General features: G+C 42.1%; 3 protein-coding genes across 4 annotated transcripts; 2 read left to right on the top strand and 1 right to left on the bottom strand.

The window, feature by feature from the left end:
• Window positions 1-2,096: 2,096 nt before the first annotated feature.
• Window positions 2,097-6,376, bottom strand: LOC147454708 (uncharacterized). Its single transcript, XM_086516566.1, has 2 exons — window positions 4,682-6,376; window positions 2,097-4,449 (listed from the first exon to the last, which is right to left on the bottom strand). Exons 1-2 carry the CDS (start codon window positions 5,696-5,698, stop codon window positions 2,548-2,550), a joined length of 2,919 nt encoding a protein of 972 aa, XP_086372692.1. The 5' UTR covers window positions 5,699-6,376; the 3' UTR covers window positions 2,097-2,547.
• Window positions 5,920-7,445, top strand: LOC147454707 (uncharacterized). Its single transcript, XM_086516567.1, has 3 exons — window positions 5,920-5,977; window positions 6,475-6,566; window positions 7,278-7,445. The coding sequence occupies exons 1-3, from the start codon at window positions 5,920-5,922 to the stop codon at window positions 7,443-7,445; spliced, it is 318 nt and encodes a 105-aa protein (XP_086372693.1).
• Window positions 7,446-50,018: 42,573 nt separating this feature from the next.
• Window positions 50,019-108,243, top strand: LOC147454706 (NAD(P)-binding Rossmann-fold superfamily protein). Of its 2 annotated transcripts, none has more exons than XM_086516564.1 (11): window positions 50,019-50,416; window positions 80,943-80,983; window positions 81,122-81,233; window positions 81,866-82,013; window positions 82,225-82,437; window positions 82,543-82,677; window positions 82,774-82,908; window positions 83,303-83,518; window positions 83,607-83,731; window positions 106,798-106,855; window positions 107,828-108,243. In XM_086516564.1, exons 1-11 carry the CDS (start codon window positions 50,304-50,306, stop codon window positions 107,948-107,950), a joined length of 1,419 nt encoding a protein of 472 aa, XP_086372690.1. In that variant the 5' UTR covers window positions 50,019-50,303; the 3' UTR covers window positions 107,951-108,243. The 2 variants fall into 2 exon arrangements, with proteins under 2 accessions (XP_086372690.1, XP_086372691.1); XM_086516565.1 differs by having other exon boundaries at window positions 50,020-50,416; window positions 80,875-80,983.
• Window positions 108,244-144,179: the final 35,936 nt, after the last annotated feature.

The following is a 144,179-nucleotide window of genomic DNA, read 5'->3' as shown; positions in this document are numbered from 1 at the left end:
GTGCAACATGACAATAATGAAGCTGCATAAGCCTACCTTGATCGACTTTGGAATGGTTTGATTTAGTTACAAGTCATGCATTGTGCATGCTGGCAAGGGAAAGTAAAGCGCAAATTATTTTTTGGTTTAGCATCCCACCTTGGTGCAAAATTTGACATGTTTGACCTTAAAGATATGCCGAGTGATATTAACTTAGCATTCAATGGTGAAAAGAAAACTCTTGAGAGAAAACTGGAGGTCAAAGATAAAATGGTGAATTCTCGGCTACTAATAGGAACAACATGCCTACTTTTCTTCTAGCTTTGACAAGAATAAGAACCACAGTTGTACATTGAGATGAAGATTTAATAATCTTTTTTCATCTTGTCAACAAAAGAACAACCACAACAATTCTCAACATAACAACGCCAATCCTTAACAAGTGCAACATCCAAATCAAGTTTTGAATAGCTCCAATAAGGTGAAATGCTTTAATTGTTAATAATTTGGCCATTATTATTATAAATGTCCAACCAACAACAAAATTAAAGTAATGGGAAATTAAATGGTTAATCAAATAATCACACAAATTATCATAATTGCAATAACCAGAGAGGCTACAAAAACAATAGTACTAATGGTGCAACACTCAATATTGAAAACCATCCTCCAATTGAAAACAAAATTAAAGCTAATTCAAGTGAGGAGTATGATCATGATTATGATGGTAGCAAAAGTAACTCTCCATGTATATCATTCTCTCCTTGTACTTTGCTTAAAGCGAAGGGAAAAATGCAAGACAAGGATGCTACAATTTCTCTTGTGCGTGATGATAGTAGTCATGATTACATTTTTGCATATCTTGCAAAGAAACTCATTCTACATCATGTTTCATCATAGTATAAGTTAAGAATTTAAAAATTTTACTAGTGATTTTGCACAAATACACACATTTTTGGTCGCACATTTGCACGGAATGGATGTAAAACTGGGTACGCCATTTTGACATGAAATTAATCCACCAATTGATTATAAAACATTTTCACTCACACTCACATAAATATAAGAACTTTTGCATTCAAACCGTACATGAGTTTGCATCAATAGCGTTTGGGCTGGCAATGATGATCATGAGTTTGCATCAATAGCGTTTGGGCTATGATGATCATGAGTTTGCATACAGTCCACGATGATCATGAGTTTGCATCAATAGCGTTTGGGCTGGCAATGTGAATACAATTATGCAAGAATGTTAGCAATGGCCACAAGCATGCATAAAAGAAGGTAGTTGAGAACCAAAGGCACACAATTTCCACACACATTGACATAGACACTAGGTATCTAAAGTGCACGAAATCAAATGTTTCTTTCTCAACCTCATAAAACAAACATGGACACATTGTCCACCCTTCTCTGTGACAGTCCACTCCTCTTTCGCCAACACTATATCACACAGGGTCTTCACTGAAGATGGACCAATGGGATCGAGGGCGGGCAACTAGGGTGAACGATTCAAAATTGGTGTACAGTGTCAAATGGTACTGTCCAAGTTTAGGTTTTCCTGTTTGTGTTTACTAGATAATAATATCTTTTTCCATGGATGAAATCAAGAGCTACGTGCCCACGTGGTTAGGACGCCCGCCTGTCTCAATGGGCAAGTCATGGGTTCATGTCATCCCGCAGGCGTCGACCTCGGCATTTTTTTGCATGTCCATCTGTCTCAAGATCCCCACGCTCAACCTAATGCTGTCGTTCCCATTGCTCGGAGGAAAAGCCTCGCACAAGGGCGTGTAGGTGGAATGGTGAACACCAGTTTGTTGCAACAAAAATCATCTTCCTCCAGCCCCCCCCCCCCCCCCCCCCCCCCCCCCCCCCCCCCCCCCCAAAATGCGGAAGCTGCTTCTCACAACCCCTCAGTCTTTTTCGCTTTTCCCTCTCCAGCACTATGTAGACGACAAGACAATAAAATTGCAACAGAGTTTTCTTCTGTCGGCATCATCTAAAAACAACCTAAGACCCCGTGTGACTTAGTGTTATAGCTCCTTGACTCTCTCTTTCTCTAGAGGACAGGTTGGTTGACTAGTTATATCTAAAACATATAAAATTACTAACTTGCGATCACAAACAAACGACTTGGCATTAGTCTTTAAGGTTTAAGAAAAATAGGTTTGCTTTATCTGAAGCTTATTCAACCTGGGAAATTCCTCTCTCAAATTCGAATGAGAAGGACACTCAAATTTTACACAATAAGGATACGTATTACGTGTTACTCACCTCCAAGGCTCCGATGCAGCATTTTCCTTAACTGGCTCTGGGCATTTCGCAAAATGGTCTGGCATCTTCACGAGGCCTACTCTTCACTAGTTGCTGACCATGGAGTTTCTGTTTTCTCAAAGAGCACTCTCTAGCGAGTGCCGCCTCACTTGCGTGGTGACTATGGCGAATGGGCAGTAATGTCCTCACCGTTCTTGACCAACAGCGACCATCCCAACAAGACTCACGACACTTCCTGCTCCAAGATCTCTCTGAATATGAGACTACTTGGTTTTGTTGGCTTCACGCTTTTTGCTACCGTGGTTTCCTATCTTGCAGCACATTGCTGGTTCTGTGCATTGGAGTGCTTATTGCCTTCTTCATCTGCTTGATTGTTAGTGGGGGAGTATACGTTGGCCCATCTTGATCACTTGGTGTCGGCTCACAATTGGACTTAACTGATGTAGTGTCCTCTAACTGCTTTGTTTCCTCTGTCCTGCAGGCAGGCGATGTGGCTTGAAATATGGAGAGGCTGTTGTTTCTTTTCACTTCCTGACTTTGGGTGGGTGGCTCACCCGATGTAGATGCTAATTGGATGACATGCTTGCTTTGCTTGCACAACTCTGGGGAGGTGGAATCAGATAATGAGGATGAAATGGCAGATGAAGTCTTCTTTGTTGGGGATCTCGTAAGGATCATTGAAGAGGCTTCAGGGAGGTCCGCTTGGCCCATAAAGGATTGCGCATGCCTCTCCTCTACTGTTCTGATGTTGGCCTGCTTGCAACAAAGAGAGGCAGAAGGTATGTGCTGCTTATTCAGGTCAAGACTGTTGCTGCCCGTAAGTGTCAATACTTGTGCAAGAGTAAATTTGTCTGCTGGATTACTTTTGATGTCCACAGATGGATTGACAGTCAAGGGTTGGATTTGCATAGATGATGGCTTATTATGCCCTCGACCTATCATGTTGGCAGGTGTTTCTACAGTCAGAACCTGTGGCTTTGAATCCACTAATGATCTGGTTGATGTGGAATCATTTATAACTTCAATTGCGTTGACCCAAGCCAACTTTCGACTTGCTGGTAAAGCAGAAAACATGTCCCTTTGCTTGCAAAGACCTAGGTCTTCCTTGCCGTTGTACATGAAATGTGGCTGAGCTTCCCGTTTGGGAGTTGAGAAGGTCAGATGTTTGACAATCTCACACGTGTGTTGCAGTTGCAATGCAGCAAGAGACTTCTCATGTGCAAGGCCATCGACATCTGCTTTCAAATTCTCTCTTTCAAGATGTGTCTGTGGAGACTTATCTAGCTGCCCATCACCCTCTGTGTTATTCTGCTGGCGTGAGGTTTCAAGATAGCTATTACTGTTCTGCATGTAAGGTTGCCATGTTGGACTGGCATTGCTGTAATTTTCTTCTTGTTTTGGCTGGCTTTTCTCTGATTGGATGGCAGCATTTTCTGCATCTGACAATTTACTTGCTGGTGGCCCTTTCATCAATTTGACATCTTCAGTTGTAATGGACGCTTGGTTCCATGGAAGAGTAAGATGTTCCCTGTCCCTGCTTGAGAACGACATCACATCCTTAGGTGCTCTATTGCTGTGATTGAGTGACAAAGATTGGAGCTCTTTTCTGTCATTGCTCTGTTGCAGCTTTGTTGGTGTGCTAAATCTCTCTGGAGTGGCAAACAGAGTCTCTTTATGATATGTATCAGGAGTTGCAGAGGGCATGCAGGAAGAGGATATCGATTGCTTGTGGGACTTGGCATTTGTAAGTTCAAGATTGTAGTAGCCATCATTACTATGGCTGGGGGCAGCATGGTGTTGTATCAGTTTTGCAATAGTGCCGAATCCTAGGGCGTTTGCAAGATCAGCGGGGGTAGCCCCACGGCTGCTAGCTGCAAGAGGATCAGCACCCATAGCCAAGAGCAGCTCTACTACTTGTATACTTCCTCCTTCTGCACCACAGTGCAATGGTGTGTGGCCCTCTACATCTCCCATTTGTAATGCTGTTCTTCCCCCTTTTTCAAGAAGCAGCTGTTTCACGATTTGTACATGACCCTTGAATGCAGCTACATGGAGTGGAGTCCATCCTGCACTGTCCTGAATACATGTCCTTTTACTGGCTCTACGTTGTAACAAGGTTGCCACTGCATCGGCATCACCGTTTCTTGCAGCTCGCAACAGTTCTTCACCTGCGTTGAGGGCCTCAATAACAACAACCTGCATGCATTTCATGGTAAGGTTAAATTGCTTTTGCTACCTTACTCATCTTTGACATGTTTGTGCAGAACTTTTATACATTGTCCTTGCAATCGGCACAAAGGAAAAGGAATGTCCGAACACAAGCTCTACATATACCCAAAAGACCTGACTTGCAGTAGATGTATGCAGTGCAACTTGTTTCCCTGCGTATGCTGAATACATGCATTACTGAGGAGAATTTTGAACTCACATGAGCCCTTTCAAAAGCTGCTTCAGAAGCTGCCTGCTCGTTCTCGGTATTGTCACCACCATCCAGCGGCAAATGTACTACCTCAAGCGAGCTGTTCTCATCTGCAATCAGCAATGGGGTCCTTCCATCTCCTCGTTGTGCACTCTTATTTGCCTCTGCTTGAAGAACTTTCAAATTTTTTAACCTCCCGGACTCAATATCAAAATGAACTTCCGTCTGCCCTTCTTGATCCTCTGTTTCAAGGTCTGCTCCACTTCCGATCAACTGTTCAAGGAGTTCTGTGCTCGTGGAAGTGGCTGCCTCATGAATGGGAGCTGCAAAACCTTTCTTCAAAGCTTCATTCGCTTCAATATGCGCTCCACTTTTCAGTAGCTCTTCAACCACATTGACCTGTCCCCTGCATACAGCCTCCCATTGCGACATTCTGCCATTCGCATCTGCTGCATTTATTTCTACTCCACTTTCCAGCAACAGATTTACAAGCTTACAGTTACCTATGGATGCGGCTGTATGCAACGCGGTCCTGCTGTCTTCATCAGCAATAGAGGGCCCTGTATGCCTTTGAAAGATCTCTCTTAGTGCGTGTTCATCCTCTCTTGCCACACAATGCCTTAGTAAAGATGCACCAATGTATATAACCTTGAGCTTGGCATCAATGAAGACTCGAGTCTGTGGAGATGAAAACCATGCATCGGGAAGACCTTCTGGCAAGGAGGAATTCCCATTCGTGTTGTGTGCAAGAGCTGTTTTGAGAACAAATTTCTCTGTACTGAATGGGAAGGAAGGGGGAAGCTCTTGCTGCGGCTTTAAAATGATGTCAATAGTGAGCTCGGAGAGCGGTTGGACATAGCCATTAGGTGGCCTGACACGAAACTTGTGTGGCGATGTTGTTTGAAGCTTGAATGCGACAGGCATGGTGTGCATCAAATTGCGAATGTGCAATAAGGACTTGCATTTTTGACCAAGCTCAAATTTGAAGATGACCTCTTTCTGCTCTACATGTACAAGGTGTGGCATACTTCCACTAACTACAGGTCTGCGAAGCTTGTAGGGCTTTAAGTTGAAGCTGATCTAGTCCAAAGCGCATCGAATGATTCACATAATGCTCGGCAGTTTTGCGGGATCTTTTTGATGATCAAGGCAGACCTTTTTGATATGGGCTCTCTCATTAGCTTATTGGAGCACAGCGTGGCACATTCCGTTTGAGAGACAAGACTGCATAGCAGCTAATTCTTGTTATGGCAGGTCAGGCAAGGCACCCACTCTTTGGAGCTAAACAGGGCAATGGAGGCAAAGGTACAGAGAGAGTCAATACATTCTAACAGCACGCAATGGACAAAGCATGATGAATGATGAATTGTTCTAAAAGAGATCACTAAGAGAGAGAGAGAGAGAGAGAGAGAGAGAGAGAGAGAGAGAGAGAGGGCAGAAGTGTGATGCAGATGCTATCACATACATTGTCCAATCCTGTCGCATGTCTGAGAGAGAGAGAGAGAGAGAGAGAGCGCAGAAGTGTGATGCAGATGCTATCACATACATTGTCCAATCCTGTCGCATGTCTGAGAGAGAGAGAGAGAGAGAGACGCTATCACATACATTGTGGAATCCTGTCGCATGTCTGGGCGTTCTGCTCTTTGTTTGCGCATATCAGCCTTCTGCTTCGTCGATGTCATTGTTGGCTTGCTTCCTTTAATTCTTCAAATCACGGGGTTCTCTGATGCTTGCACTTTTTGCTCGTTTGCACTTTTTGGCTAGCTTTTCTGAGCCTTGCTTTGATGTGCACGTCACTTCAGGTGGCCCATTTCTGGATCGACGGCCCAGATTCATTGGGTGGTGTGGATCATTGCCATCATTCTTAAGGAAAGAACACATGCCACCCCCAAAGGTTTGAACTCACATTCTCCACCCAATGAATCGTGGCAGGTGCATTTGCAATGACTTTGACTTCACACCAGAGTGTTCGCGAAAGTCTTTTTCCTTAGGCGGCCTTGTTTCCTCCTCCTCAAGATGCAAACCGGTACTACTACTTAAATCTTCCAAATTTGCAAGATTTTTGAACTATTTCCTTGTAATTTTTTCCAGTTTCTCTTCCCTTTCTCTAATCTAGAATTTGAACCTGCTCTAAGTAAGCTAAGCTGAGGCACACCTTTTCCAAACACTAAAGTTCACACGAAGTTCACTTTGTGTTAGCTTAAAACAAGTTCTCTTTCAGTTCACAATCATAAAGACATGCTTTGGTAGTATTGGTGTTGAGTTCCTCAACAAATTGTCGGACTTAGTCGCATTGGGTCTGCTGCTTAGCTGAAAGCTATGAAAGCCCTTTGTGGCACCTTGAAATTGGAGCTAGCATAATATCGTGAAGTTGCCGCTTTTGCGCAATAGCTCTCAAGACGAATTACCCATAGAGTTGGATTTGTAAAGGTAATTTAGGTGTGACAAAATAGGGAGATTTGATTGGCTAGCTATCAGGGCAAGGGTAAGACCAGGATGGGCACAATCCCTAGGTAATAAGGCCGGTTTAGGTGTGCATGTTCAAGGGCTCCTAAAGATAGGCTACAGGTCTATAAGAGGAGATGGTTGGGTGGTAATAGAGCAGCTCAAAGTCTATGGAGAGGGGAAGGTCGTGGAGGCTTTGCATGACTTGCATGCATGCACAAGCCGTGGAAGCTTAGGGGAGAAGAGCAAGGTCGAAGAGGAGAAGGAGCCTGTGGAAGGTCATGGGAAAGCACTCGTAAGGGGCACAAAGCGTTGCAAGCGATCGTAGCCACAAGCTCAAATTCGGTTTTGACCTCCCACATATCTTTTTCGAGGTTGACTTAGCCACAAGCTCAAATTTAGCCACAAGATCAAATTCGGTTTAGACCTCCCCACATATCTTTTTCGAGGTTGATTTCAAGCATGGCTAGTGCACGACGCTAAGAAAGACGCAAGCAGTGCAAGATGCGTGAAGTTCGAAAGCAGTTCCATGATTGGATACTAAATGCTTGTTTTTTCTAAAACATTTACTTTTTTTCTCCAAATGCTTTACTTCGTGAAGTTAATAGCCTATCAAGGCGTTTATTTGAGTTCTTATGTAGGCCACTTAGAATGGTAAGATTTACCTAATTGGAGCAAGCTTTCTATGCGGGCACAATTCCGATTATGTCTACCTTACAATGGTATGTCCAAGGAGCCAGTTAGAACCCATTATGTCATCAAGGGTCAGCTATGGATATTCCGTGCATCTACTCTGAGAATTGGGAAATCTAACATAGGCTTTGTCAGTGCCATTATGACATGCATTAATTACAAGTTTCTAGATTCATTTAGATCACATTTTTCAAATCCTACGAGGCACCATAATGACAACCTATGTCCATGCCACTAATATCGGGTATGGTGATGTCATGTTTGAAGCCATAACTTGATTTGGCACGCCATCATAGAGAAAATATGACTCTTGAACCTGGTAAGTTGGGCTCCAAGTTTGGAAAAAAAGAAAGAAAATTTGCTTGTTGAACCTATACTTGAGCTTGAGAGTTTAAGCATTGAGTGAGTTTTATAGTATTTTAACAAGATCAGAATTCGTAGCCATGATAGCTACCTACAAGGCATACCAGTAGGGTGGATTTAATTCCACACAAGCATATTTTTTTATGCTTCCACTACGATGTACAACTCGACAAGGTCAATTTGAATTTAACTCTCCTGCACAATAGTGCATAGTTCCATAAGATTATAGTTATGAATTTTGGCACAAAAATACTTATGGATTTTTGCACACATGATTTATGATTGACCTTTATTTTTCCCTATCCACAAAATTTATGATCTTATGGTTTTTAACCTTCCATTCTCCATATTTATATGTTTATGCAAGGCATGTCTTGATAATTTAGTTATGGCTATGACAACATGATTTTTTCATTGAGAAAAGGCTCTCAATTCACTACGCTTTGAACAAGGTGATGCTCATCAAATTCTTTATGCACTAGGGAGCAGTGTACACAAGATGTTTTTGTTCTTTACCGGCTTCACTCTATTTGAATGACATAGTTTGAAAATTAGTAAGTAGAAAAGCCAATTTTTTCTATGCTAGGTAGCATAGTGAATGTTTGCAACAATATTTCTTCTTTGCGACATATTGGTGGTATAGGACATTCAATGTGTTACAGTTAAGCGAGATTGTTTCAAAATTTCTAGTTGCTCACTAAGTACGTCTACAAGGTGATCGTGTAAAAGGGTGCAACACATTGCTTGGTAAAAAGCTTAGAATCATAATCAATGGCCTCCAAAAGTCACAAGAAGGAGCATTTAAAACACCAAAACTCTAGCCACAAGAATGCCTCTCTACTAGAAGCATTAAAAAAAAACATGGAAATCCTTTCTCCAATCCGGAGGTAACAGGACTGGTGCTTGAGACAACATTATCTTAAGTCGACAATAGGCCAAGTCATATTCTAGTGTCTTAAGATCCTTCTTATCTGCATGTGCTAACGCATTCAATGGTACTAAAATATGGGCCAAAATATATAAATGTCGTCCATGCCACCGTATCTAACCAAGATCACCTTTGTGAATCGGATGGTTGTGCTTACATGATAGCCGCAATTTTACTAGGATCTACCGCAATTCCTTCTTTGGAAATTATGTGTCCCAATAACATCCCACTCGCCACAAAAAACACACACTTTTCATCGGGTTAAAAATTAACCTAGTTACACGACACTTTTTGAAATAAAGCCGAATATGCTACAAATGCTTTGACTTTTCTCCAGAATAGAGAAATCGTCCAAGAAAATCCACATGAAAGTTAAGAGACATATTCCTTTGGAAAGTTCTAGGTGCATTCCACAATCCAAACCACATTACTATACAAGCAAACACTCTCCATGTAGTAAAAAGATCCATCTTTGGTTGGTTTGCGACTACCATCCATACTTGATTGTAACCATTCTATCTATCTGCAAAAGAATACATCTATTGGCATGTAACTTCATGCAAGGTAGAATCAAGAAATGGAAGAGGAAAAAGATCTAGCACTATAGTTGCATTCAAATGGTGATGATTGACACAAATCCATAGTTTCTTGTTCTTTTTAGGGACCACAACAATCGACGAGATCCACTCCGGGTTGTCAATTGGAACTATGAGTCCGATCTTCAACAATTTATCCAACTCCTCTTTTACTTGTTTGGCATAATTTGGATTCATACGATACCCAGCTTGCTTAGTAAAGATTGCATTCCTCTTCAAATTAATATGATGTTGGTAAAATTTGGGACCCAAACCCTTCACATCCGAATAATCCCATGTGAACACATCCATGAACTCCATCAACAGCTCTATAAGATTTTTCCAGAAAGACTCTTTCAGATCTGCAAAGATCTTAACACGTTTAGGTTTGTCCCTTGTCCCAAGATTCACTCTTTGAATTGCATCTTCCTTGACCCGAGAAACCTTGTTCATATGCTTTTCAAAATCACATTCCTGTTGTAATAACTCTTTTAACTCCATTAGCTCTAGGTTGGGTTTTACCTCTTTACCTGGTTGTTCAATGTCCTTATTGGTACTCAACTCACTTTCTACCCACCATGGCTTGGTCAGAACATCCTCTGCATGGTGCTTCTAAGTTGCTTTCACATCCATCCTACAGATTTTCATCAAATCCTAATTTGCCTTCAAGAATTGGACTTTTTCTTCATCCATCAAACCTTCCATCATATTCATTGGTTTGACCACAATAGTTTAGGTCTCCTCACAAACATGATTAAATTGCTGATAGGGGGATCTAAACCTTTCTTGATCCTCTCTCTATGAATAAGGTATGCTTTGCCCAATTCTCTTTCACCTTAGCTTGCCGTAGCCATGGTCATCCCATTAGTATCTGGTAATTTGTTTTCATTCCCTAAAGATCGAGCACTATAAAGGTACCGCAGAAGATATCTCTCCAATATCCAAAGTAACACCCCGCAATATACCTCGAGGTCTACTCTTCTTTGGTTCGTCATTTGGACAAAAAATGGAATTAGTTCCAACTCACACCATCTATATTTCTTACATGTATTCCTTGTAATACTATTGGCTCCAGATCCTCCATCCTCAAGTACATTTTTTAAGTAAATACCTTGATGCCGCACTGTGATTACTGTAGCTCGGTCATTTGCCAAAGGAGCCAACTCCTCAGGTACTACTTTATTTGTTTCTGGTGCTTCTTGATGTGGCATCATCTTTTTTTTGAAGGCTAGAACAAGCTGAAGCATATCCCCCAACTTCATCTGAATGGATAACTACACAATTTGCTTCCCAAATATCAGAATGGAATAACTCATTCACAAACTCCTTCTCTAATACCATTTTGGTCGTCTTTCTTTGAAACCTCAAGGGTTGCTTTGATATATTGCTTTTCCTTTCTTAATTGTGGTGAACTTTTCATCAGTGGCTTGTGCTGCTTTAATTGTACCTCTTTTTCTAAAAATACTATTGTTTTGGAATTGCATGTGGTATTTGCCACAGTTCCTTTGAATAGTTGCAAATGGTTCGAGACTACCATTGAATCCTGCACAAGGAGAACCTGTGGCATCAATATCGGCTCTTTCCCTGTCCATCTCAGTGATTTATCAGAACGATTATCTGATTTGTGATGGTTGGTTTCAAACTACCTTCCAACTTGGGTGAACTTCCTTCCCTAAACGGGATGATTGCTTGTACTTTCAGATCAAATGTTTTTTCTTCGTTGCCTGTTTCTTCTTCCTTTGTAGTCATTATCTCAATGGACACCATGTTCATGCTGGGTAATTTTGCTTTTTCAACTTTCTTTCAATCATTCTCTGTAGCCTCCTTACACTCATAACGCCAATGGTCAGCATCCAAACAAAAGGAGCAATGCCTTGGTTTGGGTGGGTAGAAATTGGATCAGCCTGCACCTCAACCATATCGACCTTGGCCTCCAAATCGATCTCCTTGATTCAAAGAATTTGCATAATTTTTTTGAGCCTCCTTTTGCTTATTGTGAAACTTGGATCGCATCGGTCGGTTAACTCGGCTATCAATTTTGCTATGTTTGCCAATTTGCAATGTTCCTAGAATTGTATCAACATTGATTGGTGTTATGATTCTTCATCTAACAGTGCACAGTCGTTAGTCACACGCCCCTCATTTTGACATTTGGTACGATGTAATTTTTCGTTAGGAAGAGAATGGGGTATAGAAGGGCCTCTTTATCTGGGTTTAAGGAAATAGTTAAAGCTTAATCAAGCTTTGACCAAAGGTTATAATGCCTATATTAAAACAATTTTTCTTTTTTTCTTGAAAAGTATATGCAAATCTTACTAGGTCTAGTTGGAGTTACTCTCCCTCCAAAAGTACTTTTTCAATTTTCAAATATTAAAAATTTCTCGCTCTTATTCCCTCTTTCCATTAGGAAAATTTTGAGCTCATTTTTGGGCCTTTTAATGGTGCCACATCATCAAGTCTGCACAAAAGAGAGCAACCCAGTAAACCCCTCTAAATATTTCTCAGAACCCCATGATATGACCTATCATTAGAAAGCTCTTGAAAAATGGATTCTAAAGAGCCTAGGTCCCAAAAGTTTGGATGAGTTCTATGAAAGTTATGCCATTTTTTTCAATCAACTAGTTTTGTTACCATTATAATAATATGAAATCACCTTTTTCTAGATCTATATGAAGGCAATGCCCGATACATGCATGCTATATATCAATAGATAGCATTTGAAGAGTAGATTCTAAATATCCAACCTCTGAGAAAGTTGGATCTTATTTGCAAAAAAAAATTACTTGTCCCCACTTTTTGAAAGGTGTGCCACATTAGCAATTTCTTACAAGGCCAAAAAATGAGCTCAAAAATTTCATGATGGTCTCTTCTCTCTTCTTCTTTCTCCCCCTCCAAAAGTGTCTCAAGCTCCTTTTCTCTCCTCACCTATTGATAAGTTCAAATCTACAATCTTTATCTCCACTCTCTCTCTAAAACACCTCAAAATCCCTCTCTCCTCCTATTCTCATGCTAGGGATCTTTTTGTAAAATAGCCTACCACATATCATTTTAGCTCTGTAATATCTTCTTCTAGATTTGCAACCTCTTCCTCCATAGCTATATCATCTCTTTCTACACCTGCAATGTAACATTTAATGGCCTAATAACTTATGTGTAGCGGAAATTAACATGAACATAGTGGGCATTTCATTAGAATAGATTCGTAATGAGAATTACAAGAGTGCTTGGGTGGAGAGAGCAACAAAAAGCATAACACCTAGTTAGATAGCATCGACAATACCTTCAAAAGAGAGAGAAATTAAGCTATTGACAACAGTTGAGGACCGGATTTGCATGGAGCCGGTCCCCCCTCCAAAAGGCTTTGTATTATGGTTTCTCCCATCAAGAGAGACATTGTACAATACAATTCCTTGTGTTCCTTCAAGACTAGCTAGTGCAATGAAGATGGAAGCTTCATGCACCAAGAAAAACACTTAATCAAACACAACTTGAATTATCCCCGTTCTCAGACCCAAGACCTCACACACCTTCGAAGATGGTGAGAGCTAGCAGGGTATGAGAGTAGATTGAGAGGAAGAAGGAGTATCTTACGAGAAAGATGTACATCTCCTCACATAATCACTCATATTAGCATAGCTTAGCTTAGTAATTAGCTTGGTAGAGGAGATGAGCATGCATTGAAGCTTGGCTCTTGGTTGGATTTGCATCCACATGCCAAGAGAGTGTTGATGTAGGCTTCTATCTCACAAGCTTGGAGTAGGTGATGAGCTCTCCATTAAAGCTTGGGAGGAGATAGAGTATTCTTCCTTCACCATGGTCAAGTGAGAGTGTGTGTGTGTCAATTCCAAGCAACAATCAGCCCCCTCTCTCTCTCTTGGGCAAGCCCTTGTTGCTAATTTGGTCTGGCTTTTGCCTCATTGGACCTCCCCAAGTCAAGCCAATGGGTATTAAGCAGCATAAGTGATAGCCTTCTGACATGTGTCCCCCTTTCCCCTTTTGTGAGAGCTTTAGGTAATTAAATAATTAAACTAAACTCTCATTGGACCCCTTTGCCTCCTGGCCAATAGAAATCAGGCAAGCCATGGGGCTTCTGAATGCTCATTGGACCCTTTGGGAGACTGCCCAATAGTCTTTTAGGAGACTTAATTCTCATTGGTTTCTTTTATTAAATGTTTTTAAATTAATGAAACTACATTTACTCTAGCTTAATTCTCATTGGTCCACTTCAAGGGTCTTCCAATAGGAATTGGGCACACCTTGTGGGCATCTGGCCTAGGGAGCTGACATGTGTCCCTCATTCCCTTTGTGTAAAGGGAGCCTGTGTGTGTGTGTGTGTGTGGCTTTCTCTCTCATCCCCTACCTTTAGGGATCGCCCCCTCCCATGTAGGGATGTGCAAAGACTTTTAGGGCACACACAAAGCATCCAATTTTCCCTAGGGTTGACCTTTGGACACAACCTTTGAATTTTGGAACCTTAGCATTTTGGAAGTCTTAATGGGCTGAACCTTAGGGTCTTTTTAGCCCATTGTTGCACATGGCTCTTTTGCAGAAGGCCCCCCCTTTGGATCCCTATTTTCCCTCCTTTGGATCCCTACTGTGGCCGGTCTGCTAGCTTAACCAATATTCTAGCTTTTTCTCCCCTGGCCTTCCCCACATTAAATGATCAGTTTAATATGAGAAAATCATTTAGGAGAATTAGATATTGATTATTATGACATGCAACCTCTTTCTCCAAAGATACAACAAATCCTTCTAGATTCACAACCTCTTTCTCTATAGCTCCCACATCTCCTTCTAGATTTGCAACCTCTTTCCCCATAGCTCCAACATCTCCTTCTAGATAAGCAACCTCTTTCTCCATATCTCCAATATCTCCTTCCTTGATCTCCAACTCCATATCTCCATATCTCCTTCCTTGATCTCCAACTCCATAACTCCATATGGAGATAAGCAACCTCTTTCTCCATATCTCCATATCTCCAATATCTCCTCTTTCTCCAATATCTCCAACTCTATAAGGAGGTTTATTAGGAGAAACTCTATAAGGAGGTTTATTAGGCGTTTAGGAGGTAGCTCACAAGGGATGTCGTCAATAAAAACATCTTGAAACCCCTTGAGAAAATTGGATAACTCTAATTCCTTTTGGTTGCTTTTATTTTCGTTTGTTAAAGCATTAGGTTCATTTTGAGAATCTTTAACAAAAATCTTGTACACGAAAATAGAGCTCTTTATTGACTCGTTGAAAGCTGGTGTATGTACAATGGGGATGGTGTTACCCATTTCCTTAGCATCTATATACATGTCTTTTTCCGTGAACTTAAAGGAGATTCTCCTTTCAGGAAAGTTAACATCGGCAGCGAGGCGATCAAACCATGGTGCCCCTAGGATTACATCCTCATGCTTGAGAGGAGAGATAAAGAAGTCCTCTTTGTCCACATAGCCTTGGACATGAAGCCTCAATTTCCCAATTAAGGGAGTGACTGAAGCTTCTTGCCCCTTGAAGGCACTGTCTGCGGGTAGGACATCTTCCATCTTGTAGGATTGTATGCCTAGCTTGGTGGCTAACTCCATAGATATAAAATTGTGAGTAGAACCAGGGTCAAAGAGAATAAAAGCATCATGTTCTCTTACCTTTCCCCAAGCATGGCATAGAGGAGATCCTTTGTGGTGAGTTTGGTGAGTCTCCTCCTCTTGGATTTCAACCAAGGAAGCTCTAGGAGGATCTTGGCGGTTGTTCTTTTGGGGACAAGCGCGGTACGCATGCCCTTGTTCGCCGCACTTAAAACACCGGTTATCCTTACGATAACGCTCAAGCTCTTCAGGAGAGATTTTATTCTTACCTTTGCAAACTCCCTTCTCTTTAGCTTTGTTGGAGTTGCCCTTAGGAGACTTTTGGACATTGTCCTTCTCCTTAGGCTCATTGGAACCCTTGTTTTCCGGGGGCTTATTATTTCTTTTTGCCTTCGTTTGGAAATTGATTCGAGAGGCGACCATAGTGTGGTGTATTACCGCCGATATGGTACGTGGTCTTTGGGAGTTGACATACTCCGCCATTTCTTCGGTCAAGCCCGCACAAAATTGTTGCTTTTGCTCTCCAAAATCCAACCTTTTGAAGACAGTGGCTTTGAGTTGTAAGTCCCAAAACTTGTCTACATATTTGTGGATGGATTCATTGGGAGAGAGCTTTAAGCTTCGCCATTCGGTGAGTACTTTGTCTTTGGCATCGGTGGCCAAAAATTGCTTCATAATGGAAGCTCTTAAAGCTTTCCATGTTCGTGGAGCTTCACCATTGGCTCGTAGGCTAGACCACCATTGTCTGGTGGACTTTTGAAAGTGCATAGCTACATGGCGTAGCTTAGAGGACTCCGTGAAGCCCTCATCTCCAAACGCCACATCGAATTGCTGGATAAAGGCCAAGACTTTGTATGTAGCACCAAAGGTACCATCATAGGTAAGGAAAGAGATGCTCTTCCCTCCCTCTTTGAATTTCTTCAACTTGGACGACCTCTTCCATGCGGCATAGGATTTCCTATGGCCTCTTCTTTTTGATGGTTCAAAAGTTGCACCATCACTTTCTTCAGAAGGTGAAGAATTTGAAGAAGGTGGAGAAGAGGGTGACCTGTTTCTCGCCTTTTTCTTGTCTTGATCTTTGTCATCTTCACCATAGTTTTCATAAGAGGAAGAGGATGAAGAAGATGGAGAAGAGGGTGTCCTCTTTCTCGCCTTTTTCTTCTCTTGCTTTTTATCATCCCTCTTTGAATTGTGGTGAGGAGAAGAATACGATGGTCTTCTCCGCTTTGGTGGTGATGGAGAGCGTTTAGCCCGCCGTCTTCGTGGAGCCATCTCCGCCAAGGTGGCGGGAGACTCGCTTCTTTCTCGTTCCTTCGGTGGAGGCTCTTGAGTTCTCCTTTGGGAAGGAGATGCATCATCAAGAAGTAAATTCTTGAGCCCTTCATATGGATTCTCTTCTTCTTCCCGAATCGGAGAGAGACCTCTTTTGGTAGTCTCACAAGGAGGCTTCCTAGGTGTTCTCTCGTCACGGTGATGAGCTTGGAGAATCGCGTGAGCACGGAGTTGCCGTTGCACTTCACTTTGGAGAGATGGATTGCCCATGGCTTGTTGGAGCCTAGAAACAAGATAGTTAACAAGCATTGAAGCATCATTAGTAGCTTGCTCATGAGCAAAATCAAAGTTATCAACATTAATTTCACTCTCTTTACTATTGTCAGCCATTCTAACAACTTTTAGGTGTAAACTTTTTAGATGTACTTTGGCACTTCAAGCCCTAGTTGCTACTCCTCTTTACCCCTTTAGAAAAAGCACTCAAGCTACTGTACCCACGGCTCGAATACCATTAATTGCAAGGAATAGAAGAGAGGGTCTTTCGACACCAAAATAGCACCGGCTCCTGTCAAGCTTCTAATAGCTCAATAGTGGTTAAGCCGTAGGCAAGCCCCGTAGGACTCCACTATTAATACCATAGCTCTCGACGGTGATGCCCCGTTAACTGCACAAAGGCAGGCGCACTGCAAGGCTGAAAAATCCCTATTCTACTTACTCACAGGCAATTAATAATACCAACCATTTGTAGCTAGCTTGAGGAGCTCCCTTCTTGAGCAAGAAAAGAGAAACCTTGGGCTCTGATACCAATGTAACATTTAATGGCCTAATAACTTATGTGTAGCGGAAATTAACATGAACATAGTGGGCATTTCATTAGAATAGATTCGTAATGAGAATTACAAGAGTGCTTGGGTGGAGAGAGCAACAAAAAGCATAACACCTAGTTAGATAGCATCGACAATACCTTCAAAAGAGAGAGAAATTAAGCTATTGACAACAGTTGAGGACCGGATTTGCATGGAGCCGGTCCCCCCTCCAAAAGGCTTTGTATTATGGTTTCTCCCATCAAGAGAGACATTGTACAATACAATTCTTTGTGTTCCTTCAAGACTAGCTAGTGCAATGAAGATGGAAGCTTCATGCACCAAGAAAAACACTTAATCAAACACAACTTGAATTATCCCCGTTCTCAGACCCAAGACCTCACACACCTTCGAAGATGGTGAGAGCTAGCAGGGTATGAGAGTAGATTGAGAGGAAGAAGGAGTATCTTACGAGAAAGATGTACATCTCCTCACATAATCACTCATATTAGCATAGCTTAGCTTAGTAATTAGCTTGGTAGAGGAGATGAGCATGCATTGAAGCTTGGCTCTTGGTTGGATTTGCATCCACATGCCAAGAGAGTGTTGATGTAGGCTTCTATCTCACAAGCTTGGAGTAGGTGATGAGCTCTCCATTAAAGCTTGGGAGGAGATAGAGTATTCTTCCTTCACCATGGTCAAGTGAGAGTGTGTGTGTGTCAATGCCAAGCAAAAATCAGCCCCCTCTCTCTCTTGGGCGAGCCCTTGTTGCTAATTTGGTCTGGCTTTTGCCTCATTGGACCTCCCCAAGTCAAGCCAATGGGTATTAAGCAGCATAAGTGATAGCCTTCTGACATGTGTCCCCCTTTCCCCTTTTGTGAGAGCTTTAGGTAATTAAATAATTAAACTAAACTCTCATTGGACCCCTTTGCCTCCTGGCCAATAGAAATCAGGCAAGCCATGGGGCTTCTGAATGCTCATTGGACCCTTTGGGAGACTGCCCAATAGTCTTTTAGGAGACTTAATTCTCATTGGTTTCTTTTATTAAATGTTTTTAAATTAATTAAACTACATTTACTCTAGCTTAATTCTCATTGATCCACTTCAAGGGTCTTCCAATTGGAATTGGGCACACCTTGTGGGCATCTGGCCTAGGGAGCTGACATGTGTCCCTCATTCCCTTTGTGTAAAGGGAGCCTGTGTGTGTGTGTGTGTGTGTGTGTGGCTTTCTCTCTCATCCCCTACCTTTAGGGCTCGCCCCCTCCCATGTAGGGATGTGCAAAGACTTTTAGGGCTCACACAAAGCATCCAATTTTCCCTAGGGTTAACCTTTCGACACAACCTTTGAATTTTGGAACCTTAGCATTTTGGAAGTCTTAATGGGCTGAACCTTAGGGTCTTTTTAGCCCATTGTTGCACATGGCTCTTTTGCAGAAGGCCCCCCCTTTGGATCCCTATTTTCCCTCCTTTGGATCCCTACTGTGGCCGTCTGCTAGCTTAACCAATATTCTAGCTTTTTCTCCCCTGGCCTTCCCCACATTAAATGATCAGTTTAATATGAGAAAATCATTTAGGAGAATTAGATATTGATTATTATGACATGCAACCTCTTTCTCCAAAGATACAACATATCCTTCTAGATTCACAACCTCTTTCCCCATAGCTCCAACATCTCCTTCTAGATAAGCAACCTCTTTCTCCATATCTCCAATATCTCCTTCCTTGATCAAGGTTCCCTAGCCCCCTTTCGCTCTCTTCCAAAGCTTGCATCTCTCTTTTAAGTTTCATAACCTCTTTCTTGATGTGCAATAATGTCAACTTTCCTATTCTAGCTCCCTATAGCTTTTGAGATCTCTTTCCATAGTTGTTGTAATCTATTTTCTCTCTCTCTCTCTCTCTCTCTCTCTCTCTCTCTCTCTCTCTCTCTCACACACACACACACACACACACACACACACACACCTATGCACTATGCAAGTAATTTTTTAGCAGGAGTGTATTTGCTCATAGTTGTACCAAAGATATACAATGGAGCAGAGATCTATTGTAGATAGTGTCAATGTAGTAGAATGCAAGGGGTGTATGTAAGGCTTATCAAGGGTCACATATTTTAAATATTGGCAAAGGATCCTGAGGTAAGTGCCAGCTTTTCCCCATGAATGACTTATTGGACCTTTTTTTGTCACCATATATATGTGGTAGCTTAAGACCGTCGGGGCATTTTTTCCCTCACTAGGAGGTTTTTCCCCCCGTGCATTGTATATACACCCATCACTCTAAGGATACCTTATCTTTCCATTGCACACTAAGTTATACACTCTCTATTGTGTGCCTTGATCCTCCTTCGTCTTCTCCAAGCCGTGTGTGTTTTCTTGCAACCCTAACTCCTACAATTGGTATAAGAGTAGGTTGCATCCTCGCGGGCTTAGTTGCCAGCAACTCTAGCATACACCTGCTCACTTTCTTTGATTTGTGGACCTTGAGCTTCCTTCATCTTCTTCAAGCTGTGTGTGTTTTCCTGCAACCCTAAATCCTACAATTGGTATAAGAGCAGGTGTCTTCCCGGGCTTAGTCGCTAGCAACTCTAGCACACACTTGCTCACTTTCTTTGATTTCTGTGAGCTTCGGCAAGCGTCAGCGGGTCGACAAATATTTTGGGCAAGCTTGTAGAGCTTGGTATTTTTGTCAGTGTTGTTTTTTTGCATAATAGGTCCCTTACAGTCTTCGGCGGTTTGTGCTATATAGCATATGTTGTTCTCGTTTTGTTTCTCCTTTTCATATCAGGTGCAGCATTCGCCATGGCTGACAACAACACAAATGTGTTCAAGATGTTTGCTACTGAGGATAGATTGAATGGGGACAATTATCATATGTGGGCTTACATGATGCAACATGTCCTTGTGTCAAAGGGTGTTTGGAACATTGTGCAAGGCATTGATGTATGTCTTGGTTCTGAGGCTATTGCAAGTTTTGGTGGTAGGATTGCTGCTACCAGAGCTGTTTTTCCTATGGCTGAGCAAGCTTGTTGGAATGTAATAGATGCGCAGGTTCATGCATTGATCGCATTGTCTATGAAGCACACTATTACTCCTGACATTCTTTCAGCAAAATTTGCAAAACAGGCTTGGAATATTCTGACTGGTCTTTATGCAAGTCGCAATGAGGCAAATATTGCATTGCTGTGCGTAAAGAGCTGGAGTCGAAGATTATGCATGAGGAAGATGATATGGACACTTTCCTTGTTGGTGTCAAGGATATCAATGAGCAACTTATTTCTACAGGCGAAGTCATTTATGATAGTTCCCTTGTGCAAAGACTGTTCTTGATGCTTTTCCAGATTCTTAACTTACTTTTGCTAGTACTTGGAGACTTATGACCCAAGGAAATCCAGAAGTTGTTAAGTTTGATGCATTATGCACATTGGTGTTGCAAGAGACTTTCTAGAAAAAACAGGACTAGACAATGTGTAGTTGAACATGCCTTTATTGTTGCTCAAAGAAAAGCCACTTCTCATGGTTCTTCTACGAGTGGTAAATCACATGTTCCTAATGCTTCTATTGCCAGCAATTCGTCTGGGAATTTTGGTGATAAGAGGGTAAAAAGAAGATGCGTTGCCATTATTGTAAATCTAATGATCATTTGATCAAGCAGTGTCCGAAATTGAAGGCCAAAGAGGCTGGATCAATTACAGGGTCCAATACAAGTGCAACTATTGTAGAGTCTTCTATGAGAGGAGATTGTGATGCTGATATAGATGCAGAGTGGGATTTTAGTGCAAAGTGTACTTAGGATCATGTCGTCCATGATGCATGCATGTCAATTTGCTGCAGATTCACATGTGTAGTATTTTGATAGTGGTGCTACAAAGCACATTACCTCACATCATGACTTGTTCACCTCTCTTGAGGATGTCCCTCATGAAAATTCAGTCACTTGTGTCAATAGTGCCTCTTATCCGGTTAAGGGAGTTCGAAAGATTGTGCTTACTGCTACAAATGGCAATTCTTTCACATTTGTTGATGCATTGTATGTATCTGGGATCAAGAAGAATCTTTTGTTTGTAGCTTGCTAGACTTGGTCTTGTAGTCAAATTTGTGGATGACAGATGTACAGTACATGATCTCAGCTTTGGTGATGAGATTGTTGCATCTGGCATTTTATGTCATGGAATGTATAAGCTCACTTTGTGTGACAAGTGTGTGCACAATTTTGCAAATACAATTGTGGATTCTAAGGCTATTTCAAATGCTAAACTTTGGCATGTACGTTTTGGACATCTAAATTTTTCTTGTTTGTTGTGTTTGTAAAAATCTGATATGGTTGCTTCTTTGCTGCCTCTTGCAGCACCTGTCAAACATGTCTGTGAAGGCTGTATTTTGGGTAAGATGTAGCGTTCAAAGTTTCCAAAGGATGGTTCAGTTAGGGCCACATGCAGCTTGCACCTTGTGCATAATGATGTTTGTGGGCCCATGCAAACTCCGTTCTTGGACAATTACCTTTACTTTGTGACTTTGATTGATGATTACTCCAAGCATGCATGGGTGTATCCGCTTAAGACAAAGTCCAAAGTGTTTTTGTGCTTCAAGCAATTTTTGGCTATGGCTGAAAATGTCTCAAAATGTACTATGGGCACCCTCCATTTTGATCAAGGGGGGGAGTATATGTCTCATGAATTTAATGCATTTGTGGCTAGTCGTGGGATAAAACACCAATGTACGGTTCCATATACACCTCAACAAAATGGTGTTATTGAGAGGAAAAACAGGTCTCTTAAAGAAATGGCAATATGTATGGTCAAAAGTCAAGCTTTACCACATTTGTTTTGGCCTGAGTCTATTATGTGTGCCACTTATGTACTTGACAGATGTCCTACAAAAGCTTTACAGTCTATGACTCCATATGAAGGATGGCATGATAGAAATCCTTCTATTGAGCACATGCGTGTTTTTGGTTGTTTGACATATGCATTGGTGCCATAAAAGTAGCGCAAAAAATTTGATGATAAGACTATCAAATGTATTTTTGTTGATTATAGTGCTGAAAGCAAAAGCTATATATTGTATGATCCACAAACAAAGTGTATCTTGGTTTCACGAGATGTTGTGTTTATGGAAGACTCTGTCAGCCCTTGTTGTCATGTACTAGAGATAGTAATGTAATCTCACAGGACATTTATGACACTTTGTTGCCTCTTTTCAGTGGTGAAAGTGTGAATGTAAATTCCAATGAGGCAAATGTACTGCCTATGGGGGTTTTTGAAAATGTTACAGATCAGCCTATTACTGATGCAGATGTACTTGATGTACTTGATGAGGAAAGGGCTAAGAATTAGCAGGCTAGAGGTATGCCTAAATGGCTGGTTCATACTTTGCGTGACAGTAAATTGGATGCACCTTTTTCTAGTTGTACTCGTTTAGGTTTCTCGTCATGCAACTTATGCTTTAAATTGTTATGCTTTGGTTGTGTCTATTTTATGTGGTGATGTTGAGGAACCTTTGTCTTTTGATGAAGCACAGAATACAAAAAATTGGATGGCTGCCATGCAATCACAATATGATGCACTTACATAAAATGACACATGGACTTTATGTGATTTTCCTTTTGGCAAAAAGGCCATTAGTGCGAAGTGGGTTTACAAGTTTAAATGCAAGCTGGATGGTGAGATTGCTTGTTGTATGACTATTGTGCATTTTCTATGTACATTGGCAGCTTATTTTGGTTGGGATGTACATTAGTCAGACACTGCTACTACTTTCTTGAATGGTGAAATATTTGAGGAATTTTATGTAACGCAACCTCGCGGTTTTGTCAAGAAAGGGCAATAGGATAAAATGTGGAAATGTAAGAAAGCTTTGTATGGGTTGAAGCAATCTCCTCGTGCTTGGTATGAGAAGGCTGACAGTCATTTGGTCAAACGAGGCTAGCACATTGTATGTCAAGCGTGAGGGTGATGTACTTCTCATTGTGGTTCTCTATGTCAATGATTTGTTGATCACTAGGCCAAATGAGAGGCATATTACTGAATTTAAGGCTGATTTGAATGCTACTTTCAAGATGAAAGATTTAGCATTGTTGCATCATTACTTGGGTATTCAATTTAAGCAGTGTGATGGTGGTATTGCTTTGTGTCAAACAAGTTACATAAAGACATTGCTATGTAAATTTGGACTTGAGGATTGCAAACCAATTGCCACTCCCATGGAAACAGGTTCGAAATTGAATCTTCATGATGCTGGTGATCTTGTTGATGTCACTCTTTACCAAATTGTTGTTGGTTGCCTTATTTATGTATGCAACATGAGGCCAGATATTCAGGTTGTAGTCTCACAGGTCAGCAGATTCATGCATAGCCTCACAATTTGTAGTATGAGAGGATAGGGTCTAAGCATTGGCTAGGCTGTAAAGAGGATTTTTTGCTACTTGAGTGGCACTTTACATCTTGGCTTATTTTATCCCAAGGGGGGATCATTGCCACTAGATTTACATGCTTTTTTAAACTCAAATCGGGCTAGTTGTTTTGACACGCGAGTGTCCACAAGTGGTTTTTGTTTCATGCTCGGTAGTTCATGCATATCATGGTTGAGCAAGAAGCAACCAACTGTGGCCACTTCTAGTTGTGAGGTTGAGTACATGACAGTCTTCACATCTACGGTTGAGTGTGTATGCCTTAGATGTCTTCTTGATGATTTGGGTGTTGGACAGGACATTGCCAACACTATCTACACTAACAATCAGAGCGCATTGGCAATTACAAGGAACCCAGTTTTTCATGCTCGCACAAAGCCATTAGGAAGGGAATGGGGTCTAAGGGAGCCTCTTTATCTACCATGGGATTAAAAAGGAGATTATGGAAGGGGCAAATGGGTGGATGCCATATGGACTGAAATGGTGGGTATGACAGGGCCTAAAAGTAAGTGGTCAAACTTGTACTCTTTTATAAAATATAAAGAGAAATTCAAAAAATTGAACTTTTCTATAAATAGTTGGGTAAAAACCAATCCTTTCTCTCTCTAGTGGTTGCTAGTTTCTCCTCCCCTCTCTCCTAAAAGAGGGTCCCTCCAAAAATGTGTTGATCATTCCCTACCTCTCTCTCTATTGTACCATCTCTCACTTCTCTTCACTTCACCTTGCAAGTTGCTTCTCTTTCCTTCCTTTCACTTTTCCCTCCCAAAAGCTCTGCAGTAGAAGTTTGAACCTCCTTTCCCTCCTCAAGCTTACTACATTCTCCTCAAACTTGATGCATTCTCCTCAAGCTGAAGTTCTCCATTTCTCCATGCGCCTCATGAAACACCTCTACCAAAAGCTCTACAGTAGAAGTTTGAACCTCCTTTCCCTCCTCAAGCTTACTACATTCTCCTCAAACTTGATGCATTCTCCTCAAGCTGAAGTTCTCCATTTCTCTATGCGTCTCATGAAACACCTCTACCTAAAGCTCAAGATATGTAGCATATCCTTCTGTTAGATCATCCCTCTTTCTTTCCTCAACAAGTTTCCTGCTCCTTCTCCATTAAGCTCTCTAGAAAGGATCTAATTCCCTATTATCTTCCTCATTAAGCCAACAAGCAGGTGGAGCAATATAGAAGTAAGTGGCATCAATCGTCTTTGTGTACCATCAAGAATCTTGCTCATTATACAGTTGAGAACATGAATGTGTAGTGATTAATCATAAGTGTTTGGATGCAGGTTGTTCCACTATTCTCCATGGCATCATCAAGTACTCGACGACCTAGGAGTGTCATTGACTCCATTTCATGCAGCAATATGCAAAACGGCAGTGGATGTCGGGTGATGATGGAGTTCAAACGAATGATGTGTATGACAATGCAGCCCAACTCAAGAGGTGCACACAAGGTCTCAAGGAGACGCATGGCTTCTTGATCAAACCATTGGAAGGGAAGAATCATGGAGTTCAAGCCAACACAAGACGACAAGAGACTTGCAGCGGTGCAACATGTATCTGTTGCTTCACAATAGAAGTTAGAGACAATAGTGGCTCCATGGAGGTTTTTTAGAAACTATAATTTTACTCCTCTGTCAAGTTTTTAGATTTTCTATTTAGTATTTCTTCTGTAATCATTGCTTTTGATGACTTTAAAATTTCCATTGCTTGTTCATGTTTGCAGATGTTTTTCCATCCAATTATATAGAGTGGGAGCCAATAGAGTCCTTCACAGGAACTTTTGAGGCCATCCATGACCTTGGCAAGTTTCTCTATGACGGTTGTCATCCTCTGAGCTTTCCTCACAGAACTTTTTTTTTAATAATCATATGTCACGCCTAGGAAAAATGGATATGGTAATCTTTCTCCACTTCACTCACCAACCTTGGACAGTCTGGAATGACCTAAGCCAGACAGTGCCTTGATTGTCACCCAATTTATTTTTTGGGACATGGTTATGGCCTTACTTGTGCTTGAGGGCATGGATAAGGGAAAATCAAATAAAATGCCAACCAAAGACCGCATGTGACCATTGTGGAGCAATCAAATGATGTTATCAAAGAGGTTGATGAGTAGCTTGAAGAATCTATGACACTCGTCCTCTTGCAAGAGCCCAACTCCACTAAGGAGGAAGATCGGATGATAGAGCGAGATGAGGTGTTGGAGGAAGTCCACACCTCCAAAATATCACTCTGCAGGCAGTGGTGGTGGATGATCATCACTTTTTGTGCCTTGACAACATTGCCAAAACATTAGGGCTTAGAGAAGATGAGTTGCTCTCAGTGATTGCTATCTATATGGGCATGAAGGTTCCTAGTGGAAAGACAGAGAAAGTCAAATTTCAAATTGACTTTGAAGACCAAGGTCTCTCTCAACAAGCCTCTCTTTCCTCCCCAATGAAAACGAATAGAAGTTGGTGCAAACGGTGGCAATACACTTGTGGAAATAAAATCATGTGCCTCGTTTTACGAAAGCGTCCTGGAAAGCGCTTTCCATCCACACAAACCATTGATCGCTATGGGTGGAGATGATCGCTCTAGCATCGATCTTTCAGAGAAAAATCTTGAAGTGATTGATGAAGAAACTAAGGTAAACATTCCTTAACGTGGTCGATTGTCTATTGCTCCTTTTACAACAAGTGTTAAAGTCATTTAAAATGCTTTGCATATGGCATACCATGTTGATAAGTTCACAATGCATACTCGAGGTTCATGTAACGTGCCCATGGGTAGGGATAGCTCGCTTTGGCTACCCTTTGTTTGTATCGTGGTTCAAATCTTTGCGGCATGGTTTTTACGTTTGTCTGAGTAGCAGGTGCTGTGTTAGCAGGCGAGGTCTCCGGATTTTGCAGCGGATCTTGGTATTCCTCTTTGATTTCTCTTGTTTCTTGTGTGTCTCTGTGTAGAGATGAAATTGGTGGGGGATCTGGCAAAGGTGTGTGGTTGCAAGATTTAGCGGTGCGAGATTACAAAAAAATGTCTCATGGTGGTTTGATTATCTGGATTCGATGGTTAGGGAGGCTGTTGAGCGTCTGGAGTGGGTTGTGCCATTGGGTTATCCACTTGTGACTAAGGATGTGGATTTGAAGCCATAGATTTTGCATGGGGTGTTGGCTGTGGATTTCAGTGGTGTGAGTGGCTATGGTGATATCGATGTGCATAGTGGTTTGCTTGTGTGAATCGTCCACGTGGTACAAGACATGAGTGCATGCTCGTTTGTACTTGAGAGGATCTTCTAGAATGTGCAAATAAGAAATGAACTTCAAGTTGTAAGTTTTGACTTATATAGTACTTAAAATTTTCAAAAAAACTTAAAAACTCATTAGTACTAATAAGAATTTAAAAAAACTCCAAAATAGACAAAACTTGACCCACAAGACTATTGATTGAGGCCTCAACAAATCACTTGGTATTACAGTGCATGTTTACAATAGAAGTGGTTGGTGTCAAAAATTTATTAGTTTTCCACTCAACGTCTGCCATTTCTTCGCCTTGTCTCCAACCAATGTCAGAACCAATCTTTTGCACTTGAAGCATGATATGATTATGATCACCTCACGCTAACCACTTTCTCTATTCTATGTTCCAAACTTCTTTGCACTCTAGTCTTCTTCCTCTCTATCCCTGAAAAAACTCTTAGAACCAATTGAACATCTCGTGTAGGGCATTGCTCTTTTTCCTTCCACCTCCATGCCGTGTATTTTGATTATACACTGCATTTTCTTGATAGTGTGAGTGCTCCATTCCTTGGCAACTCCAGATGCCCAATGAACCATATGTGTCGGTGTGTAAATTGAAGAATTCTTGTTTGTGCACTTTCATATACTCTAGGGGGACATATTTGGAAATTTTGGTTATTGTTTAACTCATCAGTTGTGAGTTAGAGTAGGTTTTGTAGTAATGAACTAAGTTGGAGTTAAACCTTTGGATAAAGGTCAAAAAGTGGTCATTGTGAGTGATACAAGGTGTCATTAGGAGCCACCAGAGGTTAGGAACCTACAAGAAGTGACTGGGCACAAAACAGGTCTTAGTGGCAGCTATCGCAATATGATCCCAAGCCCTATACTTGTCAAATCCACTTTCCACCAGTCAAAAAGGTTCAAAAATTGGGTAAAACCGGCCAAAATTTATTAAATGACTAGACCCAAGGAATTAACTTGACTTTTGACAGTCACACTTCAAAATTGCAAGTGACACATAGGTGAAAAAGACTATTCATGTGATTGGGAATCAACTGGAAGTGCCAGAATTCAAAAATCATTCCAAATCCATCTATTGTGGTAGTTGCCATGTGTGCCATATTGGGAACAAGTTGAGTCCATTTGATTCCTAGCAGTGCAAGGATCCCAAATATACCTTCCTTGACTCATTTGGATAGTAAAAGCCCCTATTATCACCCAAAAACTAAATGTCAAAAGCCAAATTTTGATAATTGACCAAACACGCATAAAAAAGTGTCAAAACACTTCATACAGAGTGTCGAAAGACTCACCAAATAGAGACCAACCAATAGGAATTGACTAGGCTCAAAAGCTCACCAATGTCAGCTAGCACAATTGCTGCCATTTGATCTAGTTTGAAAATTTGACCATACTAGCCTGTAGGCCATCTTGCCAGGTTTCACGAATACCTTGGCTGAACCAAACTGACTCCAAAATCACTCTCAAAGACCTTGTTAAAGATTAGGCTTTGATTTGTCAAATTCTTGACCTAGATTTCAAAAAATTTGCACTTTTTTTAATTTTAGTGAAGATTCCGAAGAGAAAGCTGGACTAATCACTCAAAGGGACAAGAGGAAAAGTGCTTGATCTTTTGTACACATGTATCTAGGTTACCGAGAGCAAAGGCTGCAGAAGAATCTCAAAGGTCAAAGGTCGGGATTTTTGCAAGAATGTATCCATTGTTTTTCATGTATTTGAGATCAGGCAGGTATCATTTGAGAGACGATAGAGTAACTACAACAAGGAGTCTAGAGTTAAGGGAGGAGAGTGTAAACCAAGATAAGATAGATCCCTTAGATCCAATCATAGAAGAGGGTAGTGATACTAACACCTCTTTCGACAAATCATACCACTGAATGGCTAACCAGCAACTAGGAGGCTTCCAACAACAAGGGGCTATAGGGGGAAAATTAGACTCCCTGAACTCAAGTTATTGACCAAACTAACTATGAGGGAACTAACTGCACAAATGACTGACTTTTGATGATTGTCCAGCTCAAAATTGAATTATTATCATTTGTTTCTATAGGGTCAGACACTCCAAAGAAGATGAGGCATAGAAGCATTTACAAATTGGAAGATAAGAAGAGTTATCAAGTCAACATGGACCACATTACAGGTTCAAGAGCCTGTTTTGTCGATGAATCCATCCAAGTGCAGCATGGTCAATTGCATATGGAAGGACAAGCAAAGAAAGGGATGGGAGGAACCCCAAATGCCAAAAGATTTCAACACCATTGCCTACATGCCACAAAATGCTGACAGAGCAATCTCTAGATTAGGAGTTGAGGTCTTCCTATCCAAGCCAATGGTTCGAGCTGATTACATGCAATCTCATGAGTTGATAACAACTCTCCAGAAGATAAAGTAGCAGCAATGCTCACGAACGCGGATGGAGAAAAGGTGACAGTTGAAAGCACCCTAGCTACGATAACACAAATCCCCAACTTGCCAATGAGAGAGCGTGTGAAGCAACAAGGCTATGCAAATGAGGATTTTGGTACAATGAAATTGCCAACTTTTAGGAGTATCAACAAAAGGAGGACCAAGCACTTGATGAGAGTCTTGCACCAGCATTTACATTTTGATAGACAAACTAGATACACAAGGCCATAATGGAATCTAGCTTCAACATTACACAAGCTAGTGCCCCAACATCAACATGTACCTATTGATCTAGCCAAGTGGGGATTCGATCAACTAGTAGCAACAACCAAGAAGAAGTAGTGGGCAAAGGAATCCAAAATCCCACACCTAGGGGGAGTTGAGGTTTTGACAAAAATAGAAGCTTGTCTTGTCGAAGAAAGAGACTCACTAGAAGATGCTCTGGATTCCAATGAATGGGCAAAAAGTTGCGACAACCCAAGGCTAAGAAGGTAGCAAGACCTTCTACATTAGCAAGAACCACCAAAGGGGCTTGGAAATTATCTATTCTATAAAGAAGTTCATACACTACTTTCTCGTGAACAATTTGTGTTCTTTGTGGATCATCAAGCATTGTTACACTTTGTGAATAAGCCATGCAATACATGTCACATCGTTCGGTGGTTTCTAATATTGTTGGAATTTGATTTCATTGTGGTGGTAAAAAAGGAGACTATACACGAAAGAGCAGACCATTTAGTGTGAATGCTACATGGAGAATCTCCTTTAGGGTTTGAAGATGATTTAACTGGCTTGTTTCTCTTCAACCTCCAGATGTTGCCAAGGTGGAGCAAACATGTTATACCATTGGTTCGCTGCAAATTGAGAGACAACCATTAATTTTCAAGTAATCTTGCAACTTAGTGCTAATTGTAAAATGGTTATACAAGCAAGGGCACGATGGCATACTCGGATTATGCATCGAGTAATCCAAAAAAGAGATATACCTAAAACAAGATCATGTACAAACAATGGGTTTACATAATGATAAAACGCAAACATATTAGAAACAGATGCTACTTGGAGTGTATTGGCCTCACATGCAAAAAATCGTACATGACTAATTTAGCTCATGTGATGTTTGTGCAGTCAAAAAGCCAATCAAGCATGCTACACTGTTCAAAATAGCAACAGGCCCCAAGTGGATAAAGTACATTGTGGAGTACTTAGAGCAAGGGGTTTCACCAAAGAACTTGAGCAAAGCTATATTATAATCGATTCAACAAGAAGTCAAAAAATATGCTATTATTGAAAACCACCTTTATTTAAAAAGAATAGATGAAAACTTAAGAATTTGTGCTGCAAAACATGAGTACTTGCCCATTCTTGAGCAAGCTCACGTTGGTCCATGTGGAGGAAAATTTTTGGCAAACAAAACCATGAAAATGATACTCCTAGAAGGGATCTAGTAGCCTACCCTATTCAATGGATGCTGAATATTACGTGAAACAATGTGATGCTTGCTAACGTACTAAAGTACCGACGAGACGTGATGACATGCCATTGTGACCAATAATGGGAGCACATGCTTTTGCCAAATGGGAAATAGAATTTGTCGGACCTATTTCACCACCGAGATAAAGAATGCATGGTCAATACATTATAGTGGCAACATATTATTTGACCAAATGGGTCAAGGCTAAGACAACACAAAAAAATGATGATAGAACTACAACACAATTCTTATACGAGAACATTTTCACGTCGTATGGGCTTCCGATTGAAATTGTGAGTGATCAAGGCACTCGTTTCCTCAATGACATGGTTGATTATATGTTGCATGAATTTATGATACTTTATTCTAAATCAGCCCCATATCACTCTCAAGCCAATGGACAGGCCGAGAGCACCAACAAATAATTTTGCACAATACTCACAAAGATTGGTCGTGAATTTAGATCAGATTGGGAACTGAAGCTACATTCAACCATATGGGCTTATCGGGTAGCAAATAACACCATAAAATACAACTCCTTTCAACTTAGTGTTTGGAACAAATACCATATTACTGGTAGAATTCTTGATTCCTACACTATGGGTAGCTCAAAACTTGGGATGGACGAGACATGATTTGTCCGATAAACTAGACCAATTAATGCAGTTGGATGAGACTAATATTTCAGTCGGTTAGAGCTATGTATGCGCAAAAAGACAAACAAATTAATTCCATGACCAACATGTGAAAAACAAGGAATTTTAAAAGGGAGACTATGTGTTAGTTTACACCTTGAGCAACGTTCCAAGAAACATAAAAAGCGGGTTAATGGTCCATTTATAATCAATGACCCATATCACTAAGTGGTGCCGTCTAACTTGCAACATTAGAGGGAGAAGTGATGTATAACTAGATATTGTTGCATCATATTGAAAAAGTATCAACAACCTCTCACCACAGACATGCTGGAAAAGATACACGTTGCTAAGGAGCGACAGAACAAAGTTCAAGGAGTTAAAGATCAAGCACAAGAGGAAGCAAAATTATAGAGTTTAAAAAGAAGGGACAACATCAACCACCACCTCCTATTGCAGTAGTTTAAGTCGAGCAAACTTGGCTTGGCGGTATGGATATTTGGATCAATGTTCGGCTAGTTGATGGCACAACCGAAGAGCAATTGTGGATACTAGAGCACATGTCAATGCTATGTAGTATTCCACCTACCTAAAATTATCCGAGTCCATGATTAAAACAATCCAAATTGAACTCAAAATGACCAATAGGGAAACCATAATTAGTTTGGGACAAGCCAATGTCTCAATTAACGTCGATGGAAACCACTGTTCACATCATTTCCACATCATGGCTGATACAAAACTCAACGAGTGCATCATTTTGAGAGTTTCATGGAAGAGAAATTACAAAGTTATTCCATATTGAAAAGATGATGCCCTTCATTATTATCTCAAGGATCAGTCTTATGTTATGTCATTCACGCAAATAGATCACATTTGGGATGCACATAAGAGTTCAATTGAATGCGAAGCAAGGAAAGAATTGCTTGATTCTACACCAAAACTACCAGCCAGTTAACACGCAAATAGCATTACCAAAGTTTGGATTCAAAAATCAATCATGGCATCAAAACCAACTCAGCTATGGATCCCAAGGACAATGCTTGTAACTTGATCCTACACCCCATCGAAAAAACAAATTTTTAAGTGCCAAAACCACCACATATAAGAACTTAAACTGACCAATTCAAGCTTCAACAGGCTTACCCAATTGCAAATGGATTCCCAAATTGAAAGTGGAGCTACCACATAAATCAACAACATCCAAATGGGAATGGAAAAGAAAACCAACAAACAACCCGTTCTTGTCGCAACCTCTCGAAACAACACTAAAATGGATCCCTAAAGTGCAAACCAATCAACTCTTGGCCACAAAACCAACCGTTAAAGAAAGAGCATAAGAGTGAGGTTAGGAAACCCATTCACATTCTCCTCTGCATGCATTTAGAGTTGCTCCTCTCGCAATCTCTGAGCCTCCTCCATGGATCTATGCATTTGTGTTATGGGAATCTGCTCCACTGGCTTACCTCTATTTCTCAGCAAGGGAATGGTGATATCTTCTTCTTCGTCTTCCTTAGCAGTTGACTAGAATTTAGACGGTGTGTCCCTATTCCTTGGCTTGACTTTGTCCTAAATTCCACGTCAAAATCCATGGCTTCACTATTTGTTACCTTTGCTTTAGAGATTTGACCTCTTGTTCATCTTTTGGTGGGAGTCGAGGAAGATTCTCCTACTGCTCTAATAGAATGCTTTGCTTTGTGTAACAAGTCAAGCTGGGATTCTGTAAGTGGCAGCTAATCTATCATTCCCAAAGCTTGAAATGTGATCCGCGTCAATCCTAGTCTAGCATTCATATATGTTTTGTTGCGGTTGCTTCCTTTCATGTTAGCTTCTACCATATTTTCTAGGATGCATTTGTCAAGGTTGCATTGTATCACTCTCTACTTGGCTAGCCCCATAGCCATGACCACTGCAATATGTAAATTGGGCTTTGTGTATCTTGGGGGCTTTTGAACCTTTATATGATGCAAAATAAGCCGCAAGGGAAACTCCCTCTCTAAATAAATGAGGTCCTTGTAGGTAAACTCATGCCCTTGTTGCATTATATGCTATGTCGTTGTCGATTGGCTTGGTTTTGTGAAGGAGATTATGGTTTCCTGGTGGTATGTGTAGAGCTTGATTGATCAACTCCTCTGTTATTGTGACCTTCAATGTCGCTCCATCTTTATCCGTTAAGGTGGCTTCTCCATAGTATTGAATTGAGCTCACCAATTTGTGTTCTCTTTGGAAGTCGTTTCTCCAAGGTGGAAGCCCAAAAAAGGGGTCTAGTTGCAAAGTATCTTGACCTTTCAATCACCTCCCTTTGCTGGTGCGGTGTCCACAGTTCTTTGGGGAAGATTGTGGTCTTTATTTTTGTTCCGTCGAGGGCTTGGAACTTGCCAATGAACATGTTGGGTAGTATTTTTGCCAACTCTTCTTCAGAGATGTGGGCTTTCTCGTTTGATGATATGTCGATGACTTCATACAATGAAGCCTCCCACTTTTTGTGTGGTCTTCTACTTGACCACAAAATGAAAAATGAGCATTACTTGACTAAAACAAGTTCAAACTTGATCAAACTTCCCTAGTGCATCTCAGACAACTACAGGCGTCTTCGCACTGAAGATGAGCTTACCTATGAAATTTGGTGTGTGGATGTCCAATGTGGTAGTAGCAAGAAAATCCCCGACCAAAGTGCTCTCTCTCTCTTTCTCTCTCTCTCTCTCTCTCTCTCTCTCTCTCTCTCTCTCTCTCTCTCTCTCTCTCTCTCTCTCTCTATCTATCTATCTCTATGAACGTGTCTTACTATAATGAGGGCTAATTTGCCCATTTTGCCTATATGTGCTCGGCTTACCCCAATTGCTAAATGCATACTTACCTTATTTGCTCACATTTCCCATGGTATACCACCTGCGGCTCAGATGGCTCATCATTTGGATGCCCAGTTGTTAATTGCTCCTGATTTTGTAATTCTAGCCCGTCGTAGGTTTGCCTAGATTTTGACATGTGTCAAATCCTTCCATACTTCTTGGCTCTATTTATTACTTTTTTATCCTTATTATGTTAAAAAACAAAGAACATTACTGAAAATTATTATAAGTTGGCCAAAAAATTAGCCAAAATTATTCCTCACACTCGTATGTACATGCTCTCAAAGCTCTTGCTTTGTAGACTCGGTGTTTGCTTTGAGAATTTGAATCCAACTTTATTGGCTCTATTTATTACTTTTTTATCCTTATTATGTTAAAAAAGAAATACCATTACTGAAAATTATTATAAGTTGGCCAAAAAATTAGCCAAAATTATTCCTCACACTCGTATGTACATGATTCCACTCTAGACATTTTGTCCGTTAAAATTTGTCAGTGTGGCTCATTATTAAGCCTAATAAGTGTGAAATTCTATTGAAAGGCAATAAAAAAGCAAAAATTAAAGCAATAAAAAACAAAATTTATACACTATACACATGATCTTTCATTCTCTTGCAACTTGAGATCTTGATTCAGAGTTGTCCTAAACAAAGGCTTGTGCAATGCGCAAGGGCACGAACAACGTGTATATGCAAGGCCGTGTCCCTATTATGCTTATGGAAGAGATGCAATGGCTAACACTATGCTATGCAAGATGTGGATATTGGATTGATTGTTCAGTGGTTTTCATTGGCGACGTTCCATCTAAACTGCATTTTTTGAACAAAAGCTTTTGAAGATGGTACGCCCGCTCCTTGATTGTTGGTTGAGCGAGTATGATTAGTTGGTTGTTAACTGGGCATGACTTGGCTTTGGGTATCCACTTGTAGGCTTGTTTTGGAGATCGCAAAGATTGTGGTCCATTTGATTGTTTAGGTCTCTCCAATTTGGATTTTGGAATTTATTTATACCTTGGTTGGTTTGATGAGAAATTAGTCCATTGTATGGATTTCTTCTACCAAGAATAATTTCTCGGATTGGCATTTGTTCCTCGTAAGCTTAGCTAGGTTGTGTGATTGGAGAGGGTTACTTTAGTATCCATATCTATGTAGACTTGGTTTGCATGATGGATTTCTTGACCCAAACTTGTCGTACTTGCTTCATGTATGTTTGCTGATTGTTGAGGCATGATTGTACATTGTGGCCCTTATCGGTCTAGATGTACCTTCAAAATGTTATCTATTTGTGCCAAGTAAGTGACATACAAGGTGTCCTTAAGGTTGTACTTTAGAGTGTTGTCCGACCAATCTGGAATTGCTTTGTATGTCTGCATCCATGAAACTCCCAATATGATTGCTTCGTTAATATGTATTCGTCATGACATGAAATTGATGTGAACATTGGTTGCCATCAATGTTAATTGATACACTTGCATGTCCAAAGCTAACCATTATTCCTTTGTTTGCTGCCCTTAGCTTCATTTTGTTTGGCATCACTAGCTCATGTGACAACTTTAGATATGTTGAGTGCTTTATGGCACCAATATCCATAAGTGTGTGTTTGGTTGATCCATATATTAGTGAACATTGATTCACACATCTATTCCTCCAAGCCAATCTAGTCATATCTAAATTGCTTTGATAGGAGGATGTGGGGGTTCTAGTTGTCAAATTGGTGCAAACTCTATCTTTCTTTGTCTTTAGAATCCGCAACCTTGCTTCCTCTTTCGCATGATCTTTAATGGCTTGAGCTTTTTGCTTCCGCTCCTTCGCTTCGTGAATTTTATCCAACATGTTATCCGTAAGAGATAAATGGTACTTCTTTAATCTGCAACCATTGATCCAATTAGGCACCTCCTCTCCCTGTAATGTCACAAGTTTTATGGCCCCAATAGGTGAAATGTCACTGATCACAAATAGACCATTACCTCACTTTTTTTATTTCTTGAAGTGTAATTTCAAAGTATAGACTAATACATAGTCGTCGTTTGAAACTCCTTGTTTATACATGCTCTTTCACATGTCATTTTTGTGCATATATGGCTGCAACCACCTTGAGTCCCAATTCGTCTAACTTGGTGAGCTATTCAACCCTGCCTGACAACTCATGTCCATTCCATCCTAAGTCCTCTGCCACTTGTAGTGTGGGAACCAAGAATTCTAAGCACAGTATAGCATTGATCCCAAACACCAAATTGAAAGGTGTCGTCCCCAGTGTCATTATGTATGCTACCCTATAAGCCCATAGAGCTGAGTATAATTTCTAGTCCTAATTGGCTCTAGATTTGTTTACAATTTTTGTGAACACAATGCATAGAATTTTGTTTGTGCTCTCAGCTTGTCCGTTTGCTTGAGGATGATATGGCACTGACTTTGAATGAAGCACCATAAATTCCCAAAATAGATAGTCAATCAAACCATTTATGAAGTTAGTCCCTCTATCCCTCACTATCTCAATTGGAAGCCCATATCGAGTGAAGATATTCTCATATAAGAACTGTGCTATCATTCTGGTGTTGTTTTTTGGGTTTTCTTTGGCTTCTACTACCCATTGGTCAAATAATATGTGGCCACTATGATGTATTGAGCATGCATCCTACAAGCTAGTGGTGAGATATGTCCAACAAAATCTATCCCCCATTTGGCAAAATCCCTTGCACCCATCATCAATCTCAACGGAATTTCATGGCATTGCATTGGTGCTTTTGTGCATTGGCAATCGTCACATCATTTTACATATTGCTCAGCATCCATATATAGAGTCGGCCACTAGATGCTTGCAAGAAGTATCGCTTTTGCAATCTTGTCTACAAAAAAGTGACCTCCTACCGGTCCGGCATGTGCTTGCTCAAGAATTGGCAATCGGTATGTACTCAATTTCCATGGCACAAATTCATAAGTTGCTATCATTCCCCCTCCGATAAAGGTGATTTTCAATTATGACATGCTTCTCTCTGGATTGAATGTAGTCGAGATAGACTCATATTAGTTGGCAAAACTCATGTTGCAAAGTAGTCCATGATGTATTTACTCCACTTGGGTGCTTTTGCTACTCTGAACAGTGTAGAATGTTCGATTGGCATCTAGATGGCACAAGTGTCACATGAAATAACATATCATGGACACTTTACTGCATATGAGGCCAATATATCCAAGTTGCATCAATCACTAGAATGTCTGCATTTTTGTATTATGTATACTCATTGTTTATATATGATCTTGCCTCAAGTACAGTTCTTTTTCTGATGGCTCTATACATAGCCTAAGTATTTTATCATTTCCATGCTTATATAGTCGCCTTGCTATTAGCACAAGCGAGTGTATTTACTCAATGACTATTGGTTGCCTTTCAATTTGTAGAAAACCAATGGTAAGCAATGATATCACTTGTTTGATCCACCTTGGTACCATCTGTATATTGAAAAGGTATGAGTCTCACAGATCATCATCGACTCCAAGAAGTGCTTCCCCATGAATCAATCAAGACAAATAATCCGCCCTCTGATGAGTAGTCTCTTTCTTGACTACTACAATGAAGTCAAACTCTAGCAATATAATGAACCATCAAACTATATGGCACGTATTGCATGGTTTGTTTCTTCTCAAAATCTGTGAAAATGCCATTTTTAGACACAATGTACCCTTAGTTTTAATCTATGAAATCAATGAGAATAGTTGTGCCAAAGTTTGGTGGCATGAAGCTTTCGATCATTCACGAGGGACTAATATACCTCTAAGAGGTAAGTAACTCATAGTCAAAGACGACCATGATTTCAAGAGAGAGATAATGTCACCAGTTATGTTTTTTATGGTATGCTCTTTATGATTTATGAATGCTTTTTTGAGAACTGTGTTTAAAACGTACTTTAGAAGTCATTTTTCTTGTAAAAACAAAAGTGCTTTTCAAAAAGCAAAAAGCTTTTTGAGAAGTGAGTGGGAATGTTTTTGAGAAGGAGAACTTCACAATCAAGAATTTATCATCATATGTGAAATTTGTGAAGGTTGAATGCTCACTTTCTAAGGTAAAATACTTTGCATGTTTTTTTGCAAGATGTAGCATGTAAGCTAATAATTTTGGTTTAAAAAAATAAGAGGAGGCTAGTAAAGGAAGCCAAAAGCTCTAAAAAGAGGATGCAAGGTTTTTACATACAGAGGACTCTCTACATCAGAGAAGTAGGTTGCTACACATGTAGCACAATGCTTTCCAAAAATGACCATAACTTGAGATACCATTGTCAAAATTGCACAAGTTGGGACTCAAACAAAATCTATCTTTTAGCTCTACATATCTATGGCATCACTTTTACGTTTTAATACTATCTATTAGTTATTGTAGCATCATCTTTAGTCGCAAATTATTCCCATTTGTGTTGGGTAACCCTAGCTATCGGTACCAGTTCTTCTCTCATGACATGAACCTATGGGAAAACCCTCTACTCTACAAGATTCCCATACATCCATGTGATGCTTTACACCTAATATGGATGACCGACATGATGATGTAATAATTGTTTATCTATCCCATGACACAAGCACCAAATGAGCCTATATATTCGACCTTGTATTCACTCATTCTAAGCTCACTTATAAAGAGTATTCTAAGTCTACATTGTGCTACTCTCTGTACTCCATTACACCACCCCCCCCCCCCCCCTCGAATGCTTCACTTCTCTCTACATGTGGGACATCTAGTAGACTAGAGGGTTTTCCCATAGGTTCATGTCATGAGAGAAGAACTGGTATGCATGGCTAGGGCTACCCAAAAATAAGCTACAAAGAAGATGATGGAGAAGTTATTTTTGTCATGCATGAACTCTACACAAAACTCTATAAGTAAACCTTTTCTAAACAAAAGCATGCACATGTTTTTGGAGAGCTTTGTATGTTTTTGTGAATTGTGCATGAAATACTATAACTAAACCTCTTTTAGGTAGAGATGTTAAAGAAGGAAGAAGATGATGCTTCTTCAAGGAAATGACTCTATGAATCTATATTTCTGATCTCAAAAGGCTAAAATTATTTGCTTGATCAAAGAGCATCATTAACTTGGCACAATGAAAAGGCTACCTTCTTGGCAAAATAATTGTATCATAATTGTATTTAGCTTCATTGTAAGCTTCTATAATACAAAAATACTCAGGAGTGGGCCATTCCAACCCTCAATATTGTGTCATAATTGTATTTAGCTTCATTGTTAGCTTCTATAATAAAAAAATCCTCAGGAGGGGGTGGGCCATTCCAACCCTTATTATTGTGTCCTCTCTCTCTCTCTCTCTCTCTCTCTCTCTCTCTCTCTCTCTCTCTCTCTCTCTCTCTCTCTCTCTCTCTCTCTCTCTCTCTCTCTCTCTCTCTCTAGGTTTCTACTTGTGTGTATGTAATTGCCTCCATGTTTGGATATGATTATATATTAAATATGATGTTAGGAATCTCTTAGTTTGAAAGTTTTCAAGTGATTATATATTCCTTCCAACTTTTGTGATGGCTTAATTCTAGCATTATGCGTATACTAATAAGCAGCTTAGTTATTGTTAATAGTCACAACTGATGTCAAGAACAAGAGAACTGCATATCACCCATACCACCAATCATATTATCAAAAAGAAGAAGTGTTGTAAGTGTGGACATTCAAATAATCCTCTGCATTAACAATGGCATGGCTAATCTTGTTGAAAAGGCCAAGTCAATTGAAGATCCTCTATATTTAAAAGCCATTCTTTAATTGCTATGTTGATTGAGGCTATTCCTCAAAACTATTATTTATCTATTTTAATCAACTGGTAGTCCTACAAACATAATTCTGCTATGAAAGAGTGGGAGTCTTACTCCATGATGAGCTAAGAGTCCCTCATTGCACGACATACATCACATCAACACAAAATAATTGCTCCTAGGGTCTAATCTACTAGAGTCTAGTAAAGCCCGGGTAAAGCCTTTACCATAGATAGATAAACCCAAAAAGTAGTGACATTACTTCGACATCATTGTAAGAGGGGAATTCAAAGATAATTCCTATTGGCTTTTTGATACTTATAGGACATTTTATTCCTCTAAATTTTAAGTTATTCCTTTTAGTCATGTGTTCGTTCTACATCTAGTTTGTAATCGTAACACGTGAGCACTTGCTTCATGATGAGCTAAGATCCTCTTCATTGCACAACATACCTCATATCATGCAACATAAATTTCTCCTAGAACTTGATCTCATAGAATCTCATATATCCATCTCCAAAAGGGTAAACCTAAAAAGTAGAGACATCACTTAGTAGAAGCATCACTCTAAGGGGGGAATTTTAAGCTTAAAAACTACATCTCGCTCTCATTACTTGTGCAAACCACTAATACAAAAGTGTATGACACTTGATAGAGTGAGCTATTGCGCAAAGAAAGAATATCCTTTGTATGGTAACTCATCCTTAGAACATGCATAAAAGAATGCACTTGATATTTGGCCACTTTATTCAAGAGAGCATTCAAAAAAATCATCATCATACTCTTTTATAGTTAGAGAATTGTTTCAAATGTGATATCTAATTTGCTACACTCATGGCTCAATTATAACTTTATGTTTGTGTTAATCAACATCTAGTTGTTAGCTTCAATAATTTAGATAACCAACATGCAGTGGATCTTTGAGTGGGAAGTCTATGTGAAGTCAAAATGAGGTCAATGTGAACTATGATTGCATGTGAGCCACAAATAAACATTTAATAGTGAAACTCTATGCTAAGTCAGGAAATTGTGTGCATGAGTGCAATGGTAAAGCATTCACCTTGAGATTAGGAGGTTAAGTCCAAACACCTTCAATCTTAGTTTTTTCATCCCTAAGGGTATGGAAAACCCAAAATTATCCATAGTTTTGGGTGAAACATTCTTACTATTGCATATGATTATTATATGGTTGACAGATGTCATTTGATTTCTCTTGTCAGATCACTCTCTTTTCCACTCTTATACACCAAAGATAAATAAAATGAAGTAGAGCTAGTTTATTGATATCAACTCTCGATAAATGTATGCAAGAGTAGGTTGCTCAAGTAGAAGTAGCAAGAGGATCTAAGGTGTAGTACAAGGGGTGTGGTTCAATGCACATGGCTCCAAGTTGCCTCCAAATTAGCCCCTGCACAAAGGGGCTAACCCATGAAGGTATGAGAGGTATTTGGCACTTTGTACAACTCATCTAGAGGCTTGTACACCTCATACAACTCACAGGGTAATGTGCCACATAGGCTATGACTTGACAAGAGAGAATGCACACCACATTTTGGTACATAAGGAGAAAACCAAATGACCAACACTTATTTCATGTAGGCAATCTTACACACTCACAAAAAATAAGGAGACAAAGATGTTGTTGCAAATGTTGGCACATACATCTTCTCTTGCATGTGAGGGGGCTAGCTTTTATGGTGAAATTTTAATGTACACCTCAAAGGACCTCCACCAAAGTGTTCTACAAGGAGGCATGCACTCAAGATTGAAGGATAACCCCTCACAATGCACAATTCTCTCTCTTGAGTCTCTCTCATCCCTCACCTCTCTCAATGTGTATTCTAGCTAGTGCTCTCAAAATTGATTAAACTATATGGGCATGGGGCGTATGAAAATAAAACATGATGAAGGTCATTCTGATAGAAAGATGCTCAATTGATGTAAGAAAATCACTCGTGGCATCCCTTCCCACCCTATCATATAATCTTAGAAGCTTTCATTCAAATGCTACTTCAAACCAAGCATTTTATGAAACCTTAATTAGCTTTAGTGTTCTTTAATTATAAACTCACCTTAGCATAGGCTGCATTTTTGGGTGCATAACCAGCATCATGTCCACATACATATGCAAACTAGCATGCTTATAACCATAATTAAGGAGAAGACTATTAACATGAGATGACACAAGATTGAGGGTTGGATTTTATAAGGCTGACCCCTTGAAAGGCTTTTCATTACTTATGCTCTTGGAGCTCTTGACAATAAAGAGAAGCTTGAGTATACATAGGACCGTGGAGGTTAAAATCTTCATGACCCAAGCAACTTAGCAACTTCTTTGATCATCATGTGTCATTCTCATCTTCTTCAAAGCATCGATGAATTAGGTCTCCCCAATCTTGAAAAATTAAAAAGCCTTTCAAAACATCAAAAGAAAATAAGTGAAGGGTGACTTTAGGAAACGAAAATACCCATGGAAGTGGAAAGTCAAAAGACTATTTGTGTTTATATAAAAAAGATGGTTGAGTGCACATTGGTACATTTGTGTTTTGCTTTGCTTAATTTCTCTTTTGCGTTTTCTTCTCTTTGGGGTGTCCTTTCATTACGTAAGTAGTGGAAATATTTATTTTGAAGCATTAGGTATACCTTTTATATCAATGAATATTCAATATAAGCATATTGCAGAGAGAAGGAGTAGAATCATGAGGGCTTTGGTTATGATCTTGAGAAGAAGACGCTCCACAGTATAGTCACATATGGAATATTAGTGGAGGGTCTTGTTCCTGAAATTACAGACAATCTCCAAGAATCCCGTGAAATGACTGATTTAATTTCTAAATTAGCTTTTGACTTCTTCTACAAAGTTGTAGAGCTTGAGAGGAGCTAAATTTTGATAAAACAACTTCTGTAATCCAACTTTGTATAATTGAGTCATGCTCCTCCCTTTTCAGGAAGAGTCATGAATTCCCAAGAGTAGAAACGTGGGGGTTTGGTCTCTTTTGGGATTTTTCAAGAGACAAATGATTTTTCTAAGCCCTCATGCCCATCTACATGCGCTTCTACCCACTTTGCCTCATGTTCCCACCCACTGTAAGCCGTATTTTTCCGTTTTGAGTCTTGTAAAATTCTTGTGAGATCTTAGGAGAGAGAAAGGCCATTGTAAAACCTCTTTGGGGGGGGGGGGGGGAGGTCACTACAATAAAAAGTGTCTATCACATGGGTACAATAGTAGGGACTAATTATTCTATATTTCTCACATTTTCACATACAAAGGGTGCTTAAAAATGATCTTGTAAAACAAATTATAGATTGAGGAGGAAAAGGGTATGCTTTATTGATGAAAATTTCCTAGCTAAGGGGTTTTACAAATAGTTATTGAATGCACACAAAATGTAGTTTTTACATGTAGAGACTCCCCCCCCCCCCCCCCCCCCCAATAAAGCCTAAAAATTCATCAAGATTAAATTTTGATGACATACCCCTCTCTTGAAATCATAATCATTCTCAACTATGCATGGATCAAGTGGAAGGTATCTCATTTTTCACATTTAAGCAAAAATGCTTTCCTCAAGTAGGAATTTTGGACATAGTCATCAAAAGCCTATTCCTTGAAACCATTAGTGACATAGTCATCACAAAACATATTCCTTGAGATCATAGTGTACACAAAGAACATTTTAATGCACATTGAAAGAAAGTACACATTGCATTAAATCATTGAAAGCCAAAAAGGAACTTGTAGTCTTGTGATAAAGTAAGAGAATCTTTAATTGGGTTCCCTCATCCATTTAGCATCTTCAAGTGGATAAATTATAAACTTAATCTTATATGTATGTATTACCTTTCCACTTCATAGAAATTTGTCTTCGTGTTTAAGGATAACCTCAGGTTGTAGGAGCTTCTCTTGTCCCTTTTTCTCGAGAAAATAATTTAGTAGACCAAGAGCTAAACATTATCTTGCTCTTGTCCCTTTTTTCTTTAATTTTCTCTAAAGAGAATATAATTTATTAGACCAAGAGCCAAACATTATATAGACTTGTCACACTGGGTCACATAGCAAAAGTTTTGATTAGGTTGCTGCCAACACCTTATAGTGTCAGCGTTGCAAAAGGTGCACCAATGATGATGTTACAAGCTTGTTAGGTGGCCCAATATGTGGAGAGGATTCCTTGCCATTAGAAGAGAACAAATACTTCCATTACAACGAGTTCAATAATGTCTATGTTGACTTGTTGAAGCTCCAGGAGTTAATGATCATATTTTATGGGTTGACACAGGAAGAGTGTGATGGCAAAGTTATATTTGTGATGAAGCTTGATGAGTGCGAGATTGGAAACAACTCAAAAGGGTAAGCGTTACACTTATGAATAGAGCCTTGGTGGGCGTTGATGTTGAGCTAAATGCCAACGAGAAGGGAAACACATGTTTAGGTGTTCAATCCAAGAAGAATATTTGGTGGCTATCAGTTTTTCATCTCCCACATGAGACACATGAGTCCCTCAAATGGTATTTTAATCACACCCCAATCATTGATGTCATTTGGCAAAAACAAGAAGGACAACGATTGCAGGTCTGGGTACGTTCCAAGTGGAGTGGCATTTGGTAGGAGACTTGAAAACTTTCAAGTGTATGTTAGGGTGCAAGCAAGGTGCAATGACCCTCTTTCCATGCATTTATTGCTTCCACAATGAAGTCTCATTAGGAACTGAGGGCAAGGATAGGCCAACAAGTCAAAGGGCAGTAAGGGTAAGGGTGGCAAAGCTGCAGTCAACTCTATGAAAGGTGTGACCACCACACAAACAATGGGTAAAGCACTACAGCAATGGTTTCAAGGTATCCTCAGTTGTAACAAGAGTGTACCCCTTAATCGAGACATGGACGATCCAAATTGGGATCCTATACTACCGATTTCTCTGATAAATGTGCACGTGTGCACTCTTCATGCCCGTCTACAAATTCTTGACAAGTTGCTTATGCTCCATATTAATTATGCTTGGAATATGGAGCCTGCAAAAATAAGGGAAGAGTGTATCAGAGAACTCGAATCTATTCTAACAAGTGTTGGCCTACATGGGGGTGCAATAGAGTTATCAAAGGACAAGCAGGATGCTATGTCCTAGAAATACATCTACCACAATTTAGTGTAGAATGTGGATAAGAATGGGAATCTCACTTTGAATGTATCTAATCTTGAAACTTTCATTGAGACAGTCCAAGTAAAACTCATAGAAAAAGTAGGCCAAAACACCATGATGTTGGTCAACAATGGGCCTTGTGTTTATCATAATTGACCTTTGGACATGCTATGCATTGCTATACATAGTCTTGAATGTTATGTCGCATAGTGGGTCAATGGAAACAAGTTTTTATTGCTTGGATTGTGGCTTGCATTCCACGATGCCTTGCATAAAGAGGTGCTTGTGATTCATACATAATCTTCATACATGAATTCTTTGTTATGCATAGTTGTGAACCATGCAAGAGAAATCCACAAATTGTGGCTTGCATTCCACGGTGTTCTACAAAAAGAGGTGCATGTGATTTGTAAATTATCCTTTCACCCGAATTCTTTGTTATGCATAGTCATGAACCATGCAATAGAAATCCATCCTTTAGTGAGAAAAGTTCACGCGTCTTGTTATTCTTTAGGTCATCCCTTATAGTTACACACTCTTCGTAGTGCATGTAAGTTTTTTGGTTGTGGCCACTCATTTATTATAAGTTTGTCAAAATCCATATGGATTCCTTCTTTAGAGATAACATGATCCAAGTATCATATGTCATTGAGAAAGAATTTACTTTTCTTTCCATTTACATAAAGCTTGTTAGCACGTAGTTTTTAAAAATCGCTTTTAGTGCTCTTCGTGTTCTTCCAAAGTCTTAGAGTAGATGACTATATAATCAAAGAATACTCCCATGCATACTCTATGCTTCTAAAATAATCTTTCCATGAACCTATTAAAGGTTGTAAGAGCTTGGTAAGGCCAAAAGGCATCACCAAGCATTCATACAACCCAATTTACGTACAAAACACGATCTTGTAGAGGTCACTAGGTTAGCCACTTTTAAGGTCAATTATACTATAGACGAAAGAATTCTATAGCTTATCAAATATGTCCTCTACGTACGGAACTAGGAATCAAATTTTTGTTGTGTTGTTATTTAGTGCACGATAGTCCACACACAATACGGTAGGAACTATCCTTCGTTTTCACTAAAAGCACAAGTAAGTTAAAAAAATATGAACTTGGACGTGTTGGAGAAAGCCCCTGAGCTCCAAATTCTCACTTTGCATGCAGTGGTGGTGGAGGTCGTCAATTTTTGTTCCTTGGCGACATTGCTAAAACACTAGGATTCAGAGAAGATGAGTTACTCTCAGTGCTTGTTATCTATACGGGTATGAAGGATCCAAATGGAAAGGAAGAGATGGCCAAATTTCAAATTGAATTTGAAGACCAAAGTCTCCCGGCAAGCCTCTCCTTCCTCCCCAATGAAAACAAATAGAAGTTGGCACAAACAATGGCAAGTACCCTAGTGGAGATCAAATTATGTGTCTTTTTTTATGAAAGCATCCCATAATGCACTTTCCATCCACACAAATCGCTGACTCCTATGGGTGGAGATGATTGCTTTAGCATGACCTTACAAGGAAAATTCGACGTTTGTATGAGTGTGAGAAACACAATAAGGAGGTCTATTAAGAGGAGCAATTACATAATCGGCTCAATCTTATGGTCACGATCCCGTCTTGAGGGAGGTAATTCACTTGGGATAGCATCAGAGAAGGGATCACTATATGATTGAAAAAAAGACATGTGATTCATTTCATCATTTAAACATGAAACGGTATTTAGACTTCAAGTGGAAGATGAGTCTTTAACAAAAACCATTTATGAGAAAAGAGAAGACTTCATTGGTTTTTGTATAAATACATTGATAACATTGTAAGAAAACAGAAGACATTATTGGTTTTTGTAAAACTACTTTGATACCATTGGAATTGCACTTTCCTTTTTCTTTATTCTAAGACTCATAGCTTTACCTCTCTGATGAAAACTTGGTTTTTGTAAAACTACTTTGATACCATTGGAATTGCACTTTCCTTTTTCTTTATTCTAAGACTCATAGCTTTATCTCTCTGATGAAAACTTGTGACTATGTCATGAAGCATACAAAGAATTCTTCTTTAACATTAGCGAGCTTTGCCTTTTTTTTGTGACCATTTGGGTTACATTGCATGAGGTTGGTGATGTAGACATTTCTCAGCCTTACAGTTCTTACTTGTGTTTATATATTTACAAGCCTTATTGAACATAGCATAACAACCATTGGCTGAATGAATCTTAAAATGTCAAGGTTTTTGTTCTTGATACCATGTAGTATGGCGTCCTGTTAATTTTAGAATAAAATTTTGAATATCACACACATATTATTTTGCAAAGATTCATGATCTTGAATTCAAGAGAGTCACAATGATTTAGTTGAGGGCTAGCTCTTTTACTACAACGTAGATATGTTAACATTTATCCCTAGATAACATCTTGGAGATTACACATTCTCATAATCTTAAGCTTTCCAATGTGTAAGGGGGAGACATATGTCAGATCGTACAATTCACCTTTTGTGATATTCTACACATGGCATTGGATGCAGGTACCACCTAAGTACTTATGTATGGGTGATAAACAATTTTTGATCCAAAGGAAGAAGACGACGACGCTGATGAAGAGCCCAAAGATGATAAGGATAAGCAGAAGGTGAGGCTTATAGCCTACAAGAAAAACCTGATGGAGTTGTAGGAACGATGCAGTCATACTAGGGTTGGAGGACCCTCATAGATAGTGTTAGGAAATATGACGTAGCTAAATAGATATTTGAGTAGATTACTTAATGGAGAGAGATAGATTTTACACACAAGAGATTATAGAGTAGAGAGAGAGAGAGAGAGAGAGAGAGAGAGAGAGAGAGAGAGAGAGAGTACACACGATATATGTGGTTCACCCAATGTGGGCTACGTCCACGGGAAAGGAGCCACTCAATGGCTTTAGTACTTCAAAACAAGAAGTATTTTACAAAGGGATTATACCCTTAACAGAGCTCCCGCCTTGCTTCACTCTCACCACCTCACACCCACCTTGTTGCATCAACTTCACACTATGAAATGTGTGTAGAAATGGCCTCCTTTTATAGGCCAAAAGGGCTGCCCTCTCTTATGAGAGGCAGCCATGTGTAGCCGCCCTTGTGTAGATAAGTCCAAATCGGACCCTCCAATCCGCTCATGTGCGGCCGCCCTTGAGAAGACAAGCCCGCTTTTGAATTCGGCCATCGGCCACCCACCGGCCATTGACTTCCGACCCCACCAGCCACCGGCCAACCGGCCAACCGATTGGTCATTTTCCGACCACTTTCCGACCGCCGTCCGGCCATAATATTCCGGCAAAAAGGAATATTCCGGCCCCTGAATTTTGGCCGTGAAAATTTTGGTTTCGAGCAAGTGATTTTTATTTCCGGCGAGTGATTTTCCTTCACGCATGATGGCTTCTCCTCATAATGGGGGCCTTACAAATATGCGTTTTTACCACAGAAAATCACAAGGGGTAAATCAGGCTCCATACTTAACATATAGCACATGCAAAGACATATGAAAAGAAGAAGATTCAACAACATAGAGGCTATGACGATGCCATCAAAGCTGCTCTCGAGACTCATGGGACAACTTCATCCCACAGCCAAGTTCCAAGTGGAGCTCGTATCGCTGCTCTTAGCAATGAGAGAAAGCATCTGATTGTATGGCCACCCCTTGTTGTAATGAAGTTGCCAAGAGGAGGCAAGGCCATGAGAAATTGATCTAGCATGTTCTAGGGGAGGAGTTCCTTGGCCTAAAGCTGCATGGCGTTGTTGCCATTGGAAGTACGATTTCTCTCCTTGTCTTTTTGGTCGAGGCAGTCAGATATCTCGAGGCCAAAAGGGTCTCAGAGAACATTGCCAATAGATGGAGGGGTTCCATCATCAAGTCCTATCTTGCAACCCTTGAAGACATGGGGAGAATCGATCGCTGGTTTCATGGGCTGAAGAGAGTTTCTATCTTAAGGTGCAACAAGCTCAAACAAAGGAAAAAGAGGTAAACCAACATGCTTTTTGTTTAGCGTTGGAAAAATACGTGACATTCTTTTTGCCACTTTTGCATACAAGGGTTTATCACATTTTTATGTCAAATCTAAATCTATTAAGACTATTACTATATGTTGGCTAGTCATCTTGATGGTCAATTTAGTAGCGTATCACCAGATTTAGCTATTTCTTTTTTTTTCATGTCAAAATAATAAAAAAGAGTTCAATTGACATTTATTTTACCTTTCACTCCTACTCTCAAGGGAAGGCCCCATGATTTTCTCACTTGTTTAATGAGAAACAAGGAAGATGCTTATGGGAGGTTTAACTGCGAAATGAAAAGAAGGCCCGAAAAAAGAAAGGGGCACACACAATTGTGAACAAATTCTGGATTATATTAAAAGGCGATAGAAGAGAGAAATTTGAAGTACCTGGGGGAGGAAAAACCTTGGCACTAAGTAACACCCATCTTTAATGCGGGGTGGAGTAATGGGATCGACGGCCCGGGTTGAGGGGTGAGATCTTGAGGCACACTAAACATGGCTGAACAAAAAGCGAGGCGTAGTAAACCTGACCAATGAAAAATTTGAGGCATGTTGTCGAGGTTTGAACTAGTGACCTTGCAATCCAGGTTGAGGGTTACATAGGCTAACCACCTCACTCACACACACATCATGTATGCCTTGACGTTTTTATGACCTTATATTGTAAGGTGACATGCATTCCTCAGGTTGTTTAGGTTTAGTGCTCGTTCAGGCTTAGTTTTTGATTTGACTATTACGATTGCGATCTCCTCGACTTTCGTGCTTGAACTTCCCCGCCCTCTTAAATATTGGTGTTGAGGGAGGAGGAAGAAGAAGAGAGAAAAGTAACGCCGTAGGAACGAGAGAGAGAGAGAGAGGGAGGAGGAGGAAGAAGAAGGACAGAGAAAAGTAACGTCGTAGGAACGAGAGAGAGAGAGAGAGACATTTGAAGAACGTGGAAGAGAAAAATTGTAACGTCGTAGGAACAAGTAGGCCTAAAGACTTTGTGTGTGTGTGTGTGTGTGAGAGAGAGAGAGAGAGAGAGAGAGAGAGAGAGAGAGAGAGAGTGTGATTGAGTGAGAGCGAGCGAGCGAGAGAGAGATGCTTGCGAGCAACAAAGTGGGCTTGTTATTGGTGACTTCTGGTGCTGTCATCGGCTCTTGTTTTACCCTTGCTCTTCTCAAGCTCCTCTATGGCGTCAAGACAAAAGATAGGTATGTGAAAATTCTATGGCTCGCAGTTTATCAAAAGGATGCTTCGTTCGTGTTATTAATTGTTGTCTTTGAGCTGACATAGAGGTTAATGCACTTAAGCTGTGGCCATTTTTCTGAGAATCAAGAAAATCAGACTGGCATTGAAAGCTTGTTTGGGGACTTACAATGTAAAGGTCATTTCTGGTGAATACTGTACTTGTTGGGTATGCTGCTAAGAAGACGTTAAACATACTCTGCAGAAGACTTTGGAGAACCTTAACACTAGTTCGTAATTGGATGCAGCTATGGAAAGTTGTTACCCTAGTTCCCAGGATGTGAATATAGATACTACTTGTCATGAATGCATGATATGGTATGGACATGAGCACGGCTACGACGTGAGTCGTTTAGTACATGTACATGTAGGTATGCTTATGTGCTTTCTTGTGGGCTTCTACAGAAGAACAAGCAAGATTTTTAACAGTTCGGAGGGAGAAATGTATCAGCTGTTTTTCGAATAGGACAGTTAGAGGCCATGGAGGAGGTTTCACGAGAGCCAACCACGGACACAAATTACCGCTCCTTCATATTTTATGATGCTTTAGATAAAGAGCCTATGTCCCCGTTAGTCTTGAGGCCAAAACATTGCAATTTCTTCATAGTGACAAAGTTAAAATATTCTATATGGAGACTACAGAAAGGGAGAGCATAAAATCAGGTTGCCCTTGAGTAGCTATTACGGCTCTGGACATCAAGATGGGCTCTCGAGAAATATCCAGCCAGTGTGAACTAGGTGACTTAGGCCTTCAGGTTAGGGTGGTTGTAACAGATTTGAACACTCCAAGCCAAAGATCTACTGCATCACATGAGAGAAACTTCAAATAACTGTGCAACACACACACACACACACACAGAGAGAGAGAGAGAGAGAGAGAGAGAGAGAGAGAGAGAGAGAGAGAGAGAGAGAGAGAGAGAGAGAGAGTACTCGGTGTGGCGTAGTTCGGCGTTCAAATGTTTGGCCCCAAAGACTGGTGCCCCTTCTCGGTATTTCTTTAAAGCTTCGCAAAGTGCATTGTCCAAGGGTCCTCCTCGCAGTGCTCCCAAGCTGATTTGAGCAGAAGAGAGTCCCTAGGCACACTTATGAAGGCCCTAGGCCAAACACAAAAGCTGCCACATGAAAAGCTACTCTTGTAAAAGTAACTGGCCCAAAAACTCGCGCTTGAAAAGCTCAACGGGATTTGCGGAAATTTGTATTGTTGCCACGTCGTCAGCTTCTACACAAGTTTTGGCCTGTGCTTTATTGTATAAAAGGGTTTAGGCCCCTTGGCCGGGTTTTGTAAGTTTGGGAGGGTTAGGGTTTTAGGCCTAACCCTCTTTGGGCCACTTGCAGGAACCTGTAAGTAGGAACAACTTCTTTTGCTTCATTTCACTAGGGTTTTGGCCCCTCGACCGGACTCGGTCTGCTAGGCCATGCCACATCATCACTTTGTGACATACCCCCCTCTTGAAAGAATTGTAATCACCCTCGATTACGCCTGCAAAATAGACATAGGACAAAAACTAGTTTGGTAGACACAGACTCTAAGTATTGATGTACTAGACCACATATACCCAGCATTTGCACGAAGACGATAGTCACTGAACATTCACATCACATCATCTTAGATGAGAATCATGATCATTCTAACTTATATAGCAACCACATCTAGACCGCGCTGATTTTCACGTATGTCTTGATCTACTAAATCTACATCACCCCATAGATGACTAAGATAAAATGCTACAATCATTTCATCTTTCTGACATGTACTCAAACAATACACACATGAGAGAGCACATGTAACATAGTCATTTTAGGAATTCCATTTCAAAGTACTTCTTTCAATAAAATAATTGAGCAAGATATTGTCCGCTGTAACAGACTTGGACACTCCAAGTCAAGAATCAACCGCGACAGCACCAAATAACCACTTCAAAACAATTCACAGATCACAATAGATTTGCACTGGCCCGGCGGAGTTCCGTGCCTAGAGATATTGGCCCCAAAGACTGGCGCCCCTTTCGGTATTTCTTTTTGTATTAATCAATCATCAAAGTACAAGAGAGTGGTTAGGGTTTCACTCTCAGACTCTGCGTCCAGATGCTCTGAGAAGTGAAGCCCTCTCCACATATTTAAAGGTACAAGGGATGCCCAAAAGCAGAGCCCCAAAAGCTTTCAAAATCAAAAGCATCAGTTCTCTCTCTTAGAGAGTCTCTTTTTAAAAAAAAAGAAAAAAGCAAGTTCTCTCTCTTTCATGCAAAAAGCAACGCCCAAAAGCTGCCAGCACAAATTGCGGCGCAATTTCCGGAAAATCCGTACAACCTTGCCACGTGGCACTGGCGCCAGAAATTAGGGTTTCAGCCAGCAATTAGGGTTTCCAGAAATTAGGGTTTGCTACGAATTAGGGTTTTTGGCAGTTTTTAGGGTTTGCAGGAATTTTAGGGTTTCTGGCAGAAATTAGGGTTTTTGCTGTCCGCCACGTCATCACTTTGTGACATACCCCCCTCTTGAAAGCATTGTAATCGACCACGATTACGCCTGCAAAACCGACAAAAGCCATAAACCGTCTTAGCAGACACTGACTGTTAGTACCTACGTACTAGGAACACACATCTAGCACATGTACAAAATCGACAGTCACATCACACGACATCACCAGACATCACAGGACATCACATGACATTCAACATTCATTCGGATCTTAGACCATGATTTATCGGCAATGTAGCTAGCAATCACATCTAGGTCCAATCGGGACCTCATCGATGTCCGATTGACTAACCCCTATTGCAACCATGTCTATTCGAGATCAAGTAGACCAAAATGCTGCAGTCATTTCGGCTATCAGTTTCTGCACTCAAAAGAAGTGAAGAAACAAATCAGTATCATTATCAGGAATTCCATTTCATAAAGTCATCCAGCAGAATACTGTCAGCTCTCAGTATCCCTGAAGCTCAAAGAGACATCAGTGACTTTAGTATCAAAATCGAGGCATCTGTTGACAAAGGAGCGGAGTAACTCCCCTCTTGTGCATCCCACTGCACCAGATCTTCGGCCAAGCTGAGTTTCTGGGTTCCGTTTGGAGTAGTCTATGCTAAACCAAAACATCGAGGTAAAGTTTCACAATCCGAGGAGTATCTGCTAGGTCCTCCTCCTCCATCCACTTCGCATCAAATGCAGGAAAGTTCTTGAACTTAACCAAGAACTGCCTTCGGACTTTACCCTTATTCTTCGTATCGTTATGTGCCAAAATTTGTTCAGGAATAAGGATCTCCTCGTTTTCTTCCACTACGGGTTGCTCATCAGGCTCCCCATCATCAGGCACATCACCTTTAAAAGGTTTCAAGAGATTCACATGAAATGCATTGTGAATCCTCCAAGTATCTGGCAGTTTCAATGAGAAGGAGACATCATTTATCTTGTCAGTAATCTGGAAAGGTCCGTAGTATCACATACTAAGCTTTGGAAAAAGCCTCTCCTTTCCTTTTTTCTTTCTTGGGCGTGCCTTCTCAAAAGTAAAAGCACCCAATCATCCTCCTTCAGTTTCCAGTCGCGACGATGACGATCCGCTGCCTTTTTCTGTCGTTCTTGAGACTCCTGCAAAGTCTCGCGAACCTTGGCAAAAGCCGTATCCAAGTCTCGCGAATATTCATCCGCTTCCAATATCTAATCTTTCGTGCTCAGGAAGGATGGAACCTTCGCAGCACTTTCAACAATCTCACATGGCGTCTTCCCCGTAGAAGAGTGTATCGTGTTATTGTAGGCAAATTCCACCAAAGGTAAGTTCTTTTCCCATTGAGTCTTCTGATGCGAGATACAACACTTCAATAAATCTAAAATCACTGAATTGGCAATCTCAGATTGCCTGTCAGTCTGCAAGTGGAACGATGACGAGAACTGCAACCGCGTGCCAATGTTCTCTCAAATTGCCTTCCAAAACAAACTCATAATCTGGGGTCTTTGTCGGAGACAATTGTCTCAGGCGTGCCATGTAATCGGAAAATCATCGTGATCATTCTGTATTCTCGGGAGATAAAAAAAAATGAAATCCATTTCAATATTTTCCTAGGGGCGGGTGGGTATGGGTAAAGGCTGTAACAATCCCTATGCCTTATGCCTGTCAAACTTGACCTTCTGGCATACCAAGCAACTGCGCACAAACTCTTCCACATCCTTCTTCAGTCTCTGCCAAAAGAAATCTCTCTCTACCCCTTTCATGGTGGTAGCAATGCCGCGGTGACCCGTAAAAGGTGGACAGTGGCAATCAGTCATAACCTTTTCCCTCAACGGCTGTGTAACGCACAACATAGTCTTTTTCATCAAGTAGCCTTCCCGAAGGGAGTATCCCGCTACTGTCTCCCCATCCCGTATCCGTGTGAAAATATCTGCAAAATCTGTATCTGTGGCATACTGATCGACCATATCCTCGAAGCTCCTATGATGTATCGCGGAAATAGCCAGAACCAACGGTTTCCGAGACAAAGCATCTGCCACCACATTCTTCTGTCCCTGCACATGGACAATGTGGAAGTGGAATTATGACAAGATGTTCGTCCACCGCATCTGCTTTTCCGAAAGCTGCTTCTATGACAAGAAGTAGCGCCAACTCTGATGGTCTGTAAAGACAGTAAAATCGGCTCCGAGTAGGTAATGCCACCACTGAGTAAGAGCATGGATAACCACCAAAAGCTCTTTCCCATAGATCTGTGCTGTCATCTCCGGCCTAGAGAACAAACGGCTCTCGTAAGCTATGACATGGCCTTCTTGCATCAAGACCGCACCCAGACTACGACCACAAGCATCACAAAATACTTCAAATGACTTCTGCAAGTCTGGCAAAGTCAAATCTGGTCCTGTAGTGAATTTCTTTTTCAATGTCTGAAAGGCAGTCACCTCTGTGGGTCCCCAGAAAAAAGGTACTCCTTTCTGTGTCAAGGTATGCAAAGGGGAAGCAACATGTGCAAACTTTCGTATGAACCGCCTGTAGTACGAACACAGTCCCAAGAAGCTTCTAACTTCATGGACATTCCTCAAATCGGGCCAATCACGGATAGTCTCTATCTTGGCCGGGTTCATTTGCACTCCTGCTGTTGACACAATGTGTCCCAAAAAGTGTATCTCTGGTAGGAAAAAATTCACTTTTTTTTGCATTAATCACTAACTTGTGATCTCGTAATGTCTGAAAGACCTGAAGCAGATGATCTCTGTGTTCTGCCTCATTCTTGGAGAAAACAATGATGTCGTCAAAGAAAGTGCCAACAAATAGCCTGTACTCTCGAAAAATCCTATCCATCATCCGGTTAAATGTCGCAGGAGCATTGGTTAAGCCAAAAGGCATCACCAAAAACTCAAATAACCCAAAAGTCGTCCGAAAAGCTGTCTTGTAGAAATCTCCTGGCGCTATCCCGATCTGATGATATCCACTCTTCAAGTCAATCCTGCTAAAGCATGAGGATCCGTGTAACCTGTCGAGTATATCATCGATCCTAGGAATCGGAAATCTGTTCTTGATGGTGATTTCGTTGAGAGTGCTATAATCGATGCACATTCTCCAAGATCCGTCTTTCTTCAAAACCAACAACACTGGAGAGCAATACGGTGAAGTACTAGGTTGGACAAGACCCTTTTCCAAGAGGTCTTTCACTGGGTTCATAATCTTTTTATTCTGTACTCGGCTCACATGATAAGGTGGCCGATTCGGTGGCGTGCTTCCATATATCAGATCAATGGTATGATCTTCAGGCCCTCTCAAAAGCAATCGGCATGAGCGTGGAGAAAAAAATATTGGCATTCTTTTCTTCAGGTCAAAACATATTCAATCTTTATCCATCGTTCAGTTCTCCCAAAAGAATGAGTAAGAAAACTGAAGTTCATCAAGTACAATCTCTAAGCCCTTCATTTATCAAAGTCGCTTTCTCGGCCCGGTAGTCAACCACGGCGTAGTTCTTGTGGTACCAAGGGATCTTGAGTAGAACGTCACTCGCGTGCCTTGAACACCCGTGTCATTGCAAACGAAGTTTGCCAATGCTCGGTGTAATGGCAACATCCCATCCGGGTGCTAGTCGAACTACCTCCGCCTGTGGCGTTAGTCTGTCGGGCGTAGTTCCAAATCGAGCCGCCAATTCCAAGTGAAAAGAAGTTGGCCTTGGCTCCTTCAAAAGAGCTTCCTGATCCTTCACGTTGCCCCGAAAGCGGCAAATTTTGTACTTTCATTCATTAGATTCAGTGCAGGTCCCACGCCATGTGGTACCAGTTCTGCTTTTCTATTTGCCTTTTCTGCCACATTCCTCAGCTGCTCTCGAACTCTCAGACCTGTCGTCGTCTTTATCATTCTGTTCTTTCTGTGCCTTATCAGGGCACTTCGCGGAAATATGTCCATGTTCCCCGCATCCAAAGCACTTCCCCTCTCTGATGAAGCGAGCTCTCTCCTCAGGAGTAAGCTTGGGTCGTGCATCCTTTTTTTTCTCTGGGTTGCTCTTTTTCATTCTTCTTTCATTCCCAGAAGTTTGTTCGGCTCGTTGTGTCATGGCCTCATCTGTGGGGTAGGTCAGATTGCCAGAGTGAATGGCAAAGCCCCGCTTCGCATGACTCATCAACTCCTGAATAGAAGCTGACTTTTGTTCCAAGCAGTGATCTCGGATCTCTGTAGGTAGACCCAAGGTAAACCGTCAATCTGTTCTTTGAACGAGATCTTCTTGAATAAAGAGGTGGGTAGAAAAGAGTTCCAGAATCTTTCACAATAAGAATTCACTGTATCGCTCTTGGTCATCCGGAGATGGTTCCAAGCAGCTCGTATATCTCACTCAAACTCTTGAGTCAAACAAGAAGAAATAAAAAGCCTCTTGAATTTCCGCCATGTAACTGGCACAGTCTTGCTTAATAGAAGCGTGGACCACCAAGTACGAGCATTCCCCTTAAAGTAAGAGGCAGCTCTCCGAATCTTGGAGTGCTCTGAATAGCGTCTTCCCGCGAAAGCGATGTCAAAGTGCTGTATAAAAGACACAGCCTTCGAAGCATCCGAGTATCCTGAAAAAGTATCAAACTTGATCGAGTGGCCACCTTCCTTAAACTCTCGGACTTTCTTGCTTTTATCTTCGAGAAAGTCATACTGGTTGGCTTTGTAAAAATTCTTCTTGTTCGCATAAAACTTTTCGTCATCGGAATCTGAGCTGCCTATAGAAGAGTCCTCAGTAGAACTGTCAGTCTCTGAGCGAGATCTAGCCTTCTTTGCCTTTCTCTTGCCCTTTCCAAAGCGTTGCTTCTTGCTTCGCTTTTTACCTTTTCTGTCTTCTTGGCTCGAATCCGAGGAGCTAGAAGAACTGTCAGAAGAAGAAGAAGAAGAAGAAGAAGAACTGGGTAGGTCTTCAAACTTGACGCGCTTCTTCAATTTCTTTGCCTTGTCAAATGTCGATCGACGACCCAAATATCCCGGGAAGTCAATGCCTTTCTTCTGCTTTTTGCCGTGCTTTTTGGCTTTCTTTTGCGTGTCAAAAAGCTATGCAATCCGTGCATCAACCACGTTCTCCAGTTCCTTCTCCGTATATTTCTTGGAGGCAGAAGGTATCTTGAGAGTGGGTTTCGGGAGTGGTGTTGTGGTTCTCTGCCACTCTGTCTGTACCTCTTCCAAAGAGGTCTGGTTCATATATTTTGCCATCTTCGGGTCCTTGGCAAAATTGAGCATCATCTTTGTTGCATCGCCGATCAACTGGCGACGCTCTATCTCTCGCCGCTCTGCCTAAGTAGGCCAAGGCGGGCCATACTCTCTGCCTGAATCTTCGTTGTGATCCCAGCCCGCATCTCCTGATGCAGAAGGAGTCGACTGATCATTGCCTGAAGCCATAGGTGCCGCGGAAAAAAATTTCGGGGATCGGATTTCCCGTAGAAGAGAAATCGGCCGTGCTCTGATACCACTGTAACAGACTTGGACACTCCAAGTCAAGAATCAACCGCTACAGCACCAAATAACCACTTCAAAACAATTCACAGATCACAATAGATTTGCACTGGCCCGACGGAGTTCCGTGCCTAGAGATATTGGCCCCAAAGACTGGCGCCCCTTTCGGTATTTCTTTTTGTATTAATCAATCATCAAAGTACAAGAGAGCGGTTAGGGTTTCACTCTCAGACTCTGCGTCCAGATGCTCTGAGAAGTGAAGCCCTCTCCACATATTTAAAGGTACAAGGGATGCCCAAAAGCAGAGCCCCAAAAGCTTTCAAAATCAAAAGCATCAGTTCTCTCTCTTAGAGAGAGTCTCTTTTTAAAAAAAGAAAAAAAAGCAAGTTCTCTCTCTTTCATGCAAAAAGCAACGCCCAAAAGCTGCCAGCGCAAATTGCGGCGCAATTTCCGGAAAATCCGTACAACCTTGCCACGTGGCACTGGCACCAGAAATTAGGGTTTCAGCCAGCAGTTAGGGTTTCCAGAAATTAGGGTTTGCTGCGAATTAGGGTTTCTGGCAGTTTTTAGGGTTTGCAGGAATTTTAGGGTTTCGGGCAGAAATTAGGGTTTTTGCTGTCCGCCACGTCATCACTTTGTGACATACCCCCCTCTTGAAAGCATTGTAATCGACCACGATTACGCCTGCAAAACCGACAAAAGCCATAAACCGTCTTAGCAGACACTGACTGTTAGTACCTACGTACTAGGAACACACATCTAGCACATGTACAAAATCGACAGTCACATCACACGACATCACCAGACATCACAGGACATCACATGACATTCAACATTCATTCGGATCTTAGACCATGATTTATCGGCAATGTAGCTAGCAATCACATCTAGGTCCAATCGGGACCTCATCGATGTCCGATTGACTAACCCCTATTGCAACCATGTCTATTCGAGATCAAGTAGACCAAAATGCTGCAGTCATTTCGGCTATCAGTTTCTGCACTCAAAAGAAGTGAAGAAACAAATCAGTATCATTATCAGGAATTCCATTTCATAAAGTTATCCAGCAGAATACTGTCAGCTCTCAGTATCCCTGAAGCTCAAAGAGACATCAGTGACTTTAGTATCAAAATCAAGGCATCTGTTGACAAAGGAGTGGAGTGACTCCCCTCTTGTGCATCCCACTGCACCAGATCTTCGGCCAAGCTGAGTTTTTGCGTCCCGTTTGGAGTAGACTATGCTAAACCAAAACATCGAGGTAAAGTTTCACAATCCGAGGAGTATCTGCTAGGTCCTCCTCCTCCATCCACTTCGCATCAAATGCAGGAAAGTTCTTGAACTAAACCAAGAACCGCCTTCGGACTTTACCTTTCTTCGTATCGTTATGTGCCAAAATCTGTTCAGGAACAAGGATCTCCTCGTTTTCTTCCACTTTGGGTTGCTCATCAGGCTCCCCATCATCAGGCATATCACCTTTAAAAGGTTTCAAGAGATTCACATGAAATGCATTGTGAATCCTCCAAGTATCTGGCAGTTTCAATGAGAAGGAGACATCATTTATCTTGTCAGTAATCTGGAAAGGTCCGTAGTATCACATACTAAGCTTTGGAAAAAGCCTCTCCTTTCCTTTTTTCTTTCTTGGGCGTGCCTTCTCAAAAGTAAGAGCACCCAATCATCCTCCTTCAGTTTCCAGTCGCGACGATGGCGATCCGCTGCCTTTTTCTGTCGTTCTTGAGACTCCTGCAAAGTCTCGCGAACCTTGGCAAAAGCTGTATCCAAATCTCGCGAATATACATCCGCTTCAAATTTCTAATCTTTCGTGCTCAGGAAGGATGGAACCTTCGCAGCAGTTTCAACAATCTCACATGGCATCTTCCCCGTCGAAGAGTGTATCGTGTTATTGTAGGCAAATTCCACCAAAGGTAAGTTCTTTTCCCATTGAGTCTTCTGATGCGAGATACAAGACTTCAATAAATCTAAAATCACTGAATTGGCAATCTCAGATTGCCCGTCAGTCTGCAAGTGGAACGATGACGAGAACTGCAACCGCGTGCCAATGTTCTCCCAAATTGCCTTCCAAAACAAACTCATAAATCTGGGGTCTCTGTCGGAGACAATCGTCCCAGGCGTGCCATGTAATCGGAAAATCATCGTGATCATTCTGTATTCTCGGGAGATAAAAAAAAAAAGAAATCCATTTCAATATTTTCCCAGGGGCGGGTGGGTATGGGTAAAGGCTGTAACAATCCCTGTGCCTTATGCCTGTCAAACTTGACCTTTTGGCATACCAAGCAACTGCGCACAAACTCTTCCACATCCTTCTTCAGTCTCCGCCAAAAGAAATCTCTCTCTACCCCTTTCATGGTGGTAGCAATGCCGCGGTGACCCGTAAAAGGTGGACAGTGGCAATCAGTCATAACCTTTTCCCTCAACGGCTGTGTAACGCACAACATAGTCTTTTTCATCAAGTAGCCTTCCCGAAGGGAGTATCCAGCTACTGTCTCCCCATCCCGTATCCGTGTGAAAATATCTGCAAAATCTGTATCTGTGGCACACTGATCGACCATATCCTCGAAGCTCCTATGATGTATCGTGGAAATAGCCAGAACCAACGGTTTCCGAGACAAAGCATCTGCCACCACATTCTTCTGTCCCTACACATGGACAATGTGGAAGTGGAATTATGACAAGATGTTCGTCCACCGCATCTGCTTTTCCGAAAGCTGCTTCTATGACAAGAAGTAGTGCCAACTCTGATGGTCTGTAAAGACAGTAAAATCTGCTCCGAGTAGGTAATGCCGCCACTGAGTAAGAGCATGGATAACCACCAAAAGCTCTTTCCCATAGATCTGTGCTGTCATCTCCGGCCTAGAGAACAAACGGCTCTCGTAAGCTATGACATGGCCTTCTTGCATCAAGACCGCACCCAGACTACGACCACAAGCATCACAAAATACTTCAAATGACTTCTGCAAGTCCGGCAAAGTCAAATCTGGTCCTGTAGTGAATTTCTCTTTCAATGTCTGAGAGGCAGTCACCTCTGTGGGTCCCCACAAAAAAGGTACTCCTTTCTGTGTCAAGGTATGCAAAGGGGAAGCAACCTGTGCAAACTTTCGTATGAACCGCCTGTAGTACGAACACAGTCCCAAGAAGCTTCTAACTTCATGGACATTCCTCAAATCGGGCCAATCACGGATAGTCTCTATCTTGGCCGGGTTCATTTGCACTCCTGCTGTTGACACAATGTGTCCCAAAAAGTGTATCTCTGGTAGGAAAAAATTCACTTTTTTTTGCATTAATCACTAACTTGTGATCTCGTAATGTCTGAAAGACCTGAAGCAGATGATCTCTGTGTTCTGCCTCATTCTTGGAGAAAACAATGATGTCGTCAAAGAAAGTGCCAACAAATAGCGTGTACTCTCGAAAAATCCTATCCATCATCCGGTTAAATGTCGCAGGAGCATTGGTTAAGCCAAAAGGCATCACCAAAAACTCAAATAACCCAAAAGTCGTCCGAAAAGCTGTCTTGTAGACATCTCCTGGCGCTATCCTGATCTGATGATATCCACTCTTCAAGTCAATCCTGCTAAAGCACGAGGATCCCTGTAACCTGTCGAGTATATCATCGATCCTAGGAATCGGAAATCTGTTCTTGATGGTGATTTCGTTGAGAGTGCTATAATCGATGCACATTCTCCAAGATCTGTCTTTCTTCAAAACCAACAACACTGGAGAGCAATATGGTGAAGTACTAAGCTGGACAAGACCCTTTTCCAAGAGGTCTTTCACTGAGTTCATAATCTTTTCATTATGTACTCGGCTCACACGATAAGGTGGCCGATTCGGTGGCGTGCTTCCAGATATCAGATCAATGGTATGATCTTCAGGCCCTCTCAAAAGCAATCGGCATGAGCGTGGAGAAAAAAATCTTGACGTTCTTTTTTTCAGGTCAAAACATATTCAACCTTTATCCATCGTTCAGTTCTCCCAAAAGAATGAGTAAGAAAACTGAAGTTCATCAAGTACAATCTCTAAGCCCTTCATTTATCAAAGTCGCTTTCTCGGCCCGGTAGTCAACCACGGCGTAGTTCTTGTGGTACCAAGGGATCCCGAGTAGAACGTCACTCACGTGCCCTGAACACCCCTGTCATTGCAAACGAAGTTTGCCAATGCTCGGTGTAATGGCAACATCCCATCCGGGTGCCAGTCGAACTTCCTCCGCCTGTGGCGTCAGTCTGTCGGGCGTAGTTCCAAATCGAGCCGCCAATTCCAAGTGAAAAGAAGTTGGCCTTGGCTCCTTCAAAAGAGCTTCCTGATCCTTCGCTTTGTCCCGAAAGCGGCAAAGTTTGTACTTTCATTCATTAGATTCGGTGCAGGTCCCACGCCATGTGGTACCAGTTCTGCTTTTCTATCTGCCTTTTCTGCCACATTCCTCAGTTGCTCTCGAACTCTCAGACCTGTCGTCGTCTTTATCATTCCGTTCTTTCTGCACCTTATCAGGGCACTTCGCGGAAATATGTCCATGTTCCCCGCATCCAAAGCACTTCCCCTCTCTGATGAAGCGAGCTCTCTCCTCAGGAGTAAGCTTGGATCGTGCATCCTTTTTTTTTCTCTGGGTTGCTCTTTTCCATTCTACTTTCATTCCCAGAAGTCTGTTCGGCTCGTTGTGTCATGGCCTCATCTGTGCGGTAGGTCAGACTGCCAAAGTGAATGGCAAAGCCCCGCTTCGCATGACTCATCAACTCCTGAATAGAAGCCGACTTCTGTTCCAAGCAGTGATTTCGGATCTCTGTAGGTAGACCGAAGGTAAACCGCTCAATCTGTTCTCTGAACGAGATCTTCTTGAATGAAGAGGCGGGTAGAAAAGAGCTCCAAAATCTTTCACAATAAGAATTCACTGTATCGCTCTTGGTCATCCGGAGATGGTTCCAAGCAGCTCGTATATCTCGCTCAAACTCTTGAGTCAACCAAGAAGAAATAAAAAGCCTCTTGAATTTCAGCCATGTAACTGGCACAGTCTTGCTTAATAGAAGCGTGGACCACCAAGTACGAGCATTCCCCTTAAAGTAAGAGGCAGCTCTCCGAATCTTGGAGTGCTCTGAATAGCGTCCTCCCGCGAAAGCGATGTCAAACTGCTGTATAAAAGACAAAGCTTCGAAGCATCTGAGTATCCTGAAAAGTATCAAACTTGATCGAGTGGCCACCTTCCTTAAAACTCTCGGACTTTCTTGCTTTTATCTTCGAGAAAGTCATACTGGTTGGCTTTGAAAAAATCCTTCTTGTTCGCATAAAACTTTTCGTCATCGGAATCTGAGCTGCCTATAGAAGAGTCCTCAGTAGAACTGTTAGTCTCTGGGCGAGATTTAGCCTTCTTTGCCTTTCTCTTGCCCTTTCCAAAGCGTTGCTTCTTGCTTCGCTTTTTACCTTTTCTGTCTCTTCGCTCGAATCCGAGGAGCTAGAAGAACTGTCAGAAGAAGAAGAAGAAGAAGAACTGGGTAGGTCTTCAAACTTGACGCGCTTCTTCAATTTCTTTGCCTTGTCAAATGTCGATCGATGACCCAAATATCCCGGGAAGTCAGTGCCTTTCTTCTGCTTTTTGCCGTGCTTTTTTGGCTTTCTTTTGCGTGTCAAAAAGCTGAGCAATCCGTGCATCAACCACGTTCTCCAGTTCCTTCTCTGTATATTTCTTGGAGGCAGAAGGTTTCTTGAGAGTGGGTTTCGGGAGTGGTGTTGTGGTTCTCTGCCACTCTGTCTGTACCTCTTCCAAAGAGGTCTGGTTCATATATTTTGCCATCTTCGGGTCCTTGGCAAAATTGAGCATCATCTTTGTTGCATCGCCGATCAACTGGCGACGCTCTATCTCTCGCCGCTCTGCCTAAGTAGGCCAAGGCGGGCCATACTCTCTGCCTGAATCTTCGTTGTGATCCCAGCCCGCATCTCCAGATGCAGAAGGAGTCGACTGATCATTGCCTGAAGCCATAGGTGCCGCGGAAAAAAAATTCGGGGATCGGATTTCCCGTAGAAGAGAAATCGGCCGTGCTCTGATACCACTGTAACAGACTTGGACACTCCAAGTCAAGAATCAACCGCGACAGCACCAAATAACCACTTCAAAACAATTCACAGATCACAATAGATTTGCACTGGCCCGGCGGAGTTCCGTGCCTAGAGATATTGGCCCCAAAGATTGGCGCCCCTTTCGGTATTTCTTTTTGTATTAATCAATCATCAAAGTACAAGAGAGCGGTTAGGGTTTCACTCTCAGACTCTGCGTCCAGATGCTCTGAGAAGTGAAGCCCTCTCCACATATTTAAAGGTACAAGGGATGCCCAAAAGCAGAGCCCCAAAAGCTTTCAAAATCAAAAGCATCAGTTCTCTCTCTTAGAGAGAGTCTCTTTTTAAAAAAAGAAAAAAAAGCAAGTTCTCTCTCTTTCATGCAAAAAGCAACGCCCAAAAGCTGCCAGCGCAAATTGCGGCGCAATTTCCGGAAAATCCGTACAACCTTGCCACGTGGCACTGGCGCCAGAAATTAGGGTTTCAGCCAGCAGTTAGGGTTTCCAGAAATTAGGGTTTGCTGCGAATTAGGGTTTCTGGCAGTTTTTAGGGTTTGCAGGAATTTTAGGGTTTCTGGCAGAAATTAGGGTTTTTGCTGTCCGCCACGTCATCACTTTGTGACAGATTCTCTGAGAAGGCGACAAGAGCATGATGCTCAAGAACCTAGAGAATCCAAGGAGCGGAATGCTGGAGATCCTTCAGAATCCAGAAAATATCGATGAACGTCAATCCAGAACTATAGCCATGAAATCCTGCCATTTCGGGAAGGATATGAAGAAGGTCTCTAGACCTAGGAACACTTCCAGTCAAGTTTGATACTTTTGACGGAAGGGAAGGGGCCCCGTAAGCTACCGCTTTGATTCGACAAGTTTGAAGTTGCCTTTGTAAACGGCAATTTCTGAAAAAAAAAGCGTCGAAGGTGAGACATGTGACCAAACACCTCAAGGGGATTGCAAGTACTTGGTGGTATACCAAAGCTTTGCAAGGAACGTATGTCAAGACTTGGATTTAATTCAAGGCTGAATTTTTCAACAAATTTTTTTCCTCTACGCTTTGAGGAAGGCATCAAAGAAGATTGGATCGGTTTGCCCAATAGGATTCCGAGCGAGACAAAGCAAGTAGTGGTTCATTGTTGCGAAGGTACCTCCACTCTCGACCCTCTCTGAGGGAGGAAAGATGAAGAAATTCAACAAAGGACTTTTGCCCGAATTTTGTAGGCGCATCTGCAAAATACTTTGCAGCAGATGGTAGAGTCAACAATAAAAGCTGAAAGTGTACACCTTAGTGTACAAAGAATCCAATCCCCGTAGTGGGACGGGAACCATTGAACACAGAAAGTTTGGAGTAAGGGAATTCAATCTAACTCCTGAGTTCTTGAATAGAAGACCCTCGAACTTTAAGTGAGAGGGCAGGTTTTCGATCAAAGTTACATCTTTGCGGAAATCATAAAGTGCATTGTGCTTGTTTGCTCTTTTGCACGAGGTATGGTTATGTCTAACCGAGACTACTCACTCTCGAGTGTTTATGAGAGCAGGATCAAATTGAAACATTGTTTTCTGAGACGAATTGGTTTGCTTAACTAGCCGGAAGGTCGACTATTGATCTGGTATTCGGTAATTCTCGAACAGATTACTTGCTATTGTGGGTAGGAAATTATGAAGGAACCATTCTGAGCTTTCAAGCAAAGAAAAGCTTTCATTAAGCTTGAATACTCTTTAAGCCCACACCCCCTACCCGGTAAGGGAAGATATGGTAGTGCTTTTCGCGCAAGTGAATGAACACTCTCTTTACGAGGGAAGGAACAAGCGACGACTACGGCCTGTGCTCGAGGAATCCAAGGATTGAAATCCTAGATTATTTGATGAGCGGGTTTTGCTCTAAGATCGAGCCAAGGGATCGTCAAATTGAGCGTCTTCGCTTTAAGGATCTTACGAAGGGAAGGCAATTTCCCTGGTTCACTAAAACTTTTAACACAGCTTAAGTATTACGTACACTTTTGAGTACATGGATAACACACGAAGATGCAGACCTATGCCAAGGACCTCGACGAGTTTGTTATACTCTCTTGAGCGCCTTTTTGGGCGTAAGGATATTCCGACACGAGAATCTCTATTTGAGATATGTTTGGTAGAAGGAATTTGAGTTTCTCTACAGAGAAGAGGTTTTCTGACGGTCGTTGATCATTGAGTACGCTATGTGTCTTTACCATTACAGTAGCAACTTTTGGTTGCGGTATATGTTTCTCCATGAGCAGGTCAAGTAGCATTTACACGCTGCTGAAATAAATTCCAACTATTATGTTCGTAAGAATATAGTTCACCATCCGTTTCAAAATGGTAAGAATTACATATGGGAGAACATCCCTGAGAATCAAAGAGGGTTCGCTCTATTGTGAACAAGGTTTGAACGTATGTTCAGAAAATGCTATGGCTAGAATCCTATCTGCCTGAGATTTTGCAAGGCGTCATTGATGCTCGCAAGGTGAATCATTTTTTATGATATTGTAAGGAAGAGACTCTAATGGGCGTCTGGAAAACACTGCTGGTGGTAATAACTCGCAGGAGAAAAAGATTGGAAGGAAGTGCAGCCGTGCACAAGGAATCTTCGGATTGCAACCGTCCGCCTACGTTGAGCGACAGCCCGAAACAAGAACCTTCTTTAATGTTATCGCAAACTCTGTTTGTGAAAGAAAGACATCGAGCTTAATGCTCTATGACTTGGGCATTCTCTATGTGGGAGGACACAAGAGGTTTAATACCCTCTAGGCTAACAGCGCAGGATTATGCGCAAGGACAGATACCTAGATTGATTTCTAGGAAGATTATTCTTCTCGAATTTGAGAATACGGAATCAAGTTAACAGAGTCTCGGATAACGAAACTTTGGATCAGAACAATTGGCCTACCCAAAGCAAAGGCCCGGAATAAGAACTTACTTTGGTAAGGTGGCACACTTTGTCTGCCACAGGAAGATTCACATGAGCTTAATGCTCTCGACATGCCCTATGCGGGAGGACACAAGAGGTTTAATATCCTCAGGACTAATAGCTCAAGGTTATGCGCAAGGACATAGACCTAGATTGATTTCTAGGAGGATTATTCTTCTCGAAATTGAGAAGGTGGAATCGAGTTAACACATTCTCGGATGAGGAAACTTCCAATTTGTCGGAAAGACGCGAATGACGAGTTCTTACATGGCTCGTAACTTTAATGAAAGGTGAAGGACATCCTCGAGGTACTAGAGGAAGCACATAAACCGGTAAGGTAAGTATTGAATTATTGAATTTTTGTTTAATTTAATTTTTATCTTCTCTTCTGAGAAAGGACCAGCTAAACTCACCATTGAGCAAGATTTGGAATTTTTCCGATTTCTCCTTGGCAGTTCAGTTGGACCTCTACAGTTGAGGACAATTGTTTATAAGTGAGAGGGATGTTGCGAACTTGGCTTTATTTGACAGAAAAATAATTCTAAATGAATTATTGGATTTATAAGTGAGAGGGTTTTCTCACTTGGAACACCAAGGAAAAATAATTCTAAATGAATTATTGGAATTTTAAGTGAGAGGGTTTTTCTCACTGGAGACATCAGAGTACAGAATATTCCTAGTGCGTCATTCAGAGTAATGACGGGAGCACTGTGAAAGGGAATATCTGTAAGGCCACCAGGAACGGGTACTTCTGATGCGTCACATCGGATGGGTGACAGGGAGCATCGGGAAGAAGTATCCGACCATCCGGGAACGGACATCTCTGATGCGTCATAGGATGGGTGACATAGAGCATCGTGAAGGAGATTGTACCGTAAGTTCGGTAGGAAAGGACTAGGTGATGGGCATTCCTGATGCATCACAAGGTGGGTGACGGGTGCATCTGAAAGGGAATATCCATAGTCGGGAGGAAATTCCGAACTGTGTTGGAATTGTGCACAAGGAAAAGCAAGCACTTGAATGAAGATGGGTTCAGAGGAAACTTTGAGGAAAAACAGATGCTTTTTGAGAAAGCGGGATTGCTTTTCGGGAAAGCAGATGCTTTCCCGCGAGGAATTCTATGTCTGCATTGCAACTGTGCATGTGATTGCATCTAGGGACGCCTGGGAAGTGCCGTGAATGCATTGTTTTTAACTTATAAGGTTTTATTGAGTTTTTGGACAGATTCAGACTATTTTTAAAATACATCGGCCGCCCATTTAATAAGTGGGCAGCTATCTGATAAATAAGACAACAGATCAGCCAGCAAATTCTCTCTCCCTATTTCGAGAAAAACAGAAAAAAAAAAAAAAACAGCCGCGATCTCTACGCGAGCAGCTATTCATGCCGTGGTCAAGGAGCTATAAAAGCACCACATGTCCTCACTGAAAAGGAGTTGCCAGCGTCTGCAAGAGAAGACTCTGCCGCCAGAAGGCGCAAGAGATTGCGAGACTACGAAGCACGGAAGTTGCTTTTCCCGCGCAAGAGCGACAAGTATCTATGGTGGAATTCGTTATACGAATGGTTGTCGCATGTTTGTGTGTGTGTTTGCAGGTACTTCATCGCGAAGGAGAAGCGAGAAGGCTTCGGCCTACGCTTGGGAATTCCGGAAACAGAATTCGGAAATTGTCTGCGGAGTCTCAACTCCGAGTACAGACGGAAAAAGGACTGAGAGCTCGTCTCTCGGATTTCCCTTACGGGAAGGAACGACCATCGAGTCAAAGATTTAGAACAGAGGGGTTTTCTCCGGTTCTTGTGCTTGTAAAAAGATTCTCCCTAATAAAGAATTCTCTTAAAGGGGGGGGACCAACCCATCTTCTGGTCCCCAGTACTGTGTCGATCTTCTCACTCTCTACCTCTCTCTCTATCTATTTCTCTCTATATCCTTTGGCTTCAGTATTAAGTGATAAATATTATTTATCCGAGTATATTTTATATTGTTATGCGCTCCCGTTTGTGACAACAATGGTCTTAGATGCTGAGATGATGATGGGATCTTGCTGTAGATGCTTAAATCTGCAAGGCTAAAGGCTGAAAATTGAAAACGCTAGGGCAGATACGGCTTGGGTTTGCGATCTGACGATGAGGCTATGATGAAATCTGAAAATACTGGCTGATCTGTTGTCTTGGACTGAAAATTGAAACGTTGGTATTGATGGCTAGATCTATGATGGTAGGCGAGTTTATGGCTGAAATCTGAAACGCTGGTGCTGATGGGGTGTTGTAGGCTAATCTGGTGCAAAACGCTTGACATGCTGAGGTACTATAGGTACTTGGTGCTTTTACGGAGTTCACTGACTTATCTTTGAGAGGTGACCCCTAGGGTCATTGCTTAAAGGTGGGTCGGGAAATCTCATAAAAAATCCCACGATTTCTTAAAATGTCACTTATTAATGAGTTAATAAGCTCGAATATAAGAGGTGCTTCACATGCAGACGAATACCTAGGATAGGTACTAGTGCAACTGTACGGGAACACTCCCCAGTGCCTACATGTAGTAGACACTGGCTGTGCTCATGTGCAATCAAGGGGTATGCAACTATTCTAAAGTTTGTGCGTATGCAGGTCATGCGTATAGGCTCACAAGGGTGCCATAACTCTTCCTTGGCTATTTTTTATTAATGCTTGAGCAAAGTACAAAGTCCGAGGGTCCTCTCTTCCCAGCTGCTCGTCAACAAATCTGAGGGGAAGAGTGGCCCTGGGTACAAATTTAAAGGCCCATGGCCTCTCAAAAGCAGTACATCAAAAACTTCAACTCAAAAGCTTCTTGGCCCAAGCGCCCCCAAGAGCTTGCATCACAAATCACAGAAATCCGTACACTGCCACGTCATCATTCAACAAAAAATGCGGAACGTCCGTACAGTTGCCACGTCAGCAACTCTTGCGTGATTTCTTCTTCTTGGCTTATTTTTAATAACCTTGTGTCCCTTGGGTCTCGTTAGAAAGGGACCATAAGTTGGGACAACTTATAGAGCCGTTTTTCATTTGCTAGGGTCTTGCCATGTCATCACTTTGTGACATACCCTTCTCTTGAAAGAATTGTAATCGCCCTCGATTACACTTGCAAAATCAGACAAGCCACAAACTAGTTCAATAGACACCGACTCTAAGTACCGACACACTAGATGACACAAATCCAGCACTTGCACAAAGACGATAGTCACTTAACATTCACATCACATTCAAAGCATATCACGTAAAATCCATCCAGATTTAGGACCATGATTCCTGGCAACGTGTTTAGTAATCGCATCTAGATCCACATTGAACCTCACTGATGTCAGATTAACTAATTCTTATTGCGATCATGTCTATAGAGTCTCAAGACCGAAATGTTGCAGTCATTTCGTCTGTCGTTCTGCACTCAAACACAATCACATGAGTGAGCACACAAAAATCAGATCCATTTTCGGGAATTCTAGTTTCAAAGCTCTTCATTTATTGAACATGAAGTCCATAAATCACATACTTAGTTCATATTAAACATAGTGTTTCAATCATTCAGTCTAGTCACCTCATTCATCCAAAGTCTTGATCCACCTAGATCCTTGTGTAGCCATCTCATCCCTTCGGAACTTTTGATGCGTTCACAACATTATCCAGTCATCTCATTCATATGGGAATCTTAATGTACTAGAATCATTCATCATCATCATTCATTCAAATTTCAAACAAAATTCATGATTCGTATCTTGAATTGTCATCGGGAATATTCTTGAGCTGTCATTGTTCCCAATTGCTTTCATATGAAAATTCCTCACCATCTCATCCTCGATTTCACCTGCAAAACATGCAAAATTTCAAGGAGATGGCTCACCTTGTTGCAAAAGAGTGGATGTCTAGGTCTATGCTTGTCAATGCTTACAGATGCGTGTTCCTCACTCCTATTACCTGTTATCTGTACACAAATAACGAATGGAGAATCTTGAACGGATTGTGGTCTATAGTTCAGTAGTCAGCTTTTATGAGGTGACTAGTGTTCAAGATGGCATGATTATGGAGACAGTTGACGGTTCTGATTTCTGAGGTGTATCCAGTAGTAGACGTACTACTTGGGTGTCCATGGTAGCTTCTTCATCGACTTGGTCTTCTTGCATATGTCCACTATGAGCTGTAGAGAGGGTGTGAAACTAGAGAGGGTGTGAAACATAGTTACCTGGAACGGGAAATCGGAACGCGGAACCTTGAACTTCGACGGGCATGAAATGCCATTTCTTGTTACGGATACTCACGTTTGAAACATGGAATGGGGTTTCTGAACGGAAATTGGAATGGGAACGGGGAACAAGGATGTGGAAAATGCCCATTCCCTGTAACTATGGTGTGAAAGTTGTGAATTTCAAGTGAATGCCAATTGTGATATTTTGTCATTTTTAACTTATTTGACACGATGAATTGAGTTGGGCTATTTAGTTGAGGGGTATAGAAGAAACCCCAGCCCCCTTTGTAACAATCATCTAATTCATTGCCGAGTTGGTTGGTTCTAAAGATCCTTACCCCATTGAACATGCTTTTTTGGTCTCATAGGTCTTAGAAATATTGATATACTGACTCTCTGCATCTGTCTCTTTAATTCCTTTCGGTAACTTGATGAGCCGGCTTAATTGGGAGAGTTTGTTTGCTTTTGCACACCTTGGTAAGCTGGAGGGTTACTGCATTATCTTTTGACTATGTATGGTGTAATGGAATTTGCCTATTCAATTTGAGAATACCGGAATTTAATGAGAGTACTTTCAAGAAATGATTTTGTGAGCATAGCGGGTAGACATAATTGAAGATAGCAACATAATCATAGCAATTAGTTAACTTGGCATAGACAATACTTTTGCAAGAGAGAGAGTTTAGAGAACATGACAACAATTGAGGACCGGATTTATGTGGAGCCGGTCCCCCCTCCAATAGGCATTTGTATTATGATTTCTCCCATAAAGAGAGACTTGTTACAATACAGTCTTTGTGTTCCTTGTGACCTAGGTGATGCCATGAAGATGGAAGGCTTCATGCACCACAAACATAACATAAACTTGAAGAAAGCTTTAACTATCCCAAGCCTCAGTCCCAAGACCTCAAACACCTTCGAAGGTGGAGAGAGCTAGCAGGGAATGAGGGTAGGGAAGAGGAAGAAGAAACATTTCGTAGGAGAAAGAATTAGTTCCTCACTTATCATACTCTTGTTGCTAGCATACATAATAGCATAGTAATGAAGAAGAAGGATATGGCAAGCTTAAGCATTGAAGCATGGCTCTTGGTTGGATTTGCACTCCATAGCCAAGAGTGTTGGTGTAGGCTCTCAACCTCTACTTGCTTGGAGAGGGAGCTCTTGCACTTTGCATATCACACAATGAGAGTGCTTGTGAGTGTGTGTGGGTGAGTATACCCCCTAGGCACCCCCCTAGCTTGCTTGGGTCGACCCCCCCTTGTAGCTCATGCCTGAAGCTCATTGGACCCTTCCAGGCCTAGCCAATCACAAGCAAGAGCCATTACAAGCAACATGGGTAGCCTTGGGACAAGTGTCCCCCTTTCCCCTTTGAGAGAGAGGACTTGATAAATGCTAAAACAATTAGATAATTCATGTAATTTATCATTGGACCCCTTTGAAGCCTAGCCAATAGGCTTCAAGCAACACATGAAGGTAACATGGGTAGGGGCCTGACATGTGTCCTTGCTGCCTCTTCAAGTTGGGCTTCCCTTGTGTGTGTGAGTGGGTGTTCTCTCTTTAGCCCCTAGGAAAAGGGCTCGCCCCCCCTCTTGTAGGAATGCTTTTGACTTTTAGGTGATCAAGCACCTTACTCACCAAGCATGACAAAGCACTTGAACTAGGGGGTGTTCCCACAAGCATCTCAGGCAAGCTTCTCAAGGCACCTCAAGTACTTTAATCATGCAGCAAGTCAAGCACCTCAAGCATGGAGCCAGTCAAGCACCTCAAGCATCTTAATCAAGCACCTCAAGCATGAAAAACACCTCAAGCATGACAAGCACCTCGAGCTTGGGCCGGGTTCCCACCTCAAGCTCAGCCCTAGCTTACTTAAGGTCAAAGGACTTTTACACACATTTATTGGAGGTCTTCAATGAAGCTAACCCTAAGGTCTTTGCTCCATTGGTTAGCCTTGCTCTTTGATAGACCATCTCCCTTTTGGGCCCCTTTACCATTGGCCCCGTGTTGAGATAGATCTATAAGCACATACCTATATCTTAACACTTGTTCCCGTTTATTCTCCCACATTAAGTGATCAATTTAATATGAGAAAATCATTTGGGTTAGTTAGATATTAGATTTTATGACATTACCTCTCTCTTGAAATCATAGTCGTCCTCGACTATGAGGTAGAAAAGATAAAGTCTTAGTCATTAGTCAATCGTACTTAGCGGGTAAAGGATCCCTTTTTACCCTATGACATCTTTCCAAGATGGATGACTAATCCATTTGGTGCTTGGGAGACATAGCTACCGCAAGCATGTCTGCTCTTTAGTCCATTTTATTCTCCCAAAGTAGAGTGACAAATTCTACTTGGTGTTTGAGAGACGTCGTCATCACAAACATGATTCTAAGCATGCATACTAGTTAAATTTTGTGCACAATTAAAAAGAGGACTAGTCATATAAGACAAAAACATGAGTTATTTAAAAGAAATTTGTACATTTGCTTACTCTAATGTAGCATTGTAAGCATCGACAAGGTTCATACTATCCTTAAGTTGTACTCCTTGCATCCATTTAGCATCTTCAAAAGGATAATTTTTGAACTTAATAAGATACCGTCGGATAATCTTACCATGTCGTAGTACCTTGTCTTCATGCCGAAGGATAGCTTCGGGTTGTAGCACCTCTTCTTGGTCTTCAACTTCGGGAGGGTCTTCAATAATTGGTTCAATTGGTGGCTCTCCTTTGTAGGGCTTAAGTAAGCTTACATGAAAGGCATTGTGTATAAGCCAATGGTTGGGCAACTTGAGTTGATAAGCCGTCTCATTGATAGGCTTCAAGATTTGGAAAGGACCATAGTATCTTTTTGCTAGTTTAGCATAATACTTCTGATGGCCCGTAGGATTTTTGCCCGTCGTTTGCCTTAATCGAGCCTTAGGAAACTTGAGTAAGACCCAATCATTTTCTTTGAACATTAAGGCTCTTCTGTGCTTATCAGCAGCAGCTTTTTGCCTTTGTTGAGAGATGGCTATAGCCTCCCTAATCTTTTGAAAAGATTCTTGTAGGTCATGGCTATACTCATCGGCGGCGAAGATTTTCCCATGTACTTTCAGTAGCAAGGGACTTTTAGGTCTTCCTTCTATGATCTCGAAAGGTGCTTTGCCCGTAGAAGTATGTACAGTATTATTGTAGGCATACTCTACTAGCGGTAAATACTTTTCCCATTGTGAGCGTTGATCTACTTCGGTAACATAAGTCTTGAGTAGATCGAGTATCGTAAGATTGGCTATCTCACTTTGGCCATCCGTTTGTGGGTGATAGGCCGAAGAGAAATTCAATCTTGTTCCTAGATTTTCAAAGAGACCTTTCCAGAAATTACTGGTCATTCTAGGATCTCTATCTGACACGATGGATGTGGGTAATCCATGGTGTTTGAAAATCTGAGATATGAAGAGAGTTGCCATTTGATGTGCCTTAATAGTCTTTTTGACAGGAATAAAATGTGCTTGCTTGCTAAACCTGTCGACTATTGTCCATATTCCTGTATTCCCATGGATAGACTTGGGTAATCCAAAGATGAAATCCATGGATATACTCTCCCATGGTGAATTTGGAATAGGCAATGGCTGGAGTAATCCAGGTTGCTTCCCTCTATCATACTTGGTCTTTTGGCATACTACACATTTTGAAACATACTCTTGTATGTCCACTTTCATGGTAGGCCAATAGAAATACGTCTCTACTCCTCGGAGAGTAGGTTGAATACCTCTATGCCCTGCATATGGAGGAGCATGGGATTCATACATAACCTTCTCACGAAGGGAATGGGTAACACATAGCCTATTGCCGTGAAGAAGATAACCATCCTGCAAGGTGAATGGTTCCTCTTTCTTCCCCAAAGCAAGGGCTGACATTATGTCTCTAAAGTCAGGGTTAGTAGCATACTCATCTATCATAGAGGATAGATCATTGTGAGTAGCTATAGACACCGCATTAACTTTTGGTCGTCGTGAAAGTGCATCGGCAACTTGATTGTGCTTACCAGCTATGTGAGCAATATGAAAATTAAATTGCGAAAGAAAATTTGCCCACCTCATTTGTTTGTTAGAAAGCTTGGTTTGCGTCATGAAATACTTGAGACTTTGGTGGTCGGTTCGTAGGATAAATGGAGTCCCCAATAGGTAGTGCTTCCATGTGTCTAGGGCATGTAGAACAGCTAAAAGCTCTTTCTCATAAATGCCCAAGACTCGTTCATCACTATTGAGCCTTCGGCTCTCATATGCTATGGTATGCCCTTCTTGAAGCAAAACCGCTCCAAGGCAATCACCACAAGCATCACATTGGACCTCAAAGGGCTTTGAGAGATCCGGAAGCACAAGGACTGGTTGGGAAGTAAGCTTCTCTTTGAGTTTTTCAAAAGCATTTTGCTCCTTAGCAATCCATACAAACTTAACGTTCTTCTTGGTTAAGTCGTGTAGTGGTCCTGCCACTTGAGAGAATTTTGCTATGAAGCGTCTATAGTATGCACACATACCAATAAAGCTTCTTAGCTCATGTAGATTCCTTGGGTTAGGCCATGATTTTATTACCTCTAACTTTGATGGATCCATACGAATACCATCGTGAGAGATAATATGGCCTAGATATTGAATCTCTTGAAGGAAGAATTCACTTTTCTTTTGGTTGAGAAAAAGTTTGTTCTCCCTCAAGGCTTGAAAAATCACTTGGAGATGTTGCTTATGTTCCTCCAAAGACTTGGAGTAGATGATGATATCATCGAAGAACACTCCAGTGAATTTTCGATATGGTCTAAAAATTTTCTCCATCAAACGATTGAACGTAGCTGATGCATTAGTCAAGCCAAAAGGCATGACTAGATATTCATAAAGACCAAATGTTGTGCGAAACGCGGTCTTTAAGATATCCTCATCCACTATCCTTATTTGATGATAGCCACTCTTAAGGTCAATCCTACTGAAGTAGGTAGAGCCTTGTAGCTTATCAAACAGATCTTCTACCCGAGGTACGGGAAATCTGTTTTTAATAGTGATATGGTTTAGTGCTCGATAGTCCACACACATACGGTATGTACCATCTTTCTTTTGCACTAAAAGAACTGGAGAACAAAAGGGAGAGGAACTAGGCCTCACCATCCCTTTGTCTACCAGCTCTTGTACTTGCCTCATGATCTCCTCTTGTTGAGCTTGTGAGACTCGATAAGGAGGTTTGTTAGGCGGTGAGCTTCCTGGAAGGAGCTCAATACGATGGTCATCATCCCCTCGTTTTGGAGGTAGGTCCATAGGGATATCATCGATGAACACATCTTGGAATCCTTTTAGAAAAGTAGACAAGTCTAACTCTTCTTGATTCCTATCATTTTCATTTGATGAAACATTATTAGCTTTTAGAGACTCTTTGACATAAATCATGTACGCAGAAACTGAGCTCTTCATTGATTTATCAAAAGAAAGAGGATTTACAAGTGGAATAGTGCGACCACGCTCACTAGCATCTACATACATGTTCTTTCCCCTGTAGGTGAAGTAAATTCTCCTTTCAGGGAACTTCATGTTGGCAGCCATGCGATCAAACCATGGTGCCCCTAGGATAACATCCTGATGTTGGAGGGGAGAGATGAAGAAGTCTTCTTTGTCGACATAGCTTTGGACATGAAGCCTCAACTTCCCAATCAAGGGAGTAACGGAGTCTTGTTGTCCCTTGAAAGCTGCATCAGCTGTTACTATATCTCCCATCTCAAAAGCTTGAATGCCCAACTTGGTGGCCAACTCTATTGATATGAAGTTGAGAGTAGAGCCAGGGTCAAACAAGATGAAGGCATCATGCTCTCGTATCTTTCCCCAAGCATAGGAGAGTGATGATCCTTTGCAATGAGCATCCTCTTTTGGAGCTTCGATGGTGGAAGCCCTAGGAGTTTCATTGCGAGTATTCTTCTTGGGGCAAGAACGATAGCCATGTCCTTGCTCCCCACACTTGAAACACTTATGGTCCTTGCGAAAAGCTTCAAGCTCTTCAGGAGAGAGTTTGTTTTTACCTTTGTAAACTCCCTTCTCCTTGGACCGATTGTTGTTGTTGTTGTTGGAAGTGCCTTGGGAATTATTTTGAGCATTGGATTTCCCCTTTGCATCATTTTTATCTTTGTTTTCCATGGGCTTGACATTACGTCTAGCCCCTTGATGGAAATTGATGCGTGAAGCAACCATGGTGTGGTGGATTACTTCGGTAATAGTACCGGGCCGTTGAGAGTTGATATATTCGGCCATCTCTTCAGGTAATCCCGCACAGAATTGCTGTCTTTGCTCGGCAAAGTCTATCTTTTGAAAGACAATAGCTTTGAGATGTAAATCCCAAAACTTATCTACATACTTGTTGATAGACTCATGAGAGAGGAGTTTCAAGCCGCGCCATTCGGTAAGAACTTTATCTTTAGTATCGCTTGGAAGAAATTGCTTCATGATGGAAACTCGTAGAGTTTTCCATGTCTTTGGGGCTTCTCCATTGCCACGAAGGCTAGCCCACCATTGACGAGCTGATTTTTGGAAGTGCATAGCTACATGGCGTAGCTTGGAGGACTCTGTGAAGCCCTCGTCCCCAAAGGCCGCATCAAATTGCTGGATGAAGGCCAACACTTTGTCGGTAGCACCAAAGGTGCCATCGTAGGTGAGAAAAGAGATACTCTTTCCTCCCTCCTTGAACTTCTTTAGCTTTTGTGACCTTCGCCATGCAGGAAATGATTTGCGATGCCCTCCCCTCTTGTATTCTCTAGGAGAATGGCCATAACTTTCATCGGAAGAGAAGGAAGGTGAAGAAGAAGGAGAAGAGGGTGACCTCTTCCTAGCCCTTTTCTTCCTTTGTTTCCTCTCTTGCCTTTGAGAGTGATGAGGAGAAGGACTATGGGTTGCTCTTTTCCTCTTGGGAGGAGTAGGCGATCGTCTAGACCGCCTTCTTCGTGGAGCCACATCTTCAGAAGAACTTAGACTTTCATTGCTTTCTTTCTCTTTGGATTCCTCCTCTCGAATGGGAGAGAGTCTTCTTTTGGGGGTCTCTTCAAGAGGCCTCCTAAGCTCTCTCTCCTCTTGGAGAGGAAGGGAAATTCCATAGGCACGAAGTTGTTGAGTAACTTCGGCTTGCAAGGTAGGGTTGCCCATAGCTTGTTGCAACCTAGTCACAAGATAATTCACAAACATGGGAGCATCATCATTAGCACCTTCATGTGCAAAATCAAAGCTATCAATGTTCATTCTACTCTCTTGATTATTGTCAGCCATGTTAACAAAATTTTATGTATGTAATTAGTGTATGCTTTGGCAATTCAAAACCTTAGTTGCCATTCCTCTTAACCTTTGAAAATCGGCTCTTAAGTATCTACACCCACGGCTCAAAGTGGTTAATTATAGAGAGTAGAGGAGTAGGTCTAACATAGCAGAGTTGCCAAGGGCTAGCTCCTTTCGGACTTCTTATGGCTCAATAATGGTAAAGCCGTAGGCAAGTCTAAAAAGACTCCATTATTAAGTCCAAAGCTCCCGAGGTGTGCACCATCCCCCACATAGTGGGCTTAACAAAACCGGTATTAGATCCCAGTTCCACTTACTCTATTATAATTAACAACATCAACCATTTATAGGCTACTTAAGGACCTCTCTTCTTAAGCAAGAAAAGAGAAACCAAATGCTCTGATACCAATGTAATGGAATTTGCCTATTCAATTTGAGAATAGCGGAATTTAATGAGAGTACTTTCAAGAAATGATTTTGTGAGCATAGCGGGTAGACATAATTGAAGATAGCAACATAATCATAGCAATTAGTTAACTTGGCATAGACAATACTTTTGCAAGAGAGAGAGTTTAGAGAACATGACAACAATTGAGGACCGGATTTATGTGGAGCCGGTCCCCCCTCCAATAGGCATTTGTATTATGATTTCTCCCATAAAGAGAGACTTGTTACAATACAGTCTTTGTGTTCCTTGTGACCTAGGTGATGCCATGAAGATGGAAGGCTTCATGCACCACAAACATAACATAAACTTGAAGAAAGCTTTAACTATCCCAAGCCTCAGTCCCAAGACCTCAAACACCTTCGAAGGTGGAGAGAGCTAGCAGGGAATGAGGGTAGGGAAGAGGAAGAAGAAACATTTCGTAGGAGAAAGAATTAGTTCCTCACTTATCATACTCTTGTTGCTAGCATACATAATAGCATAGTAATGAAGAAGAAGGATATGGCAAGCTTAAGCATTGAAGCATGGCTCTTGGTTGGATTTGCACTCCATAGCCAAGAGTGTTGGTGTAGGCTCTCAACCTCTACTTGCTTGGAGAGGGAGCTCTTGCACTTTGCATATCACACAATGAGAGTGCTTGTGAGTGTGTGTGGGTGAGTATACCCCCTAGGCACCCCCCTAGCTTGCTTGGGTCGACCCCCCCTTGTAGCTCATGCCTGAAGCTCATTGGACCCTTCCAGGCCTAGCCAATCACAAGCAAGAGCCATTACAAGCAACATGGGTAGCCTTGGGACAAGTGTCCCCCTTTCCCCTTTGAGAGAGAGGACTTGATAAATGCTAAAACAATTAGATAATTCATGTAATTTATCATTGGACCCCTTTGAAGCCTAGCCAATAGGCTTCAAGCAACACATGAAGGTAACATGGGTAGGGGCCTGACATGTGTCCTTGCTGCCTCTTCAAGTTGGGCTTCCCTTGTGTGTGTGAGTGGGTGTTCTCTCTTTAGCCCCTAGGAAAAGGGCTCGCCCCCCCTCTTGTAGGAATGCTTTTGACTTTTAGGTGATCAAGCACCTTACTCACCAAGCATGACAAAGCACTTGAACTAGGGGGTGTTCCCACAAGCATCTCAGGCAAGCTTCTCAAGGCACCTCAAGTACTTTAATCATGCAGCAAGTCAAGCACCTCAAGCATGGAGCCAGTCAAGCACCTCAAGCATCTTAATCAAGCACCTCAAGCATGAAAAACACCTCAAGCATGACAAGCACCTCGAGCTTGGGCCGGGTTCCCACCTCAAGCTCAGCCCTAGCTTACTTAAGGTCAAAGGACTTTTACACACATTTATTGGAGGTCTTCAATGAAGCTAACCTTAAGGTCTTATGCTCCATTGGTTAGCCTTGCTCTTTGATAGACCATCTCCCTTTTGGGCCCCTTTACCATTGGCCCCGTGTTGAGATAGATCTATAAGCACATACCTATATCTTAACACTTGTTCCCGTTTATTCTCCCACATTAAGTGATCAATTTAATATGAGAAAATCATTTGGGTTAGTTAGATATTAGATTTTATGACATATGGTGGTTAAGTCACATTTGCCCTTTCATCCACAGGAATGTTTGTTTTAATGTTGTTTAGTTTTGTCGTGATACCAGTTTAACAACATTGAAATTTGAAGCTGAAAAAAAGATTCATTGAGCGTCTGATGGTCAACTTTACACAGGATTACATCAAGAAAGCAACAACAAGACCATTATGCAACTGGTAGGAGGGTTTTTTTAATTTTTTACAATCAATTCACTGGTGTATATGGAGTAAAAAATTATGAATTGCTATGAGATATATAATGTTACGTTGTGCTAGTGGTAGTTCAGGTCATGTCTGAATTTGTGCTTTATGCAGAGAATGGCTTCATGCATTTTGCGAAAGGGATCAGACCTGAAGGGAACGCCTCGTCTGGGAGGGGTAGCATTGATTTCCTACAAGATGAGATAATTAGTGAACACTTTACGAGGTACTCATACTTGAAAGCCTCTTGTTGAAGTACGTTGATCTTTTTGTACAAAATTTTGGTCTATTTCCTTTCCCTATCGAGTGTGAGTAAAAGTTGTTCCTTTGTGAAAGTTATAGTTAGGAGGGTTTGCTTTCAGGTTATCCCAACAAAAAGCATCAAAAGGGAAGAAGAAGAAAAGGGGGGTGGGTACTCTTGTAGGCTTGAAAAAATGACCAGCATGTTTGTCTACCCAGGAATTGAACATGCTTGCTTCAACCTGTCCATGGCGATTGACTTTAGGTCTTGACTTTCTTCTCCTGCCTTGTTTGCAAGGTAAGGCACTGTTTATTACAGTCCTCTTGTGCAATTTAACATCTGTGTCCTTAGTTATTGTTGGATGACATCAAAGAAGATTTGAACCTTATGGATGTGTTAGTGGACAAACTGCACTTCTCAGCTATTACATTTAAATGAATGTATCTTGCCTAGTTGGCTAGGGCCTGCTAGTGCCTGGAGATGCTTGAACTTCAAGAAGAGTCGAGCATCATGTGTTGTTTCTTTGAGCTATCTTTTGCAGCTTAATTTTGTGGGGTAATAGTACATATTGTGTGGGATGATTTTTCTCAGTAGAATACTGATGTCGTGTGTTACAGGAATGTCCAATTCTTTGGTGTCGATGCTCAACTGCAGGTTCATAATGCCTATGTTGTGGTTATTGGACTTGGAGGTGTAGGAAGTCATGCAGCTGCTATGCTGGCTCGCTCAGGCATAGGAAAACTTCGATTGGTGGACTTCGATCAGGTTTGAAGTGAATTGTGATGTATCTGAAAGTTTGTTGCATTTATCCTTGCAAGCTTCAGTTTTTTTCAATACATATCATAAAATTGAGTATCTACGTCTGGTTTATTAAGAAGAAAAGGTCGGTAGTGCACTGAACACTCAACAACCAGATTAGAAGTTCAGTGCCATGCAATATCGCTTTTATTGATAGTATAGCAAATGGCATGAGCAGGTTTCACTGTCATCTCTAAATCGACACGCAGTTGCAACAAGGGCTGATGTTGGCATGTCGAAAGCCATTTGTCTGCGTGATCACATTCTTCGGATCTTTCCAGAATGTCAAGTCGATGCCCGTGTGCAGATGTATGACAGTTTAAGTGAGGAGGACATCTTAGGGGGCAGTCCTGACTTTGTACTTGATTGCATTGACAACATTGATACGAAGGTTTGTAACAAAGTGATAAGCACTGTATTACCTGCATAGAAGCGCAACATGCTTGTTTAATTAATCTTTTGCCAATGTGCACACATCATTCTCTTTATTGGATAGGTGGCACTTCTTGCAGCAGGTGTAAGGAGAGGGTTGAAACTGATATCTGCAACCGGAGCTGGGGCAAGGGCAGACCCTACTCGCATACGCATAGCAGATTTGAGTGAGTCATCCAATGACCCTCTTTCTCGTTCAGTAAGTATTCTGAGACTGTCATATTCATAGCATTTAATGATATAAATATCAGGTTTGCATTAGTATTGTTTTTTTCTCCTGACTTATCTTTTTCAGGTAAGGCATCGATTAAGGAAAGAACATGGTATTGAATCTGGCATACCCGTTGTGTTTTCTACTGAGAAGCCAAAAGTCAAACTGCTTCCTTTCACGGCTTCTAATGGAAGTGATGCAAATCCATCAGATTATCAAGTAAGGCACTATTCATGTCTCATACTTGCCAAACCTATACTCTGCCGACTCTTACTTGGGTGTGCTTTACATGGAATAAAGAAAGAAAAGTGTGCATGGATTACATGTGATTGAAGGTATCAAGCTTGAAAAGAACGATGGTAATTTTAGAAATGGTGTTAAGGGGGTGAGTGAGCTTCTTTCAAATGTTTTGTGGCCAAAAATTTTGGCTGTATCATAACCAGTTGTCATGTATATGTTAGAGCATTTTCAGCTGCTGGAAAAATCTTCAGCTGTAGATCATTCTTTTTCGTGAGCAGAAATTTTCTTGTTATGGAAGAAATTTTTAGCTCTAGTTCAATTTTTTTTGTAAGTGAAACTTATAATGAGCTTAGATTTTTTCCTTATGGATCAGGTTATACCTGGTTTTCGTGTGCGCATTATACCTGTGATGGGCACCATTCCTGCCATTTTTGGGCAGATCATGGCCTCATACGTAGTGACAAAGATTGCAGAATTTGTGGTTGATTACGAGCCAGTACTACGATTGGACTCTGATGTTTACATGTTATTGCATGAAAGGCTGATTGATCAAGAAGAGCTTCAGTTTGGTTCTACAAAAGGTGTTGAGGTAATAGAAACAAGTGATCCAGTTTGCTTTGCCGTTTGTCGCTTTTGTTCCTTTTCCGCAAAATTGACAAAAGCTTTGCTTTTCTTAGGTGGATTTGGAAGAGGTTGCTTATGTTGTACGTGAACTATGGCATGGTCAAAGTGCTCGGGCTCAAAAGGGGAGGATGGCCACAAAAGGGTTGTGGCGGAATGTCATGAATCTGAGATTGACCAGGTATTGGCAAAGAGTGGCATTTGCTCCTCTTTATGTTTGGGTGCTGCATGTTGGCTTTTTTTGAGCTTGGGAGGTGTCTGCAAAGTTCTTTTAGTCTCAAATCATCCTTTGTTGTGTTTGCTGTTAGCCATCACCACGAGGATCAGGAGACTGCTATAGAGGGTGGATGTAAACATCGCCTATAGTAGGGTGTCACAAGATGGGCACCACGTGCCAATAGAAAAAGAACAGACTGACAGACTTTTAGCACTTCAATAAAAATAGAACTGAGAGAGAGACGACACGCGACACGGAGTGGCGGAATTCCACCCTAGAGAGTATTGACCCCAAATCCTGGCGCCCCTTTCGGTATTTTTTTATATTGCATCGACACAATACAAGTCGGTAGTCCAGAATCTGCGCCTTCTCCAGGAAGCATGCCAGAGAATGAGTCCGTAGCCATATTTACAGGCCCTTGGCCTATGAAAAGCAGTTACAGTGAAAAGCCTTCAAAACTCAAAAGCTTTTGGTCCAAAAGAAATGCCAAAAAGCTGCCAGCGTAATTTACGGAAATCCGTACAGCTTGCCAGATCATCAGCTAACGCTAAACGCGGAAATCAGTACAGCCTGCCACGTCATCAGTCAGCGTAATTTACGGAAATCTGCCACGTCATCAGCAGCTACGCAATTTTCTTATGTGTGTGTGTGGGTCTTGCTTTATTTCCTTTATGTTACTTGGGGCCCCATTGGACGGGGTCCCCATAAGTTGGTAGGACTTCTTCTTCTGTTACTTGTTCTTCTTAGGGTTTAGGCCCCGACCGGCATCTGTCTATTGGCTCCATTCTTTAGGCTTTGACACGTAGCAGCTTGTGATATCTCCCCTTCTTGAAAGAGAGTAATCGTCCTCGATTACAACATATCTGCAAAACAACTCAAGTTAGCTCAAAAATTTCCGAGGGTCATTCCGAGGGACATTCAGTTTGCTCTTTTTGTTAAGGAGTTAGCTTCTCCTTTCGGCTCTTTTGATCAAGGAGTTAGCTTCTCCTTTCGTCCAGATCGGAACTCTTGATATTCCGGCGCAGTAAATTAGCCATCACACCCCCCAGTGGTGCGTAACCGCCCCATCATTGTCCTGTATAGAGCCAGAATACCCCATATCAGCTTTGTAGGCACACCCATGTCTTGTAGTCTACGTATAAGTCTGGCTCTCGGCACTGTGTCAAAAGCTTTGCGGAAATCCACAAAGCTACAATAGATCCTCTTGCCATGGTGTCTACCCTCCTCAATAATAGCTCTGAGTGTCAGAATCTGGTCAAGAGTAGAGAAACCTCTCCTAAAACCTACTTGCCCTGGTGCTCTTATGCCCTCTCGCTCTGCCCATCTACTCAGCTCCTGCTCAAGAACGGATGCATGCAACCTAGCTAATGTGTGACCAACCATGATGGTGCGATAATTCGTGGGAATCATGGGATCTCCCGACTTGAAAATAGGCACAATCGTAGACATACTCCCAAGTCTTCGGGAAGCCTTCATACATGGCTCGATTAAACATCATAGCCCGGAGCTCTGCAAGCATATCTATGGCATGGATGAAGTGCTCTGCTACCAGACCATCATGATCATGTGCTCTCCTTCTTCATCCTGTCAATGGATTTCCTTACCCTCTTGGCAGTAAAAAAAGAACATGTCTCCGGGCATGTCTCTAGTGGGTCCGGCAGAGGTGGTTGACCTGATGCTATGTAGAGAGATGTGGCATATCCCCCCCATGTCTCAGTGGAGGTGACTGCTGGTGGTGGTGAATGCTCGTGGAATAGCCTCCATGCTTCGCCTGAGTCTTGACTTATAAATAACTGATACAGATCCCGCTCTAGCTGAGATAGATAAGCCCTTTTCTTTTGTCGCACTAGGCGGCGAAAGATAATCCGTGACTGTCTATGTGTGGTAATACCCATGAACACTTCCCTCTATAATTTGATCCTTGTCTCTCTACACTCCTCATCATACCAACTGTTCTGGGGCATGCTCCCAGATCGTCTCTGTGTGGGCTGGTTGTGGGGGTATGCCTCTGATGCTGCATCATGGAGTGTCTCTGTCAGTATCTGAGTGAGTTCTAGTGGCCATCCCGGCTCTTGGGTGCATAGCTGCCTGTATATCTCATCCATATACACAAAATCCGTCTCCCTCATGAAGGTATACCGAGTGTGTGTGGAGACCTCTCCTAGTGGGGACCTCTCCTAATGGAGCTGTGCTGAACTGAAAGGTCCGGGTGTGAGACAAGATATCATGATCAACTGCTACAATTGGCCTAGTGCCCACCATGAAATCCTGTGAGACCTAGCTGGCCATAACATAATCCAATGCGTTGGCACCATGTCGGTGTGGAAAGCAAGTAAAACTTTCAGCTATCGAAAATCTTTGTAGGCCATTCACAATGGCCAATCTATGTGCGGTTCCCATATCTATCAAGTATTTGCCATATTCAATGTATTCCTCATCTTGTGATAGTCTGGATAGACCCATCTCTGTGACATCCAGCTCCCTAAGCATCTCCTCGGAAGTATCATAAAATATTGTCTGGTGGTGGGTAGTCCTTAGCACGAAGCTAAAATTTCCAATGAGCTATGGAAGTGCGATCTTGCTCTGTCTGCTCTTTGGTGGGACCGGTATGCTTTTAGAAAAGCACACGCTTGATGCTCTGATACCACTGTTACAAGACGGGCACCCTGTGCCAATAGAAAAGAACAGACTAAACAAACTTTTAGCACTTCAATAACAACTAAACTGAAAGAGAGAGACGACAGGTGACACGGAGTGGTGGAATTCAATAACAACTAAACTGAAAGAGAGAGACGAGAGGTGACACGGAGTGGTGGAATTCCACCCCAGAGAGTATTGGCCCCAAACCTTGGCGCCCCTTTCGGTATTTCTTTATATTGCATCAACACAGTACAAGCCGGTACTCCAGACTCTGCACCTTCTCCAGGAAGCATGCCAGAGAATGAGCCCTTAGCACATATTTAAAGGCCCTTGGTCTTTGAAAAGCAGTTTACAGGAAAAGCCTTCAAACTCAAAAGCTTCTAGTCCAAAAGCAGTGCCAAAAAGCTGCCAGCATAAATCACTGAATTCCGTACAACTGCCACGTCAGCACTGTCAGCGCAAAGAAATGCGGAAATCTGTACAATTCTGCCACGTCATCATGTCAATGCAATTTGCAGAAATCTACTTTATTTTAATCCCTTATGTCACTTGGGGCCCCATCGGACGGGGTCCCTATAAGTTGGTAAGACTTCTTCTTCTGTTACTTGTTCTTCTTAGGGTTTAGGTCCCTCGGCTGGCATTTGTAAGCTGGCTCCATTCTTTAGGGCTTTGGACACGTTAGCAGTTTGTGACACGGCCTCGTATCTCGTAGTAGACAGGGTAGCGGCATGTGTAGTGCAACTCTGTCTTAGGCTCCATGTCACACAAGGGGCATGTCCTGGCCTCCGTTGGTACTCCGTTGTATCTCCCAGTCTCAATCCGCAGTTGGTGTGAAGATGCGTGTATCTGGCCAATAGCACATCGTATCCCATGAGACAGGTGGGTGTCCATGTATCTGGTGGGTCTCGTCACAAAACCGTCCTTCGTAAGCTGGAGAAGATGCTCTCTGTAGAAAGCCATCTTCGTGCCCAACTCATGTGCTGGCTGTATCCATGTCCTCCTGGTGTCTAGCTGAGTCAAGTCCTGGCGATGAGCCCGGTGATCTCGGACTGTGTAAGAGTGAGGGATGGTGCATCCAGTGAGTACTGGCAGGGTGGCAATCTGTCTATGTTGAACCCATGCGCTTGAGACCATGATGCCATCCCCATACTAGCATGCTGTATCTCCCTGCATGGCTAACTGTCGAGAGGACTCAAGTGCAAGGCGGGCATATCTGTCTCTAGGAAGTTCCCATATGTGGTGTATGAAGGAGACTGATTTGGTGAGCGCCTCAACCACTAGTGGGGGGACCGCTAGCTCTGCTCAGATTATGGCACGTGGTACTGAAGCCTTGGCTCTAATGAGCCGTGAGATCATAGAGACCAGAGGTTTCTCCATGTCCCCCCATCCATTAGTGCGACCTGACCTCACAGTGGATCAGGAGGTTAGCACCTACATTCACATACGGCCAGGAGACAGTGGAGTATACAGATGCTTACACTTACCTTGGAGTGGTTTTTAGCGGACCAGCATTTTCATTAAGGAGGGCAGCAGAGACCAGATTGACTAGAGCCCATGCAACATTGGGTAGATTGGAGAGGATATGTTCGCAGGTTCAGTTTCAGGAGCCTCGGGCGAAGCTCTGGCTCTTTGACACTTTGGTGGCTTCTGCATTGCTCTATGGAGCTGAGATATGGGGGCCTTAATTGGATCGTCACGGGGGTGATGGTAACTCGATAAGAGCCTTTGCCTTTGAAGGAACCACCTCGATGCCGTTGTAAGAAACTTTGTGACCAAGCAAGATCACTTCATCCTCACCTATTTGGCACTTGTCGGGGTTGAGTTGACCTCCCATGTCGTAGAGCTTCTTTAAACCTTCTTCTACCCTGTGTAGATGGGTGGTATTAAACACCATAACCTTGGTTTTACCAAGGTTGACAGACAAACCACTTTCGTGGGCAAACCTATGCAAAGCATCCAAGTGACGTTGCATCCCCTCGGGGAGTTGGAGATCAACACAATATCATCAGCGTATAACAATAGTGAAATCCATGTCCCTGCCAGCTGTGCACCTCTATCACCATCGCTCTTAATGTAGTCAGCAACCTCATCCACATACATATCGAATAGAGTAGGAGAGAGCGGGCAACCCCGCTTCACCCCAATAGTGGAGTGAACCGGTGTAGACAGACCCTCTGAGGTGCATACATGCCCCACTACTGACGTGTATAATTCCATGATCCCCCAAATGAGCTCTGTGGGTACTCCCATCTCTTGTGGTCTGTGTATCAATCTAGCTCTGGGTACTGTGTCAAATGCTTTGCGGAAGTCCACAAAGCTACAATAGATCCTTCTCCCATGTGATCTGCCCTTCTCAATGATGGTTCTGAGTGTCAAGATATGGTCAAGAGTAGAAAAGCCTCTCCTGAACCCTACCTGCCCGGCTACGCGTACCCTCTCCCTCTCTGCCCATCTACTGAGCTGCTGCTCAAGAATGGATGTGTACAACCGTGCCAATGTGTGTCCAATCATGATAGTGCGATAATTCCCAGGGTCCATAGGGTCTCCTGACTTGAAGATAGATACAATAGTAGATAGGCTCCAAGTATCAGTCAAGCCTTCACACATGGCACGGTTAAACATAACTACCAGAAGCTCTGCTAGTAGATCTCTGGCATGCATGAAATGTTCAGCCACTAAGCCATCATGGTCATATGCTCTCCTAGTCCTCATCCTGTCAACTGCCTTCTTCACCATCTCAGTGGTGAAAAAAGCACATGCTTGTGGGCATGGATCGGGAGGGTCGGGAAGGGGCGGCTATCCAGGAACTGTGTACAAAGATGAAGCGTACCCCAGGCCTCTGTAGAGGTAATGGTAGGGAGGGGAGAGTGCTCATGAAAGAGCCGCTATGCCTCTCGTGAGTCCTAACTCAAGAATAGCTGGTATAGATCCTGCTCTAGTCGAGCCAAAAAAGCCCTCTTCTTCCGCCGCACTAGGCGTCGGAAGTCAATCTGTGATTGTCTGTTAGTGATGTTCCTCAAAAGCACCCACATCAAGGCGCATAGATCATTACAATCTCTCTCTCTCTCTCTCTCTCTCTTCCCCCCCCCCCCCCCCCCCTCTCGCGCCCTCCCCCTGCTCCATCCCTCGCGCTTCCCCCTGTTGCCTTGCCCCCATCGCGCACCCTACTGCACTCTCTACTGCCCCGCCCCCTCCTCATGCTCTCTCGCTCTTTACCTCTGTAGCCCCGCTCCGCGCTGTCACAAAGTGATGACGTGGCGGACAGCAGAAACCCTAAAATTCCTGCAAACCCCAATTTCTGCTAGAAACCCTAATTTCCGAAAATCGCGGAGCCTGAAATTTTAATTTTTAATTTTTTTTTTTGGAAAATGATGAACGACGCAAATTTCGCTTTTTCTCTACTTAAATGAGAAAGAGAGAGAGAATGCTTTTGCTTTCATGTTTTGACTCTCTGTGAGAGAGAGAGAGCAATTGCTTTTGATTTGAAGCTTTTGGGGCTCTGCTTTTGGGCATCCCTTGTAACCTTTAAATTAATGGTGAGGGCCTCACTTCTCGGGGCATCTGGACACAGAGTCTGAGAGTGAAACCCTAACCGCTCTCTTGTACTTTGATGATTGATTAATACAAAAAGGAATACCAAAAGGGGCGCCAGTCTTTGGGGCCAATATCTCTAGGCACGGAACTCCGCCGGGCCAATGCAAATCTATTGTGATCTGTGAATTGTTTTGAAGTGGTTATTTGGTGCTGTCGCGGTTGAGTCTTGACTTGGAGTGTCCAAGTCTGTTACAGTGGTATCAGAGCACGGGCGATTTCTCTTCTACGGGAAATCCGATCCCCGATTTTTTTTTTCCGCGGCACCTATGGCTTCAGGCAATGATTAGTCGACTCTCTCTGCATTTGGAGATGCGGGTAGGGATCACAAGGAAGATTCCGGCAGAGAGTATGGCCCGCCTTGGCCTACTTAGGCGGAGCGGCGAGAGATGGAGTGTCGCCAGTTGATCGACGATGCAACAAAGATGATGCTCAATTTTGCCAAGGATCCGAAGATGGCAAAATATATGAACCAGACCTCTTTGGAAGAGGTACAGATGGAGTGGCAGAGAACCACAACACCACTCCAGAAACCCGCTCTCAAGAAACCTTTTGCCTCCAAGAAAATATACGGAGAAGGAACTGGAGAACGTGGTTGATGCACCGATTGCTCAGCTTTTCGACGTGCAAAAGAAAGACAAAAAGCACGACAAAAAGCAGAAGAAAGGCACTGACTTCCCGGGATATTTGGGTCGTCGGTTGACATTTGACAAGGCAAAGAAACGGAAGAAGCGTGTTCGATTTGAAGGAGTACCGAGTTCTTCTTCTTCTTCTTCTGACAGTTCTTCTAGCTCTTCAGATTCGAGCGAAGAAGACAGAAAAGGTAAAAAGCGAAGCAAGAAACAAAGCTTCGGAAAGGTCAAGAAGAAGGCTACATCTCGCCCAGAGACTGACAGTTCTTCTGAGGACTCGTCTACAGACAGCTCAGATTCCGATGATGGAAAGTTTTATGCGAACGAGAAGAATTTTTACAAAGCCAACCAGTATGACTTTCTCGAAGAAAAAAGAAAGAAAGTCCGAGAGTTTAAGGAAGGTGGCCACTCGATCAAGTTTGATACTTTTCAGGATACTCATATGCTTCGAAGGCTTTGTCTTTTATTCAGCAGTTTGACATCGCTTTCGCGGAAGGACGCTATTCAGAGCACTCCAAGATTCAGAGAGCTACCTATTACCTTAAGGGGAATGCTCGTACTTGGTGGTCCACGCTTCTTTTAACAAGAGTGCGCCAGTTAAATGGCTGAAATTTAAGAAGCTTTTTATTTCTTCTTGGTTGACGCAAGAATATGAACGAGATGTACGAGCTGCTTGGAACCATCTTCGGATGACCAAGAAAGATACAATCAATGCTTATTGTGAAAGATTCTGGAACTCTTTTCTACCCGCCTCTTCATTCAAGAAGATATTTCAGAGAACAGATTGACGGTTTACCTTGGGTCTACCTACAGAGATCCGAGATCACTGCTTGGAACAAAACTCAGCTTCTATTCAGGAGTTGAGGAGTCATGCGAAGCGGGGCTTTGCCATTCACTCTGGCAGTCTGACCTACCCCACAGATGAGGCCATGACACAACGAGCCGAACAGACTTCTGGGAATGAAAGAAGAATGAAAAAGAGCAACCCAGAGAAAAAAAAGGATGCACGACCCAAGCTTACTCCTGAGGAGAGAGCTCGCTTCATCAGAGAGGGGAAGTGCTTTGGATGCGGGGAACATGGACATATTTCCGCGAAGTGCCCTGATAAGGCACAGAAAGAACAGAATGATAAAGACGACGACAGGTCTGAGACCTATTTTGACTTTGCCGGACTTGCAGAAGTCATTTGAAGTATTTTGTGATGCTTGTGGTCGTAGTCTGGGTGCGGTCTTGATGCAAGAAGGCCATGTCATAGCTTACGAGAGCCGTTTGTTCTCTAGGCCGGAGATGACAGCACAGATCTATGGGAAAGAGCTTTTGGTGGTTATCCATGCTCTTACTCAGTGGCGGCATTACCTACTCGGAGCAGATTTTACTGTCTTTACAGACCATCAGAGCTGGCGCTACTTCTTGTCATAGAAGCAGCTTTCGGAAAAGCAGATGCGGTGGACGAACATCTTGTCATAATTCCACTTCCACATTGTCCATGTGCAGGGACAGAAGAATGTGGTGGCAGATGCTTTGTCTCGGAAACCGTTGGTTCTGGCTATTTCCGCGATACATCATAGGAGCTTCGAGGATATGGTCGATCAGTGTGCCACAGATACAGATTTTGCAGATATTTTCACACGGATACGGGATGGGGAGACAGTAGCTGGATACTCCCTTCGGGAAGGCTACTTGATGAAAAAGACTATGTTCTGCGTTACACAGCCGTTGAGGGAAAAGGTTATGACTGATTGCCACTGTCCACCTTTTACGGGTCACCGTGGCATTGCTACCACCATGAAAGGGATAGAGAGATTTCTTTTGGCGGAGACTGAAGAAGGATGTGGAAGAGTTTGTGCGCAGTTGCTTGGTATGCCAGAAGTTCAAGTTTGATAGGCATAAGGCACAGGGATTGTTACAGCCTTTACCCATACCCACCCGCCCCTGGGAAAATATTGAAATGGATTTCATTTTTTTTTATCTCCCGAGAATACAGAATGATCACGATGATTTTCCGATTACATGGCACGCCTGAGACGATTGTCTCCGACAGAGACCCCAGATTTATGAGTTTGTTTTAGAAGGCAATTTGGGAGAACATTGGCATGCGGTCGCAGTTCTCGTCATCGTTCCACTTGCAGACTGACAGGCAATCTGAGATTGCCAATTCAGTGATTTTAGATTTATTGAAGTCTTGTATCTCGCATCAAAAGACTCAATGGGAAAAGAACTTACCTTTGGTGGAATTTGCCTACAATAACACGATACACTCTTCGACAGGGAAGACGCCATGTGAGATTGTTGAAACTGCTGCGAAGGTTCCATCCTTCCTGAGCACGAAAGATTAGAAATTTGAAGCGGATGAATATTCGCGAGACTTGGATACGGCTTTTGCCAAGGTTCGCGAGACTTTGCAGAAGTCTCAAGAATGACAGAAAAAGGCAGCGGATCGCCATCGTCGCGACTGGAAACTGAAGGAGGATGATTGGGTGCTCTTACTTTTGAGAAGGCACGCCTAAGAAAGAAAAAAGGAAAGGAGAGGCTTTTTCCAAAGCTTAGTATGTGATACTACGGACCTTTCCAGATTACTGACAAGATAAATGATGTCTCCTTCCGATTGAAACTGCCAGATACTTGGAGGATTCACAATGCATTGCATGTGAGTCTCTTGAAACCTGTTAAGGGTGATGTGCCTGATGGTGGGGAGCCTGATGAGCAACCCAAAGTGGAAGAAAACGAGGAGATCCTTCTTCTTGAACAGATTTTGGCACATAATGATACGAAGAAAGGTAAAGTCCGAAGGCGGGTTCTTGGTTAAGTTCAAGAACTTTCCTGCATTTGATGCGAAGTGGATTGAGGAGGAGGACCTAGCAGATACTCCTCGGATTGTGAAACTTTACCTCGATGTTTTGGTTTAGCATAGTCTACTCCAAACGGAACCCAGAATTTAGCTTGGCCGGAGATCTGGTGCAGTGGGATGCACAAGAGGGGAGTCACTCCACTCCTTTGTCAACAGATGCCTCGATTTTGATACTAAAGTCACTGATGTCTCTTTGAGCTTCAGGGATACTGAGAGCTGACAGTATTCTGCTGGATGACTTTATGAAATGGAATTCCTGATTATGATACTGATTTGTTCTTGACTTCTTGTGAGTGCAGGAACTGATAGCCGAAATGACTGCAGCATTTTGGTCTACTTGATCTCGAATAGACATGGTTGCAGTAGGGGTTGGTCAATCAGACATCGATGAGGTCCCGATTGGACCTAGATGTGATTGCTAGCTACATTGCCGATAAATCATGGTCTAAGATCCGAATGAATGTTGAATGTCATGTAATGTCCTGTGATGTCTGGTGATGTCCTGTGATGCCGTGTGATGTGACTGTCGATTTTGTACATGTGCTAGATGTGTGTTCCTAGTACGTAGGTACTAACAGTCAGTGTCTACTAAGACGGTTTATGGCTTTTGTCGGTTTTGCAGGCGTAATCACGGTCGATTACAATGCTTTCAAGAGGGGGGTATGTCACAAAGTGATGACGTGGCAGAAAGCTGAAACCCTAATTTCTGCCAGAAACCCTAAAATTCCTGCAAACCCCAAATTCTGCCAAAAACCCTAATTTCCGAAAATCGCGGAGCCTGAAATTTTAATTTTTTAAATTTTTTTTGGAAAATGATGAACGACGCAAATTTCGCTTTTTCTCTACTTAAATGAGAAAGAGAGAGAGAATGCTTTTGCTTTCATGTTTTGACTCTCTGTGAGAGAGAGAGCAATTGCTTTTGATTTGAAGCTTTTGGGGCTCTGCTTTTGGGCATCCCTTGTAACCTTTAAATTAGTGGTGAGGGCCTCACTTCTCGGGGCATCTGGACGCAGAGTCTGAGAGTGAAACCCTAACCGCTCTCTTGTACTTTGATGATTGATTAATACAAAAAGAAATACCGAAAGGGGCGCCAGTCTTTGGGGCCAATATCTCTAGGCACGGAACTTCGCCGGGCCAATGCAAATCTATTGTGATCTGTGAATTGTTTTGAAGTGGTTATTTGGTGCTGTCGCGGTTGATTCTTGACTTGGAGTGTCCAAGTCTGTTACAGCGCCCCCTTCCCCACCCCCCGCGCTCCAGCTCCCCTGCCTCTCTGTTGCCTCCCGCGCTCCCCCCCTTGGTGCCCGTGCGTAGAGAGAAGGTGCCGCGCTCCCCTGTTGCCCGTGCGTAGAGAGAGAGGGCCGCTCTCCCTCCTTCCTGCCCGAGCGTAGAGAGAAAGTGGAGGGAAAGAAGGCGTAGAGAGAGAAAGTGGAGGGAAAGAAAGCGTAGAGAGAGAAGGGGGAAAAAAACGAGCGTAGAGAGAGAAAAATTGCACACATAGAAAGGGGGGGAGGAGCGTAGAGAGAGAAAACCTGCACGCGTAGAGAGAGGGAAAAAAAGAGCGTAGAGAGAGAAAACCTTCACGTGTAGAGAGAGAGGGGGAAAAAAAACAGCAGATTTTTTGGCTGAAATTGCAGGGTACGCAAAATACATCTTGATGGGGACGAAAATGTGTGCATAAGGTGGAAACATATGTGCGCATAGGCTCTCGTTTTGGCGACGATTAAACATGAGGAAGCAGAACGATAAGATTGACCCCTTAGAGGATGCCATCCAAAAGTGCAAAGAAGAAATGACGGAAACCATTAGCAAGATGAACCGCAACCTATTGGGTACAATAAAAAGCTCGAAGGACGCGTGTTGATCCAAGAAAGCAAGATAAATGCACTGGAAGATCGTGTGACGGCCCATGATGAAGAAATTGTGTCACTCAAGAAGGATCTCGTTGAAGCACGATCAAGAAACACACTTGAAGAGGGAGAATTGCAACCCTCAGTAATAGAAGAACTCAACACGATGAAGGAGCAAGTACGGGCCATCAAAGAGGGAGAAGAGTAGCACAAAGAAATGACGACTTCTTGGGTGGATGTTATTACGAAGACTCAACAAAAGGCGGATGAAGCCGAGAAATGGATCGAGGTTGCCAAGAAAGGAAAAAGCAAGGAAATAACGTCCACGTCCACACCCACTATTATTAATCTGACACTAGAGGAGGAGCAAAGAAGACGTGTGCACGCTTTACATGTGAGAATTTGCGGCCTTAAAGACAAAGATAATGTGGACGAAGAGGTAAAAGAACTCATGGCTTTAAGGGGGGTTCATGAGCCGATGCACACAAGAGCTTGGAGAGTGGGCAACAAGAAAAATGGAAGCAATGGGGAAACCTCGAAAGAAAGGGCACTCATCCTTCGTTTTCCCTTCATGGAAGCGAAGGACTTTTTGAAGAAAAGGCCAACTCTTAAGAAGACGGGCATCTTTCTCGAAGATGATCTTACCCTCTCGCAGACTGCTCATATGTAGCGCGGCAAAAGAAAAAGGCAAGAGTTTTACTGGAAGGGACATCATCTTCTACTCTGAGACACATCAGGCCAGTGGACACAGATGAGACACGATCAGAGCACAAAGGGCGGGGATCGGGGGGAGTGATAGTGTTATTCAGAGAGGAGTTGCAGCCATTGCAAGGTGGAACCAAACGTAAAATACTGTACGTATTCGGTATGTAAGGTACGTAGTTCTGTATGGATTGAGGTTTAAGGTACGTAAAAATACGCACTATTGGTAAAAAACCCTTAAAAATTAGAAAAAACATTTGAAATTTCACAAAAAAAGCCTACAAATATATAAACTATCAATCTATATGGCTAAATGAAAAGGCCTACCTGCATTAAACATCAATCAAGTGACCTACCATGTTCCATGATACGAACATGGGACACAATACCAGATTTTAGTAATGGTATGACAGACTCAATACCATAATCTTAAAAGCAACATAGCATTGTAAGGTAAGAGACAATGTACATCATTGATCATACAAGAGTGAAGATCCAAAGATTGACTAATGATGATCAAAATACTGCAAATACAAAACTCAACACTACAATCATCTCGACATGAAAATGACATATCAATCATGACCAATGAGAATGACATATCAATCATGACCAATGTCTGATGCCAACTACAAAAGCTCATAAACCAGCAAGGTGCAAATGCCAAAAGTTAAAACCAATACATAGCATGTGTCACAAGACGGGCACCACGTGCCAATAGAAAAGAACAGACTGAACAGACTTTTAGCACTTCAATAACAACTGAACTGAAAGAGAGAGAGAGACAACACGCGACACGGAGTGGTGGAATTCCACCCCGGAGAGTATTAGCCCCAAACCTTGGCGCCCCTTTCGGTATTTCTTTATATTGCATCAACACGGTACAAGCCGGAACTCCAGACTCTGCACCTTCGCAAGGAAGCATGCCATAGAATGAGCCCTAACCTCATATTGAAAGGCCCTTGGCCTGAAAAGCAGTTACAATAAAAAGCGTTTAAAACTCAAAAGCTTCTGGTCCAAAAAGCAATGTCAAAAGCTGCCAGCATAATTTACGGAAATCCGTACAGCCTGCCACGTCATTAGCCAGCTCGAACGCGGAAATCCGTATAGCCTGCCACGCCATCATGCCAATGCGATTTTCGGAAATCTGCCACGTCATCAGTTTTTGTGTGTGTACAGGTTCTGCTTTATTTTAATCTTTGTCACTTGGGACTTCTTCTTCTGTTACTTGTTCTTCTTAGGGTTTAGGCCCCTCGGCCGACATCTACAAGTTGACTCCATTCTTCAGGGCTTTGACACGTCAGCAGTTTGTTACATCTCCCCTTCTTGAAAGAGAGTAATCGTCCGCGATTACAACATATCTGCAAAACCTGTCAGTTTTCTCTTTTTATTAAGGAGTTAGCTTCTCCTTTCTGCTCTTTTGATCAAGGAGTTAGCTTCTCCTTTCGTCCATATCGGAACTCTTGATATTCCGGCATAGTAAAATTAGCCATCACACCCAGACCGTACTGATCTTCCACGGGTGTCTTGATGCACTAAAAAATTACATACCCAAGCAATCTCATCCAATTAGGAATATTGAGTAATTGGCACATCACAATGCAACACAAATGTTCACATATGCATGTTACAAGACATAGAAACATAAAGCCGCCAATGGACACCCCCCCCGCAAATAACCATCCAGGTCCGGGCCATGAGCTGTTCAACGACTCCCTCATCACTCCTCCCGCAAATAACCTAAAAAGGTCCGGGCCATGAGATATAGAGGCCTTTTACAACCAAACGTCCCCCAGACCACAGCTTGCCTCGTTTGGAGGTGCTGAGAGTAACCACTGCTCAGACTTCTTAATACTCCCCCCGTAAATAACCACGTAAATAACCATGCAGGTCCGGGCCATGAGTAACAACAACAATACTCCCCCCGCAAATAACCACAAGGGTCCGGGCCATGAGTAAAAACAACACTTTACAATCATTCAATACTCCCCCCGCAAATAACCACAAGGGTCCGGGCCATGAGTATGAACAAGCATTCTCAAACATCTTTTCTCACTACTCCACACGGGAGTAAAATCACCAATCATTGAAACCAGTATCAAACCAGAGTCAAATAATTCAAATCGGCACCAAAACAGGTTCAAAACAGATACCATCCATTTCAAACAAATTCCAAACAGGATCACCAAACAAGATCAAACAGAACTCAAACTTAAAAAGCAATCTCCACATCAGTCGAGCTCGAAAAGTCGACTGACTTTCCATCCTGAAACCTGCACCAAAAATTAGGGTTAGGTTTCTTCCATAAGTCGTAGGCGAGCACAGCATGGTCCATCAGCTCTTGGACAAACAATGTTTCTTTGGCGGCGATGGTAGTCCCAAGATAGCAATGGCACTCGATCTCCAAGGTCTCCTCCTGCTCATCTCTCGTTTGCTGCTCAATGTTCTCTATAGTGGGATCAGGCACCATCTTAACCTGTGTGGGATCTACTTGCTCATAAAAAAAACCGAACGTACGTTGCAAAGAGTTCGATCATATCATCATAGAGTAAAATCGACTAGTTAACAAAACCACATATTTAACATTACCTGCTTTGGTGTCCCCAAAGCATGGTAGGCTCGCACAAGCTTCATGTTGGCTCTACAGTAAACCAACCTCTCAAGTTGTGCAGTGCTTAGCATATTGCGTATTTTGGTGTGGATCAATGATTAGGCACTCCAGTTACGCTCACAAGCACCCGCAGAGCAATCCTTCAATTGGGAAATTACAATGATTTAGGGTTTAGTATTTACCTGCAAAAGTGGCAATGGTTTAGGTTTAGTATTTACCTGCGAAAGTAGGCGTAATGCAAGATCTGTAAGCTTTGGAAGACCCTGTCTCCCATAGCTCTGCCACCAAGTCAAAGGAAACTTGGTGGCCATTTATTGGGATCGTGGGATTTCTGCAGTAGGTAGGGCAAACTTCCATTTTGCTATATATGCAAATCACACCCTTGTACTTTTTGGCATGTTATTCAACGCAAGATCCAATGTTTGTCTCTCTCTCTCTCTCTCTCTCTCTCTCTCTCTATAGCGTTTCTGCTTGCTAGCGTTTTGGGTGTGCCGGCACTCTCCTCTCTCTAGCGTTTTCTCTCTCCACATCTATCTCACCTTCCCTGACGTTTTTCATTTCTCTCTCTCTCTCTCTCTCTCTCTCTCTCTCTCTCTCTCTCTCTCTCTCTCGTGCTCCCTCTCTCTTGCGGTGTTGCACCATGTGTGGCGAGTTCGCGTGCCCGTTCCAGTGGGCGGTACGTGCTAGGAGCTTGACGACTCGGAGATCCATCGCGATAGATCCTAGATCTATTGGCTGCCCGTCACGGAGAGGTGGTTTGCTCGCGGTTGCAGACCCGTTTTTGCTGCACCGTTGACAGGTAGCACTACCATTTGCAAGGTTTCTGCAACAATTTACACACAAACACAAAGTTTTCTCTCTCAGCTTTCAGTTCAACCCTCTCTCTCTCTCTCTCTCTCTCTCTCTCTCTCTCTCTCTCTCTCTCTCTCTCTCTCTCTCTCCTCAACGATTTCATGCTCTGGCAAGGTCGTGCAGGGGCTTCGAAGCGCACGGCAAAGGTGAAGGGCAGCCATAAGAGCTTGTGTGTGTCCTTGTAGGGAATAGCCATACTCACACAAGCGTCGTACTAGCTGCCCACGCAAATTTCAGCACTAAGAAATTCCAGAAGTAGTTTTCAGCCAAGAAGTACTCATGTGGGCATCCCTTACGTGAGCAGATAACAGTAAGAACTTCTTCCACCAAGTAGACTACAGAACAAAGCAAAAATATCCGTTCTCGGTTATAGGTATGACAAATTTCAGCCAATAGGCTCATGAACACATGCATGTTTATGCCTCATAATAGACGCTAGGACAAGAAAGGGTGCGAACTGTTTGTTTGTAAAAGTTCAGAATTTAATAGAAAATCTCCTCAAGGGTGGGGGGGACCGGCCCGTCTTCTGGTCCCTAGTGCTGTGCTCTTTTTCTGCAATGTTTCTCAGTATTATTATGTGCGAAATTACGAGGAATAGTTAAATTAACTTTGAAGTATTTAAGTGTTATTGTGACACCAGTCATTCTTGATAGTTCCCTTGTGCAGACAGCTCTTGGTGCATTACCAAATCTTGATCACGCTTATCACTTATACCTCAACTTGGAGACTTGTGACAGAGAGCAGATTGTTGCTGCTTCTTTCTTAAATAGCAATAAGAAGTCAAGCGACTAGGACCTTTCATCTCTCTTTGTGCAGTCGATCTATGGCAGCTCTATATTAGACTGACTTGGATCACATCTCCCCTCCGGTGGAAGATGTCACACTACAGAGACCATTTTCTTACCATATTGGAGGACGGGTTCATACAGCGACCACGCTATATGGACACTTACATGCCACACAACTCACGGGTGGCGATTGGTCAGCTCAGAGTGTCATTACACAGATTTAGAGATCGGGTGGGGTGAGTTCACGACATTCCCATGGAGGAGAGAGTGTGTAGAGTATGCAGAGAGGAAGGGGAGAGTGAGGAGCATTTTGTTTGCAGATGCAGAGCTTATGTGGATATCAGAGGCCGATACGAGCCCCTATTTAGAGGGCAGCCTACCTTCCGAGATATCATGCACTCTCGAGATCAGAGACAACTCGGGCGCTACTTGCTAGAGATACAGAGGCACAGGGACACACTTCTGCAACCACCTACTGAGAACCTGGGGTGGGGGGGTGTTACCATATACATGTGGTAGTGATGTTTGTGAACACACTAGGACCGCCGGAGCATTTTTTCCCTCTTTAGGAGGTTTTTCCCCCCGTGCATTGGACATACATACGCCCATCACTCTAGGGCTATCTATCTTTCCATTGCACACTAAGTAACACACTCTCTATTGTGTGCCTTGAGCTTCCTTCATCTTCTCCAAGCTGTGTGTGTTTCTCTGCAACCCTAATTCCAACAATTGGTATCAGAGCAGGTCACGTCCTCCCGAGCTTAGTCGCCAGTTGCTCCAGCACACGCCTGCTCACTTTCTTCGTTTTCAGTGAGCTTTGGCAAGCGTTGCAGTTCGACAAATATTTTGGGAGAACTCATAGAGCTCGGTCTACTCAGAATTTTGATTTGGGCTCATTTCGGCCTCCGTTTTCACTACAGGTAGTACTGCACAGGCTATTTCGTCATTTTGTGCATAATTTCTGTCAGTGCCGTTTTCTGCATAACAGGTGCCTTATAGTCTTCTACGGTTTGTGCTATATAGCACAGGTTGTTTCCGCTCCGTTTCTCCTATTTTCGGGCAGTTTTCACATCAGGTGTAGCATTTACCATGGCTGACAACAACAACACAGATGTGTTCAAGATGTTTGCTGCTGAGGACAGGTTGGATGGGGACAACTACCCTATGTGGGCTTATATGATGCAACATGTTCTTGTGTCAAAGGGTGTCAGGAACATTGTGCAGGGCATTGATGTACGTCCTGGTTTTGAGGATGTAGGCGATGTTGAGGATGTTGCAGGTCTTGTTGCAAGAATTGCAGCTGTTAGAGTTGTTTTGCCTACGGCAGAACAAGCTCGTTGGGATGTTAAGGATCATGCATTGATTGCGTTGTCTGTGAAGCGCACCATTGTTCCTCACATCTGTTCAGCAAAATCTGTAAAACAGGCTTGGGATATTTTGGCTAGTCTTTATGCAAGCCGCAATGAGGCTAAAATTGCTTTGCTGCGTAAAGAGCTGGAGTCGAAGATTATGCATGAGGAAGATCATATGGACACTTTCCTTGCTAGTGTCAAGGATATCAATGAGTAGCTTATTTCTGCAGGTGAAGTCATTTTAGACAGTTCCCTTGTGCAGACTGTTCTTGATGCCTTACCAGATTCTTACCAGACTTTTGCTAGTACTTGGAGACTTATGACCCAAGGAAATCCTGAAGTTGTCAAGTTTGATGCATTATGCACATTGCTGTTGCAAGAGTCACTTTCCAGAAAAAACAGGACTAGACAGCGTGCAGTTGAACAGGCTTTTATTGCTTCTCAAAGAAAGGGTGGTAACAGTAATGAAGCCACTTCTTATGGTTCTGCTGCGAGTGGCAAAAATTTTGTTCCTAATGCTTCTGCTGGCAGCACTTCGTCTGGCAATTCTGGTGATAAGGGCAAAAAGAAGATGCGCTGCCATTATTGTAAAGCCAATGATCACTTGATCAAGTCGTGTCCTAAGTTGAAGGCCAAAGAGGCTAAGAAGGAAGAGGGTGGTTCCACTACAAATGTTGGTTCCACTACAAATGCAGCCATTGTTGAGTCTTCTGTGAAAGGAGATTGTGTTGCTGATGTTGATGCAAATGGGCTTTTAGCGCAGAATGCACTTACAATCCTGCTGACCACGATGCATGCTTGTCAGTTGCTGCAGATTCACATGTGTGGTATTTCGACAGTGGTGCTACAAAGCACATTACCTCACATCGTGAATTGTTTACCTCTCTCAAGTCTGTCCCTCATGGGAATTCAGTCACTTGTGCCAACAATGCCTCTTATCCAGTTCAGGGAGTTGGAAAGATAGTGCTCACTGCTGCTAATGGCAGTTCCTTCACACTTGTTGATGCACTTTATGTACCTGGGATCAAGAAGAATCTCTTGTCTGTATTCGCACTTGCTAGACTTGGACTTGTAGTCAAATTTGTGGATGACAGATGTACAGTTCATGATCTCAGTTTTGGTGATGAAATTGTTGCATCTCGGCTTTTGTGCCGTGGGCTGTATAAGCTCACTTTGTATGACAAGTGTGGACAAAATTTTGCAAATGCTGTTGCAGATTCAAGGGCTATTTCAGATGCAAAACTTTGGCATGCACGTTTTGGTCATCTGAATTTTGCTAGTTTGCTGCGTTTGCAGAAATCTGATATGGTTGCTTCTTTGCCACCTCTTGAAGCACCTGTCAAACATGTTTGTGAAGACTGTATTTTGGGTAAGATGCAGCGTTAAATTTCCAAAGGATGGTTCAGTTCGGGCCACATGCAGGTTGCAGCTTGTGCATAGTGATGTTTGTGGGCGCATGCAAACTCCATCCTTGGGCAATTACCTGTACTTCGTGACTTTCATTGATGATTACTCCAGGCATGCATGGGTATTTCTGCTTTAAGTGAAGTCCGAAGTTTTTATGTGCTTCAAACACTTTTTGGCTATGGCTGAAAATGTCTCGAAATGTACTATGGGCACCCTTCGTTCAGATCGAGGGGGGGAGTATATGTCTCATGAATTTAATGCATTTCTGGGTAGTCGTGGGATAAAACACCAATGTAGAGTTCCTTATACACCTCAACAAAATGGTGTTACTGAGAGGAAAAACAGGTCACTTATGGAAATGGCACGATCTATGGTCAAAAGTGAAGCTTTGCCGCATTCTTTTTGGCTTGAGTCCATCATGTGTGCCACTTATGTACTTAACAGGTGCCCTACGAAAGCTTTGCAGTCTATTACTCCATATGAAGCATGGCATGATAGAAAGCCTTCTATTAAGCACATACGTGTTTTTGGCTGTTTGGCATATGCTTTGGTGCCACAAGTGCAGCGCAAAAAATTGGATGATAAGGCTGTCAAATGTATTTTTGTTGATTATAGTGCTGAAAGCAAAGGTTACAGGTTGTATCATCCGCAAACAAAACGTATTCTGGTTTCACGGGATGTAGTGTTTGTGGAAGATTCTTTTCAGCCCTTGCTGTCATGTACTAGAGACAATAATGTAAGCTCACAGGACATTAATGACACTTTGTTGCCTCTTTTCAGTGGTGGAAATACGGATGTAAGTTCCAATGAGGCAAATGTACAGCCTATGGGGGTTTCTGAAAATGTTTTAGATCAGCCTATTATTAATGCAGATGTACATGATGTACTTGATGAGGAAAGGGCTGAAAATGAGCAAGCTAGAGGTATGTCAAAATGGCTAGTGCACACTTTGCGTGACAGTAAATTGGATGCACCTTTGTGTAGTCGTACTCGTTTAGGCTCTCGCCATGCATCTTATGCATCAGATTGTTATGCTTTGGCTGTGTCTAGTTTACATGATGTTGAGGAGCCTCTGTCTTTTGATGAAGCACAGAATTTAGAAAATTGGATGGCTGCCATGCAATCAGAATATGATGCACTTATAGAGAATGACACATGGACTTTATGTGATTTGCCTCCTGGCAAAAAGGCCATTGGTACGAAGTGGGTTTACAAGTTGAAACGCAAGCCGGATGGTGAGAGCCATAAGGCTCGACTTGTTGCAAAGGGTTATGCACAGCAAAAAGGCATAGATTATGAAGAGACTTTTGCTCCCACTTGTCGTATGACTACTGTGCGTTTTCTATGTGCATTGGCAGCTCATTTTGGTTGGGATGTACATCAATCAGACATTGTTACTGCTTTCTTGAATGGTGACATATTTGAGGAAGTTTATGTAACGCAGCCTCGCGGTTTTGTCATAAAAGGACAAGAGGACAAAGTGTGCAAATGTAACAAGGCTTTGTATGGGTTGAAGCAATCTCCTCGTGCTTGGTATGAGAAAGCTGACACTCATTTGGTCAAACAAGGTTTTCGTAACAGTCCAACAGAAAGCACACTGTATGTAAAGCGTGAGGGTGATGTACTTCTCATTGTGGTTCTTTATGTTGATGATTTGCTGATCACTGGACCAAATGAGAGACATATTGCTGAATTTAAGGCTGATTTAAATGCTACTTTCAAGATGAAAGATTTGGGGTTGTTGCATCATTACTTGGGTATACAGTTTAAGCAATGTGATGGTGGTATTGCCTTGTGTCAGAAAAGTTACATAGAGACATTGCTATGTAAGTTTGGACTTGAGGATTGCAAACCTATTGCCACTCCCATGGAAACGGGTCTGAAGTTGAGTCTACATGATGCTGGCGATCCTGCTGATGTCACTCTTTACCAAACTGCTGTTGGCTGCCTCATTTATGTATGCAACACGAGGCCGGATATTCAGTTTGCAGTCTCACAGGTCACTAGATTTATGCATAGCCCAGGGTCTAAGCATTGGCAGGCTGCCAAGAGGATTTTCCGCTACCTTAGTGGCACTTTACATCTTGGCTTGTTTTATCCCAAGGAGGGATCATTGCCGCCAGACTTACATGCTTTTTCGGACTCAGATTGGGTTGGTTGTTTTGACACGGGAGTGTCCACAAGTGGTTTTTGTTTCATGCTTGGTAGTTCATGTATATCATGGTTGAGCAAGAAGCAACCTACTGTGGCCACTTCGAGTTGTGAGGCTGAGTACAGGGCAGTCTTCACAGCTACGGTTGAGTGTGTATGGCTTAGACGTCTTATGGCTGATTTGGGTGTTGGACAGGACACTGCCAACACTATCTACACTGACAGTCAGAGCGCATTGGCAATTGCGAGGAACCTAGTTTTTCATGCTCGCACAAAGCACATTGAGGTGCATTACCACTATGTCAGGGAGAGGCTCTCAGCAGGAGAGATCAGCTTGGCTTATGTGCCAACACAGGACAACCTTTATGTGCCAACACAGGACAACCTTGCAGATCTTTTCACAAAGGCATTGTCTCGTGAGAAGTTTGAAGCTTTCCGCAAAGCTTTGGCCTTACTCCCCTTTGTGGACTGATCCTGTCTTGAGGGCATGGCACTTCCCTTTACTCATGTGCCAACTCTCATTCACCGCATCACTCTAGGGGGGATTTGTTACCATATACATGTGGTAGTGATGTGTGTGAACACACTAGGACCGCCGGGGCATTTTTTCCCTCTTTAGGAGGTTTTTTCCCCCGTGCATTGTACATACGTCCATCACTCTAGGGCTATCTATCTTTCCATTGCACACTAAGTAACACACTCTCTATTGTGTGCCCTGAGCTTCCTTCGTCTTCTCCAAGCTGTGTGTGTTTCTCTGCAACCCTAATTCCAACAGGGGGGGGGTGAAGAAGAAGAAGAAGAAAGTTTTAACGTTGTAGGAAAGTATCCCAATAGAGTCACAGCTTATAGATTTCTGTTAGAAAGCTACACCCCTTCCACTCCCAGACCCATCGAGGGGAGTGACCCTTCAGTAGGCTGAGGCGAGCCGGGTCAGACGACGCCTGCGGGCTACCAGAGGCCAGGCCCCACGACTCCACCGTAGACAAATCGAGGAGATCTGGACTGGAGAACATCGAGCTGCTAAGGAGAGACGAGCCCAGATGATGGCTCACCCAAAGGCGTTCATCAGGGCAGCCCTTGCTCCCGACCCTCCCATGTACTACATTTTACACCCCCCATTAGCACAAGATGGAGCTAGCTAGATTGATGCATTTACATGGTTGTACTACCCTCAACATATAGACATGCACATATCCCTAGTACTAGAGCTCCACCCATCCGCATAGATCTCATCACTCACCAAATGTCCTTCTCTCTTCTCTTTGATTTTGTACCAGTCTGAACTATTTTGTCTTTTGTAATAGATAGAGGACATACACACATGTTTACTTGATTTGTCTCATAGGCCCATTGACTTCCCCCTCACATAGACGTTAAAAAGATTTCTTTCTTTCTTTCTTTTCTCCCTCATGCTCGGGGTGATGTAGCCCACATGGCTCAAAACCTAATAGGACCTTTGTTGCGCCAAGAAAAGTTTACAGTTTTATTCTTATTATTGTGGAGCTATAAGCAAGGTGTAAAGTGTCTTAAGAGTGGTGCCTTTTCTATTGATGTACAAGCTGGTCCATTAACCTTTATTTAAATGTCTATTTTGCATTTTGTGCAGATGGGATGTCACAAAGCCTGCTACACCAGACAACCTTATTCTTCTAACTTTTCAGGAGGTAGGAATCATGAGATTGGTTTGGATTCATGCCCTTGTTTTGGTTTTGACTGGAATTCAAATCTTACAAATTTGCAGCTTACCAATGTTCAGTATTGCAGGGCTTATCAGAATAGACCAGGGTAAAAGGGTTTATAGGGATTCATTTGGTCCTCGATTGAAACATCCAAATGTTTTCATGCTTCTATGCATAATATCCATTCAAACTTAGCAAAAATGATCATTATATTAGTGCATAATTATATGAGCTCTTAACAGAGCCATTAGTTGTAATTACTCTTGCCACACTCGAATGGATGTAGGATGAGGATGAAAATCTGGACAAATTCAGGCATGGGAATAGCCAAAAGTAGGGTGTGTTTTAAAACAAAGGAACAATGGAACCAAAAAGCGAACGATGAGAGAAGTTGTTACCATGGTGGCTTTGATTGAAACATAGATACCTAAGTTTATTCAAAAAAGGAAAACCAAGGCGTTTTACATTTGGTGTACATTATACCTCCATATGCTTGTATCTATACTTTCAAATGCCAGTGTTTGATTTTTTGATGTCGAATCTGGAATTGTCCCTCTGTTGTCCTGCCTTGGGGAGGGCTGTCTGTATGCCGGCTGAGAGTTGGGAATGCCCCTTTTGGGCTGAAACTTGTCTTTCTTCAATCGATGGTGAGGACTGTTTCCTTGCTGTGCGAGACGAAGCGTGAAGCAGATCGTTAAGTGACTTCATAGTGAGGAACTGACTGATTTGCATCCCGATTGCTGGTTAAAGCCATGGAGGGCCGATGCAAGGTACTTCAATCAGCTTCCAGAAAATCCACATTTTTCAACCGCTTGTTACCAAAGTGGGGTGTTCCCTTAGTCTTATTTCCCTGATTTGTACTGTTTATGTATATTTTTTGTTTAGTTTTGCCTTGGTCTTTGCCGTGCTGTTTCATGTTTGCATGAATTTAGGTTGAAGATTCTTATGTTTATGCAGGCTGAGGAACACGAGTCAAAGACAATACAGGAGATCAGGAGTAGTGAACCTGAGTTTTACAAGATGGTGTGTAAGGTGCTTCAGAGGGCTACTGACACATTTGGACTTGCTTCAATTTATTGAATCTTAGTAATCTTTTAGAAAACTACTTAATGGGCACGATGTTGTAGTTTGCATTGTGCGGATCAGTGGCACAATCTCTTTACTTGTATAGGATGCAAGCTGGTGGCCTTATTGAGGGTTATCCTGCGCAATGGCATTGCTTCTGTTGAATTGATGGAGAATTTCATACCTACTGGTATCTTTTGTTGGAAGGTGTTTCAAGGGTCCATGTAAGTATCACCAACATAAGTGTCTTTTTGTATTTGACAGACAGCAGATGATCATTAAAAAATAAACAATGTCTTTCTGGGTAATCTCGCAATTAAGTAGAGACACTGGGGAATTCATATGCAACAACAATTTCTGCAGATAGAATGAACAATGTCATTCCTACCATCCCCACTGCTAGCAACAAGTCGATCTATTGTACTTGTGATTCTACTGTCATGTATCTTGCAAGGAATGGACGGCTCAAGGTTTTGGTAGAGCAAGATGATATAGGTACATACTTTCCTAGCCATACCCACTATGTTGCCTCCCCATTCATTGATATAGGTACATACTTTCCCAGCCCTGCCCACTATGTTGTTGCCTGCAAGGATCATGCTATGTTAAGATTGTGCAAGCCTTTGCAAAATCGTTCTTGGATTGCCCAAGGTCGCCTAAGTAGCAAAAAATGCTGAAGGAAAAACGATGCCATCATAGAGGAAGCGTCGCCTTGTCTGTAGCCATGTGCTTGGCTCTGGAACTCTATTGTGTTTAATAAGTATTTCAAAACTAAATGGATGTTTTTTTGAAGCCATTAATAGAGATATATGTATATCATTAAGACTCTCTCTCTCTCTCTCTCTCTCTCTCTCTCTCTCTCTCTCTCTCGGGATAGTTTCCTATGACGTTAAGAGAGTCTTTCTTCTCTCTCTCTCTCTGTCTGCAAAACACCAACGACCCAGGAGGCACATGCACACACTACCGACATCGCGAAGCACAAGAGCAGTAGTAAAGAAGAGGGGGAAAGGGGGAGTGGCACTTGAAAATCGGTGGCATGTACAATCTTCTCTGTACAAAAAAATGGCTTCTCCCTTCACAAACAGGTTAAAAAAGCCCATAAATGGACATCCCCCAAGCTGTTTACAAAAGTTTTTTTTTCCATTTTTAGCATTTGCTTGCCCATTGGCCACTTGTTTGCGGACTTTCCTTTCAAAACTTCGCATGTGCATGGAAACTTCCACTTGAGGGCCAAGTTTGCTTGCATGTTTCTTTCCCTCTCGTGGGATATCATGGTCCCCTGTAGCGCTAGCTTGCTAGTGGGGGTTGGAGTACCCCCTTGTCAAAAAAATGGGAGGGCCATTGGCCTCCCATGTGAATCAACCCCTACATGACGTCATCTATAGCCAGCACCGTTGCCAGAGCCGTCGATTACAACCACCATAGCGTTACCATGCGCTTATGAGGGTACCACAGTAGCACCACGCATCGGGAGGGGGAGGGCCCCATAGACAAGGCTCCCTCTCCTCTCTTGGATGCCTTATGAGAGGTCTCCTTTTGCTAAATATATACCGTATATACCTTGCATCCTTGCTTGCTTCTCTTGCATGTGGGGCACTTCCCCATGCCACATGGTAGTTCTATATTAAACGGCCTCTTTTGATCTCCCAAAATTCACCAAAGTTCCCAAAAGGAACTTCATTTTTTGCCATCCTAGAATCCCATTTTCTCATTGCTCCCCCAACCAATGACCAACCTGAGAGAACCCCTTACAATCTTAGGTTTTGGATTTCGACCCCCCCAATACCTGCTCCGCATTCCAAAATTCCCTCAACCTCAAACCAAGGGTTCCAAAATCGAGAAGAAAATTTCGCTCCTCTACCACCGTTGCAGCCTGCCAACTTCGACCAATCATATCTTGGTGCCTGAAACTCTGATTGACGATCAATAACTTCTAGCTTGCTCCATATGTTGTACACTTGCTCTAAGATCGCTGGTGAGTTTGAGAAAAACCTTGATGGCACACTTCCAAAGTAGCAAACAAGTGCAAAACTGGCCTTTGACATAACTTCTTTTGTACATAACTTGATCATCCGGACTTCGATTGCAGATCTAAAAAGACCGGCATGCTTCATAAATCAAGCACTTCAGCCCCATCAGCTCACATACACTTTTAAGTCATAGCCGCACTTGTCCATCCTGATGGGGATTCGCAAACTACCTTTTCCTTCAAATTACTATATCTTGATCTTTATAGCTCTAATTTATGAGCTGTTTGAACTAGCTTAGAGAACATTTTGAACACCACCTTTTGCAACATAATCTCTGTACTTTGGACAATGGAGTAGCCATCCTGATTAGCCTCAAAAGAGAGATTCTTGGCAAACAAAATCATCAAAGACATACACATTTGGATACACCTGTCTGCCCTTGAGTATGCACCTGTAAACATCCATAGCTTGTCTTGTGGCCTTCTCTAGCTCATACATACTTTGGCTGTCCCATCATTGCCCAACTCAGTTGTTCAACCAAAAAGGTACGTAATAACTCTGAAATTGCAAAACTAGTGAAAACTTGAGCAAACACAAAAAAAATGTGACCATATGTACAAAGTTATATTCCTGTTTCCTGTAACTCTCTTTTAGGTGAGTTGCCCACCCACTTAGCCTCAACTTGATACACGTTTAGCACCAATTCCCTTGTCAAAGCATAAGTTGAGACTCACAACAATTTGAGATGTTTACTATTTAACCAATCCAGCTGATAGGTATCCTTGGGGAAAGCTTTGTCAACCTTGTATGGCCACATCCAGTTCTTCTTGAACTTCTTGTGGAATGTGAAATCGACATCACTAGATCTCTCTTCTCTATCGTCTTCTCCGACAAACTCTAGTCGAACTTTGTAATCCGCTTCTCTCTCTTCTTCACATAAAAGTCTGTCTCGTAGCCTCCCTCTCCATCTTCAATGAATCAAGGCAAGATGTATTAATATACCACATACCCAATTGGACATGTATAGGTAGCACTTTTTCTTTTCCATAAACCAACTCATATGGAATAATCTTAAAGGATGTTCTGTAAGTCAACAAACACTTTTCAAAGGTTAGCTTCCCAACCCTCTACTTGCTTGTACACATAGTTTGTAAGCATCTTAACAATGTGTCCATTGGCACTCTCAACCAAAACATTTCATTGCGGATGATACAGTGAAAAAAACTATGTTGGATGCTCAACTTCTCTACTAGTGCACACACCAAACTACTTCAAAATCCTTGACATCTATCGGGAATTAACACCAAAGGCACTTCAAAACTATAGCAAATAAATAACAAACAAACCTAGCCATTGTGTGAGCATTTACCTCTTTCATTGCTTTTGCCTCGACCCACCTGGTGAGATAATCAATAGCCACCGCAATGTACGTATCGCTTGCCGACCTAGAAAGTGGACCGATGGCGTCCAAACCCCACTTTTTGAATGCATTTTGAGCAATGATAGCCCATTGTGACTCTGCTACCAACCTTCACTCTCCCATAATTTGACACTCATGGCAGGTATTGCACCAATAGTGAGCATCTCGTACTATAGAAGGCCACCAAAAACCAACTTTGAGAACATGAAAAAAGTATTTGGTCTTTGTCTTGATTCTCGCTCTCACCACTTTAGGTAGCAAATTGTTCGGATGCGAGCACATAAGATTTGTGAATCATCAATACAACTTAGACTTCCTGTATGCAAACACCAAGGTCATCATACACTGCTCAGCTTTCATATAAGTCACCTCTCTTGGGCTTATCACCTGGCTATCTAAGTAGATGGGCTTGTAGCACCTACCCACTTTCTGTAGTAAAACAATTCCAATGGAAATAATACCTATCGTCATAGCAAGATGGAAGTCATCATCATGGTTTGGAGGAAAAATCTTAGGCAATTGGCAAAGGATCTCTTTCACTCTGTCAAAAGAGCCCTGTGCATCTTTAGTCCATGAAACCATGAAATTGATGAATCATCTTTTGAAGAGGATACGCATACTGTGAAAGCATCCAAAAGAACTTGGAAAGATACTTTAACTTGTGCACAAATGAAGACAAATCTGTAGCACTTGTTGGAGCTTCCATCAACACTAGAGCCTTCACCTTCTCAGGATCTAGCTTCATACCACTCTATGAGACCACATGAACCAACAAATGAGCTTGTGGTTGACCTAGCTTACACTTCTTAGGATTCAATTGACCACCATCCTCATCTATACTTTGATGAAACATCTTTTGAAGAGGATAGCATATTGCGAAAGCATCCAAAAGAACCTGGAAAGATACTTTAACTTGTACACAAATGAAGACAAATTTGTAGCACTTGTCGGAGCTTCCATCAACACTAGAGCCTTCACCTTCTCAGGGTCTGGCTTCATACCACTCTATGAGACCACATGACCCAACAAATAAGCTTGTGGTTGAGCTAGATTACACTTCTTAGGATTCCATTGACCACCATCCTCATCTATACTTTGAAAACACAGCTTCAACTTTGACTTAGGATTCAATTGACCACCTTCCTCATCTATACTTTGAAAACACAGCTTCAACTTTGACAAATGATCAACCCTAGAACTATATCAACCTATATCTTCCATAAAGACCCTGATAAATTTACCAAATATGGTCCGAACACCAGGTTCAACCATTCCTAAAAAGTCACATAAGCATTCACCAAACCAAAAGGAATCTTATGAGATAAGCAAAGCAACCCCATGGAGAAATAAAGGTAGTCTTGAACTGGTCTTCAAGAGCGAAACCAATTTGAAAATACCCAGAGAAACCATCCATGATCGAATATCTCTTATGACTTGCTACCTAGTTCATAATTTCATTTTGGAATTGCAAAGGATATTGATTCCGCTTAGTAACAACATTCAAGGGTTATAATCAATGCACACTCTCTACTTTTCCATTATTTTTTGGAGTAAGTCAGACTCTTGCATGGGGTAGATAATACTTGCCTCAAATAGCTTATTGATCTCTTACCATAAGGCTTCTTTTGGATCTCTCCCAGCCTTCATAGCTTCTGTGCCCTTGGCTTGGGTCTCTTTGAGCAGTATCCGGTGTTCCGCCTCTTTGGCTCCTCATAGATCTTTGTAATCTATAGCAAACATACTAGGATAAGATGCACACAACTTCACATAATCCTCTTTCTCTTGCTACAAATGGAAACCCTCAAGCTACTAAATAAAAGTTTTTTTTTTCCACTTTTAGCATTTGCTTGTCCACTGGCCACTTGTCCACCGACTTTCCTATAGAAATTTTACATGTGCATGGAAACTCCCACTTGGAGGGGCAAGTTTGCTCTCTTCTTTCTTCCTCTCTCTCGTGGGATAGCACCCTCCCCCCTTAAGCACTAGCACTCGTGGGGGTGGGAGTATCCCCTTGTCAACAAAATGGGAGGGCCATTGGCCCCCCTATGTGAATCAACCCCTACAAGGCACTGTCTATGGTCGACATTGCCGCTATAGCTGGCCGTTACAACCACCATGGCACCGCCATGTGCTCGCAAGCGCCCGCAAGGCTACCACAGTAGCGCCACGCACTGGGAGGGGAGGACGCCATAGCCAAGGCTCCCTCTCCTCTCTTGGATGCCTTATGAGAGGTCACATTTTTCTATATATACCTTGCATCCCTGCCTGCTTGTCTTGCATATGGGGTAATTGCCCATGCCATGTGGCAGTTCCATATTGGACGCCCTCTTTTGATCTTCAAAATTCTCCAAAGTTTCCAAAAGAAACTTCACTTTGTACCATTCTAGAATCCCATTTTCTCATTGAACCCGCGACCAATGATCAACATGTAAAAACCCCTTGGAAGCCTAGGTTCTAGGCTTTGATCTCTAATACTTGCTCCGCATTCCGACATTCCCTCGACCTTGAACCAAGGGTTCCAAAAGCAAGAAAAGACAGATGCTCCTCTACCACCGTTGCAACTTGCCAACTTCAACCAAGCATACCTTGGATCTTGAAACTTTGATTGACAATACGTAACTTCCAGCTCACTCCATATGTTGAACACTTGCTCTAAGATCACTGGAAAGTTTGAAAAAAAACTCGATGGCATGCTTTCCAAAGCAGTCAAGTCAACCCCCGACAAAATTTCTTTTGCACATAACTTGATCATCGAGGCTCTGATTGCGGATCTAAAAAGATGGCTTTCTTGCTTTGCTATATATAAGTGTGTGTAGAATTAAGATTTGTTATATATATTTGAATATATAAATAAGTTATATATATAATGAAGCATTCATTTATTTTTGACTAGAAGCAAGGTTTCCCTTTGCATTAATATTTTTAGTGGCTTTACAAAACACTTTAAAGCGGCATGTCGTGTGGATTCTTGGTTAAAATTGAGAATTCTTAGTTATAATGTTAGTGAGCCTTCAACTTTTTGTTCCAAATTTAAGCATTGTAGATATATACTTGGAATTTATTGTATAGATCTCACATGAGAAAAAAGTTTGCGAGTGTTTTGAGTCTAAAAGAAAACAAAATGAGAAAGTTGGGTTTCAGGCCCCGTGGCCGGGTTGTGGCCGAACGCCCACCCACTTACTTCTATTGCTTCTATTGTTTGGTTATAATGAAGAATAAGGAGAAGAGAGGTAATACTCTCTAATGCTTCACTACACAATCACGAGAAGATTTAGAATTTTTCTCATGTAGGAAAACCGAGTCGTTTTCAGTGTTTTTCATACAATGCATAACATCATGAGCTTTTGTTCCAGAGGCACGGCATACCTAGCTAGGTACGATTGGGGCCAAGGGACCACCAGTACCCCCCACCGGGCCGACGGTCCCCGCCTCCAATCGTACCTAGCTAGGTATGGGGTGTCTCCCTCACAGAACCTCCTACATGTTGAGGTACCTCCTACATGTTGAGGTAAGTCACGTCGTGGGAATTATTGTGAGAATTTGTCCAAAACTTCTTGTGAATGTGTCTGCTCTATCCCCTTCCCCTTCTCTCCTTCCCTCTCTTGCACTCTCCGCATCCGGATCCCTGCTCCCGATAGCAGCCCCTCCCGATCCCTGCTCCCACCTCGTGCGTGCAATCCTCCCTGTCGAAGGGAAGCTTGAGAGATTCTGGCAAGCTCTGCAGTCAGAAGCAACGCTGGGAATTGGGGATCTACAAGTGGGGATTGGGGAATCATGCAGTCAGCAAGCTCTGAAGGAGCCGAGAGCGAGAGAAGAAATCGGCAAGCTCTGCAGAACCAAGCAGGGAATCAAGCAATCAAAGACAATCCAATTCTCCACAAGTGGTGTGTGGGGTGTCCATACACACACACAAGCACACACAGTGGCTGGTGAGCAATTGAGCATATTCGGGCTGCAACGAGGGAAAGAAATCAACTCAGCGAGGGCCGTGAGCTGCGAGCAGAAGGAGAATGCGAGCAGCATATTTTTGCTTGGTTGTGTAGTGCCACACAGAGGATATTGAGTGCGAGCGAGAGAGAGAGTGTCAGACACCCCAGTCTTGGCGCTCGTCAGTTCTTCTGCAGTTCGTCAGAAGTAGTGAATTCAATTTTTGTTTAAATCACACTTAGTGAGGTCAAGGCCTCGTTCCCACCATTTAGCCCTCGACACCCTGAGCTCACACATGTCCGTGGTGGAGAGAGAGAGAGAGAGAGAGAGTTGTGTGAAAGAGAGAGAATCTGTGAGAGAGCGAGCGAGCGAGTGAGAGAGAGCGAGCAGTTTTTTTGGCAACCTTGACATCAACATCCTAGACATCAACGAGTTGCCATCGACATCGACGAGAGCAGATCGGCTCTCGATTAGTCCTTTGGCATTAGCTCAGTTTTTGACATCCTTTTAACGGCATGGCACATTAGTTTGACACATACTGACATTGACACACGGGTTACACGGGGCTTTTGAGCCCGGTTACACATAGTTTTTCTAGGTTTCCATACATATACAGACAATGCTTTTCAAACGATTTTGGCAGTCATTCGACAACTGTTTCTCTACAGATAGATGCGTTGACAAATGCATATTTGCTTTAGCACACCATTGTGCTATTGATCTCTTTTAAGAGCAAATATTCCCGTGGGGATCACTTTTACTGCATGCAATAGTTTTTGGTGCCTGTTTGAGCGCAATCACTCATGTGCGTTGAGTTGCGAACACTATTGTACTAGTATGGAGACATGTTTTTGGCTATTTTGACAATTTTCCCGGCCGTTTTTGAGACTCGGACTAAAAGAGCTCTTTCTGAGACTGTGGTTAGTACTTTTGTGTCTGTTTTAGCCTTTGGAGGGTCGATAGCGTGAGGTTTTTTTTGAGCTGGGGTACTCTCGAATGTTGGGATACCTTCTAATATACAGGTAGTTGGAGTTCCCCTCTTACGGTACCCTCGCCATAGGATATGTATCTCGATGGTTTCTTATGCTTTTGACGTCGAGTTGGCAGTCACATGACGATGATAGTGTTAGTTTTTTGATGTCCAGTTAGTACAGTTGGTACATTCTATGCGTTTTTGAGTTGATTTGACTCCTCATACAAAGAAGACTCTGCCAATTTTTCCCGCGAGTCGTGACTTTCATTGTTGGAACTTTTGAGCATATTTCGGTTGAAGTTTTGCTCCCGATACAATGGTTACTCGGCCCAAATTTCTGTAGCTTCTCGAATAGATTGGCACCTCTCAACACCTCTTGTCAGTGATAGCTTCTTCTTTAGAAAAGGAGGAATATTTCATCCGCAAGTTTGATGGTAGTAACTTCACCTTGTGGAAAGAGCGCATGAAGGATGTTTTGACTAACAAAGGTCTATCAGAACCATTGAAAGAGTGTGGAGAGAGTGATGGCTTTATGTAGGCTCAGAGGGAGATTTTGGATATGAATACCATGGCTACGATACGTCTACATCTAGCGAAGTTAGTGTTCTTCACTATCATAGGGAAGACGACAACCAAGTATCTATGAGATAGCTTATGTTCAACATAGGAGAGAAAAAGTGCATCCAACAAAGTTTTTCTCATGAAAAAGCTTATGAAGCTCAACATGAAAGAAGGTAGCACAATTTAAATGAGTTCAACTCCTTGTTCAGTTAGTTGACATCTCAGGGCTTTAGTGAGTTTAACGAGAAACTCAAGTTTATTTTCCTGTTATGCTCTCTAGTCAGTTCATGGAACATATTTTGCACAGCCATTAGGAATTTAGCTCCGAATGGCAAGTTAGCGTTCAATGATGTCAAAAGTGCTTTACTCATTGGGGAGATTAGACATCAATCTCTTGTTGCGAGTGGGCATGGTGATGCGTATGTGGCTACTAGCAATCGTGAACAAGCAAAGGCAGCGTGGTCGTAGCCACGGTCGTTCTCAAGATTGCAGGCAAGGTTGTAGCAAGAGTCACGGCAAATACATGAGAAATGTTGAGTGTTACTACTACCATAAAAAGGGACACTTGAAGAAAGATTGCCGCACAATGCAGTGTGATAAGGGCAAAGAGAAAGTGAAGTCTGACAAACCCAAAAGCAACTTAAAAATTAAAGAAATTAATGCGGTTGAGTTTCTAGCCATTGAGATAGAATTTGACATGCCAAATGATGAGTTGATTTTCACATCAAATTTGAGTTTTGATGCATTGTTAGCTCATGACGAGTGTTATACATAGAATTGGATTGTGGAGTCAGGTGCTAGATTTCATGTGACTCCTCACAAGGAGTGGTTTTCTACATACACTTCCACACATGGCACGATGAAGCTAGGCAATTATTATGAGCTTGATATATGCGGTGTGGGTAGCATCGAGTTTTCTATGCGTAATGGAAGTGAGTTTATGCTGCAAAATGTCATACATGTACCCAAATTGACAGAGAGTTTGATGTCAATTGGACAACTGGATGATTTTGGGTTACACTACCATATTTGCTCATGTTTCTTGATTATCAAGAAGGAAAATCTGGTTATACTTAAAGGCCAAAAGTATGGCTCATTGTACTCACTTTATGTCTTTCATAAAGAATTCTATTTGTGTAGCCGAGCTGCCGTATACAGAGTTGTGGCATAGCCAGCTAGGACATATGAGTCAAAAGGGAATGAAAGTCTTGCAGCGTTCTGGTTATATCCCTGTGTTAGATTACTCTAACTTCTCTTTATGTGAACATTGCACCAATGGCAAACATACTAGGTTGACATCAGCACCTTTGAACAAGGAGTTAGGGAGTCCTCTAGATCTCGTTCGTAGTGACTTGTGCGGACCTAGGCGCTAGGGGGAGCATTATAGTTCCTAACATTCATAGATGACTCTACTAGAAAGGTGTGGGTTTATCTTTTGAAGAAAAAGAGAGACACCTTTAGTGTCTCTTTAGAAGTTCTTAGCATTTGTAGAGAACCAATCGGGTAGAAAGCTTAAAGCTTTGCATAGTGACAATGGAGGCGTGTACATCTCCTCCAAGTTCAAGGACTTTTGCAGTAAAAGAGGCATTAGAAGACAGTTTACCATGCCTTACACACCTGCTCAAAACGGTGTGGATGAGAGAATGAATAGAACCATTTAGGAATGTGTCACTTCTATGTTGTCTATGACCAGCTAACCTCAAGAAATTTGGGGAGAAGGTGTTATGACGGCTGTTTATTTGATCAATCATCACCTAGTGCACCACTAAAGTACAACGTTCCGCAGGGGATGTGGACGGGCAAAGAGCCCAATTATGACAAGTTACGTGTATTTGGGTGTGAGGCATTCTCACATGTTCCAAACGCGCTTAAACAAAAGCTGGACCCCAAATCACACAAATGCATCTTCATTGGATGGTGTGGATGGAGAGATGGGATATCATCTCTGGTATCCAGAATCTAAGAAGGTTATACAAAGGCTAGAGGGATTATTCAACGAGTCTAAGATGCATAAAAATATAGTGAAAGACATTGAGTATCATAGAGTACGGTTTGAGGATGTTTCCTCACCACCAGTTACACAGAATGTTAGACGTGCTAGTGATGAACCTTCCACTAGTACACACACACACACACATGGTTTTCTAGAGAGAGTGGAATCCAACAGTTAGGCACTTCGTAGATCTACGTGAACATCTCGTGCACTTGAGCGTTTTGAGCAAAGATTGGACTACTTGCTAGTCACTGACTGCGGTGACCTCTCTTGCTACAACGTGAAGTGGGAGGAGGCTATGCAATCTCAGTATAACTCGATTCTAGGCCAATGAAACTTGGGATTTGACATTGTTACTAGCAGGTAAACATGCATTGCCATGCAAATGTGTGTACAAGAAGAAGTACATGACAGATGATCCTGAGCCTAAGTATAAGGCTAGATTGGTTGCTAAAGGGTTCAAGCAAACAAAAGGTGTGGATTTTGATGAAATCTTTTCTCTAGTGGTCAAGATGACTACATTGCGTCTTATGCTTGGTCTAGTAGCCATAGAGGACATGGAATTGGTCTAAATGGATGTGAAGACAACGTTTCTTCATGGGGATCTTGAAGAGGATGTCTATGTGAAACAACAAGAAGGTTTTGCAATAAATCCTAAGAAGCCAGCACGAGTAAAACTAGTGTGTAGACTCAAGAAAGCTTTGTATGGATTGAAGCAAGGCTCATGGAAATGGTACATCAAGTTTGATAAGTACATTCAGTCCCAAGGTTACATTCAGAGCTAAGAGAATCATTGCTTGTACACAAAGAGGTTGAACGATGGTTCCCTTATCATTTTGATTTTGTACTCGATAATTTACTCATAGCTGAGAAGTCAAAAGATGAGAATGCTCTTCTCACGGATGCCTTAAGCAAGGAGTTTGCTATAAAAGATTTGAGCGATGCACATCACTTTCTTGGTATGCTTATCAAGAGAGATTGCAAGTATGGTATACTTGACCTTTCACAGGAAGAGTATATTCAGAAGGTTTTGCAATGTTTTAAAATGCAAGGGGGGAAAACATTGAGTACCCCAATGGATGCATACAAAAAACTTAGCAAGCATGATTATCCCAAATTGGATGTTGAAAAGGCAGAGATGGCAAAGGTGCCATCTTCTTCGGTAGTTGGAAGTATTATGTTTGCCATGGTTAGCACACGACCAGACATTGCATATGCAGTGGGATTGGTCACCAGGTTTATTGTCAATCCTAGCAGAAAGCATTGGAAAGCAGTGAAGCACATCTTGAGATACATCAAGGGCTCAGCTGGCAAGTGCGTATGCTTTGGGAACAATGATGCATCCATAGTTAGACACTGATTCCGTTTATGCTGGTTGTGTGACACTAGGCGATCCACATTTGGCTACATTTTCTTGTTTGTTGGAGTAAAAATTTCTTGGAGATCATGTATTCAGAATTGCACTTCGTATTCCACCACCGAGGTAGAGTATGTTGCAGTTTCTAGTTCCAGTAAGGAAGTTGTGTGATTATCTCATCTAGTGGGAGACCTTGGTATACACCAGACTGCAATGCTACATTATGATAGTCAGAGTGCGATTGCATTAGCAACGAACCCCGTGTTTCACTCCAAGGTATGGGATATTTTGGCTAGCAAACGCATTGAGTTAGTCAAAGTTCACACGGATGAAAACCCGACGGATTCTCTAACAAAGAGTTTAGCCTTAGAGAGGTTTGCACATTGCATATAGATGATGGGCGTAGGGTGAAGCTACATTCACACTTCATGTTTGTACAGTTGTATAATAGCCCCTACATTCTTTAGCCACTTGGCCACATTGGCCTTCAAGTGGGAGATTGCATTAGGAAGAGGATGGGGTCTAGGAGGGCCTCTTTATTTGACATGAGATTATGGAGGTGATTAACATTTCAACAAATATATGCACACCATGTGTGCAAGAATGGTGGGTGTGTAAGAGTGGTCAAAGGACGCATGCTTCTCCCCAAGAAAGGGGGTGGACAAATTTATTATTTTTGGCCTTCCATAACTCCTACATATGATCTCCGATTTGAGGAAGATTATAGATTTGTAATCTACACACCGAGCTCTTCCCATAGATATGTTACATGATATGGTTTTGCGTGTTAGATTTTGAATTTCATTTCGGGGGGAAAATTCAAATTCAAATAAACTAACCGTTTTGCCTGTTTGAGTTCAAAAGCTGTTCTTTGTTTTCTTTTTTAATATGAGAGGTTTGACTCCCTTAAAGTGACAAATAAAGAGGCTCTCCTAGACCCCATTCTCTTCCTAATGGTTGGGTTTCAGGCCCCGTGGCCGGGCGCCTGCCCACTTACTTCTATTGTTTGGTTATAATGAAGAATAGGGAGAAGAGAGGTAATACACTCTAATGCTCCACTACACAGTATGTCTGCTCTATCCCCTTCCCCGTCTCTCCTTCCCTCGCACTCTCCGCATATGCATCTACATTGAATTCCTTAGTACGCTTGTGTATAAATATCCTTTGCGCACACAAAAATGGTCATGCTTGCACAAGCACACATGCATACACTGTTGGAATTAGGGTTGCAGAGAAACACACACAGCTTGGAGAAGACGAAGGAAGATCAAGGCACACAATAGAGAGTGTGTTACTTAGTGTGCAATGGAAAGATAGATAGCCCTAGAGTGATGGGCGTATATACAATGCACGGGGGAAAAAACCTCCTAAAGAGGGAAAAAATGCCCCGGCGGTCCTAGTGTGTTCACACACATCACTACCACATGTATATGGTAACAAATCCCCCCCTGGAGTGATGCGGTGAACGAGAGCTGGCACATGAGTAAAGGGAAGTGCCATGCCCTGAGGACAGGATCAGTCCACAAAGGGGAGTAAGCCCAAAGCTTTGCGGAAAGCTTCAAGCTTCTCACGAGACAATTCCTTTGTGAAAAGATCTGCAAGGTTGTCCTGTGTTGGCACATAAGCCAAGCTGATCTCTCCTGCTGAGAGCCTCTCCCTGACATAGTGGTAATGCACCTCAATGTGCTTTGTGCGAGCATGAAAAACTGGGTTCCTCGCAACTGCCAATGCACTCTGACTGTTAGTGTAAATAGTGTTGGTAGTGTCCTGTCCAACACCCAAATCAGCCATAAGGCGTCTGAGCCATACACACTCAACCGTAGCTGTGAAGACTGCCCTGTACTCAGCCTCACAACTCAAAGTGGCCACAGTATGTTGCTTCTTGCTCAACCATGATATACATGAACTGCCAAGCATGAAACAAAAACCACTTGTGGACACTCTCGTGTCAAAACAACCAGCCCAATCTGAGTCCGAAAAAGCATGTAAGTCTGGCGGCAATGATCCCCCCTTGGGATAAAACAAGCCAAGATGTAAAGTGCCACTAAGGTAGCGGAAAATCCTCTTGACAGCCTGCCAATGCTTAGACCCTGGGCTATGCATAAATCTGCTGACTTGTGAGACTGCAAACTGAATATCCGGCCTCGTGTTGCATACATAAATGAGGCAGCCAACAACAGTTTGGTAAAGAGTGACATCAGCAGGATCACCAGCATCATGTAGACTCAACTTCAAACCTGTTTCCATGGGAGTGGCAATAGGTTTGCAATCCTCAAGTCCAATCTTACATAGCAATGTCTCTATGTAACTTTTCTGACATAAGGTAATACCACCATCACACTACTTAAACTGTATACCCAAATAATGATGCAACAGCTCCAAATCTTTCATCTTGAAAGTAGCATTCAAATCAGCCTTAAATTCAGCAATATGTCTATCATTTGGTCCAGTGATCAGCAAATCATCAACATAAAGAACCACAATGAGAAGTACATCACCCTCACGCTTTACATACAATGTGCTTTCTGTTGGACTGTTACGAAAACCTTGTTTGACCAAATGAGTGTCAGCTTTCTCATACCAAGCACGAGGAGATTGCTTCAACCCATACAAAGCCTTGTTACATTTGCACACTTTGTCCTCTTGTCCTTTTATGACAAAACCGCGAGGCTGCGTTACATAAACTTCCTCAAATATGTCACCATTCAAGAAAGCAGTAACAATGTCTGATTGATGTACATCCCAACCAAAATGAGCTGCCAATGCACATAGAAAACGCACAGTAGTCATACGACAAGTGGGAGCAAAAGTCTCTTCATATTCTATGCCTTTTTGCTGTGCATAACCCTTTCCAACAAGTCGAGCCTTATGGCAATCGATCTCACCATCCGGCTTGCGTTTCAACTTGTAAACCCACTTTGTACCAATGGCCTTTTTGCCAGGAGGCAAATCACATAAAGTCTATGTGTCATTTTCTATAAGTGCATCATATTCTGATTGCATGGCAGCCATCCAATTTTCTGAATTTTGTGCTTCATCAAAAGATAGAGGCTCCTCAACATCATGTAAACTAGACACAGCCAAAGCATAACAATCTGATGCATAAGATGCATGGCGAGAGCGTGAACGAGTATGACTAGACAAAGGTGCATCCAATTTACTGTCACGCAAAGTGTGCACCAGCCATTTTGGCATACCTCTAGCCTCCTCATTTTCAGCCCTTTCCTCATCAAGTACATCATGTACATCTGCATCAGTAATAGGCTGATCTAAAACATTTTCAGAAACCCCCATAGGCTGTACATTTGCCTCATTGGAACTTATATTCGTATTTCCACCACTGAAAGAAGGCAACAAAGTGTCATAAATGTCTTGTGAGCTTACATTACTGTCTCTAGTCCATGACAGCAAGGGCTGAAAAGAATCTTCCACAAACATTACATCTCGAGAAACCAGAATAAGTTTTGTTTGCGGATGATACAACCTATAACCTTTGTTTTCAGCACTATAACCAACAAAAATACATTTGATAGCCTTATCATCCAATTTTCAGCACTGCACTTGTGGCACCAAAGCATATGCCAAACAACCAAAAAGATGCATGTGCTCAATAGAAGGCTTTCTATCATGCCATGCTTCATATGGAGTAATAGACTGCAAAGCTTTTGTAGGACACCTGTTAAGTACATAAGTGGCACACATAATGGCCTCAAGCCAAAAAGAATGCGGCAAAGCTTGACTTTTGACCATACATCGTGCCATTTTCGTGAGTGACCTGTTTTTCCTCTTAGCAACACCATTTTGCTGAGGTGTATAAGGCACTGTACATTGGTGTTTTATCCCATGACTAGCCAGAAATGCATTAAATTCATGAGACATATACTCCCCCCATCGATCGGAACGGAGGGTGTCCATAGTACATTTCGAGACATTTTCAGCCATAGCCAGAAATTGTTTGAAGCACATAAAAACTTCGGACTTCGCTTTAAGCGGAAATACCCATGCATGCCTGGAGTAATCATCAATGAAAGTCACGAAGTACAGGTAATTGCCCAAGGACGGAGTTTGCATGGGCCCACAAACATCACTATGCACAAGCTGCAACCTGCATGTGGCCCGAACTGAACCATCCTTTGGAAATTAAGAACGCTGCATCTTACCCAAAATATAGCCTTCACAAACATGTTTGACAGGTGCTTCAAGAGGCGGCAAAGAAGCAACCATATCAAATTTTTGCAAACGCAGCAAACTGGCAAAATTCAGATGACCAAAACGTGCATGCCAAAGTTTTGCATCTGAAATAGCCCTTGAATCTGCAACAACATTTGCAAAATTTTGTCCACACTTGTCATACAAAGTGAGCTTATACAGCCCACGGCACAAAAGCCCAGATGCAACAATTTCATCACCAAAACTGAGATCATGAACTGTACATCTTTCATCCACAAATTTGACTACAAGTCCATGTCTAGCAAGTGCGGATACAGACAAGAGATTCTTATTGATCCCAGGTACATAAAGTGCATCAACAAGTGTGAAGGAACTTCCATTAGCAGCAGTGAGCACAATCTTTCAAACTCCCTGAACTGGATAAGAGGCGTTGTTGGCACAAGTGACTGAATTCCCATGAGGGACAGACTCGAGAGAGGTAAACAATTCACGATGTGAGGTAATGTGCTTTGTAGCACCATTGTCGAAATACCACACATGTGAATCTGCAGCAACTGACAAGCATTCATCATGGACAGCAGGATTGTAAGTGCATTCTGCGCTAAAGGCCTATTCTGCATCAACATCAGCAACACAATCTCCATTCACAGAAGACTCAACAATGGCTGCATTTGTAGTGGAACCAGCATTTGTAGAGGAACCACGCTCTTTCTTCTTAGCCTCTTTGGCCTTCAACTTAGGACACGACTTGATCAAGTGATCATTGGCTTTACAATAATGGCAGCACATCTTCTTTTTGCCCTTATCACCAGAATTGCCAGACGAAGTGCTGCCAGCAAAAGCATTAGGAACAAAATTTTTGCCACTCGCAACAGAACCATAAGAAGTGGCTGTATTACTGTTACCACCCTTTCTTTGAGAAGCAATAAAAGCCTGTTCAACTGCACGCTGTCTAGTCCTGTTTTTTTTGGAAAGTGACTCTTGCAACAACAATGTGCATAATGCATCAAACTTGACAACTTCAGGATTTCCTTGGGTCATAAGTCTCCAAGTACTAGCAAAAGTCTGGTAAGAATCTGGTAAGGCATCAAGAACAGTGTGCACAAGAGAATTGTCTGAAATGACTTCACTTGCAGAAATAAGTTGTTCATTGATATCCTTGACACTAGCAAGGAAAGTGTCCATATGATCTTCCTCATGCATAATCTTCGACTCCAGCTCTTTATGCAGCAAAGCAATTTTAGCCTCATTGCGGCTTGCATAAAGACTAGCCAAAATATCCCAAGCCTGTTTTGCAGATTTTGTTGAACGGATGTGAGGAACAATGGTGCGCTTCACGGACAACGCAATCAATGCATGAGGTTGCGCATTCTTAACATCCCAAAGAGCTTGTTCTATTGTAGGCAAAACAACTCTAACAGCTGCAATCCTTGCAGCAAGACCTGCAACATCTTCAACATCGCCTACATCCTTAGAACCAGGACATACATCAATGCCCTGCACAATGTTCCTGACACCCTATGACACAAGAACACGTTGTATCATATAAGCCCGCATAGGGTAGTTGTCCCCATCCAACCTGTCCTCAGCAGCAAACATTTTGAACACATCTGTGTTGTTGTTGTCAGCCATGGTAAATGCTGCACCTGATGTGAAAACTGCCCGAAAATAGGAGAAACGGAGCGGGAACAACCTGTGCTATATAGCACAAACCGTAGAAGACTATAAGGCACCTGTTATGTAGAAAACGGCACTGACAGAAATTCTGCACAAAATGATGAAATAGCTTGTGCAGTACTGCCTGTAGTGGAAACGAAGGCCGAAATGAGCCCAAAATTTTTGTCGACCTGCGAACGCTCGCCAAAGCTCACTGGAATCGGAGAAAGTGAATAGGCGTGTGCTGGAGCAGCTGGCGACTAAGCCCGGGAGGACGTGACCTGCTCTGATATCAATTGCTAGAATTAGGGTTGCAGAGAAACACACACAGCTTGGAGAAGACGAAGGAATCTCAAGGCACACAATAGAGAGTGTGTTACTTAGTGTGCAATGGAAAGATAGATAGCCCTAGAGTGATGGGCGTATATACAATGCACGGGGGAAAAAACCTCCTAAAGAGGGAAAAAATGCCCCGACGGTTCTAGTGTGTTCACACATCACTACCACATGTATATGGTAACATACACAAAATGTGCAAGGTTGAAAAATCCAAGGTGCTCTCACGCTTCCCAACAAAGGGAAATCTCCGTGGTTGCCGAACCTTGAGGGAAGGCTACAATCCATGTGGTAAAGAGATTAAACATTGAAATACATAGTGATAGATAGTACAAATCTAAAGATTACCAATTAGCTTGAATTTTAGAAAAAGGGAACCTTCACCACCAAGAATGTAGCCATAGCTTCGATATCATTGCAGCAACTAGGATGTGGTAGACTTGCAAATAAAGAAAAAGAACACAATGCAAGAGGGGGTGATAGAGAAAGTGAGTGAGCAACAGAGGTGTATAGATGAGAGTAAGAGTGCAAATATGAACCTACTAGTTGGAGTGCTACAAGAGTATGCATTTTCTCTACCTATTTTTTGCCAAAAAAGTCCTTCAATCGGTCTCATTAATCACTTTTCATGAATCAGCTAATGGTTCGATTGATTGGGTTGTCTAAGGAAATTAGGACTTATTTTTGTGTGCATTGAAATTAGCATCCTAATCCCTTGATAACTGTGTGTGTTGTGTGTGTGTGTGTGTGGGGGGGGGGGGGGGGGGGGGGGGGGACTACTTTCTGCCAATATAAGCATTAAAAATCTATTTTTGGCTACATAGAAGCCCATTGGGGCTTGTGGCTAGCTCACCATGTTTGACCGTACGATCTTGGGTGCAAGATCATGCTTCTTTTGCATGTGGCAACCTAGTGTTGGAATTAGGGTTGCAGGATAACACATATAGCTTGGAGAAGATGAAGGAAGCTCAAGGCACACAATAGAGAGTGTATTACTTAGTGTGAAATGGAAAGCTAGATAGCCCAAGAGTGATGGACGTATATACAATGCACGGGGGAAAAAACCTCCTAAAGAGGGAAAAAATGCCCCGGTGGTCCTAGTGGGTTCACACACATCACTGCCACATGTATATGGTAACAAATCCCCCCTGGAGTGATGCAGTGAACGAGAGCTGGCACATGAGTAAAGAGAAGTGCCATGCTCTGAGGACATGATCAATCCACAAAGGGGAGTAAGCCCCAAGCTTTGCGGAAAGCTTTGAGCTTCTCATGAGACAATGCCTTTGTTAAAAGATCTACAAGGTTGTCTTGTGTTGGCACATATGCCAAGATGATCTCTCCTGCTGAGAGCCTCTCCCTAACATAGTGGTAATTCTCTCTGACTGTTAGTGTAGATAGGGTTGGCAGTGTCCTGTCCAAGACCCAAATCAACCATAAGGCGTTTGAGCCATACACACTCAATTGTAGCTGTGAAGACTGCCCTGTACTCAGCCTCACAACTAGAAGTAGCCACAATAGGTTGCTTCTTGCTCAACAATGATATACATGAATTGCCAAGCATGAAACAAAAACCACTTGTGGACACTCATGTGTCAAAACAATCAGCCCAATTTGAGTCCAAAAAAGCATGTAAGTCTGGTGGCAATGATCCCCCCTTGGGATAAAACAAGCCAAGATGTAAAGTGCCACTAAGGTAGTGGAAAATCCTCTTGACAGCCTGCCAATGCTTAGACCCTGGGCTATGCATAAATTTGCTGACTTGTGAGACTGCAAACTGAATATCCGCCCTTGTGTTGCATACATAAATGAGGCATCCAACAACATTTTGGTAAAGAGTGACATCTGCAGGATCACCAGCATCATGAACAATATCAAACCTTTTTCCTTGGGAGTGGCAATAGGTTTGCAATCCTCAAGTCCAAACTTACATAGCAATGTTTCTATGTAACTTTTCTGACACAAGGCAATACCACCATCACACTGCTTAAACTGGATACCCAAGTAATGATGCAATAGCCCCAAATCTTTCATCTTGAAAGTAGCATTCAAATCAGCCTTCAATTGAGCATTATGTCTCTCATTTGGTCCAGTGATTAACAAATCATCGACATAAAGAACCACAATGATAAGTACATCATCCTCACACTTTACATACAATGTGCTTTCTGTTAGACTGTTACGAAAGACTTGTTTGACCAAATGAGCGTCAGCTTTCTCATACCAAGCACGAGGAGATTGCTTCAACCCATGCAAAGCCTTCTTACATTTGCACACTTTGTCCTCTTGTCCTTTCTTGACAAAACCACGAGGCTGTGTTATAGAAACTTCCTCAGATATGTCACCATTCAAGAAAGCATTAACAATGTCTCATTGATGTATGTCCCAACCAAAATGGGCTGTGAATGCACATAGAAAACACACAATAGTCATACGAAAAGTGGGAGAAAAAGTCTCTTCATAATCTATACCTTTTTGCTGTGCATAACCCTTTGCAACAAGTCAAGCCTTATGGCGATCGATCTCACCATCCAGCTTGCGTTTCAACTTGTAAACCCACTTTGTACCAATGGCCTTTTTTCCAAGAGGCAAATCACATAAAGTCCATGTGTCATTCTCTATAAGCGCATCATATTCCGATTGCATGGCAGCCATCCAATTTTTTGAATTTTGTGCTTCATCAAAAGACAGAGGTTCCTCAATATCATGTAAGCTAGACACAGCCAAAGCATAACAATCTAATGCATAAGATGCATGGCGGGAGCCTGAACGAGTATGATTGGACAAAGGTGCATCCAATTTACTGTCACATAATATATGCACTAGCCATTTTGGCATACCTCTAGCCTGCTCATTTTTGACCCTTTCCTCATCAAGTACATCACGTACATCTGCATCAGTAATAGGTTGATCTGTAACATTTTCAAAAACCCCCATAGGCCATACATTTGCCTCATTGGAATTTACATTCGAACTTCCACCACTGAAAAGAGGCAACAAAGTGTCATAAATGTCCCTTGAGCTTACATTATTGTCTCTTGTACATGACAACAAGGGCTGAAAAACATCTTCCAAAAACACTACATCCTGTGAAACCAAAATATGCTTTGTTTGCAGATGATACAATCGGTAACCTTTGCTTTCAACACTATAACCAACAAAAATACATTTGACAGTCTTATCATCCAATTTTCTGCGCTGTGTTTGTGGCACCAAAGCATATGCCAAATAGTCAAAAACACGCATGTGCTCAATAGAAGGCTTTATATCATGCCATGCTTTATATGGAGTAATAGACTGCACCTCTTAAGTACATAAGTGGCACACATGATGGACTCAAGCCAAAAAGAATGTGGCAAAGCGTGACTTTTGACCATACATCGTGCCATTTCCATAAGTGACCTTTTTTCCCTCTTAGCAACACCATTTTGCTGAGGCGTATAAGGGACTGTACATTGGTGTTTTATCCCACGTCTAGCCAGAAGTGCATTAAATTCATGAGACATATACTCCCCCCCTCGGTCGGAACGAAGGGTGTCCATAGTACATTTCGAGACATTTTCAGCCATAGCCAGAAATTGTTTGAAGCACATAAAAACTTCGGACTTCGCTTTAAGCAGAAATACCCATGCATGCCTGGAGTAATCATCATTCAAACTCACGAACTAAACGGTAATTGCACAAGGACGGAGTTTGCATGGGCACACAAACATAACTATGCACAAGCTGCAACCTGCTTGTGACCCTAACTAAATCATCCTTTGGAAACTTTGAACGCTGCATCTTAACCCAAATACAACCTTCACAAACATGTTTGACAGGTGCTTCAAGAGGCGGCAAAGAAGCAACCACATCAAATTGCTCAAACGTAGCAAACTGGCAAAATTCAGATGACCAAAACGTGCATGCCAAAGTTTTGCATCTGAAATAGCCCTTGAATTTGCAACTGCATTTGCAAATTTTTTTCCACACTTGTCATACAAAGTGAGCTTATACAGCCCACGAAACAGAAGGCCAGATACAACAATTTCATTTACCAAAATTGAGATCATGAACTGTACATCTGTCATCCACAAATTTGACTACATGTCCAAGTCTAGCAAGTGGAGATACAAACAAAAGATTCTTCTTGATCCCAGGTACATAAAATGTATCAACAAGTGTGAAAGAACTGGCATTTACAGCACTAAGCACAATCTTTCCAACTCTCTGAACCGGATAACAAGCATTGTTGGCAAAGTGACTGAACTCCCATGAGGGACAGACTCGAGAGAGGTAAACAATTCACGATGTGAGGTAATGTGCTTTGTAGCACCACTGTCAAAATACCACACAAGTGAATCTGCAGCAACTGACAAGCATGCATCATGGACAGCAGGATTGTAAGTGCACTCTGCACTAAAAGCCCATTCTGCATCAACATCAGCATCACATTCTCCTTTCACAGAAGACTCAACAATGGTTGCATTTGTAGTGGAATAAGCATTTGCAGTGGAACCAACATCTTTCTTCTTAGCCTCTTTGGCCTTCAACTTAGGACACTGCTTGATCAAGTGATCATTAGCTTTACAATAATGGCAATGCATCTTCTTTTTGCCCTTACCACAAAAATTTCCAGACAAAGTGCTGCCAGCAGAAGCATTAGGAACATGTGATTTTCCACTCGCAGAAGAACCATAAGGAGCGGCTACATTGCTATTACCACCCTTTCTTTGAGAAGCAATAAAAGCCTGCTCAACTCCATGCTGTCTAGTCCCGTTTTGTCTGGAAAGTGACTCTTGCAAAACAAACCATGGTTGCAGAGCTCTTGCAAGCTCAAGAATAGTTCAGACAACATTAAGAAAAAGAAACTCCTATTGTAGAGCTTAAGAAAACCCAACCTATTGGTTTATCACTAGTCTGGTAACCTAAGAGGACATAAAAGTGTCCTTTCAAGGTTTTGGAAAAAAATTCAAAAACCATAGTAGATCCACTTTTTTTTGAAAAAACCTTTTGTGAGCTTATAGTTCAAAGACTACTACATATGGAAAAAATGAGAAATTTGTAAAATTTCTCATGTCTTGATCACAACAAGCCTCCAAAGTTGGTGGAACAATGCATTTTGCCGAAAACAGCCATTTCTTACGGTTGATTGCATATAAATAAGAGTGGGGCTTTTTGTAGGACATGCGATAAAATTTCCCATTAACTTCAATGGGTTGGTGTCAAAACATATGGTTACTATTGTCTCACTATTTTTTTAGGGGCAAAAGGTACAGCCATTCTATGGACCTATCATCAAAGTTTCTATAGTCATGCTCAATACAGATAGTATATACATGTTTCCTTAGTTCCCTTTGGGCCTTCGGATCCAAAAGGGGCCATGGAGGAATTCTCACTTTTCTTTCAATTTTTCTAGTTAGCCTTCCAAGACTTATGTTGAGTTCAAATGGACTTGCCATTTGTTTCAATCGGGTGCATCTCTATTGCCTCCTGATTGTCCTTGTTGTTTATAGCTTCTTAAGCTCACTCTTGTTGCCATGTTGATAGGAGAAATTTGCTCTAAATTTGATTGAGTTCAAATGGACTTTCCAGTTGTTTCAAACGGGTGCATTTCTATTGCCTCCTTCTCATTGTCTTTGTTGTTTATAACTTTTTAAGGTTTCACTCTTGTTGACATGTTGATAGGAGCAATTTGCTCTAAATTTGATCCGCTTGTGAACTTGGTAGGATAACTATCATGTTCATTGGTATTTTTTATGTTGCTTTATCAATTAGTTTACGATAGTGTGGAGTGGTATGAGTGGTATGTGTTTTATTACAATTCTAATGTAAGGTATTTCTAATGGCTTTAGAAACAAATCACTACCTGCATAGTGCAAGTACATAATGCTAGGACACTTTAAAGAGAAGAAAATGCTATAGAAAAAATTAAAAGAGAAGAGAAACACAAATATACCAATATGAAGCAAACCAACTTTTAATAGGAACACAAAAGGTCTTGACTTTCCACCTTCATTGTCTTTCATTTTCCAAACTCACCCTTCACTTATACACTTAAAGCTGTTTTAAAAGGTTTTTAATTTTTTTGAGATTGGAGCGATCTACTTATATTAATTAAAAATTGATTTTGAGTGTCCAAATCACTGCTAAAATTGTTTAGGTATAATTGGTTCACACATAAGACATTTGTATAGTTAGAGATCAGTAGTTCTCGGAGCCATCCCTGTTTCTAGGAATATGGTTGCGAAAATGTTGAGATGTGTTTTGGGTCACAATGTGTCTATTTTGTATATGTTGAAAACCCCCTCTGCAAAGGATATGCTAAGGTATGGAGTTTATTCAAATCAAGCTCTCAAGCATTAAAAGAAAAAAAGATTCATGTCAAAATCTAAGGTATACTCTACTACTACTTGCCTACATACTCCCTCCTCTTTAAATAAAAACCCCCATTTAATTAGAATATTCCCCTATCCCCTCACCCTCCTTTTCACCTGCGTCGTCCTCCCTCCTTCCAGCCATGGCTCTCCCCTTTAATCTCCTCGCAGCCATGCTCTTCCCCTCTCTTGGTTGCCCTCCTCCTTTCCCCTCCTTGCTCCATTTCCTCCTCCTAGCCCCTCCCCTCGTCATGGTACTCCTCCATCAAGAGTCATCTCCCCATCTGCCTTGTTTGCTTAATTATCGACCAAGCCACCGTCTAGCAAGACACGGTTCTCTAGCAGCCCATGACCAGCAATCTCATCGTGAATGCTTTCACCCTCGTCAGTGTCTGTACATCGAAAACTTAGGGAGGCAACAAGCAGGAGAGTAGTACTATCTGCTGTTAGATGAATGCAAAAGAGCGAAACTCGTGCATGTGTTTAGAGAGAGAGAGAGAGAGAGAGAGAGAGAGAGAGAGAGAGAGAGAGAGAGAGAGAGAGAGTGAGGGATAGTAAGAGATCCATTATTCTTTTGACATGCGCCATGGCCCCTTTTGGATCCAAAGGCCCAAAGGGAACTAAGAAAACATGTATATAGTATCTGTATTGAGCATGACTATAGAAACTTTGATGATAGGTCTATAGAATGGCTGTACCTTTTCTTTTGCCCCCCCAAAAAAATAGTGAGACAAAAGTAACCATATGTTTTGACACCAATTCATTCAAGTTAATGGGGAATTTTATCGCATGTCCTACAAAAAGCCCCACTCTTATTTATATGCAATCAACCGTAAGAAATGGTTGTTTTCGGCAAAATGCACAGGTCCATAGGTCCATCTACTTTGGAGGCTTGTTGTGACCAAGACATGAGAAATTTTACAAATTTCTCATTTTTCCCATATGTAGTAATCTTTGAACTATAAGCTCATGAAAGGTTTTTTCAAAATAAGTGGATCTACTATGGTTTTGGAAATTTTTTCCAAAACCTTGAAAGGACACTTTTATGTCCTCTTAGGTTACCAGACTAGTGATAAACCAATAGGTTGGGTTTTCTTAAGCTCTACAATAGGAGTTTCTTTTTCTTAATATTGTTGTCTGAACTATTCTTGAGCTTGCAAGAGCTCTGCAACCATGGTTTCTTGTTCACATTCTCACTTTTCTTTCAATTTGTCTAGTTAGCCTTCCAACACTTACGTTGAGCTCAAATGGACTTGCCATTTGTTTCAATAGGGTGCATCTCTATTGCCTCCTCATTGTCCTTGTTGTGTATAGCTTCTTAAGCTCACTCTTGTTGCCATGTTGATAGGAGCAATTTGCTCTAAATTTGATTGAGTTCAAATGGACTTTCCAGTTGTTTCAATCGGGTGCATTTCTATTGCCTCCTTCTCATTGTCCTTGTTGTTTATAACTTTTTAAGCTTTCACTCTTGTTGCCATGTTGGCAGAGTACCTATCATGTTCATTGGTATTTTTTCTGTTGCTTTATCAATTATTTTAGGATATTGTGGAGTGCTATGAGTGGTATGTGTTTTATTACAATTCTAATGTAAGGTATTTCTAATGGCTTTAGAAACAAATCACTACCTGCATGGTGCACGTACATAATGCTAGGACACTTTAAAGAGAAGAAAATGCTATAGAAAAAATTAAAAGAGAAGAGAAACACAAATATACCAATATGAAGCAAACCACTTTTTAATTGAAACACAAAAGGTCTTGACTTTCCACCTTAGTTGTCTTCCATTTTCTAAACTCACCCTTCACTTATACACTTAAAGCCGTTTTAAAAGGTTTTTAAATTTTTTGAGATTGGAGCGATCTACTTATATTAATTAAAAATTGATTTTGAGTGTCCAAATCAATGCTAAAATTGTTTAGGTATAATTGGTTCACACATAAGACATTTGTATAGTTAGAGATCAGTAGTTCTCGGAGCCATCCCGGTTTCTAGGAATATGGTTGCGAAAATGTTGAGATGTGTATTGGGTCACAATGTGTCTATTTTGTATATGTTGAAAACCCCCTCTGCAAAAAATATGCTAAGGTATGGAGTTTATTCAAATCAAGCTCTCAAGCATGAAAAGAAAAAAAGATTCATGTCAAAATCTAAGGTATACTCTACGAAAAGAAAAAAAGATTCATGAATAATCTAAGGTATATTCATGTCAAAATCTCAACATCGCCTACATCCTCAGAACCAAGACGTACATCAATGCCGTGCACAATATTCCAGACGCCCTTTGACACAAGAACATGTTGCATCATGTAAGCCCACATAGGGTAATTGTCCCCATCCAATCTTTTCTGAGCAGCAAACATTTTGAACACACTTGTGTTATTGTCACACTATTAAAATCTCCAAGTGTTTACCACGCTGTTTTTACCGCGTTTTGTAGAGAGAAGGGCAAAATTCAATGTAGAGAAACAAGAGATAGAGAGGGCGGATAGTTTTTTTTTTGTGTTAAAAATATTACCTTATTACCGCGCGTATTACCGCTGTTATATCCGACATCCAAATTTAGTGCCTAAACTTTTAAATTCTGGCTTACTGTTTCATAGACAACGCAAGCGATGCATGAGCCTACGCATCCTTTACATCCCAACTAGCTTGTTTTTCCGTAGGTAAGAAAATCTAATAGCAACAATCCTTGCAGCAAGACCTGCCACATCCTCAACATCGCCTACATCCTCAGAACCAAGACGTACATCAATGCTGTGCACAATATTCCAGACGCCCTTTGACACAAGAACATGTTGCATCATGTAAGCCCACATAGGGTAATTGTCCCCATCCAATCTTTTCTCAGCAGCAAACATTTTGAACACACCTGGGTTATTGTCACACTATGAAAATCTCCAAGTGTTTACCACGCTGTTTTACCGCGTTTTGTAGAGAGAAGGTGCAAATTCAAGTAGAGAAACAAGATAGAGGAGGACGGAGGTTTTGTTTTGTGTTAAAAATATTACCGCGATTGTTTTCACAATTATTACCGCGTTTATTACCACTGTTATTACCGCGCGTATTACCGTCGTTATATCCGACATCCAAATTTAGCGCCTAAAGTTTTAAATTCTGGCTTACCCCCCCCCCCAATCTTTGGTATTTTCCTTCTCTCAATAAAAATTAAAGAATATTGTATATAATTTTCAAATTTAAAAAACAAGAGAGAGAGAGAGAGAGAGAGAGAGAGAGAGAGAGGAGGGAAGAGGCGGGGGATATAAGATTACACTTGGTTACAACTAAAATAATCATTGTCAATTGATTAACATAATTGAGCATATTCTCAAATCTAAAGAGAAGAAGAGGGGGGAGAGAGAGATGAATGGATTACACGACCAAAAAACTTCATAACTGCAAAATGTTTATGAATCATCTTTTAAAAGATCTCTACATGAAGCATCTTCCAATTCTAAGTCCATGGCTCCTAAATCAATAAAGAGAGAAACGAAATTGTCGTTTGTGGATGCATTGACTTCATCATCGTTGAGTTTGTCATCTTCCATCTCATCATCTTCATGTTCATGACAATCATCCTCGCTAAGACTTGTTGCCGCCGGATTTGATTCATCGACCTCCCTCTCCTCTGTTTCCACCTCATTCAAAGTCGGAGGTGGAAGAGGGTGGAAGATAGTCTCCACTTCATTAGTGGAAAAAATGGTTCTTCCCTGAGGTGTTACGAGAATTACGAACCAAAGTTTTGGTTGGTGGATTACTGGGATATAGATGAACTATAAAATAGAAGCTCAAAGTGAGTAACATTGGTATAACTAATGGTACAAGAAAATAAAAATAAAAAAGGTACATGTCACTCACTTCCTCACAATTGCGCGGTAAAACTAAATTGTCAAACCTCCCTGTGCGGTGCACCCTAGAGTCCACCATGTAGAGGCCATTCTCATGTCGTCTAGACACATTTGCCACTTGCACTCAAAGATGAAGGTTCTAAAATTAACCTTTAGTATCCTTTCAATAGTTCCGCAATACCTGGCTTCATCATCGTCTATGTCAAAGTTGCCCATGATGGTACAACCGATGGTGGTTCTACGCTCGTCAATGTGGCTCGTACGAAAGTGATGACCCTTTGACCACATAGAGCTAAAGGAAAGGCACTACAAAATAGAAAAATATATTAATTTATCAGATACATATTAAAGATAATTTCAAGAAATAGCGTTACAATATGGTTTAGGTATATGAGTACACTACCTTCAGTAGGCAGCCTCGTGTAGACTCCCATTCTTTGATGGTGATGTCTTCTCCGCACGCTTTTGCCTCGGTCATTCTCTCATGAATCCACTATGCACTAATGAGAACTGGGAAACATGCAAGGTGTATAGGCACCGGGGGTGCCCTCCTTCCTCCATGTGCTTGTTTCCATGCTTCCCTCTCTTGCAAACGCCTTGTCTTTGCCACTATCCACAAGTCCACCCTCTTGGTCATAACCTTTGCATTGAGAATGCAAAAGTCATTGACCACTTGGGATAGATTCATATCCATATTAAGTAGTTTTCCCTTTCCACTTGGCAAGTGTGAAGTCATCCTTGCATCTTCCTCGTCTAACCACATGCGAGGCATTGAAGGATCAACTTGTGCCAAATACTCTTATATGTAAACAAATATCTCTTGATCGATCCCACCCGCGGCCATACATGCCTCTCATTGAGACCATAGCCGCACCAAATCTTTGAGAGTCTTTAAAAACCTCTCTAAGAAGAAGATCCATTGTGCGTGCACTACTCCACATATAGCTATCTCCTCCACCATGTGAACCAAGAGGTGAATTTGACTAAGAAGGACCGATCAAGGAAATGCATCTGCAATGTCACACACAGCTTTTGTTGCAAGTCTTTGAGCAGCAGGGATAACATCTATTTTGATTTCCTTGGAGCTCACAAATCTGTAAGAAAACACACAAAGATACAATAAGTGCTGGTTGAAATTATTGTGTACATAAAAAAGGTGTAGTTGAGTGGATTCTTGTGGTGTACCTTACTAGATCTCCTAGTTTGAAAATAGCATCCCTGTTTTTCTTGTCCCGACATATATACATACTCACCGGCAAAATGAACTACAATGTAAATCAGGGAAAGGGAAAGTGATTGATAGTCATACACACAAACTATAGATAGAATAGGGAGTATGAAGATTACCTGAAGCATCTTCTGCCAATCATGGGACTTCAACCCATACAATTGAACGGTTCCACCCTTCTTTGATTTTGTGAAAGCTCCCTTTAGCGACCTCATGTATCCTGTTGGTGTGCGAATAGAGGCAATGATACCCTTCACCTTGTCTAGTTCTTCTTTGGCTAGCATCCATGGTGCTTTAGAAAATATAATCTTTCCATTTGGGGCACGCCGTGGAGTAGCAGAGGCGGGGAGACGTTTTAAAAGCCTCAAATCCTCCCTCGCACCCAAAGAGTCCTTCTTGCCAATAATGTAGTCCTATAGTGTTTGGGCTACATTCTTGAATATGTGCATGGAATCCAAGAGGTGTTGTATTTTTAAGTCCTTTCAATATGGAAACCGTAAAAATATTGAATGACTTGACATACCTTTTGGTGGAGGACACGGAGCCAGATTATTGTTGTGGTGTTCTTTCCAAATGGTTGCCCAATCTGCCATCATGAGCTTTAGAGGAGTCTTCCCATTTGTTGGAGCCTTGTGCTGGTTGTGCCCTTGGGGTAAGAAACAATAATTGTTTGGATAGATTACCTTGTGCAAGGAATCATGCCTCTTTGTCACAAACAAGGACATGCATTGTGCCTCGATGTGAACAACCCTGCATACATATCATATGGTTAGAGATATGAGTGAACTAAAGTGAAATAAAGGGAGAGAGGAAAAGAGGGAAAGAGAGATAGAGGAAATGGGGTTACCAAAAATCTCTCCAAGCCCAGGATAGTCGTGCATAGTCCACATAAGGATTCCCCTCACAATGGCCTCTCTCTTCCCCTTTGCAAGTGAGACATCGACACTAGGAATGCCTCTCCATAACTCCTCCAACTCCTCGATGAGGGACTGGAGGTAAATGTCAATATTTGACACTTTGTACTTCCCTGCCACAAGCGAGGAAAGAAGTATATTGCCCTTTTTGGTTGTCTCCCATGGTGGAATATTGTAGTTGACGATTACCACACGCCAAGTGCTCCATGAAGTAGACTTAGTGCCGAAGGGGTTGACACCATCACTTGCTAACCCAAGACTCAAGTGTTGAGGCTCCAACCCAAACTCTGGCCATTGAGTTTTGATGTGCCTCCATGTAGGTGAATCGGCAGGGACATACATCATTCCATCATTTGAGCAATGGTTTGTGTGCCACGCGAGAAGCTCCACGGTAGACCGGCTTTTAAACATGTATTGGATGAGAGGAATTAATGGAAAATGTCTCAATACCATCTGGGGTAGGTGTGCCCAGCTCACTCCTGTCTTGTATCGTGCCTCCCCGCACACGGGACATGAGGTAGCATGTGCATGCTCATTGCGGTATAGCATGCAATCGTTGATGCATGCATGGATGCGCTCATACTCCATTCCAAGTGCAGTGACATACGATCTAGATCCTCCATGATCTGGAGGTATGTGGTGATCTTCTGGCAACATTTTGCCCATCAAACTACAACAAACATGCGTATTAGTATAATTCCTAGAAGACGGCAATATAAAGCGAGTGGAGAGTATATAAAAGCCACATTCCATACTCACAGAAGTAGTGTATCAACACTTGCATTACTCCAACCGAATTTTTCTTGCAAGTTGAGGACTTCCAACAATGATCGGAGCACCGAGTACCGTGCACCATCGTAAAGAGGTGTTCTGGCACTCGTCATCGATCTATCCTCCGTTTTGGCAGCACGTTTAGTGCAGGGCTGACAATCCTCCTCACACACGTCGCGCTCATGAGCTAGTAACTCATCACACATGTTGAACATGTGCTCATCCTCTGCCTCAAAGTGCGACGGAGATGCCATAGGAGCTGCCGACGTCAACATGAGGATCACCATGCGGTGCACCCAAATCGCCCAGACGGTCTTGTCTCTGCCTTTCGGCATTTCGCGTCGGTGCACCACCACCGAACACAGACCAATGGGGGACCTCTTCCAGCGACAGGTGAGTCACGCTATCATCTCTTCGAGTGTTTTTTTGAGGATGCCAAAGCCCTTCGTTCTCCACGTGCTCCAAAGCAATGCGCCTCAAGCGAGGGATTGTCCTTTGTACTTGGCGCAAGGACAAGGGAGTTTTTCCTTGAGCCAACGATCGCGCTCAAGGCCTCCATGGAGACCACGATCATCCCAGTCGATGGCCTGCAACGTGAAATGTTGTTTATTTAGTCATGTGTCCTAAAAAGATAATAATTAGAAAACACTTAATTCCATTAGAAAAATTACATATAGTTAAAGTCAAAGGGAATAAATGACAGTGAGTGCTAAAATTATTTTTAACTAAAAGAGAACTTAAAAAATACAATTAATAAACATTTAAAAGTACTACAAAATAAAGTATCCATAAAAAATTAAAAATAATCATAAAAAACCCAAAAGGCTAAAAAATGAAATAATGTATAGTTAAGGATAGAGGGAGTGGTTTGTACCCCCTCCCCTATCAACTTCGGATTCGCATGTATCCTTTTGAAATGACCTACCGCGGTAATATACATGGTAATCATTGCAATAATATCCGCGGTAATAACTGGCGCTTAAAATAGGCAAGAAGGCAGAGTATGCCGCGTTTTTGCTGCATACTCTACGTTATTGCTCTCCGCCATTGCTCCCAAGCTTCCCCCCCTTCCCCCCCCCCCCCCCCCCCCCCCCCCCTTTTCCCCCTCTCCCTTCCCTCTCTCTTCTTCTCCAAACTTCTCAAGTTTCGTTGAAGAGGGTTTTTTCCCCATCGTCTTTGGAAGCTCAACCTAACCGAAGCTCAACCGCACTACAAAGAAAGAGGTAAACACAAGACAAAGCACATCCCCCCTCTTTCCCTTTTGTTTTCTACTACACACACACACACACACACACACACACACACACACACACACACACACACACACACACACACACACACACCTCGTTCATAACATACCTCATTCATTTGAAAATGGTTGCTTTACACGGCTTGTTTGAAATGGTTGCTTTGCTAGGCTTGTTTGGAAATGATTGCTTTGCTAGACTTGTTCAGATAGAATGTTAGATAGAAATAGAGAGATTGCTTTGCTAGGCTTGTTTGGAAATGATTGCTTTGCTAGACTTGTTCAGATAGAATGTTAGATAGAAATAGAGAGAGAGAGATATAAATGGAAAGAGAGAGAGAGAGAGAGAGAGAGAGAGAGAGAGAGAGAGAGAGAGATAAATTTAAAGAGAGGGAGATAAATGGAGAAGGATAAATAGAGAGAGAAGAGAAGGAAAATAGATAGAGAGGGAGAGAAAGAGAAAGAGAGAGAGATAGATAAAGAGAGTGAGAGAGAAAGAGGGATAGAGGTAGATAAAGAGAGAGATAATTAATGAGAGGGAGATAAATAGAGAGAGAGAAAGACGGAGATAATTAATGAGAGGGAGATAAATGGAGAGAGAGAAATAGATAAAGAGAGAATGAGAGAAAGAGGGAAAGAGAGGGATAGGGATAGAAATAGAGAGAATGAGGGATAGATAGAGAGAGACAAATGGAAAGAGAGAACGAGAGAGAGAGAGAGAGAGAGAGAGAGAGAGAGAGATAGAGAGGAAAAGTGAGAAAGAGAGAGAGAGAGAGGGAGAGGGAAAGAGGGAAAGAGAGAGAGAGGGAAAGAGGGACAGATAGAGAGAAAGAGGGAAAGAGAGAGAGAAAGAGAGGAAATAAGAGATAGAAAGAGGGATATATATATATATATATATATATATATATATATATATATATATATATAGAGAGAGAGAGAGAGAGAGAGAGAGAGAGAGAGAGAGAGAGAGAGAGAGAGAGAGAATGGGAGAAAGAGTGTGTGTGAGAGAAAGATAGGGATAGATAGAAATAGAGAGAATGAGGGATAATAGAAAGAGAGAGAGAGAAAGAGGGAGATAGATAGATAGATAGATAGATTTTATTATCGTCCTCGGAGGTCAAATATGACCTATGGGACCAAAGTTACATGTGATGTAGTATGTGTATGGCTGATGAGTGACTCTCGATGCTCCAAAATTGTAGTGATGAGAGTCGCAATGGAGAGCCCACACTTTGGCTGGGAGAGGAAAGTGTGTAGGTCTAAGTTATGGCTGAAATTGAGAGAAGCAAGTTCGGATGTGATCAAAAGCTGAGCACTCTAGTAGTGTAGTGTGGTACTCGACTCTCGAAACTTGCAGTGACATATTGCACACAATCGATCGTGACTCTTGACTATCCCAATGCCCCAATGCCCTATCTCGCATCGAAGGAAATGAGCTAAGCCGAATTGCTGCGATAGTGCGTATCGCGGACAAGGGAATAGGCTCAAGCATGTAATTGTGAGTACGGTTTCCTCTCTCAGCGAAGAACATGGTTTTGTAGTTGGGGCCAATATAGGTGGTGTAATGTATGAAGCGTGACCCACCGGATTTCTCCCAAGCCGTAATACATTGGCGTTGTAGAAAAGCTTCATTCACTTGAGAGTCAATTGAAGCATCATGTAGCAAGTGTAATGCATCCCATCTCCCAAACCACTTCTTTATGTCTTGCATCCATCCCGTGCTCAAGATCTTGCTTTTATGCGTCTTTTGAACTTTTTTGCTTGCTTCCCATGCAATTGTAGGAAGTCGATGTGAGGGGTTTTGACGCATCTTTATCATGTACTCCACAACCCTTTCCATGCCCATAATCTCAATTGGAAGAGATCCCGACTCAAGAAGTAGGAGCATATATGGTGTTTGTGTCTTAACTTGGAGAAAGTTTGTAAGAAAACGCTTTTGGACATTCTCAAACTCTTTCCAAGTAGACTTTGAGATGCTCCCCCCCACACTTCAACTCCATAAAGAAGAACCGGTGTCACCAATGCATCAAAAAGATACTTCTTGAGAACCAACACTTGATGTTTCCCACATTACACATGTTCTCAAATGCATAATATGCTCTCTTTCCCGCTTCCAAACGACGCATAGCACATTCATGCCACTTGTGATTGGATGGAACCTCAAGGCCAAGGTACTTAAAGCTCTCAACAACTTCAAGTGTCTCGTTGTTGTACACAATGCATGGCTTCTCCTTATGGTTGGTTTTCACAAGCATAACCTTTGTTTTGGATTCATTTACAATCAGCCCACTATGCAAGCAAAAGTTCTCAAGGATAACCATAAGCTTTTGTGCATCTTCTAAAGTGTGCGCTAGAAGCACTACATCATCCGCATACAACAAAAGCATGATTACCGCATTGCAAATAGTGACCTCTTCAATGCCTTCTTCTTGCATAAAGTCAAGTACCATTTGTTCCAATTGATCGATGCATAGACCAAAGAGAGTTGGTGACAATGGACATCCTTGTTTAACCCCAATAGTGCTTACAAAAATTTCTGAAATTTCTCTTCCCATGCGCAATTGACAAATCACCTTCTCATAAATTCGAGAAACCGCAAGCATAAACTCACTTGGCACTTGGAGTTCTTCCATCCTTCTCCACAAATTGTTACGTGGAATCATATCAAAGGCTTTCTTAAAGTCCACAAAACAACAATACAATCGCTTGCCTTTCAACCGACTTTCCTCCATGAGAACACGAAGAGTGACAAGATGATCAATGGTGCTATGGCATCGACGAAAACCCGCTTGTCCCTTTGCACGCTTGTCATTCTCTTCAGCCCAATCACTCAATTTCATCTCCATTATGCACCCAAACAACTTTGTCATAAGAGACCCAATCATTATAGTCCGGTAGTTGCTTACATTCTTTAGATCCCCTCCTTTATGCAAAGGCTTAACCCAATTAGTACTCCAATCATAAGGCATACCATGTTGAAGTGCAAGGTTGAACATATCACACATCCACTCATGGGTAAAATCTCCCGTCCATTTGATCATCTCCGGCTTGATACCTTGAAGATCTCCCGCTTTGCGAGTGGCCAACTTTTCAAGCCCACCGCATACATCCTCAATAGTAAAAAAAGACGGCATACATGGGAGTGAACCATAAAATGACATTTTTTCAGTATTTTCTTGCTCATATAATTGCCTACAATGTGTGTACATATCCACTAGACTCAAGTTACCAAAATTCTCAACCCGCTTGCCTCTCAAGTTTCTCCAAAATCTTCCACATGCATGTGCCTTTTCTTGGACTTGAAATTCTTGTTGCTTTACTTCCCATCTTCTTCTCTTCTTTTGAATCAATGCCTTGTATGTATGCAAATGACTTTGATAGTTGTCTTTGTCCATAGTTGCATCAAGCTTTATCAAGGACTTTTGAGCATCTTGACATTCTTTATCAAACCACCTTTTGCGTGATCTATCTTTGTTGATACCATGGAGATGCTTTATGGCAAAGCATTCTTCCGCACAAGAACA

This window comes from Adiantum capillus-veneris, chromosome 7 (genome assembly GCF_014529385.1).
Source record: "Adiantum capillus-veneris isolate H3 chromosome 7, ASM1452938v2, whole genome shotgun sequence".
Taxonomy (NCBI): Eukaryota; Viridiplantae; Streptophyta; class Polypodiopsida; order Polypodiales; family Pteridaceae; genus Adiantum; species Adiantum capillus-veneris.
This window is presented reverse-complemented; position numbering and strand designations above follow the sequence as displayed.

Coding starts and splice junctions, on each gene's coding strand:
- LOC147454707 (XM_086516567.1), top strand. CDS start 5,920: ATGGCAGGTCAGGCAAGGCACCCACTCTTTGGAGCTAAACAGGGCAAT. Junction 5,978..6,474: donor ACAGGGCAATGGAGGCAAAG/GTACAGAGAGAG, acceptor ACGTCACTTCAG/GTGGCCCATTTCTGGATCGA. Junction 6,567..7,277: donor AACACATGCCACCCCCAAAG/GTTTGAACTCAC, acceptor GTAATAGAGCAG/CTCAAAGTCTATGGAGAGGG.
- LOC147454706 (XM_086516564.1), top strand. CDS start 50,304: ATGCTTGCGAGCAACAAAGTGGGCTTGTTATTGGTGACTTCTGGTGCT. Junction 50,417..80,942: donor GGCGTCAAGACAAAAGATAG/GTATGTGAAAAT, acceptor AACTTTACACAG/GATTACATCAAGAAAGCAAC. Junction 83,519..83,606: donor GTTCTACAAAAGGTGTTGAG/GTAATAGAAACA, acceptor TGCTTTTCTTAG/GTGGATTTGGAAGAGGTTGC.
- LOC147454708 (XM_086516566.1), bottom strand. CDS start 5,698: ATGCCACACCTTGTACATGTAGAGCAGAAAGAGGTCATCTTCAAATTT. Junction 4,450..4,681: donor CAGCTTTTGAAAGGGCTCAT/GTGAGTTCAAAA, acceptor AAATGCATGCAG/GTTGTTGTTATTGAGGCCCT.